This window comes from Manacus candei, unplaced genomic scaffold (assembly GCF_025592945.1).
Source record: "Manacus candei isolate 608988 ecotype Guabito, Panama unplaced genomic scaffold, ASM2559294v1 h1tg000017l, whole genome shotgun sequence".
NCBI lineage: Eukaryota > Metazoa > Chordata > Aves > Passeriformes > Pipridae > Manacus > Manacus candei.
Genome location: NW_026138065.1, coordinates 302,168 through 443,550, shown reverse-complemented (window position 1 = coordinate 443,550; position 141,383 = coordinate 302,168). Strand labels below are relative to the sequence as shown.

Below are 141,383 nucleotides of genomic sequence, written 5' to 3'. Positions count from 1 at the left end.
CTGGGGGAGGGATGGAACGCAGTGAAAGCTAGCATGAAAGCAGATTAACTGCTGCAGGCTGGGGGTGGCTATTTCTTCTGTGGTGATGGTGTTACATCAGTTGCCTGATAACGCGACAGTGCTCTCCCCTTCCATCAAGGTGTTTCTTTCTGTACTGTTTTGGGCTGCGATGGAGTTAATTGCTTCTCAGTAGCTGGTACAGTGCTGTGCTTTTCATTCAGAATGATAGTACTGTTGATAACAGATTGATGTTTTGGTTTTTGCTAAGTTGTGTTTATCCTAAGTTAAGAATTTTGTGTATGTGTGTATGTGTGATGCTCTGCCACTGGCAAGGTACCCAAAAGAAGCTGAGAGGGAGGCATAGCCAGGACAGATGATGTGAACTGGCCAAAGGGATATTCACCTTTTTTATTTGTACTTTGTTTTCAATTATTAAACTGTTTTTATCTCAACCTACCAATTCTACTTTTGATTCTCATAGCCATTCCACCGGGGTAGGGGAGAAAGAGAGTGGAGTTGAGCGAGCAGCTGCGCAGTGCTTAATTTTCAGCTGGGCTTAAACCACGACACCTTCACATCTCCACAGCTAAGTTTTGTACCAAGTGTTTTATTTCCAAGCACTGCAACCACTCAAAGTTCAGCCTACCAAAGCGGGGTTTTCTCTTCAAGAAATAACCAGATTTAGTGATTTTGAGTTAAGCCTCTACATATTTTCAGTTTTGTTCCTGGACTTGCATGGCTTTTTCATGGTTTAAATGTCATCACACTCTGTGACAATTGTTTTCAAACTGCTTACTGTGGAGGAAGCTTTTGTCAATTTTCGTTCATGTTTACACACCACTTTAGAGGTTGATTTTTCGGACGACCTGATATGTTTTTTAGAGCTTTGTACACTGGACTGAAGAAGATTTTTTTTTGCCCCTGTTAGTCGTGATGCCACTTCTGCCCAGGTTAATTGTGAAAAACAAAATTGTGCTGACAGCTTTTTTGAAACTAAAGGCATTTTAAACTATCCCTATTGTAGATTAAAAGTGTCAACAAACCCCTCATCCTTCCAGGCCAAAGGTGCCTGACTGCAAAAATACTGATTCGGTTTGCTAAGGAAGTAGGCGCTGTATTATGTTCCTGCTTATTAGCAAATACATTTATTTGTTTTCCTTCCAAACCCCCCCCCTTTTTTTTTCCCAGATGACAGCTATTTGGAAAAGCTTGTGAGTAGTCTTATTTTATCTAGACCATCTTATTTTTTTTTCAGTTTACCTGATCTCATGAAATTCTGAGTGCATTTTCTTCACATTTGGGTCCTTTAGGCACCTTGTTGCCATATCTTTACTACTGCAGGAATCTTTATGCTGGCTTACTACTCAACTTTGTAATCTGAAAAATAAAAAAAAAAATACGTTGTGGGTTTTCAGTGACCCTTCTCTCTCTTGGCTACATTATCTAGCCTTCATTCATATTAAATTTGTAACTACTCTTTAAAATCTGAATCTACTGCTTTATTTAGTCTGACCTAGTTATAACATGGTGATAATGGAAGCTGGAGTCTCTTGCAGTTATGTCCCTTGGTTATGGAGTAAGGTTTGCGAGTTGTGTAAACCTCTTGGTCTTTGTTGGTTCCTAGAATTGAATCACAGAAATGTGTTACTTGTCTAAACTGATCTTTGCTAAGGACATTACCTAAAAAAACCCTACATTAAAAATACATGTAGTTATGTCATAAAGAATTAGGAAGTGCCAGAAAAGCAGTGTTCCATACCGTTTCCGTACAGAAATGCATTATGTCATATTTTTAATTTACATGTTCATATGTGGTGTTTTTCCTTTCCTCATTCATTAGGAGGTTACACAATGCCTGTGTATCATTTGTGCATCATTTACTAACATTCCTTTTTCCAAATGTGGTGATCTATATGCATTATAGTGTACCTTGAACTGATACATTAAGACTATTCCCTACAGCCTTTTCTCTGATGCTTTCCCCTCTCATAACTGACTTATCTACAAATGTTAACAGAATTCTTCTTTATGACAACATTGTGATAGAAGGTGGTATTGTTACCCACAGTGGGGCAAGGACAACAGAAAGCTAAAGGTAGGTCATGTAAAAAAAAATCTACTAATTTTAAGTGCCTGGTTCATTCCTAAGGATAATTTTCCACCTGACAGAACTGACAGAAGGATGTGTGCCTCTGCTTCATGCTACCCCACACAGAGCAGCACCTTTGCTTAAAGCTACTTTCATTAGAGATTTAAAGTAAGACTCCAGATATTGCAGCAATATTGTCAGCTGTGCATCAGGGATATCATAAGACTTGCTAAACAAGATGCACCAGAGGTCATCTGTCAATGTCCTTTTTGTGTTTGCAAGATGTCTCTGTTGGGTTAACTTACAGTCAAGATTGCTTGTCAAGGACAGGTCAGGACCCGTATATCACAAACTGAGCATAAGTAAGAGAAATTAATAATTACTGACACATGCTTTACTCTTCCATTTGCTCCTCTAGTCAAAGTGCCTGAACATTCTCTGTTTCTTTTGAGGTCTATGGTTTTTATCACTGATGTGGAGGAACAGAGATCACGCTGTTCTGTGGCTCGCTGGGATTCATAGAATCATAAAATATCCTGAGTTGGAAGGGACCCAAAAGGATCGTCGAGTCTGATGTGAAACTCAACCCTTTGGCTAAAGAGAATTTAGAAGGTGCTGGCTTCAATTGGAACCTGATATACAATGCCATATATTGGCATATCCAAACAGGAATCAGGTTTTCAGCTGAAGACCATTCAATTCTTAGGCATTGTTTTTCATCAGTTTTAAATAAAAATGGCTGAGTCCTAATTTTAACACTTTTTTTTCCAGGTATATTTCCATATCAATGCCTAAAAGATGAAACTCCAATCTATTCTAACACATATCACACAAGCTTCCAGCTAGGTCCCTAGCAAAGTGGTATCCTTAGATCTAGAGCAGGGATCCTCCTATTTAAGATACCTGAGTAAACAGGAGCAGTAGTGGCCTCTTACTGTTTTAATGTCTGCTACCTCATAGATACCCAAAAAAGACACCTCAGGCTTTGCAGGGTTCAGAATGAACTGCTAGAAACACAGAAATATGGAGATCTGGGGATCCAGGCTTCAGTTTAAAGTTCTTGATGAAATGTATTCCTGTGGTTATAAAACCACTTGCTCTCCCAGCCTGTTGTTATAGCCCTTGTCCTTGTCCTGGCATGGACCCTGTTCCAAAGCAATGTCCCCTACCTGTGGTCTCTGATGCCATAGTTCCTGTCCCTGCCTTTTCTCACTGCAGCTGCCACACACACATGCTTGAGCTGTGTGCCTCTGGAGAGGGACCCTGGACAAAGTAATGCCAGGGACTTTATACCCCTTCAGTCTGTACACCTGCTCTTCGTGCGCCTTTCACACGCCTCTGGTCCAATCGCGATTTATGGTCTGGGTTCTTCTAACACTTCACTAGATTCTTTCTTCATGCTCATGTGGGCAGGCCAATCATTTTTCTTACCTTGGGGCCCTCCAGGGTCTCAGCCCTTATCTGAAGATATCTTTATTTACTTCTCTGCTTAGCCATTCATGTTAACAAAGGCAGTTCATTTAGAGCTCACCTATGCTGATTTTTGATCAGGGCCCACTCATGCTAAGCTCTAAGCAAGTTACAATTAAACTTAAGCCTACACAATAATTTCTAATATTGTATACATAAACTTATTTTAATCTTCAGTACTCTTGGTGCTGCCTTCCTCAGCTTCTCTGCCATGTCTAATGCTGCCCTTTAGCCCTCTACAGTGAAGTCAGACTGCAAATTCTTCCTTTTTCATGAAGAAACAAAAAAAAACCAAAAAAATTTTGACAACAGCAGAGAAAGAATGTGTCTAGGACATGGGGGTTAGGTATGACAGAAAAGTGATTAGGTGATTAGGACTGGGCAAAGCAAGGGCAATAGATTCAGCAGGAATCAGAGGTTACACAGAGGAACTGGTCTACAGAGATCTGTTAGTGTGTGTGAGTAACAGTTTTATTACTGATGGCATCTTCCAGCCAGTAATAATGCACATGTAAGGTTTTTTGTGTTTTGGTGGTTTTTTTGTTTATTCGTTTGGGGTTTTTGTTTGGTTTGGTTGGGGTTTTTTTGCAAGTGGCAGCTACTCAAAGAAGAACCCTGATTCCTCTCTCCTTTTTTTCAGTGAGCATGGTATGGATTTTTGAACTAATTTATGACCAGCAATTAAAGCAGTGAGAAGTAGTATGGAAAACTGAAGAGCATGTGCATGTGGCAAATAGGCAGTTCCATGTCTGTAATGATGAGTGATCTGATTCCTCTCTCTCTTGCTATATTTTTTTACACTACCATCAGTTCTAAGTGCTGCTGGTTTATGTTGTGAAGGGGAAAGAAAGACTCAAAGTCTGTACTTTCATATAAAAAATTATAGGAAGGATCATGCTTAGAAAAAATAAGGACTTAATTTGAAAGTAAAGTTGATGGGACCTCCAGTTAAGGTAACCAACCCTTTATTTTCCTGATGATGCCAAAATATGACTTGTTCATGTCTGTTTAACCTTAGATCAAATTATAAATCTTCTCCACAGTACATCACTCAGTGATGTACATCACTCACTGCAACATTGGTTTTAAAATCTCCTTATTCTGTTCTCTCACTTTATTAAATTAGATGTCACGGTATCAGTCTTTTTCCTACCTCTCCAGCCTCATAGATTCTTCCCTTATGTGAAATCCAGAAAAAGGAGTTGTCATTTAGACCACACCAAATTCATATTCCTATAATGTGTCCTTGTCTTCAGGGTTGCTGTTGTAATTAAGAAAGCAAGCCATTTTAGTATTTTTTATCAGTTGGTAAAAGCAAATCCCTCAAAATGAAATGAGAAACAATGATAGGCTGTAGGAATTAATAATGTCAGTATTATGTGAAAATTCATAACCATGAAAGAACCCAGCAGAGTTTTGTGAGATAACTGTGTAATAAACTAACGTCATGCCCACAGCTTTAATGGCTCTGAACATCTTTCCTTCATCTCCTTTTACTGTGCCAAAAAACCAAAATAAAAAAAGGACTTCAAAGTGCCTTTTGATATTTTTCCTCCCTTTCCTATGGGTTCAATATGGTTCTGATAAGCCTTTGCCTCTTCAAAAAGATGGCTCGAGGCGGCATTTATTACCACTGCTCTGCAGTTAGTTCAGTTTGTTAGTCTCACAACACTGCACTTCTTATACTCTTTAACAGTGCCGACTTGACTTACAATAACAGCTTTCCAGAATCTGATTACTGAAAGCAGATCACCAGGGGATCAGAGCTACAGGCTTTAAGGGTATTTGTCTTATTATCCCAGTGACACTGAGCAGACCCTTTCCTTTAGTGAGATCTACATTGGGGTCAAATCTGGAGGATGCTGTCTAAGCTGGGCCAAGGTCATCTGAGGTAAAAATGATTGGAGTTCTAAATCTACAGGCAAAACTGCACAGTAGAAAGCAAGCTGCTGAACAGGGATGGCTGCGGGTGTGCAGAAGTAGGAAGGATTTGTGCTTGCGGAGTGCAGCATATTGCAGATTCTCTAGCAATTTGATATCTGCCTTGAAGGCTTTTTTGCATGAGGAGTCATCATTGGTCATTTCCAAAAAAGAATTATTTATTTCTCTGCAAAATGGTGATTTGTAAGCAAACATGGAAGTTTCTATGTACTATTATGATCAACTGATGTTAACAAACAGGTCATATTTCTTGTTTCTTTCTTCTGTGTTCTCCTTTAGAAAATGCATATAGGAGATTTTTTTCCAGACTGAATATGGAAGCCTGTTAGGTAACATAAGATAGATGTAGATTACACTGCTCAGGAGATAAACACTTGTCTTCAGCTGTGAATGGCTATAATGCTTGCAGATGGAGCATAATTTTATATTCAGATGTACCTGTGTTCTTGTAAAATGACCTTTCCTCTCCCACAATGCAAGTAGACATAGTTGTGCCTGAACTGAGTTGCTGAATAATCAAATTCAGAACTGAGGCTGTAAAAAACCCCAGTTCATATACTTCAGTTCAGGTGGGCCAAATGCCATTGACCCATACTGCCCTCCGCCTGTGCTGGAGTTCTGCCTGCTGGTGCAAACAGCCTGTGCTCCTCTGCAGGCTCTCATAAAGGGAGAGTGATGAGCAGATTTCAGTAGGACCTCTTCCTTCCAGCAGCTGAGGTTGCACAGGATGGATGAGGCTACAGCAATGTCTGAAAGTGCAGCATCCAGTAGCCAAATTAAGGCCGGGCCAATGCTTGTGTGGAGCATCCTTGTAGGAACCTGGATCTCTTTGTCTTGTGCTAAAATTGAGCTGCCTCTGAGGTGGGACAGGGCAATAATTTAACAGTGCATAACATTATTTCTAAACACTTTAGAGGAGAAAGGTACTCTCTGTAATTGAAAATTCATTTAGGTAGAGAGAATGTAATTACCTGGCACAGTTAGAGAAGCAAAGCTATTGTGAATCTCTGATGGAAGCTGTCATCAGTTGTTTAATGGCCAACAAGTGATTAGAATTTTTGTTTCATATTTCATACAAGAACAGCACATTCAGCAACCCAATGACCCCTAAATTCAGTGCGGGGACACTCAGTAATTACTGACTCAGAGACAGATGTTCTACTAGCTGAACTATGATCATTGCTTCTTGCAGCATTGTAGTATGTAGCATGCAAAGAGCAACAAGTTTGAGCCTTATTTAGTATGGGGAACCAACTTCTGTAATGGTCCCTTCTTCTCTGTTAGAAAAGACTCTCTCAGGCAGTGCAAACTGTGGTTGCTTCTCTGACTCCATCCATGAACTGTAGACCAACACACAGACTGAGAGAAATGCATCCAGTGCACTGGTGGGATCCAAAATCTCCGTTCATCTTGCCTTTCTGAAGCCCCTCCAGCTTTTCAGAATTGTTCTTCCTTGGCAGAGCCATTGGGCATCAGCTGTAATGCCAACAGCTGTCACTGCCAGGTAGGAATTGTGCTGGCGTGCAACAATTGCTGCACACACCTTAGACACCTGCAATATTATTGGAGACAACTCACACATGACAGGACCAAGTCATATAATAATCCAGTCATGTCTTAGTCATTTTACAACTCGGTGCCATCTGGAGAATAGCACAGACAGGGCCTAACCCAAAAAGCAATCTACAGTTAAGATTGCACAAAGAAACAAAACCCTGAAGTGAAACAAAAGACTAAAATGCCTGCAGGGGGGAAATGCGACAACAAATATCCACAAAGAGGGGAAGCTGCAAAATCCAAACATCAGTGCTGGAAATGACATCAGATCAAGCTGATCACTAATCAGTCGTTGACAGGAACAAACAGGTATACAAATGAGTTAGAAGGAAAGAACAAGGATTTATGAAGTATTTTTGGCAAGTCTGGAAAACTGCCTGGGCAAAAGCAATCTAAAGTCTTCTTTGTTTTTCTCTGTTAATTGTCCCGGGAAGATGAAAGCCTACAGATTCTGCCTGAATAGGAGCCATCAGAAATAGGGTTGCTAACAAGTCCAACACTTGCCATGAAAATAAGTTAGTTTTAAGGCCCATCAGTGATTTTATTTCCACTTGCATCCCTCAAGAGTGCTAATAAGAAAGAAGTGGTGGATATCTTTTGAAGCTCTTGAGTTTACAGGTCAGGTAGGCAAAAGGAATTTGTTCTTTCTTACTCTTGTTTCTCTCTTAGCTTCTTGTTTAGAAACTGTGACATAGAAACTGAATGTAATTTATGCAAGGCCACAAACCCCTACAGTGTGAGAAATAAGATTTAACATATGAGGTATACATGCTCTGAGTTCAGCTTACTGTTTTTACATGATCACTTTTCAGAGTTCAATTGCTCTTTAATTAATTATGAGTTTTCAGAACTTTTTGGAATCCCAGTAACCTGAAATAACTTTGAGATATCTCACAATTCTTTTCAATTTTCAGCTGTAAGCAAAAAGTATCAAGAGCCATCTCTTTTATGTTTCCATGAAGATGAAAATTTTTAGAATAGAGTCAACATAATTCAGTCAGTGCTCTGAAAACAGGTTACTTGCATCCTGTGGCGCTCACTCTTTTGAAGACATTTATATTTACCAGCTATATTCTTGTTGAGTCATGCTTTGCTCTGATATTGCTTTGAGGCAGAGAGAGAGAGAGGTAAAATGATAATTTTATGACTTTGGTGTACTGTCATAGATCAGAAGATAAACAGTAATTTATAAATACCATGATTTTTTAATAATTTAAAAACTGAAATACTTGCTGTCTCTGCAATTAATTACTTTTCATTCTCATTCATTTAATGAAATATCAATCAAGCCATAGCTAGTTTAAGCTTCAAGAAGTGGGCAATTTAAGATAGTTTCTAACATTTTTGTAGGAAGATGCTTCCTAATATGTTCTTGAGATCTGTGGCATTCCTAAAATAAGCTCCATGAAGCTTGATCCAAATCTCATGGAATTCGGTGTTGTTCTGTCCACTGACTTCAACTGTAAAGAGGATTGGGTTAGGTCTTAGGGCTGAAATAACAGAAGGCCTCTGCATGTCATGCTAATTGGTACTCAACTTCAAGGACAACCTTATATCAGTTTTTAGTGGAGGCAGCAAACTGGTTGTCAAACGCATCCTGGGAGCAGCAATGACTTACAGCTGTTTGTGTTACAGGAACACACCACAGTGTAGAGCCAAATCAGTGCATATAGGTGATTTTTGGAGCCAGCACCACCAGATGCAACTCTTTTGTCAAGGGACATATGACCTCTTTAGCTTTTCATACTGTATGTCCACACCTTCCTGAACTACAGCTTGGGCTGTTGTTGGGGAAAGTGGGCTTTTGGGGACTAGTGCAAACCTGTGACATAACAGCCTGACATATGATTGTAATCAGTACAATGGTGATGTTTGAGGTTTCTTGTTTCACCTCTGGAAGAAAAAAGGGTAGATTGAGCTGGAAACGGTCACACAGATTGTTGTGACCAATTTTTCTTACTGCTCATAAAAAGCAGTTGGACGTCTGTGGTGTCTGAATGTTGGATGCTTCAGAGAAGAACTGGCGAACAAACTTGCTGTCAAGCTTTTTCCTAGGGGACCTAGGTTCTCAGAGAAACACTGATTTACCAAGTAGACCTGGGAGGTGCATAATAATCACATAAACAAGGATCAAGAAAAATGGTGTCATTTGTAATACTGGCCTGTGTAAAGGATAAGTGGAAATGTAGGAAATTTGAAGAAGGATTTCATTAAGCAGTATTAATAGGAATGTTCTATCACATTTCACAAATAGACATTAAATGTTTTGTTTTTTCTTACCTGAGGGCAAGCATTTAACGTGTGATTTACAAGTGCTACTTCTGATACTGACAGTGATACCAGAGGATCTGAAGAACTGCAGGTGATCGTGGCCTGGTTTGTAGGTATATGATAACATCTCTGTTTCACTGCCAAACGCCCAGGCTGTGCAGATAATGTATTTTTACTCTTGTCCTTGTTGGTTTCACACTATTGCTCCATCTGGCTGATACAATTGAGTGTAGTTCAACCTTACTCAGTTTTAATCTTCACCTTTCCTCAGGCGTTTGTTATGGTTTGTTTTGGTTTTTTGTTTTGTGGGGGTTTCTTGCTTGGGTTTTGTTTATTTCTTTTAATAGCCATATAGCAATACCTTTACCATTGCAGACTGAAAGGCCTGGTTTGCTATAATCACTCCTTTTCCTCAAAACCTCTCCTAAAAGTGCACTGCCACATCCATTTGAACCTCAGCACAGCAGGACTACAGCAGAGCAGTTAGGTTGCATAATGCACTTCTCTAAAACAACTTGAGCAGATGGGAAGGAAAATAGCTTGAACTAGTACAGCACAAGTCCCCTTGGGCGCTTTTCAGATGGCAGTGGAAGTGCAGCCTGTCAATGCCCTACTGTCTTTTATTTTGTCCTTTCGAAACACAGAGGCAGCCTAGTCTGAACGAAGGATTATTCACCCTGGCTCTTCCTCTCCTCCCAGTTTACACTGGGAGCACTGTACGACTACATACTTTTGAACATTCTTGTATGGTAATTTTTCTCATTGCACATTGCTTCACTTCTACTGGTATTTAGGGGAAAAAAAAAGAAGAAAAATAATAAGTTAAATACTCAAGTGAGATATAAACAAGAACAGCATGGATTAAAAGGTAACTAAAAATAGTGGTATTAGTAAGTATTTTTTTATACTTATCAGGTAGGGAGCTCATGGCCTGTATGAAGAAACTAGACCTTGTCAGTTTATTAAAACTCTATGATCACAACTGGTTATTTATCAAAAACAGAAGGAAGGGAACACTGCCAAGTGAGGCTAAAAACATCGCTTAATTCAACTTCACTGTAGTCACCAAAGTCATAAATTTGTGTTTGGCTGGCATCATCTGTTCTCTGATGTAGTAGCAAATGGTTATATAAAAACAGCAAAGAAATCAAGTTAAAGCTGACTGTTGTAATGGATTTTTAGAGAAAACAAACTACATGGTAAAACAGTTGAAGCAGAATCCATTGGTTTTGAGCAAAAACCTCACCCGAAAAAATTGTTACTGTGAAGTTAATTACACAGACGAATGTCAGTGGTGGTGTCACAAGCTATTAAGTCCTGGGTCAGCTAGTCGGTGAAGGAGGGACACATCCATGATCTGGCTGGAGGTGCTGCTTGTCCATGCTGACTTATGCTAAAAGGTCTGTTTAGTACTCTTGCCCCAGAGTGAGCCATGGCCGTACCTCAGAACCTGACCAAAGGACCATGAGAAGATCAGACTTTTCTCCTGTCCTTGTTCTAATAAGACAGCAGAAGAACCTGTCCTCTTTTTCTTCTTGTACTTCATCCAAAGATTCAGTTCATTTCCAACCCTGTTTCCTCATATAATTTATTAATTCAGTGGCTGGGAAATTGCTAACTTCTTTAAGCTTTTACAATTTTCAAAAAGACTACAGCCTTGTGTGCGAGGATATTCCCTTATGTATGTCCTCTGCAACTTAAATTGTTCTAGACCTAGTTTAGGATGATAGCAATATGGGCCAAAGAACTGATAAAGCTACAGAGGGTTTAGGTTGTGAAATACTTTATAGTCCAGGGACAAACACTGAATACTAGAGAACCTGGAGCAGCAAGGTGCTGAGACAGATTTAAGCCTTTCTAAGCCAACTTGGTCCTGATTTTCCATATATGCAACAGCTGAGTTAACTTAACTTTGAATTTGAACAGGCTCTAATTCCTCCCAATCTCCTTCTTTTTCCTGTAAAATTTCTCAAGTTTTATACCACTCTGCTCAGTATCAACCTCTCACCTTAGCCCAGCGCTATCTATTTCTTTCACATTTCTGAAACTCTTTTAAATGAGTAATTCTCTAACATTTTTGCTGCACTTCCTTGTCTTGCAAAGGTTGAATGTATTTTTTCCTACATTTTTGAAGCTTCAGTGTAATGTAAAGCATCAGGGGAGCCCTTCTGGGTTTTATTTGCTCTGCAGGAATCTGTGCTTAGTTTACTGTCTTTGCAGGATACCAAGTGAACAGCAGAGTTCATAACTGACGTTAGAGGCTTGAACAGGCTACCACTATCAGCACAGGTAGAGCCGATGCATATTTCATCACTTTGGCAGGGGTTTCTATGGGCCTTGTGATCAATGCAGGGATTCTTATGGGAAATTCAATGAGGAGAGTCTCGAGAGATGTTGCAAGACAAGAAACATAGAGGCAGCTTTGAGGGGGTTGTGTTGGTGGTAGAAAAGAGAGATAACGGCATTGAAAAAGAAGCAGTGAAATAAGAAAAAGGTAAAGAGAGAAGAAAAGCCTCTTTTGAGGTTAAGACCTCAGCAGGGAAGAAGGAGCTGAGTTCAAAGATCACTGGGGCTTTGGCTAGAGCAAAGATAATGGGGAGGAATTCACAAATTTGAAGTGTGTGTTTGGGGGATACTCACCCAGGTATGGTGAGGTGTGTAACAAGTGAGAAAATAAAGAAAGAAAGAAAAAAGAAAGATGTGGCAAAAGGAAATAAAACTTTGCTGGAAACAGTGATTAGAAAAGTAGCACCCTGAAAACAGTTACTAAAACTGTCAGCAAGGTGGAAAGGGGAAGCCAAAAGAAGGGGGAGGAGAGAAAAACAAGAACATCTATGCTGAAGTGCATTCAGGGGAGAGGGGATTCTGATTCCCCTGTTTTTTCTTAAACTTCTATTAATACACACAGTGAAGAGCTCTTATTTTTCCATTCACATATTTCTTTGCACCTTTCCACATAGCTTTTCTATGTTCACAGATATATATGTGACTTATAGGTAGGGTGACCCCCGTTTTGCATCACCTCTGAGGGTTTCCAGAGAAGTTACAGCCTCAGCAGAACACAGCTGTCAAACCATCTCATGGTTTGCAGTGTGAGCAATCTGATGGGCAGTAGATAATGGACTTTTCCAACATTGATTCTCAGCTGTTGGAGGGTTTTCTTGTTTTCTTGAGAATATACTTCAGCATTATATTTTTGACTGCTACAGAGTCAAATCTGTCATTAAGAGCTGTTGGGGATTTACAAACCGTGGCCTAGGTCTAATAGGCTACGGCTATGCAACATTTCCAGTGAAAACCTCTGCTGTGCCATGTCCTAGTTGGGCAAGGACTGTTAGTAGCTTTCAGGGAAAGGTTACAATTTCATCTCTTTCCCTGGATCCTTTTTTTGCAGGAACATGGAAGGATTGGTTGGATGGGTACCATATTTATTCAGGGACATACTGTCTCTTCTGTCTCTGAGATGCATTTGGCGATGCATTATTTTCAAACTATATACATGCAGTCTGATGAAAGTCTTGTACACAGTGTACTGTATCTCTCTGTAAGAGGAATAAATGGGTACATACTGGTATAAAGCCAAGACCTGTAGCAAGAACTCAGCTCTTCATTGACAAGGAAAGTGCAAGTGACCTTTGCACAGGACTTCGCAGCAGCTTCTCACAAAATATTACGAAGACTGAGAAGAAAACAGCCCCTGAAGAAACAGATGAAGTTGCATTCCTCAGGGATTACTGTGTGATGAGACTTCAAGAGCAGCGTGCAGCACTGGTAGCCAGTGTCCCAAGAGCAATAATAGTTCTCTTGCCCAAGGCACTGCCATCATAAATGGGTAGCTCTGCCTCTGAAAAACTGGGGGGAGGGAGACAGTTAAAGGCAAACCTTGACATTTGGAAATTAGTCAGCCACCCTGTCTCAATCCTGCTTGCCTGCCTGTTTGGCAGTGGAGCAGGCTGGTGAAAATGTTTCTCTCATCACAGCTTGGAAGCAAGCTGGCAGATCTACAGCTGGAGCATGTGTCAGTGTTACCTTCAATCAAAATGTTTCACAAAGGATTCAGTTTAGTAGCATAAAAAATAAAGGCTTGGCTTAACATTTTGTCTCTCTTGTCTTTGTCTTGCTTCTTCCCCTAGATGAACCTCATGCAAATCCCCATGAAAGGAAGGTAGTTTCAAACAAGCTTCTCACATAAGAGCCACACTCCCACCCCAGGAATTGCACCTGCCTCCCCCAGTTCAGTCCCATGCTACAGTTCTCCAAGGAATCCAACTAATGTTCAGAATAAATCAATTCCAATCCCAAAGTCTGGTCTATGCTCTTATATAGCCAAAATATGAACTTGAGGCTTGCTTTTCTCCAAGTTGTTGCCCACCTCTATGCCTTTGCAGAAATTCTTACCCTAGTTAATCACCTTCCCCTTCTTCCTCTCTGTCTCACTGTTATCTCTCTGCCATGCCGCATGTGGCTCAGGCTGTTATCATTTCAGCCTCCTTCCCTGCAGAGATCACAAATCCTCAGGGTGGAGAAAGGTGCCGCTGAGAGATGAAGAAGAGCTGAGAAGCAGTGAACCCCTTGCAAATGTGAGCTGGAGAGGGCTCTTCTCAGCTTTCTGCTCACTCTCAGACGTGCTTCCTGTCAGTCTCACAGCTCTTAGAAGAAAGTGGCAGAAGAGCTCATTTTGTCTCAATTTGGCAGACAACCAGACAGTCAGGTAGGGCAGAGGGGTGCATAGCTGCAGATTAAGAAACAAATATCCGAAGTCACTGGAATAAAGTTGCACAAAGCCAGAGAGAGATTGTGAGAGACAGAGACTTCAGACAGCTTTGCTCTATGGTAACTTGAACCATGTTGAAAAATAGTTTTTTTGCTATTGTTGTAATGGAAGTGTTGCGTTTTGACAAATGTCTTTCAAGTGCTTGTTTCTTCTTCCTCTGACAGAGCTCTTTTTCAATAATTCAGATAAATTCTCCTTGGGAGCTGCGTTTCTGTACTGGAATAATTAGGGTATGAGATTATTCCCCTAAAGTGCTAGACAGTGTGGCATCAATCATATCTGCCAGCAAGACTTTCCTCTGCTGTAGCAGCAGGAGTATTGACTCAGCAGTGGTCTGTGGACAGAAGAGAAGCAGCGTTGGTAGGGAGATGGAACAGCTTTTATTAGATCAAATGCAGAACTGAAGAAAGGCCTTTTTATGAAAAGTTGCCCATTTTCTCCAATGGTGTGTGCTGGTCTAATGAAAGACAGGATTTCTTCCTGCTAGCCTTGTGTGCTTACGTTACCTGTGCTTTGATCAGGGCCTGCAGTTCTCTTCAAACATTTCCCTAGGACATTTGTTTGTTTTAATCACCACTGGCTGTTTCTTTTGCTATCAAACAAGCTCCTTTTGCTAGCCTTTGATATGAGGAATACATCACCCTGTAATCAAAGTGGTGTTTAACTCATCCCTAAACATCTGGAGAGAAACCTTGAACAGAAGTTACTAGCTAAACGTAAAATACATATGTATTAAAAGCTGGGCAGGCTCAAGGGTGTATGTGTATATGTGTCTAGTTTGTCATGCTGTATTGCTGACATGTGAAGGCAGCTGCTTTTTTAAATTACAGATTCAAGGCATACTTTTTAAACAGAGATCTAAAATAAAAAAATAATGCACAGGAAAAATATTTTCAATTTCTTATTATGTAATACTATTCAACTGAGTGTCTTAGAACATCACAAAACCACAGTTACATACTTACAGTGATCTTGTGATTATCATTGTAAATATTAGTAGTGGACTGACAAATGGCTTAGCAAAAATGTTTGCATTTTTAAATATTAAAAAGAAAGTGTCAGGCAGAGGGCAAGTGCCTTTCTAGTCTCACTGGGGTCACCTCAGAAGCCTCTTCCAGAATTCCTGCAGACTTCATTCACCCCTAGTTCCTATATACCTCTTCTGGGTTGTGATGGAACTACAGAAAAGCAGGCTGAAATTACTTATAGTTGATCAACAGGCACGTCTTATGTATATATAGCCATAGAACAAGTTTACATGCATGAAAAAATTCTACTGCTAGTTTGCAACCTCTGTTGTCTCAAATAATGACTTCATTGATGATGTCACTACACATAGGTAGTAATACAGGCCAATCTCAATATCACCCAAGTTTTAGTTTAGAATGTCCCATCTTTTGCCTAACCAGAGGCTTTTTGCCAGTGGCAGTTGCACCTTAGATTAGAATACTGTAATTACAGCTTCCGCTGAAGAAATGATTGAACACACTCCCCGCTCTCCAAGAAGCCACAAAGTGAGCCATGTGGTATTAGTAACAGTTCCTGAGAAGATAAGGAAGACCAGGGGAATGTTCTTTAGCATGCAGGAGGTAATAGTGAGGTCCAGTGCCCTCAATGGGGCCAGGGCTGGACCATCTCCAGGTGCTGGAGGAGGGCTGCACAGCCATGTGGCTGCTCCTGGCTGTGTGGCTGGGGCAGGCAACATGGAGAACCTACAGTCTCCTTGAACCCCTGGGCATGACAGTGACAGGAGAGACGGAGAGCTCTCCAGACAAGGATGCATGGCCTATTTCAGTGTATTTATAGCGTAGTCTCCTTTTGTTCTGATCTGTGTCCTTGAGGTATAAGAGTCAATTAAGTCTGAATGTCAGAGCTAGCATTGCTACCCACAGTCACTGTATGAACAGGAACGTCTGTCAGCAAGGCCAGAAATAACCTGCCACCCAAAAATGGACAGGGCAGTGGGTAGAGTGGGCATCTTTTGTACAACCTGGCCTTTTGCCAAAAGAGTGATGCCCTTGTCTCCTCCAGTGTTACTTCCTGCAGTACCTGTCCAGTTCCTTACTGTGGGTGCTGCAGTCACTTTAGCAGGCAAAGTCGCCAGAGACAGCATTTTCTGCACCCAGATTGACTCACCTGAAGGGTGGGTGTCAGGTGGAACCTTGCTGGCTACCTGGAGTGGCACAGGCAGGGAGGTGGGCAGCTGGTCCTCAAAGCCAAAGACACCCATCCTGCAGAGGGATGAGCCACACTCTCCTGGTGGAATAAATCCCACCCTCCATCTCTTACTTGTGCTTACTGTGCTGTGCGCAGATCACAAATGGAGGCTCAGTTTTACCAAATCAGAAAAAAAATAAACCCAACCCAGCAGTGTTCAAACTGGAGATATTCCAAATATTAGGAACAAATAGAAATCACTGTGCTCTTCTTGTACAAAACATTTCTGGTACTGCTAAATGAGCCACTGCAAATGATGTAACAGTCCACTGATTTTTTGTTACTCAGCAGCTACCGTGGTGGTTGAGCAGTGAATAGGTTAAATTTCCTAGCAGAAAAATAATGAAAGAAAGTGGAAAGCTCAAGAGGTAGAAAGGGACTGATGAGACTGGTGGCACAGAGGAAGGGAAATGAGGAGCAAATGGAAGTTTGGCAGTCTGGAAAGGTTAGGTTTCAAACAGAGCCCCTAGAAAGGGATCACGGGGTCACCATCCTATTAGGAGATCAAGGGATGGCAAGTAGTGAAGCCAAATGGAATAATTTAAAGAAGTGAGAAAGAGACATGAGGACATCACAGCATACTACTGGGACAGAGACCTTCCTGGTTTGGGACAAAGGAATTTGGTAGGACTATTATAATCTTAATTTTCCCATTAACTGAACAATTACAGAAGATACCAACACATAGTTTGATGATACACAATTTGGACTTGCAGTTAAAACTGGTTGAATCTTAGAGACAACATCTCAAGTTAAAAGGAAAAGCAGATTAAAAATGAATGGCTTGCCAAATCCCTGCTGCTCTGCCTGTGCATGCAGGCAGGAAAGCTGATCTCCATCGCTGCCATCAGGTAGGGAGCACTCATGCACAACCCAGAGCGCTGCCCCGTCTGAGCACTGATCCTGCTTGGAGCTACCTCTCTAGAAATCCATAGGTGCTCATCCATGAGAGTAAAGCCTCACACAAATATACAGCTGTCTACAAAACTAAGGGAATTATTTTAGCTCATCCACCCACCTTAACCTCTTTTTCATCTTCCTCAAATTCTCCTTAGCATCTTTTTCCTCATCTGTTTTGTTACATTCCTATTTTGTAGTCTTCCCTCTGTGTCCATTACTGACAACTGTCAAAGATAAGGTAGACCAGATGTGGTATGGCCTTTTTTAATGTTCTTCCTCGAGTAATAGCTTGCTAAAAATTAAATCATTTAGTAAAAGGACAAATTAAATAATCAACTAGTGTTCTTTTTTCCTTGGGTAACATAAGAGCATGTATGTTACATTTCATTTGAATTAAGGATATAATCATATCCACATTGCTGAAACTGTTATGTTTCATAAAGTGGTCTTATTATTTTCTGCATATTTTCCTTTGTGTGTGGAGTTTTTTCTTTCTATTAAATTGCGTATCCATGGAGGATTTGGGGGCACTCAGCCAGTCAATCCAATTTGGAGTTGGATGGTGGTTGTAGTGGGCTAAGTCCCTTATCTGTCCCCTTCAGCTGTTTGACTCCTCTGCTATTGATGGAAATATAAAATTAAAAGCGAAATCAACTCAGAGGAGGCAAGAGCCCAGCAAGAGACTTAAGAGGGAAAAGTTGAGGAGGGAGATTCTGGCTAATGTCTCTGCAGCTGGGGTAATGTGCTGACAGATTTGGCTTTAAATGTGCATGCAGTAGATTGGGTGCTTCACAAATATTGTCATTTTGTTTGTTTGTGTGGGTATCACAGCAAGCATAAGAAGAAAACTGAAATCAGACTGGTAATGATTGGGGGGTTTTTTTGAGAAGTGGAATTTATGGAATTCTGGTTTCCCATGTGGTGTGTACTGGGAAATGACAAAGCTCAAGGAACGAACAAGAGGCCTGAAAGTGGATTAGCCATTCCTACAGGATGATAGCAGAAGCATAAAGAGGAACTAGCCAGAGTATATACTTGATTCTATGCATGCATCCTGTTACGTACAGGCTATGGTGAAAAACCAGCTGAAGCAATTGAAATCAGTGGTACAACGGTGCAAAATCTGGCACAGGTAAGAATTAGACTCTGATGGACCAGACTGTCTGGTGTGTCCTGTGGGATTCATAGTTCTCTTTGTACCTTCTGATTTTGGATCAGAGAGGGCCTTGCGTTTCTTCTACATTAGTATTTCTCAGTAGGCTAAATGGTGACGGCTTCCTACATCCCGCAATGACCCAGTCACACTGGAGATAGACAGGAGTCAAGCAATGCTGCTTTATGCAAACCTCTCTTCTGTGCTTCTGTTTTGGGCCGGCATTTGGCAATACATACTGCTGAATAACATCTTATGTAAGGGGTTCTCCCCAGGGAGGATCCTCTGCCTGTTGTATCCCAGTGATGTGAAAAAGAAAACATCATAGTCAGCATGGTACCCCATTGGCAGGCCAGTCCTTCTGCAGTGAGGGCAGGAAAAGGACAATCCTTTGTGTCTGAGGGATAGACAGGAAAATCTTCCTTCTCTTGAATGAGGGTTTCTTGCCATAGCCAGTACAGAGGACTGATGGGATAAATCCCACCTCTTTGGTAGGATTCATGTTCTCCAGACCGCTTCCCTCTTCTCCATGTGGGAGACAAAGGTACACCTAGGGCTGGACTCAGTGTGAGGTGGGAAACAGAGTATTGGAAGGCAGAGGACTCTATCTCTGAGAGAAGCTGGGGGAGAAGGGCAGAAAGGCTGCGATGAGTGTCAGGAGGAGAGGGTGAAGGAGAAAGGGAGTTTCTCTGCAACAAGGAGAGAGTGAAGAATAGTGGGGGGAAGCAACATAAGGAAGAAGGAAGCAGAATCTCACTACTTATGTAAGAACGTTAAGTGATGCTGTCATAGATGAAAAGAGAATGTAGCAAAGGGAGAGGACAAAAGAAGAACTAAGTTGTTTTTCAGATCAGAAAATGTAATGCTAAATGAAGCAATAGGATACATTGCTGGTGCGAGTGCGATTGATTTGGCTGACGTCTATTTTCTCCCTCCTACTGGGCAGCTCAACAAGCTGCTGAAGAGAAGGACACATAAATCTCTGGTAGGTAAGATGTGTTGATGAAAAAAGGTATATAAACTTGGCCTCTGGTGGACTTGCCTCCCCATTTGACTGATGCTGATGTCTCAGGCCACAGACATCGCTTTTTGGATCTTGTACAAATTCTCAGTGGTTCTACAAGGGGCCATTCCTTCAAACTTCTGTCCTTGTGTAGACATGGATACTTCTGAATCAAGACACTGACGCTGAAAGCTAATTTTCCTGGGCTGGATTAATGCCTGTAGCTGTGAGAAAGCTACTGTAAGTACAGAAGAGACTATGAGAATGGACAGCTGGGGGTGGTGTCAGAAAGAACCTTCTTTACAGGGGTGACACAGATTTATGCTGGATTACAGTGCTCATCTCATCACCAGTTGGCAGGACACAAGTCCCCATGCACATAAGAGGCCTCTCCTGTCTTGATTATCTGGTGCATATCAATGTGGGAGTTCTTGTTTACTTATCAGAAACCAATTTGAAAAGAGAAAGGGAAGCTCAAGGCAGCCTCTGTTTCTGCAACCTGTCAATCTGGCCCCACTCACAGTTATAATCTCCCACATTTCTCTTGGCTCCTACCCCTCATTTCTCCATACGGCTTCCAAGTTTCTTTATTTTCAATTCTCCTGCGTGACATTCCAATACATAAAGGAGACTTTGGTCAAACCCCCTAGAACTCTATGTAAATTTTGTCCCAGTACAGTCAAGGCAGGTTTCACAGGTCTCCTGGTCTTTCAAATACATACTCAGGGCATCATTTCTGGATGTGAGAGGTTCTGATCTTGAGATATTTGCAGAATAGAAAAGTAAAGTCTATCTGTTACGGTATTTATAGATCCTTCATGGCTCAGGGAAATTTCCTCTTGCTAAACGATAGCACTTTATGTCTTTTCTTATGTATAGTTAAGCTGTAGAAAAGCTACTTGGGCCTCCCTTCTTGATAGGAGGACTTTCTTAGTCACACATGGATCAGCTCTCTAGCCCTGTTCGCAGAATACTGCCCACCCTTTCAGGGACAAAAATTCACTACCCACTTAATGTAAGGATTTTCTTTACATGTGAAGAGATTGCCACATGGTGGCAAATTACCTCCACTTTACAGCTGTACATACAAGTGCCTAACCCAGTCTAGATTCTCTTCCAAATATGTTTTCTTTCAGCCCTTCCTGTGCTCTTAGGAAACACTGGCACTTCAATGTTAAGATTACATATTTCTTGTTTGTTTTTGTTGGGATGTTTGCCCCTCTTCTCTATTCCCTCCCACTTCACAATGCTTAGGATGCCATTACTTTTTCCTATTTCCTTCCAGCCTTCCTACCAAAAGAGAATATTTGGACCCGTATAATCCCTGGTTAGTTTCTTAAAAAACCAGATAAACTTTTCTTTACAGGCATGAATGGGATGACCGTAGGGATAGCTGAGGGAGGAGGGAACCATGTCAGGACAAGTTCAGAGGGTTGAGACAGACTCTAAGTCCATGCTCTGAACAGCTTCCTATGACCCTCTCTCCTCAAGAGAGGGAACACAGGAGACAATTGAGGATCCATAACCCACTCTCTGCCATAATGCCATTGAAATCAAATAATCTCTGTGAGAAGTTTGCACGCTTACTTTAAAAAAAGGCAGCAAATGCAACACGAGCTCTCTATAACAATCATATGTGAAGATTTTAACTGTGTGGTGCTCTGAAATGGGTCCAAAACAGGGCACAATTTCCTGCTGTCTCTCACATGCAGCTGCTCAGGGTCCAGTGCTCTTGTCCTCTCTCAAAAGAGCAAGCACTCTTTAGGATGCTGCTTGCAAGCTGAACTGTAGCATTGAAGGGAAAGTATCTCACTCCACTGCACAGAAACAACAAGAAAGAGAGGACTCCAGGCACAGCAGGAAAGCCAAGATGTCCCTGAAGTAATTCCAAGGGCTTGCAGGCTGAGATATTTTTACAACACCACAGAAATATGAGATCTTATTTTTTGAGAGTCCAGATTGTAGGCTAGTGCCTTTTGTGCTTTCTTTTCAATACAAATTTGTTAAGAAGTGTTGAAACTGACCTCTTACTGAAATTTGTCTGTGCCAACATCCCACTGTTTAAAGCAGTATTTTCCTTTGTATCTAATTTCATTCTTAGATGGCTGAAATAGATTTAGAAGTGTGAGTATTTGTTAAGCAATGTTTAGGATCAAGCACCATTTTTTGCCATTTAACCAAGCATATACCCAGCAGACATTCTGAATAAAATTCCATTGTATGGGATTGTCTTCTGTTTTGACTTATATTTTTATGGCAGATTTACTCCCCTGACAGAGAAAATTCATTATGTAGCTGCATTTCTGTTACAGATAGAGTCTTCTGCTAGCCAACAGATAAGCTTTTTATCAGCAGCCATGCTTCTGTGGCAGATTTTCTGGGCTGTTGCCAAGCTTTGCCGTCCCTCCTTTCATGAACAGATCAATGTGCAAACATTTGAAAACCCTAAATAATAATAGCTACGTGAATGCATGCTCAAAAAAACCCAAACCAAACAAAAAAAAACCCCAAACCAAAAAACCAACCAACCAAAAAAAAAAATACCAAAAACCAACCAAATAAAACCCCTCCCAAAACAAAACAAAACAAAAAAACCCCAAAAAAACCCAAATCAAACCCACAAAAATATTACACCTACATAATATACCTAATGCAAATCTACAAAACCAAGCAGATAAGGGAAAGAGGTAGCAGGTAGCTACCACTTCCAAAGCTTCCCTGATCCATGGACCATATACATCAACTTTTCTTCTAAGCCACAATGGAAGCCTACCCTCCTATGCCTCTTTAACTCATCACCTCTCAAATAGAACATGCAATGCCAGCATCAACCAGAGCTTGTAATGTTGCGAAGAGCCTGGGTAAAGAACATGACGAAGAATAAGTAGACAGGAGAGATTACAGTGAGCTGGGTTGTTTATTATTCATAAGAGCAATGACAAGGTATGTGGGGTGTGTGTACTACCGCTGGTTAGTACTCCAGCCTAAAACTCAGAGATGACTAGTAAGTGCAGCTGTGTTGTCCACAGTGGTTACTGAGGGCATCCTCTGGTGATAATTGAGCACCATGCACTTACAACAAGGCAGCAAGACTTTCCAGCTCATACTGCCACACAGGCTGCTGGCATTAGCACACATGCATTTTATCTTCTCTGCTCTCATGAACTATCTCTCTGTTCTCCTTTTTGCATTGGAATAAGAACCTGGAGATAAAATCCCTTTTTTTCCTCTTTTACTCTTCAAATGAGAGGATGTGTGCTTGGAGTGATGCCTGCTAGCGGAAGGGATGCTGGAATACTGGAATCAAAAGATTCCCCATGGATAAACAGCAGTGGTAAAAGAAGAAAACTGAGCACAGTGAAGTGACCTTGGTGGACAGCTTTGAAGGAAAAAAAATGAGAAAAGAAAGAGGGAAAACTAACTGGAAAGTAAAGGAATGGGAAAACAACTGGAAAAGTAACAACAAGCAGAATAAGAAGGCATAAGCAATAAAGCAAGAGAGGCAAAAAGATAAATCAAATCTCTCCTTACTCAGGGGTTGTACCACAACCTGCCTTATCTTTCTTTTAAAATCCAAATTTGCAAATAAAGCTCATTAGTTTTTTTTTCCCATTGGGGGGATATAAAAGATGCTAATAAGTTCTTACAAAGGATAAATAGTTTAAGGGGATGATACTAGTGATGCTGAAGTATAAAAATAAAGTTCAAAGCCAGGACTGCCAATATAGGGTTTCTAGGTTATCCATACACTGCTACAGCACTAACAGATTAAAGTCTCATTTTAATATAAAAAGATGAAAAATTATAGGGATTTTATAATATAGCCATTATAAAAATGCCTGGATTACAAAACATAGTAAAGGCCCTATTCTATCAGGCTCAGAGTGAACAGTGCTTTATGAATAGTTCCATTAATATTAGTGGAATCAACTTAGTGGGATCTGCTCCTTGGCAAGAGTAAGGGTGTCCAAGGTCAATCTGCTCAACCTCAGTGATATTTTTCAACTCTTAGACCAATTTCCATTCTGGCCTCTGGAGTAGTAAGGATGACAGTGATGACTGTTCAATTCCATCAGCAGAAGCACTTAGGTTTATATAGATAAATATTTGTCATAAGGAGAAGAATCTGTACTCTGCAACCTAAACCTATCAGAGCATTGAATGTTACAGTAGGTGCTAGTTCCAGCAGCAGTCTCCGATGCCATGGGGAGGAAGGTTTCTGTGCTGAAACTCTGCAAATCCTTGGAAACAAGAACTGTTCTGGGATCAGTAGGACAGGTAAACAGGGGTACCACACCATGCAGCTCTCCCTGCTCTCAAAGCCTCAGCTGTCCTGGGCATAAACTCACTCAATAGGTGAAAAAAGACCCTGACTGAAGTCAATGTCATACCACAGGACAGACAAGACCAGATCATTTTTTTATTTCCATTTCAAATGTCATCTAGTACAGAGATATGCTCTCAGGCCAAATCAAGTTTGTGGAGAGAAGAAAACTTGAGTTTGAAAGAGAGTGGTTGTACTTCTGAAAAGGTTTCATTCTTGCCATTTCCCATGTCAATTCCCAACAATTCTAGGATTTTACATGAGCTCTAGTGTAGCATTCAAAATGGAAATATTAAAAATTTAGTGTATTAGAACTCTGGAAGTTGCAAGCCCCAGCTAAAAAGCAGCTGTAAATTGGAGTTGGTTGAGTTGGTGTTCATACCTCTACATTTCCACAACTTACCTGTCTGATATGTCCACTTTTGCTCAGATGTCTCAAGCCTGATGCTACCATTTTGCACACTATGATCACTGTCTCCTTAACACACAGGACAGGTAAAGAAAGAAGGAAAAAGTCCATGAAAAAGCTATCATGCCTTCCTAATAAGCTTTAGCATTATGGCTTCCAACATAAACTTGAAATTTGTGACTTGAATTCCCCTATAGGTCTGCAAGAAATCTTCAGAATGCATCTGCTTTCACTGCTGACAGATGGTAGAGAAGAGAACAGCAACTATGAAGACAACAGCATTTCACCCACGTATTTTTCTTACTATGTAGTAGCATAAGGTAGCTGTGAAATCAATGGTGTTTCAGAACATTTCTTGCACTGCTGACGTTTCTGGCTGGAGTTAGCCCAAACACACAGTCAGTCTATAAACTCTCAATCTCCGCACAGAGGTCACATAAAAGAAAAAGAAGCCAGAATACAGGCAGGTTTATGTGGGTCAGGACTGTTTCTTTTATGTGCCGGAGGCCAAACCTGCTGCTTTTCACCTCAAAATGGGGAACTACAAAGCTTTAAACCCCTCAGACTCTTTGCCCCCTAAGCTTGTCGTAAGAGCAGCAAGGCAAGATACAAAAAGGAACTGCAGAAAGGAAAGAAAGAAAAAAAAAATGAAGCTTTAATATATTCCTACTCTTTGACCCCATTCCTCATTTTCTGTGCATCAACAGTTTTAATAATCTGGTGAAAACAAAATCTGAAACTAGAAAATCTTTTCCTAACCAGTGTCACAAAAAACCTTGTCATTTACTAAGAAACATTATGATGAGATTCAATGGCTTTAAGTTTGTATTTTAAAACAAATGAAAAATTAGGATCTATTTATTGAACTGAAGTTAATACAATAGTGGCTTTTAAATAAGCTAGATGAATAACAATAATAATAGTAGTAAAGCAGTGAAATCATTCTTACATATAATCTCTTCACTATGAAAATAAACTACTGCTACATCCACGCTAAGCGTATCTAGAGTAAACAAAACAGATGGGGGATTTCCCACTGCTGGTTTCTTTCTTCTAAGGATGGTTATTTTCAGTTCATAAACTCTCAGCTGTCATCCCTGATTTATCTTCGCAGCAGATTCCTGTTGGGGTCACAGGGCTGGGCGCTGGGGCGATGCGGCACGTCCCCCGCTCGCTGCGCTCTGCCGCCCCTGCCAGCCACGGCGTTCGTACCCGGGGTTCGCGCTTCCCTTTTAACCCCTTTCTCATCCCTCCCTCTGTCAGTGCCTGACATTTTGTGCATCTTGGTTGTGCTCCAGCATGGTAAGTGCTCTATGAAGGAGAGGCAAGCGTTTAGTTTGTTGGCGAGCGTCCTCCTTTTTCGGGGAGGAGAGAAAGGGCTACTAGGGACAACGAAACCCCGCCTGCGTTCAATCCGCTACCCAAACAATAGCTTTATTTAAAGATATGAAGACATCGCTGTGTAGAGATCCTTTAAAAAATGTTTTCGCCGTCCCCAGCCGCAGAGAGCGCGACCACTTTATTTGCTGGAAAGGGCTCTTCCCGCCCCTTCCTACTCCTGCCCTCCCTCCACCCCCCGCCTCCCTTCCCCATATATTATTACTCTATGCCACCAACGTTAAAACAGTCCCACCGCGCTCCCTACCCGAGCTACGGCCGGCGGGGAGGCTTTCCCTGGCCCCGAGCAGCCTCCGGCCGCCGGGAGGCTCCCCCGGCCCCATTCCCGCTCCCGGCTGGGCGGCGCGGAGCTGTCTCTGCCCGGAGGGTGCTGAACCGCGCGGCGCGGGAGCTGCGGCCGGAGCCCTCCTGGCCTCGCCCGGCGCCTGGAGTGGAGGTAGGAGGCGAAGGGGGCGCCGGGGGATGGGGGGAACCGGCGGCGACCCCGCGCCGCCCGCCTGAGGAGCCCGCGCACAAAGCCGCGCCGCGGCCATGGAAGAGGAGCTGAAGTGCCCGGTGTGCGGCTCGCTGTTCCGGGAGCCCATCATCCTGCCCTGCTCGCACAATGTCTGCCTGCCCTGCGCCCGCACCATCGCCGTGCAGACCCCGGAGAGCGAGCAGCACTTGCCGCCCCTGCTCCACCCGCGGGGCCCCGCACCGCCGGCTGCCGCCGCCGCGCCGGGAGCGGGAGCGGGGCCGGGGGCGGCCGCGGGCTCCGCCGCCTGCCTGGACTCGGAGTGCGCGGCGGGCGGCGGCGGGGACCATGCGGACAAGCTGAGCCTGCACAGCGAGACCGACAGTGGCTACGGCTCCTACACCCCCAGCCTGAAGTCTCCCAACGGCGTGCGGGTGCTGCCGCTGGTGCCCGCGCCCCCGGGGGCCGCGGCGGCTCCGCGGGGCGCCGGCCCCGCCAGCTCCTCCCTCACCTGCCCGCAGTGCCACCGGAGCGCATCCTTGGACCAACGCGGGCTCCGCGGCTTCCAGCGCAACCGGCTGCTGGAGGCCATCGTGCAGCGCTACCAGCAGGGCCGCGCCGCCGCCGCCGCCGCCGCCAAGTGCCAGCTGTGCGACCGCAGCCCGCCCGAGCCGGCCGCCGTGCTGTGCGAGCAATGCGAGGTGCTGTACTGCGCAGCCTGCCAGCTCCGCTGCCACCCGGCCCGCGGGCCCTTCGCCAAGCACCGCCTGGCCCCGCCGCCCGCACACCCCGGCGCCCCCGGCGGCGGAGGGGACGGCGGCGGCGGGAAGGGGGCGGGCGGCGGCCGCAAGCTGCCGACGTGCGCCGAGCACGACCTGGAGAACTACAGCATGTACTGCGTGAGCTGCCGCAGCCCCGTCTGCTACCAGTGCCTGGAGGAGGGCAAGCACAGCAAGCACGACGTGAAGGCCCTGGGAGCCATGTGGAAGCAGCACAAGGTGAGTCCCCCCGGAGGGCCGGGAGGACCCGAGTGATGCCCAGAGTTGGGGTGATGCTCAGTACTGGGGTTTGTGTGGCCCCAACAACACACTGGGGTTTGTAGGACATGAGGTACTTCATGTCCATCATCCTCCCAGACTTTTCTCCCTTTGGCCTGGTGCTCTTAGGTCTCTGGTCCTTCCAGACTTCCCGGTGACCCTGCAGCCCCTGCTCAGATTTAGAAAACCCACAGATTCCCTGCCATGTTGGCCTCACCTTAGCCAGAAAATCTTAGGCTCAACCAGGCCTGGAATTAGCAAGTCCATCTCAGTAACTTGTTTGCCTTCTGCAGGGTTCTTGACCATCCTGTCCTCAGCCTTCCCATCCTCTCGCAGCGGCAGGAGCTGCTTATGAGGAGATGCGATAGTTGTTCCTTCCTTTCACCACCCTCCTTTCACCCAGAACTCAGTGCAAGCTGCCACAACCACACATCAATGAGGGAGAGTAGCCCAGAGCCACCCAAATATTTTAGACAAGAAAGTATGATACAGAGAATCATGAACATCATGTTTCCCCGGGGTCTCAAAGAGGTCTCCTCCCACTCAGTTCCCAAAGAAGCCAGGAGTAATGGCTGGAGAGACTTTCATGACAAAAAGATGAATAAGGAATTGTAGAATGGATGAAGACCGTGGACAAGTAAAACTTTCTCTAATTCCCTGCTCCTTACCCTTCCCTGGATCCCTCTGGGGAGATGTCAGAGCTGTCCACTTTTCCACACATGGGGTTGGCTGAGATCTCGTAGAGGTGCTGGGTCACTTGGCCATGCTCTCCTTGCTAAAAATAAGACTTTTCAACCATTTGAATGAAGACCAAGACATGACTTTAGAAGTTGAAAGTGTGAAGTTAGCTCTTTCTTTCTAAGAACAGTGGACCCTGGAAAAATGATTACTTAATACATATGAATGTACAGAGTGGACTTAAATACCTGAGAGCTGGGAGCAGTCCTTTGAAACTTCCCTCTGTACTGGGGGTAAGGCACTTCTACTACAGGTGCCCAAATAGCTCCGATGGCTATAGGATTCCCTTCTTCTCACTCTCTGTTTGCAGTAAGCAGTAAAGGAAGCACAGAGAGACCCTTTCAGGCACTGTAGGAGAGGTCAAAATCGTGACTGGTCTCATCATCCCTCAGCCATGGAGTGGTTGAGCACAAGCTAGACAAAGATATTTGCAAAGCAAAAAATTGACTTTCAATTTTAAGATTCAAAAAAGATGCCACTTGGGGTGATCTGTATTGTTTGTCCATCCAAGAAGAAAGACAAACTTCTGTAGTTGTTTCAGTTTGAATGCTCTGCCAAGGTCTCAGCCATCTGCTCCCTAACATGATGAGTACTTGTGCAGAGAAGTTCTCCTGGCTCAGAAGGAACAGATTAAAAATTCACAGTTGCTATTCATATGCCAATGGCAGAATCCACTTCTGAGCAGAATTGTTTTAATGAGTGAGGTCTGAGTTCACTGTTCAAATGTGGCTGATGTTTTGGAGAGTGTGAGAGATCAGCTTGTGCTGTGTTATTTTCTACCTTGAGTTAAGAACAGTGTGATAAACTCTTGTGTAATCAAAGTTCAGAATCAGTAATTTTCTTTCTTTCCTACTGCCAAATATTGTCTAAAGAATGAACAACAGCCTTGTGGCTTGTGTTTTTACTGCATTTTTTCTGCGACTAAGGTATCACAGATTATGATTTTTTTCTTGATTTACAGACTCAATCAATGCAAAAAAAACCCACAAAAAAAAAAAAAAACCAAAATTAATTATTCTGAGGACTCTAAAACTGTGCTCTTATGAGTATTATTTTTCCCAGAACAATGTGCTTGGCAGAAAATAAGTGTAATGGAACCATATAGCTAGACAGTTTAAATCATCAGCTCACAATCATTCAGATAAATTGCTTTGGAACTAGATATTTCTGCTTAGAAAGGGTTCTCTGATACAGCAATTTCTACAAGTTTATTACCTTCAGTTACTCTGGCCAAACCATGAATTACTTACATTGAGTGGTACGCCAAATGTAATTTAAGTTTTATGTGTTCTCTCTAGATGCTCCAGGCATAGATGTTAGAGGTAGCTGGAAGGCTTGTTCTTAGCCAAATAAGCTTTTCATGTATTATTAGCTCTTTGCTCGAACTGTTTGACTCCTCCTTTGTCTTGGCCTTATATAGCAATCTAGTGGCAAATTACAGAGTGTATAACCTTGTCCACAATGTGCTGTGGACTATGCAATAAAATGTGCATTTATCCTCAGCTGTACTGCTGACACAAAAGCTATACTAGACTGATTGGCCCCTGTTATTGGTGCAGGTTCCGCGCTACAGTGCTGTATATAACTTCTCCTACAGAGAAAGTAAAATGGGTGTAAAATAACAACAGGGCCCCAATGGCATAAACCTATGAAAATCCCCTGACTTAGCTGGACTTTATTATATTCACTTGCACGAAAAGTGCATTTGAACCAGCAGTTCAAGGTTATTAAGTAAAACTCTAAGTCTTCTGCTGCAGTTAATTCCTTTTATGTCTTTATAGTAAGAACAGTGACACCATTATAACATTTAGGTAGGACTTTTGGCCTATCAATATGAGGAACTATGAGGGACACATTTTAGCTCTGCCCATTCTAAATGGTTAAATATATGTATACACTGAAATGCTGAAACAGCCACAGCTGGGTAGCAGGGTAGCAGGCAGGTGTTGGAGTCCAAATGCTTGCTTCTATTTCCTGGCCTAAAGAGTTGTGTTTCCAAAATCATGTAAGCTTTATGATAATTCAGCATCAGGACAAGCTTATCTAATCAATAGTTAATCTGCTGCTAAAGAGAGATGGAGGGAAAGCAAGTTAAATGAGCATGAACTGTTTGGTTGAAAAAGGACGTGGGCATTATCTGGTTTGTTTTCTGACATCAAAGGAAGCATCGGTCTTCTGTGCTCATCTGGGTTTAGTTACTTACCCTTGTGATCTCTGTGTTCCTGTAATTAACGGAATAGAAACTTGATATCCGTCCCCAGCCCCCACATGACTGGTTGCAAGACCAGGTATTGAAGTAAAGATAACTCCAGGTAGAGTACCATTTGTCAGGAGTTATTAATTGTCACAGCCAATGGAGTTTGTAACATCTCAGTTTGGTTTCCAATAAATATTCCTGCAGTACGAAAGATTGCTCTGGCTGTACAGGGCATTTTTTATGACTTGGTTGGTTTACTGAGGGCTTAGTCATGTAGCTCCATTTGATTTTAATGGGAAGGGCATGACTAAATTCCACTGCTTTGTAAGGTATCTTTTATAAATGCTTGGAAAAACAAGGCTATTATCTCTAAGTGGGTTTCACAAATGGAAATCTGGTCTTCTCGGCTTCATGCGGCAGTTGCGTTAATGCAACAACAGTTTTTAATGAACAGATCAATTCACTTATGAGCCCTTTGAACAATGACACGGCTCAGTTTCTGTTGCAGCGCTTTGCAGTGGGAGTGTGCCTGGAGCCAGGAGTGCTTGTGCTAATTATCATGGGTACATATGCTGGTTACAATTGGTCTGTGGTGGTTTTCTATGGCTGCTGTGATGCCCACACACAGCTTTTAGCTCTTCTTGTCTGGTGAAATGGACTTTGAGATGATTTGAGAGCTAGGGCAGATGTTGGAAAAGTAGAAATTTTACTTTTGTCAGGACCAACCATTGGTTTTGATGTGAAAGAAAGGAGCCTTTGCCTTCCTGGGACAATTTGGTCAGGACAGTGATGCCTTAAGGTCCTTTTAGTTTTTTGATTTTTCTAATTTTTATAAGTAGTTATACAGCAGAAGTAGATTTTAGAAGCTACAGCATTTATTCCTTTACCCTTACCCTTAGCATAGTAACTACACACATATCCCAACCCTTTTACCCTGTTCCATGTTCCCCATATCAATTACCCCTGAATTCCACTAGAATATTTAGACTTCTCTTTAAGATAGGCCTCTTCTGTTTGAGAACACTTGTACCCTAGCCTGAACCACAGAGTACATTCAAGAACCGGGTAACCATGTGCCCTTTGTGCTCCGAGGAAGACCAAATGATGAAGTAGGTGGTCTTGAAAAGACCCCAGCCCCAATTCCCCAGGGGTGGATCAGGGGTGGGCCAGGGAAAAAGTCAGAGGGTGGAAAAACCTGGGATTGGTTAGACAGTATTATAAAATTGTAACATCCAAGGCAGAAGGGGTGCGTGCATTTTGTAACTTATGTGCCTTGGAGGCACGATTAAATCCTTTTCTTATCTCACCTCTAATTAAATTGCTGTGGAGTTTTTTTCCTCAGCTCCTTTAGGCATCAACAGTCCATGGCATAGCATAACATGCTTTTACCACCTATTTCTTTCTTGCTTCTACCCCAACCACTTGGTCATACGCTGTTTTCACCTGGTTCTGTCTCAGGTTGACAAACCAAAGATTCAATGTGCCTTGTGGGTGAAGCAGAATGGGTGACGAAAAAGGTTGGGCTTCAAAGGCTAGGCAAACATGATCAGCCCATGGAGAGCTGACCTGAAGTCCTGATTGTCTGATCTAGCAGAAAATAGGGTCTCTTTCAAGGACCTGAAATTTGCTCCTTTGACCTCAAGTAGTGCCAATGTCAAACACTGTCATTTTAAATTTTTGTGCATTGACAAGAGTTTGTGCAGGAAAATAGTAAATATTCAAATATGGAGAAACATACACAGTAATATGTCTTCCCTTTACATTGTTACAAATTAATTCTATAAAGCATATTTTAGTTTAAAATTTATCACTAATGGAATACCTGTAACTGGGCTAAAAGGAAAAAGTTGTGTCAATATGAGGAAAAAAATCTCTAGGATGCCTTCTTTCTCTATAGCTCAGTCATAGCTCCCAGTCAGGGTTTGTATCCACTTCCTGCAGAGGTGTATGGAGTTAGGCAGCGCTTCTGCCTGCTGAAGGCTGCCTGCCTTGGGGCTGGGCTGTGGAGTGCCCACAAGGAGTTGCCAGGTCTGCTCTTTGCTGTCCTGTGTGAATAAGCAAGCACAGGGGGAGAATGAGTAGGAGACATTCAGGTGACATTCAGGTGGGAACTACACTCAAAACTTTGGCAGCCTGAAGAAGTGTGCTGTGCCCTTTTCAGGGATGGAGGAATTTACGTCCCTCCAGGACCAAGAAGGAAGCAGAGAATGAGTGGTGACTTACTGACTTTCAACCAGGTTCAGCTTCTTGGAGGCTCATAACCTTTGTACTATCCTACATACAAGGCTCTGTCTCAAGGCACACTCTAGTTCCAAGAAACAAGAGATACCAACTTTCTGAAAGTTGCCTGGTGCCCCCCAGGACATGGTTGGCCCTCCTGGCTGCCAGGGCACTGCTGATTCTTGTTCAAGTTGCCACCAACCAGGACCCCCAGGTCCCTTTCTGTGGGGCTGCTCTCCAGACTCTAGTTCCCCAGTCTTATGTACACCCAGGTTGGATCCCAGGTGCAGATCCAGCACTTGCCCCTGTTAAACTTCATGTTGTTGGTGTTTACCCAGCCCTATAATTTGTCTAGGTCTCTGTTCAGCACCTCTCTACCTTCAAGGAAGTCAACAGCTCCTCCTAATTTAGTGTTGTTAGCAGACATAATTATAACTTATAATGGTAAGTATAACTTTGAGTCCTGCATCCAGGTCATTTTTGAAGATATTGAAGAGCATTGGTCCTAGAATGGATAATCCCTTTTACCTTTGTGCCTGACCTGTGAGCCATTTGCTCACTCATCACATGACATGCTTATCTACCTGTGTGCTGGACTGTTTATCCAGAAGGATCCTGTGAGAGGCAGTATTGAAAGCTTTACTGAAATCCAAAAAGATTACATCAACTGGCTTCCCCTGATCAGCTAGGTGGGTGACTGTGTCATAAAAAGAATCAAGCTTGACAAGCAGAACTTTCCCCTTGTGAAGCCATGCTGCCTGTGACCAATGGCTGCCTTGTCCTTCAGGTGTTTTTCAATAACTCCTAGAATAATCTCTGTAATTTTACTAGGCACTGAAGTGAGACTGACAGGCCTATAGTTTTCAGGTTCATCCTTCTTGCCCTTCTTGAAAACTGGGACAATGTTTGCCAGTTTTCAGTCAAATGGGACCTCTCCTGATTCCCAAGACTGTTCAAAAATAATTGAGAGGTCTCTCAATGACATCAGCCAGCTCTGAGTACACTTGGATGATCCTATCAGGCCTCATAGACTTACTGGGATCCATCTGTTCCAGCAAATCTTGTACAAGCTTGGTGTTGACTGGGAGTTTATAATTTTCACGGTCATGGTCCTCCAACTTGGGTCACTGGGACCCCAAAACCCATCATCAGTGTTGAAGACAAAAGTAAAGAAAAATTAAACACCTCTGCCTTGTCTATGTCACTGTTTGTGAGGTGACCATCCTAGTCAAGTATTGGGCCTATCTGCATGGAGAAGTAATGTTGGAGCACAAGCAGAGCAACACAGTTTCTGTAATACCATCCAGGCTTCCAGTGAAGCTGCTCCTGGGTCCAGTCAGACCATGTCGATTCTGTGTCTGCTGGGGGCAGAACTGTTGTTTCCTTCTCATCCTCAAAGTCCATCAACAAGCCTCTGGTTCAGCTTAGAGGTCTCAGGTGTCAGCTGAGGAACGGGAAGATTAGATCTTCAGTATGGACTTACAAAAGACATGTTTCATGTATCTCACCAGTTAAAAGTTAGAGGAAGGGTTTTTTCCAACTTTTTCAGAAACATTCACTCGTTTGTTGAGTTGGAGCATGGAAAACAGGAACCCCAAAGAGACTTTACTGCGAAGTCTGAGACAGCAGATTTGTCTTTGAAATCCTAGTGTATCTCAGGTTTGGTAAGGTCTACCACATTTGTAAAGATTGCAGACTTTGATGGAAAAAAAAGTGCCATTTTGGGAAGCACTCGGGGATTTTTCAGCATGACAGATGCTACTCTGTAAGTGTAAGACTATTATCTGCTTATACATGTGGGTAGCTATTTTATAAAAAGGTATTTTGACTTACCTAGTCACTGCAATAAAGTGGAATGTGCAGACACAGTACTTGACTGCCCCCACATGCATATTTCACCCTTATTAAATCTTATCACAATAAAAATTTTAACTGTTCTTTCCTAGCACAAACACTTTGTGCATGAAGAATACATGCAACAACAAGTAAGACTTTTAGCACATTATTAATCATCAAATCCAAGGATTACTAAGAAACACATTTGCATTTTACTGCTTTTTCTTCTTTCCCCTCCTTTTTTTTCTTTGCAGGCACAGCTCTCTCAGGCTTTAAATGGTGTTTCAGATAAAGCAAAGGAAGCTAAAGAATTTTTGGTTCAGCTGAAAAATTTGTTGCAGCAGATCCAGGTAACTGTAGAATATTATCTGTTTTGATAATACAGTAATCAATAGAACTGAGTGAATAATTTATTTGATGACTTTGTCTCCTGTGCTATTCTTATCTTTCCTGGAATCATCTAACCTTTCTTGAATGGATTTGCTAGGCACAATTATTCATCAAATAATACCTGCAAGCCCCTCTTAGCTTCTAGATTGTTGGCTGTTTATTGCAAGAAGCTGATACTCAATGCTGGACATCTGAGCTGTTGATTAGTATTTGAATCGATTGGTCATGCTTCTGGGCTCCTTCCTGACTGCAGTTGCTTGAATTAGGCTTTTAGGATAAGTTTTCATTTTAACACATTCAAAATTTACTACTAGATTTTCATCTTACATTTTCTAAAAATGTCCTCATTTCTGGAAAAAATCCAGTCAACTTGTTTATTAGACTATTTGTAGGAATTCCCTATACATACTCAGAAATACAGGAATATTCTACTCAAAAAAAAAAAAAAAAAGAAACTGCTGCTAAATCAATGTGGTCATTTATTGAAGCATAAGATATTTTCATGCCTGTAATGGTCCAAATTTAATAGTCAGAAAAGGGTTCATGGTGAGTGCAGTAATTGAGGTTACAAACCCAAAATGAAACAAGTGCCTACTTCAACCAAATTTAGACTCATCAGTGCTGGAGGTCAGGTGATCCTTAAGGTCTTTCTCACTCTGCAGACTGTGCCTGAAAATGTGCCACAGTAATTTGAGGACACACACAGCACCCAGGAGGGGATAATTGTTTTTTGCTGCAGCAGTGCTGTACAGTGATGGTATATATGTCATTTGCTCTTTGATAGCCCACTCTGCTGCTTGCTTGTCTTTCATCAACAAGTCCTGTGCTTGTTAGCAGCAGAAAACCATAAAAGCAGTAGTTCAAAAATCTGTATTTCGTTTATAATTTAATTATGAAAATATTCTACTTAAAACTCTAGATGATGACTTTGTACCACAAATGCTGTCTAAGCTCTCTGGTTGCCTCAGGGCAGCATAACTACCCACCCTCATAGTCTTCCATGCCCTCGTGGGGCAGGGAACAAACCAAGACTGAGAAACTGGCAAAAAATAAGAACAACTAACTGAAAGAAACCAGTGCAAAGCCACTGAGTGGCACATGTAGTGTTCTATGTTTTGGCTACAGTGTGAGGTTTCTCTCAGCTGACTTACCTATTTAAAGGTTAGGTAGGTCAGCTAGTCTAATTATTTAGACTTCTTTCGCTGTCCAAGAAGAAAGATAGGCACCTCTAGAGAGCAGTTCTTCCTATAGATATGAACAGCCATTTTAGGATGGCATAACTCATCCAAAACAGTAGTCTCTAGAAATCTTTTCTTGAGTCACCTAACTCCATTAAAAATGTATTTTTCCCCTCTTGAAACCTAAAAGTGGCCTATTATGACTATTTACAACTATGCTGTAAAATCCTTTAATGTGTTTCAATAAAATCACTGCCAAATTGCTCTGCATAAGGGAGCTGCTACAATGGGATCAAAAAGCAAGCCATTTATTTGATGCTGCTCATTGCTTAAAATGCTAGAGGAGAGCTCAGAAGAGGAAATTGTATCCAGCAGTCACCCTGTCAAGTCTGGGCACAAAGCCGAATCTGACCCTCACATGTTGAGCCAATCTCCATCCTGAGTCTGAGTGAGGACATCAAATTTCGGCAAACCAAAACAGCAAGACTAATCAGCTGCATATGTATTCTTAAGTAAAACAAGGCTGGGGCACAGGTCCAAGATGATCACCCACACACTTTAACCCTTAAGGAGGTCCCTGAAATGGTTTTCTCCCGCGACAAATTGCACTCTTCTCATGCGATGTTCAAGCATCATTTGAGGATAGCACATATTAAGGAGTGTTCCTGGTGGGCAGATTTGGTACAGGCACACTCTTTGAGGGGAAAGGGCTTAGAGTATGTCATGAGCTGATCTGTGCCTTTTGATTTGGACCAAAAAACCAGATTATTTGGGGGGCAAAAGATGTAGCATTTGTGCATAGATTTATATTCAGAATCATGTATTCTAGTAGAAGGCTTATAATGATTGCCACACACACATACAGACATTTACCCCTCAGCAAAATGTCTTTAAAAAGTATGTTTACACAAAGGAGCAAGCAATATGTACATTTTATTATCCTGTCTCAATGCACAGCAGGCCAGACAGCCATCCACACACTTTATCTCCTCTCTGAGTTTGCCAGAGCTACCGGGAGCTGTGCTTTTATTATTGCTATATTACTTGGGGCAGTTCGCAAATTCATAATCTCCTTTTTTTCCCCCTGCTTTGCAAATCTGTTGTTTTCCCCTCTTTTTTTCTTCATTTCTCTTTTCTGAGGTAATTTTTATATCTCTTGGTCTCTTCTTGTCAGATACTGCCTGATCCTCATTGCTCCCGTTGCTTCCTTGCTCCTCTTTGCTGCTGTCATGATCTGGTTTTCTCATTTTCCCATCTGCTATAACAATTTCATACTTTCTCACTTGAAGGAGGCATATCGCCAAACACCCCCTTTGATGCGTGAACTGAAAACGAGGAGAGAAATGATGCACTACAGCCACTGACTGATTCAGGCTCTGTACACAAAACAGCACTTCAAGAGTAGCTGGATGGAAATGGGCTTAAGGGGGAGTCTGGTGTGATATAAGCCGAGGAGGGAGAGAGGCAAACAGGAAGAGTCTGAGACAAACCTGTGAGCAGTCACTGAGCCGTCTGGTGTCTCTCCACCACCACACCCCATCTTGCTGGCTGGTCTAGGACTGCGAGGGGGCCCTCTTGGGGAGCACTGACACTGCATCCCTCAGCTGGAGAATAGGATGCATGGATCCCACTGAGGGAAGACAGTACAGTGCTGAAAATTTTGAACTCAAATGAAAGAAGACAAAGTAAATGAATAGAAGAGAAAAATAGAAGAACTAAGAATAAGAAATGAGTTAGGGGAGTATGATGATTTACCAAAGAGGTGCCTCTCCTTCAGGACACTTAAAATCTTCTCACATTTAATGATGCTTTTTTCTTTTTAAATTTGGGTATTTGGGAGGGAAGCTAACAGTACAGCTAAACATCTCCTCAGAAGAGGAGCTTGAAAGCTTTCTCCTTCTAGTCTCGTGAACAGAGGACATGAGGGAGAGCCTTCTTTTGAATGGGAACTACAGCCGTTCCAGGGATTTATGTAAAACTAAGTTGTACCTAGCCCCTACTAAAAGCTCAGTGTTGGCTACCTCACATGCTGGCCTCTGCCTAGTGAAGTATTTTACCACAATGTGAATAAAAACCTGTCTTTATTTTTTTTTTTTAAATCAATACAGGGCTCCACTGCTGAGTGCTAGCTATTTTTAAAAAAAGTGTGTGAAGCAATACACGAACCTCAGGGCTTTGTATCTCGTTAATTTCCTTGTCATAAGCCAGATTCTGGTCCGTAATTCTGTTCTAATTGGTGTGGTGGAGAGCCAGTGATTTCAAAGTTGCTACAGTGGGATAATTAAAACAAAACGGAGCAGAATCCTCTTATGTATATGTATGCACTGTGTATGCTACATTTAGCTCTTACATTATGTTGTACTACATCTGTTGTCCACAAAGTGCCAGTAAATCAAGGTTATAAATAAGCCCATTTGTGGCATAGTATCTTACTGTTTCATTTTATAGCATGCAGCTATTACTGGTACAGCTGTAATGAAATCAGAAAGGCAACAAAAATTCTGATTGTCTTGAAAGGAAATATTTTCTGAGTCGAAAAACAGGTAGGAATGAGCAATAGCTTAAGCTGTAAAATATGCATTCTTTGATAAGTATGACTTTCACCTTCTTCTAGGAAAATGGGTTGGATTACGAAGCCTGTCTGGTTGCTCAGTGTGATGCCTTGGTTGATGCGTTAACACGACAGAAGGCAAAATTGCTCACAAAGGTGACCAAAGAACGTGAGCACAAGCTGAAGGTGAGCACTCCTCTCATCAGCTCAGCACAGCTGATGACACCTGGTGCAATTTGTCAAGTCCCCAACTCTTTACGTCATGAAATTTCCCAGTGACCAAATCCTAAAGTCTTTAAACAGGTTGCAGTTCAGCAGTTTAGTAGAACTGTGCTTACGTGTTTAAAACAAAGCACATACTTCAGCAGTTTGTTGAGTCAGGCCATCAGTCTTTATTTATCTGATGGTTTTGGGTTATCTTTTGAGAGGTGCTTATCAGTGAGGTGCTTATCAGTGCAACTTGTGTGTCGTTTGGATTCTGGGACTTTCTGCCCAAGTAAAATGTGATTTTGATGGCTCTTCAAATCTGTAAATTCAGGCAAACCTCCTCCAGAAATCCATGAGCCACTCAAAAGATACTAAAAAATATAGTAAAGGGACGTGGGGAAAAGAAATCTAAAATGGTTGAACAAAATGGCAGTCAAGAAATATTTAAACAGACAAATTTCTTGAAATGTTGAACTGTGTATGTGATTTTGAGGTACAGTAGTGCCAGTCACACTAAAAGTATCTAAGACAAAAGGAAAAATTGAAGTGAAATATCTAACATAGCAACTACTAAAATCTACTGAGATCAGCATTTAAGTTGCTTGACAAGAACCAACACTTAAGACATACTACTGACAGCACAGCAAATCCTGCAGTTTATTGCCATCACAAGTTGTCCAACAGAACACAGTGCTATTAGGCCTAGTCTACAGCCATGTGGCAGCAGAATCAAGTCCAAAATCTGGAAAAATTAGATGCAGCTTTTTTTATTTCTTAATTCCAGGAAGGCATTCTTAAGCAGAGCAGGAACAAAGGTGAATTGTGAAGAGAATGGTAGAGTATAATCTGCAAGAAACCACTCATGAAGTTTGCCTTTTAAGTGAAAGATTTTTTTAAAGCTTAGATTTTATTGAAAGTGTGATTGGAAATGTGAACACTGAAGATGTAGAAACATGTTCTGTGCTCTTTCTGCCCTGAGCAAGGCTGATCTTTGAGCAATTAATCTGCTCTGAAAATTGAGATTCCCCGTGCACAACATTTTGCCAAGCTAATTATCGGTATTTACCATACAGAGCGAGTGAAGCTGATGAAGATAAGGCAATGGCCATATGGCAGCTAAATTAAGCATAGCTTTAACACACTCTTCCATTCGTTGTCTATTCTGAAATAATTTTATACAATTCACTGCAAGCTGAGGCACTCATCAGCACTGTACTGATGCTTGTTTTCCAGGTTGTTTGGGACCAGATAAATCACTGTACACTGAAGCTACGCCAGTCAACAGGGCTTATGGAGTACTGCCTGGAAGTTATCAAAGAAAATGATCCCTCTGGGTTTTTACAGGTATTTTTCTTTCCAATGTCCCGAGGAAAAAAAAAGAAAAGGAAAATACATTAAAGCTAAATCTAAAAATGTGTGGCTTTGCTTATTAGCCTCTTCCACCTCCAAGGTAGGATCACCTTAACTCCTGATAGTACTGTCTAAAAGCTCAGGGATCTTGGTGACTGCATGAATGTCCCAGCAAAGAGATGGCTTTAACAGCTGCACTCTGACCGAGGCAGGGAGTTAGCAGTCACAGCACTTCCCTGACTGCTGATGTCTTTCCTCTTGCCAGTCCTTCCTTCTGGGCTGCAATAAAGGTACTATGTCGTCAGTGATAGCTTTCTGCAGAATATTATTTTATTCTCATGCAAGAAATGCAACACAGAGCTCCCTGATCAATTCAGAGAGGTCTATGACTCAGCAGAGTAGTATTTGCCCTTTGTGCTTCTCCCTTTTACCTTCCCCTGTGAGAGTCCTTTCAACACCTCCTCTGTGAGGAAATCCAGCCTGAAGGGCTTGCATGTAGCTGTGCTTTACTGGGATTGTTGTACCTTGCAGGGCTGCAAGGCCTGTCTTGAAGCTGGAGGATCCAGGTAAACCCTTCTTTGCAAAATATGGCCTAGTGAAAATTGCCTTAGTTTACAGGATATTGTTTCTTAGGTGCAAGCAGTGAAAGTGCCTGTCGATGAGGCAAAACATAACAGTTTTATTATCCATAAATTATTTTTCTTATTAATTCTATTATTTTTATTACTTATTTTATTTTGCTATATTAGTTTTGTTGCCTTATTAGTTGGCTAAGAAGAAAGGCACATCAAACAAAATGACCTGTGCATGGCTGTCAGCTGAACAAGGCACCCTGTGAATGCATGACTGTCAGGGGACTGTCAGAGCATTCCTAAAAAACAGGATGAGAATAAGCCAACTTAAACCTATTAGCACTCCAGATTGATTGTTACTGTCATGTCTGGTCTCAAGCAAGAGAGGGGAATGTGTGGTGTATATTAATCTCAGGGTTACACAGATTTTAGCAGACTGCTGGTTGGATACTACAGAACAAATGAAACCTTTATGTTTTACCTATATGCTGGCTAGATACATGCTTCATTTTCATTTCAGCTTACTTTTTCTATAACCTTTGTGGCTTCATTCTTTGAAGTCCCCTTTTATAAAATAAATACTTTTGGTTTTACCTTTTCCTGGTTTATCTAATGATGTTTTCAAGACAACCAGCAAACACAGATGGGCTGCATTACTTTGAACAACTACTCCTACAGCCAGGACATTGAGACACAGCCAAGGGATTCAGCACCCCAGTGACTCCAAGGTTGTAGGAAGGCTATGGGATGCTCCTCCACTTACTGCACAGACTGATTAGGAGTTGTGGATGCAGAGGCTCAGACAGGAGCGTCTTCCAATAAGACTAATGAGAAAAAGTGTCTAAACTCCCGCAAAAAAGAAAAACTCACTCTGACAAATCCAAAGGAAAATTCTACTCCCTGTAACTTACAGGAAGCTCACTGGTGGTGTCTCCGGATATCCAAATGGCAGCTTCAATGAACTCAAGGACAGTTGAATTCATTGATTTCCACAGAGCCAGGATTTCACTTCCAGAAGAATTTGTTGTGATAATTTTAGTCTGACTTTTGGCCTAATTGTCTGTGGGCTGGGCTAGAGCAAAGCTTTAAAAATGAAATTTGCTTTTGATGTAATGGCAGAAAATCCATACTATTCTTCAAAACCCCATCTGACAATTTAGAACTCCCACTGCGAGTAATATACACAGTTCTTACCATTTGATTTTTTTATTCCTTTAGGTTTCCTTCACTGAATCATCTGTGCTGAATGGAGAGAGTCTAACATTAAAGTCTCTCTTTGTGCAACTTCTTTTTAAACAGGAGAGCATAAGTAGACTGCAGATCAGAGAAAATAGTGAAGAAGTATATGTGGCATTCAAAGGCATGACACACAACGTAATCTTTCCAGGCTTTATAAATACAGTTTTTAGTTTCCTACCCTAAGATGAGATTTGTTTTGAAAAGACAAGATGAAAGGATGCAATATAAGTGGACCTCACCCCAAAACAATCAGATCCCATCTCATCTGTTGTGCTGTCTCCTTCCTGTGTCCTTTGTGCTGTGTCTCACAGGCATTCTGTCACTTTTAATGGGTGCATCTGCCATTTTGCTATAAAAGTGATACTTTCTTTCAGATTTCGGATGCTTTAATCAAGCGTGTTCAGGTATCTCAGGAACAGTGGGTCAAAGGAGCCTTGGAGCCAAAAGTGTCTGCTGAGTTTGACTTGACTCTGGATAGTGAACCTTTACTGCAGTCAATTCACCAGCTGGATTTTATTCAGATGAAATGTAGGGGTGAGCTTTTATGATTTTCCTTTTTCTGTTTTTCATGCATGTGTTGAAACAGTGCTGGGAGGGGTGAGGACACTGAGGGAGGAAAAAGAACTTGAAATTGCTGGATAGTTTTAAAAGGCATTCAAGCAAATTTAGATTACTGGGTGTTTCCTGGAAAGGTGTACTCCATGCACATATAGTGAGCTGAACAAGCTCAGATAGAGATACAAGATGCAATTAAAGATTTGAAAAGATACATTCTTCAGAGTAAGGCTTTGAAGATTATTACACAGGAGCTGCATAAACTTTATGCAATTTTGTAGCATTCCTAGGTTTAACATGGCTAACTCAAAATACCAGTTGCCCCCATCTTGTCAGGAACAACTGAAATAGTAAATAAATATTACTGACACACACACATGTGCTTGAAAAGGGAAAAAAGAAACCCCAACCAGCCTTTGACTTTTGACTTATATCTGAACTGTGCTGTGAACAGTGCCCAGCTTAATAAAAAAAAAAATCACAAGGAAAAGATTCACAAAGGGAAAGTAGCTCCATGGCTATATTTTACCATGGTTTCAGATGTCTGAATAATACTGAGGAACATGCTAAAGGGAAATGAGGTTTAAAAAAGTATTTAAAAGGACAAGCTAATGAACAATAGATACCACTGCCAAAAAAAAAAAAAAAAGAAAATAACATCACGAGCTTGTAATGAGGTTTGTTTATATGGAGCAGGATGAGAACTGCATCAGAATTAGATAGATCCATAGAATGGCTGAATTTGAAAGCCACTGTGGTCCCTGGGAATGACGCCATTAGCTTCCCTCATTGGTGATTCAAGTCTTAATTATAGATGTGGATGACAGGATAAAGGCTGCCAGAAATCAGTGAATGAGTTAAGGACATTCACATTGTGATGTCTGATGTGCTTTTTTTTTAATCTGAACAAGCATAAAGATTTCTGTTCAATTTATGTGGGCCTAATTCTGTATCCGAGAGACCCAAGATGAAGTAATTAGGATGGATACTTTGACAGCTAAATATGTGGAGAAACAATAGACAAACAGTTAAAGGCCAGAGTTTGCTCACCAAGAATGGTTTGCATCTTGATATAAGTGCCTGTGTTAAAGTTACTGAAAAAACATCTGAGAACTACTCCCTTGAAATGTTGTCAGATAGGCAAGTGGAGTCAAGAGAGAAAGAACAGTACTGATAAAACTCCTCTGAATACTGTCTGCACTCGTCTTTTAAAATCAGTTGATATTTAATGCTGGCCATATTTATTTTAAAATATATTTAATACTAATCTTCCACCACTCTCCTTTACAAACACATGTAATATTTAGTTAAACTAGTCACATAGATTGCTAATTAACCACAGGTCATCTGAGGTGAGGGCAACTTCAGTGTTTGGCTTTTGGACATTCATCTGGCTTTAAGCTTGAAGATTTACAAGACTTTAACTGAGCCAAATTCACTAGGGCTTTTTGAAAGATAGTGTTGTCTGCTGTGCTCTCATTTATCATACAAATCACTGTGAAGCTCTAGTATCGAGCTAGACACAGTCTGAGGAGCAGAGAAGAGGACAAGACTGCTTCTGCCCAAACCTGTGCAGAGCTTCCCAACACCCTTGGGCTTTACCACCCAGAGGCATCTCAGGAAGGGCTTTTGCTTGAACTGTCTTGGCCTTGATCAGGGATTACCTGTTGCATGTCCCATTAGGTTGGTCAGCACAACCAGTATGACCTGTACACACCATGCAAAAATTGTGAAAAGGGTGCTAACCTGGCCACCATTCCTGAAAGTGCATGAGGGATGGCGTTACTTCCCCTCACGCCCCCGCATGCCCAAGCAGAATAAACCAGTGACTGGTTCCAACCTAACATTCATAGATATTGAGGATTGTTTAGTATATAGAAGTGTGTTTATATTTCTCCATTTTTGACAGGAAGTCTGTTTCCATTTGAACTGCTCAGTCTGACACTTTGGCCTTTTGTTTCCCTGAAATTTTACCTCTATGACTTCTCAACCAGCTCTGCATTATCTTAGAATCAGATTGGTTTGGGTTGGAATGGGACATTGAAGATCACTTAGTTCTAACCCTTCTGCCATGGGCAGGGATACTTTCCACCAGACCAGGATGCTCCAAGCCCTATCCAGCCTGGTCTTGAACAATGCCAGGGATGAGGCATCTGGAACTTCTCCGGGCAGCCTGTTCCAGTGCCTCACCACCCTACAGTAAAGACTTTCTTCCTAATATCTAATCTAAACCTACTCTCTTTAAGTTTAAAGCCATTCTCCCTTGTCCTATCACTAGATACCCCCGTAAAATGTCCCTTTCCAGCTCTCTTGTAGGTCCCCTTTAGGTACTGGAAGACCACAGTAAGGTCTCCCTGGAACCTTCTCCTCTCCAGGCAGAGTAACCCCAACTCTCTCAGCCTGTCTTCCTAGGAGAGGTGGTCCAGCCCTCTGATCATCTTCATGTCCCTCTTCTGGACCTACTCTAACAATTCTACTTCTTTCTTGTGCTGGGACCCCAAAGTTGTATGCAGTATTCCAGGTGGTGTCCTAGGAGAGCAGAGTAGAGGGGCAGAATCACCTCCATCAACCTACTGGTCACACCTCTTTTGGGCTTCAGCCCAGGATATGTTTGGCCTTCTGGACTGCAAATGCACCTTGATGGATCATGTCCAACATCTCACCCACCAACACTCCCAAGTCCCTCTCCCCAGGGTCGCTCTTGCTCCATTCTCTGCCCAGCCTATATTTGTACCTGGGGTTGCCCCAATGCAGGTGCAGGACCTTGCACTTGGCGTTGTCAAACTTCATGAGATTCGCACAAGCCCACCTCTCAAGCCTGTCCAGGTTCCTCTGAATAGCATCCCTTCCCTCCAGCGTGTCAACCACACAACATAGCTTGACACTGACAAGGATGTTAAACAGTGTCAGTCCCACTTCTGACCCCTGAGGAACACCAATTGTCACTGGTCTCCAGTGACAACACCATTGTCACTGGACATTGAGCCATTGACTGCAACTCTTTGAGTGTGACCATCCAGCCAGTTCCTTATCCACAGAGAGGTCTATCCATCAAATCCATGTCTCTCCAGTTCAGAGACAAGGATGTTGTGCGGAATAGTGTCAAATGCTTTGGGACAACTTCAAGTAGGTATCATCAGTCACTCTTCCACCACTGCTGTAACCCTGTCATAGAAGGCTACCAAGTTTGCCAGGCATGATTTGTCCTTCTTCAGATGCATGATTTGCATCTTCTCACATGTAGTAGTCTTGCATTTCAGGAGTGAACATCCAGACTTACTCGGAATATCAATTCTCCGACTGTGAGGAGAACCTAGGATAGCAGGGTGATGTTTTGCTACTTATCACCATGAGAACTTGCATATTTCTGAAACCTGCAGTTTCACAAAGAAAAAATGTATGTGTTTCTTCACATCGGCTTCTCTTTCTTCAATCCTACCTGCCCCAGCACACCAACAAGTCATTAATATTTGCCAAATGTTGGTGTTGGAGTGAATGTTAATAAGTCACTGCAGTGGTTGATCTGCGAAGAGCAGATGCACTAAAGATGTCAGAGATAATCTGTAAAGGAAGTTTTGGGGAGATCTAGGGGAATAGGGCCAGCGTGGCTTTTCCAACTGAAAATGCTTTTGTTCCAAAAGCTTTGCAATATAAGGTCTGTACTATTGTTGTCAATGCTTAGTGCATGACTAAATTTCTATTTTTTTTTCAAACTCTGGCCTTATTCAACCTCAGTGAGCTTGCATGGGTCATTTAGAGTGAAAGCATGCTTGTAAGTAAACATTGATTCACTGTGGTAGACAAAGAAGAATGAAAATGAGAACAAATCACATTACATTTGCTTTGATGACATGTTCATGTACCTTACCGATGGACTCTCTGTAAGCACATATCTAAAGTTCATCTCAAAAGATAAAAATCAGAAAGAAAAAGCAATTTGGTAACAAATTAAATGTGCAGAGATGTGATAGGTGCAGAAGTAATGCTTAAGCAATCATGTTGACCAAAGGGTCTCACTGATAACCCTCTGACAAGAGTCCCACTCTTCCCAGGCCAGCTGGCCTGCTGAGACACACACACAGCTCTAGTAATTGCTGGCCTTTTGAGCTTTTCCAGATCCTTTTCTCTGCCCATGTTTTCTTCTCTCTATTGCTTTTACTGAGTGCCTTGGCACAAATTTCCTGTCCTCTGATGACTGGCTTAATGCATACATCACATTTCCTAAATTAAAGCTATGGGAACAGGCAAATACATATTCCAGGTTTGTTTTGTTCACATAGCTGAACTGTCATGCAGTCATGGTTTGTGGTAAAACAGAGACTAGGTACAAAATAGAATACTTTTCTGTACCACCTCTGAATATTCATTCATATGCCCCTTCTCCTTCTCAGGAGTGATTCCTTCCCTCTTCTGCAGACCAGTCCACGAAGATTGCCCAGACACATCACATACCATAAATCTCTGCTTCTCCAGCCATGAGCTGTACAGCTCTGACAACTAAAGGGCAGCTGTTCCATTGTAGGCTTTGCCCTTGGTTCTTTCTGCTCTGTGTCATGGACTCAGGTCTCTTTGACCGTGGTCTTTCCTTCTCTCTTGGTAACACTGTTTGTAGGGCACTTGCTACATCAGTGACTCAGGCTGTTCCAGGGCTGTACTGCAGTTTTGGAGAAGATCCAAGTTTTCATGCTTCTGAGGGTCCTGTTCTTTCACTGCACTTAGTACTTTAAAAATTAATCTGGGAAGGTAGAGGGCATCACTGCACCACTTGCTTGTCAAGAAGACAACAGACAACACCTTAGAGCAGCCGTATTGTTCCCTGTGAGAGGACTACCCTCATCAGCTGTGAGATACATTGAGCAATGTGTTTTGGGGACTGCTGAGTTGACATGAGACATCAGTATCACATTTTTTATCTAAGAGTAACCTGCATGAAGCACTTTAAAAATAGGACATCATTCAGACTCATTAACAGGCCTTGCTGTGCCAATGCGGTATCATTTTTCCCTTTATATTTTTAATCTTTTCCTTCAAAAAGTCTCTAGAGGACTTTAAATTGAACAAGAAGTGGGACAGCGCTGTAATTTAACATCTGAATCTTTTTTTCCTGGCACTTAGCCTATATTTTTCTTTTCTTGGTCCTATCCCATTGCTCTTCCCTGTATATAACAGTGTCCCAATTATGTAACTCACTTTGCGCTTTCCTATGACTTTTACAAGTGTTCATCTTTTCTCTTCCCAAAGGTAATCTGAGACCAAGGCAAAACTCTGCCCATCTGCATCCAGTGGAGTAGGCAGGAGGACAGGCACAGAAAGCATCATCCAGCAAAGCTGCACAGCTCCTTGGCATGAACATCTTACCTCTCCTTTAGGAGAGCTGTGCAGTTCAGGCCACTGGCTGGCTCAAAAAGAGTAGGAGGCTGATATGAATTACACACAAAAACTTGAATGTCCAGCAACATGGTAAAGGAGACGAGGAACTTCCCCACAGTATGTGTAACTATCGCACACAGTGTCAAATTCATGCTTCCACTGGGAAGTGGGAACAAGAGCACTTTGCTGGATGAAAGCATATTCTGTTCCTAAATGGTATTCCTAATTCTGTAATTAAAAAGGACTCATAAAACAGTTACTCTCTCCCAAAAATTCTGCTCTTTCCCCCCCCCCCAGCATTGTGCATTACATGAAGAATCCCTGGAAGCCTCACATCAGCAAAGAGTGAACAGTGGGAGTTTAATTGTGTTTAGGAGAGATGGAGTAGGGGCCTCTTTCCCACAGAAGCACAGCTGAATGTTTTACTCTGTTTCTTTTTGTTTTTAAGATGCTGCTTTTGATGTTTCTCCTGAGCAAGTCACTAAAAAGGCACATTGGTAGATAACTTCACACTTGTAATTTCCAAGAGGAGTCTCCTGTGGTGCAGGAGTCCATTTTGCTCACCAAACCAAGGGATTTAGCTAAAGTTTGCAATTGGAACAGTTTTCTTCAACAGTTTCTTTTAAGTATGGCTTCCATAAAGATAACATATCTGAGGTGGTTTTAATGAAAAGTTGGGGGGAATGGGGGTGGTGCATTAGATTAGATTTTAAAAATTAGATTAGGTTTTTTTAAAAAAACTCCCACAATTAAAGTGATGAATTATCTTCCTACTGTTGTTAAAGTTCAGGCTCTGTCTTGCTGCTGTGCTGGGAGGAAGGACTTATCTGCTGATTCATAAACCAATTCTTTGGTAATGCACTGAACTTCCTGGCAGCACTGCATCTTCCATGCTGCCTGAGACACTCCCTGCCCCTCCTCTTGGGCACAGCAGGTGCTCTAGTGTGAGAAAAAACTCTTCCAGACAGTGACTCCTTGGAAGGAAACCAAACAGGAGGTCCCCACACTGTAGTTTTTATGAAGCACCAGAAGCAAGTCCAGATATGTTTCTGTTTACATATTTCAGCCAAATTATTTGTCTAACTGGCTAACAACAGCTTGTTATATAATTTTTACTGCCTTTTGTTTCAAGAAAGGGAATGGACCCTCTTCCTAACAAATACTGGTTCCCCTGTGAGGGGAGGGAAGTGAGCCATTGCCATACTACTCGTGGCACAGACTAATGGGGTAGGGCAGAGTTACACTAATCTGTACCCAGTTCCTGTTTCAGTGCCACCCGTCCCATTACTGCAGCTGGAGAAGTGTTGCACCAGAAACAACAGTGTGACATTGGCCTGGAGGATGCCACCTTTGAGCCACAACCCAGTGGAGGGTTATATCTTGGAACTTGATGATGGAGATGGTGGCCAATTCCGAGTGAGAATTTCATTCAGCATTTATTTGTGTTTCTTTGTATGTGAGTTTCCTCTGGATATGGATTTGTTTCTGTCTGAGGGTGGGGAGAGGGGTTAGGTAAGACACAAGCTGTCAAAACATCCCTGCTTTTCCATTGTGTTGATGTAGAAAGCAGTGCAGATGCTGCTTATTAGAAGGACCACTGGCTTAGGTAGAAACTTGGCTGAGGTTATTCTCAAGCCTCTCGCAAAGCAGGCCTTGAAGCATCCCTGAAGTGTACCAAAGCAGAAAATCCCATACTAGCCTGCAGGAGCTGGAAGCGGTTCATGCACACAACATTGATTTCTTTGAAGCCCTTATTCTCATCTGTCCGTAGCACCCCACTTCAACAGCTGACATTCTTGCTCCGGAAATGCAACTCAGTTTTTCTTGATTTTCTGAGTGAAAATGAAATCCTGCATAAAAATACAGGATTTGTAAAACTTTTCCCTGGGAGTGGATGAGACCAGGCTGGTGGAAGCTTTCCACAGACAAGCTGTGATGGAGTTGGTAAGTATGGAAAGGCATCCCAAGTGCTGTACTTCAAGAACCTCAGGGTGAATGTCACAACTAATTGCTCCTGGTTGCTGGTGCAAGGTACTTATAGGCTCCCATCCTTTCGTGACATATCCTAAAAAACAAACTACAGAAGTAATGCAATCAGCTTTCTGCCAGCCATGTCTTGCTAGAAGCTGTGGCTCTTCCTTGTCAGGTAGGCTTCAGGCTCCTGTTGCTCCAGGACCAGGCTGGCCCAGTGCTTTCCCTAGGAGCTAGTGCCTTGAAAGCATTTGGAGATCATTTTGGGGTACAGCTGCTCTCTTCACAAATGGGAAATTTTGCTAAAACCATGCAATGGCATTCCTTTGGGAGCTGCAAACTGGCTTCTCACTGGAAACTTAAAGATTTCTCAAGCTGAAAATATCCTGGCATGGATCCACCTAAGGAACTGCCTCCCTGTGCCAAACCACTACACTCACAGCCAGTAAAGGTACCTGATTTGGACACCCCTCATTAGAAGAGGCAACAATATTGGCAGGACATTTTGAAGTGCACTATGGTTTTGTAAGGTCTCCTCAGTTCCTTGGTCCAAGTAACATTTTACAGGGATTTGGTCTCCATTACTGAGAGTCTAAAAAGATACTTTTGCGAATGGCTGCTGGGAACTGCCAATAGAGTTAATATTAGTAGACAAGAGTGTTGTCAGTGTGCAACGAATGAAGAGTTAGGGACAAGGTGTTAGAATTCCAGTGTCTTTGATAGATGTTTTCAAATAGTATGCACCACATCTAAATAAATACTTGTGAATAACAAGACTTCAGGCTGGTGCGCACCCAAGCTCATTTGTGTGGATGGGTTTTGTAACTGCCAATGGTTTTAGGACTGTTGGCATTGCCATGTCAAGATTTTGGATCAAAAAAGTTACAGAACCATCTCAATCCTTAAAAATATAGAGTGACAAGTTCTGAGGGGAATGCTCTGCTTGCTGTGGTAGAAACATCCTCAGCTTTACCCATTAAAAGATAAAAGGTAGGCTTCTCAGCAGTGCCATTTCCACAAGGGTTTACTAACTCTTTTAATGAAGAATTATATGTCTGAAAGCAACTACATTGACCAATGTTTATCAGTATTTGGTGGGTGGATTTAAAGAACAGTTTTTGTCTCCCATTGGAGCAGAATCTGAATAAACAGAAACAGTGAACAGTGGTAAAAATGAAGCAGATTAGATAATGTGAGAGTTTTCCTACAAATACAACTTTTTTGCACAGACAATTGCATGGACATGGAGACAAATCGAGTTATTCTAAGAAAACTCTTCTTTGTCTCCATGAAAGATCACCAGCTAACTCAGGACCCAAGAGATTTTGTTGTTTGTAGCAGCCACCATGGTAGCAAAGTGGCCAAACACATGGCCTGCTGTAAACTTAAGTAATCCCTTTCCTATTCATCACATACTTAATTCACTATAGGTACATAGCAAAGAGCCCTAACCATCAGAACTACTCCTAGGCATGTACTTAAGTGTCTTAACTGAACTGGGGTCTGAGTGGTCTGCTTAGTGACAGGCTTAAGCACTTCAGGGCCTTTGCTACCATAAACCTATGGACTTCACAGAGTCAGAGAAATCAGAGGGGGAAAGGAATTGTGTCTTTCAACCTGCTGCCAAGACAGGATTTGTTTCCTTTTCTGTCAATTTCTATTCAGTTTTCAAAAAAACCTAAGTTTCTAGGCTTCATTCAGTTCATAATAACCTTTATAATCTGACTGATCCTCTTCATTGGTCTGCCTAGATGTTCCTCTTCCTGAAATATTTCACATTACACAAGTGCTTGCTGTTTTATAGATCTTTGCAGACTTCTTTGACGTCTCTGTTGTCTAGTTACTGTTTAGTCATGTGATGTTTGTGATCCTAATTCTTAGGAGATCGTTTTCCTCTGGTTCTGTGTTTTAAAGTTTCAAAATTATATTTTAACTCAGGCATGAGGTAACCTTTCCAACAGAATAAAAGTGCACTTACTTGGTTTTTTTATTTTTATATGTTCCCCTCTTTCTGTCTTACATAAATATAATAATGGTCACAATGTGTCAGACACTGGGACTACTATCCAGAATAGTGGTTTGGAGTAGATATTTAGGAAAAGGGGATAAAAATCAATATTTGTCTGTTGCCCTATATTGCTTTACCCTTCCAGCTTTGTCTTCACTTTAGTGTCTCCACTGCTAACAATCCTTGATGTCTCCACTGCTGTGGCTGCTTGTGATATAACAGTAAAATTGCCACATCCTAGGAAAAAATGAGAAACTGTTCGCTTTTGGCTTGTATTTATGGAAGTCCTAACATGTGACCATGAGGCACAGACAAACAGTTACACTATGTCCTTCTTCCTCTCTCTCCCTTTTTTTTTTTTTTTTGGAATGTTTAGGAAGTATATGTTGGCAAGGAGACCCTCTGCACCATTGATGGCCTTCATTTCAACAGCACTTATAATGCAAGAGTCAAAGCTTTCAACTCCTCAGGAGTTGGTCCTTACAGCAAGACAGTTATTTTACAGACGTCGGATGGTGAGTTGGGTTTTTGCCAGTTTTTAAGTGAAAAGCTGCAGGTCTAAGTGGCATGACACTTGCATACCTTTACACCCACTAATGTGTTTGACACTTAGGGCATGGAGATTTTGGATCATCTGAGAGAAGAGGTGAGGAACTGAGTGTGCACAGGAACTGAACTCTCTTCCAACCACTTTTGGTGATTTTCCATTGTCAGTAACACACTTCAGGTTTCAAATCTTGTGATTTTTAGTTGACTGTAAATGTCTAGGATTTAACTAAGATGCTTGCTTTAAAATACAGAAGTAGTTATGCAACTCATGTGGTACTTTCTGTTCCACTCTGTCTCCCCTTCTCCGTATATCTTTGGGATTTGCCTTTTTCTTCACTACTGCTTCAATTTCCCAGCAAAGTTTGATAATACAGAGATGGGAATTCATGCTTGTTCCTCCGTAATTATACTTGACATCCATAACCACATTACAGGAAGTTCATCTTCATTAATGATATTGTAATGAATCAAGAAGTGCATGCTACTACCACTTCCAGTTCTATACTGTGTTGTCAAAATAGGCCAGTATAAAATATTTATACTTTAAGAGCTTTTTCATTTTTTTTTAACTTTTTTAAAAAGAACTTCACTTTGATAAAATAGTGAAGTCAGTCCTAACCAGCACCGGCACAGTGGATCTCTATTTCCATTAAAAGTGAGGTTGAACCAATTCACCTGTGTGAGCAGTTTCCACATCATGAAGAAGTTTTTGTCTCCTCAGTGACTCTCCTGTTACTGTGTGTGAACAGAAAGTCACTGTCCTTAGCAACTTAACTTCAGGGGAACAATCACAGATAATAAAAGGCATTTCTGAGCTGAAGAACAGCTGTGTACCAGCTCAGATCAATCTTGTGTAGCTGCCTACAGTACCAAGGAAAGATTGCCTTTATTATCTTGAAGTGCAGTGGGGTTTTTAGGAAAGCAAAATCCCATCCTTCTTATTGAAGTAGAGGAGTCACCACTTGGACACAGCCCCTCCTAATATAATCCTGCCTTTCCTTTTTCCCTTCCACAGTGGCATGGTTCACCTTTGACCCCTCCTCAGCTCACAGAGACATAGTGCTGTCGAATGACAACCAGACTGCCACCTGCAACAGCTACGATGACCGGGTTGTTCTTGGCACAGCAGCCTTCTCCAAGGGTGTGCATTACTGGGAACTGCATGTGGACCGGTATGACAACCATCCAGATCCAGCCTTTGGCATTGCCAGGATTAACGTTGTCAAAGATATGATGCTGGGCAAGGATGACAAGGCATGGGCCATGTACGTTGACAACAACCGCAGCTGGTTCATGCACTGCAATTCTCACACCAATCGGTAAGTGCTGCTTGCAAGCTTTTCTCATTACTGCATTTTTCATTTTTCTGCTGTACATCAGAGGCAAGTGCCTCAGAGAGCCATCTAGTCTAACTACTGGCTAAATGTAGTTATTTTATTACTTCTTAAAATCACTAGTGACAGTGATTGCACCTTAACAATCTGTGTTGGTGTTTGTTATCCTCACTGTTAGCAGTTTTTATCTCAGGTCTAGCCTAAATCCCCCCTGTTGTGATTTAATCCCATTACTGTGTGTCCCATCCACATCAGCAGATGGGAGCACAGCACAATGGTATGTAGGGTTTGTCTCTCATTGCTGGGGAGCATAGGGAGAAAGGTGGTTGATTCTCTTTCGTAGGAGGAGTCTTTGCTGTGGGTTTGCACAACAATTAGGCAAAGCATTGGTGATCACCTATTCCAAATGCAAGTGTTTATTTCTAGTCCTGAAAGCTGATTAAAGGTAATGCTATAGGTCACACCTAGGCAAATCTGGACACAAGGGACTCTCTGACAGTGAGGGCTAAGTGACAGCTTTTGTTCAACTGAGCCATTGTACCGAAGAGCTTTGAGAAGCGTCTCAACCAGAACAAGCAACTTAGACAAAGGAGGATTTCAGAAAGCCCCCAAACCACTCTTAACTGTTTCTCCCACCTCTCAGAGGCTCTGTGTTCTCTATGCAACAGAGCAGTGGGAAGACATGTTCTAGCTGAAGCTACGTCCAGGGACGGATCACGTAGAGAAAATGACTGTCAGCACAGATCCTGTGTTGTGCCGACATGGCTGCATGACTTTCAGTGCTCAGGATAGTTCCTTCTGCCTAGTGCTGGCTTTGTTTTATTGAAGTGATGCCAGACTGTGTAGAGGAGACATGGCCAACTTTGCGTGAAGCTCCTGAGGTATCACCAGAGCAGAACTGCACTGCTCTCTCTCTGTGTCCCATGGGAGGGGAGGCCTCAGCCAAAGGTCATATGAGTACTACAGTAACTGAGATCCTTGAGAAGATCTCCTCTGAAGAGAAAATGAAAAATGGTGTATTTGTATACCTATTCTGTCACAATGATTGATGTAGGAATAAAGTGACTGATCAAGGATATGTAGCAGGTCTGTGGCAGAGCAGGAATCAGTTTCGGTTTAGTTTTCTACTGACTGTCCCAGCAGGTCTTCCACACTCATTATCTCAGGTGTTGTTTCTGTTACACCAAATGATTAAAAGAAAGTTTTGCAGTGATTTTTAAAACACTCAAATGCAGGTATCTTCTTAAAGGGATAAGTTCATGTCAACATGCACTGTATCCTAAGGTTGGTTGTAATGTCTCCTGTTGAAGTTATTTATACTCTGCAGCTTATCTGTATTTTAAGCAAATATATTGCAATTGCTGGGACTTTTTGTTTGAAATATGGTTTGACTTTGCAGTTCATTACTGACAGGTGGAAGAATCTTTTAGCTAGATCAAAAGCCATCTGAAGTCAATTGGGTTGTTTTCCATGACTCTAAAGACCTTCGATCATGTCCTATGACAAAATAGAGTAAAATAACATCAGTAAGACAAAACAGAATAAAATAACATCAGTATAATAAATATATCAAAAAGTTCTCTGTCCCTTTAACATCTTGATTCGATTTAGGGCGGAAGTAATGTTAAGCTGTATTAATTTTAATGCTCTGTGGAACAGCTTATGTTTTCTGGAAAAAGGCTGCCAACCATTCTGTGTACTACTGTCCCAGAAACCTATTTTATGGATTTGGTCCTCAGCATGCTCCTCCCGGCAAGCCACATGCAACCTAAACAAAAGCTTTTTTTCTAGGAAGCACAAACCATGGAAACACTTAGGATTTTCAATCATCCTTCTTAATCATGAGAAAAAAGTGCTTTCTGTTAATGATAATTTCCCAGTTTTTACCTGAAAAAAGACTTAGGCACATCCAAAGCATAGATAAACCCATGGAATATCTGTTCAAGTGAAGTACACTTGCAAAGGGCATGTAGTCTTATGAAATCATATGCGCTTCAATGAAATTAGGTCTAGGCATTATATTTTTAACTGTGACAGTCAACTAGGTCAGTTTTTTAACTCATTAGCTGTAATAGTCTTGTGGAAAGAGTTATTGCTGCCTAGTTGTTTTTGTCCACTGGATGCAAGTGCATGACAGCACTGTATCACGGTCCAAAGAATATTCATTGTCGACTTCTAGCCTCTTGGATGTTAGTGTGATGAAAGTTACACCTTAGTAATAATTTCATGCTTCCTAAGCTTCGTGAGAATAAATTAGGGCAATAAATAAATGACCATCCTCAAAAATAACCGGTGGTAGAGCTTGAAAGACTGATTCATGCAACATGTCACATTTAGAGGACTTTTCTGTTCCTTTCACTCACAGCATGCAAAATTGGATCTCTTTACATTCTTAAAAACTAGCATGATTTCTGTAAAGCTGGAAGAGGTATGAACAGAAGACTCTAATGCTAACAAAAAGCATTACTATAGGTCTACCATAAACCTCCTAGCCAGGATAATGACACTGATGAATTATTCTTTGAGGAACTAAGGGACTTAGTTCCCAGTCAACTGCCCTTGTTCTTATGGAGGACTTCAACTTACCAGAAATTAACTGGGAGCATCATACAGCTGCTACAACCTGAGCCAGAAGACTCCTAAAAAACTTGGATGACAACTTTAAGGAACAGGTCCTAGGGGAGCCAGCTTGGAAAGATGACCTCCTTGGTCTGCTGCTTGTCAACAGAGGGGATCTTGTGAGTGAAGTGGAGGTTGGAGGCTGTCTTGGCCACAGCAACCACAAAGTGGTCAAGTTTAGAATCTCTGTTGACAGGAGGAAAAGTGCCAGCAAAACCTCAGCTCTGGGCATGAGGAGAGCAGACTTCAGGCTGCTTAGGAATTAGTAATTAAGGCCCCCTGGGAAAATGTTTTCTGCAGGTGGTGGGGTCCATCAGTGCTGGTCACTTCTTAAACATCATCTCCTAAGGGCACAGGAGGAGGTAATTGCCAAATGTTGGAAGTCAAGCAGGCAAAGCAGAAGGCTGAGCAGGGATCTTCTCTTGGAAATAAGGCAAAAAAGTGAGGTGTATGCACCGTGGAAGCAAGGTCAAGTGACACGGGAAGGATACAGAGACACCGTTTGCGTCTCTGTAGGGAGAAAATTTGTGCAGCCAGAAAATTTTTCTCTGTAGGGAGAAAATTTGTGCAGCCAAAGCTCAGCTGGAGTTGAAGCTGCCAGAAATCTGGATGACAACAAAAAAAAATTTTTCAAATATATTAATGGCAATAGGCAGTATAGGAATGTCATTGTCCTGTTACAGGATGAGGATGATCACCTCACAAACAGGGACAGAGACAAGGCAGGAGTGTTTAACGCTTTCTTTGCCTTTGTCTTCAACACAGATGACAGACCAAGGGGGTCTTAGTGCCCTGGGCTAGAGCACCATGGCTGTGAGAATTATCAACTCCCAGTCAATCCTGAAATTGTTCAGGATGTGCTGCTCAAACTGGATCCTTATAAATCTATGGGGCCTGATGGGATTCATCCCAGAATCCTCAAAGAGATGACTCATGTCATCGTAAAACCTCTCTCAATGATTTTTGACCAGTCTTGGGAATCCAGAGAGGTTCCAAATGACTGGAAGCTGGTGAACATTGTCCCGATTTTCAAGAAGGGCAAAAAGGAGGACCTTGGAAACTACAGGCCTGTCAGTCTCACTTCAGTGCCTGGTAAAGTTATGGAGAAGATTATTCTGGAAGGTATCAAAGAACACCTGAAAGACAATGCAGTCATTGGTCACAGCCAGCACAGCTCCACGAGACGAAAGTCCTGCTTATCAAACCTGGTTTCCTTTTATGACCAGGTAACGCACCTATCTGATCAAGAGAAACCAGCTGATGCAACCTCTTTGGATTTCGGTAAAGCTTTTGATACTGTTTCTCACAGGATCCTTCTGGATAAACAGTCCAGCACACAGCTGGATAAACATACCTTGTGGTGGGTGAGCAACTGGCTCATGGGTGGAGCACAGAGGGTAATAGTGAATGGGGTGACACCAGACTGGCAACCTGTCACTGGTGGGGTTCCACAGGGCTCCATCTTGGGCCTTGTGCTCTTCAGCATCTTCATAAATGTCTTGAATGCAGGACTGGAAGGGATACTAAGCAAGTTTGCAGATGATACAGAACTGGGAGGAGCTGTTGACTCCCTGGAAGGCAGACAAATCCTGCAGAGAGATTTCGACAAATTGAAGGACTGGGCAATCACCAACTAGAGGAAGTTCAACAAGGAAAAGTGCTGGATTCTGCACCTGGAATGGGGCAACCCTGGATGTTTGTACAGGATGGGGAGTGAGATGCTGGAAAGCAGTGCCATGGAAAGGGACCTGGGGGTCCTGGTTGATGGCAACATGAACATGAGTCAGCAGTGCCCTGGCAACCAGGAGGGCCAACCATGTCCTGGGGGGCATCAGGCACAGCATCACCAGCTCGTCGAGGGAGGGGATTGTCCCGCTCTGCTCTGCACTGGTGTGGCCTCATCTTGCATGTTGTGTGCAGTTTTGGTTTGAGAAGTGGGAACCCTACGGGAACCTCGTGAGTTTCAACAAAGCCAAGTGCAGAGTCCTACATCTGAGTCACAGCAGTATGGAGGATGAAGGGATTGAGAGTAGCCCTGCCAAGAAGGACTTGAAGGTGCTGGTGGATGAGAGGCTGGACATGACCTGTCAGTGTGCAGTTGAAACCCAGAAGGCCAGCTGTATCCTGGGCTGCATCAAAAAAAACTGGCCAGAAGGTTAAGGGAGGTGATTCTCCCCCTCTAGTCTGCTCTTGTGAGACCTTACCTGAAGAACTGCATCCAGCTTTGTGCTCTTCAGCACAGGAAAAACATGGATCTCTTGGAATGGGTCCACAAAAATTTTCAGACAGATGAACACCTCTTCTCTGAAGAAATATGGGGTAGATGCCTCATTCCTGAAAACATTCAAGGTCAGATTGGATGGGGCTCTGAGCAGCCTGATCTAGTTGAAGATGTCCCTGTTCAGTGCAGGGGGGTTGGACTAGATGACCTTTAAAGGTCCCTTCCAAAACAAACTATTGGATGAGAGGTGATGTATGCCTGCTAACAAGAGGCACTGGCATGCATTGCAATAGATCCATTCCTTGGCAAAGTTCCCAAGAGCAGGAATACCAGGTGCTACATGTGATACTCCAGCTACTACGTATTTATGTAAAGAAAGATGTGGAATTCACACTGAAATGTTTTACACTGAAAGACAACGGGAAGCCAAAGTCTAGAGTATTTGTGTTTTAGTCTTAAAGCCCCCTGCAATCAGGAGAGTCTCCTCACTGATTTCAGAGATCTAAATACAAGTTTTTTTCATCACACAAAAATGTTACGATAGACTGAAAAATACTGTCATTGACAATAGACAAGGTAAAACTGTTAAGTTGCTGTAAAGCTAGAGATTAAAATATTGTTAATGGAGAGTTAAACTAATTATTCAGTTTATTAAAGTGTTCATAAATTGTCAAAACTTATTTTTCAATAATAGTGAAACTACCCTTCCTAATTCCTCAAGCCAATTCATGCAGTCCTATTCAGCACATTGTCCAAGCTGTTACTGAACGCATCTTGGAGTAACAGCCTTCAATGCCACCAGCAATGGCATTTTTCATGGTAGCCAAATTCCCTTTTCTGCACTCCAGCCTTCCAGACTTCTGCACTCAGGATGTATTGTTGCACACAGAAATCAAAATGCGCAGGACAAGCGGGATTTACTTGAAATAATGGAAGTGAGGCATATTTCCAGAATGGGATTATCATTTAATGATTGTTAAGTATTTATTGAGGAAGTGTTGTAACAAAAAAGTTGAATTTTCCTTTTCATGGCCTGCAGATTACTGGGGGTCTATGGTCTAACTGTCATTAAGTGTCTTAAAAATGCATTACAGTAAAGCAGCAGCTTTTATACATGCTGCCACAGAAGTGTACCAGGAGAGAGCAACATCAGATTGTCTCTTGAGCTAGCTGGCTTCTTTTATCACAACAAAGGCATTATTAGAAAAATTATCCCTAATCCTGTCTAAATGGTGTACAGAAGTGAGGAAATGCCTTGCATAATTTTACTCATGAACCTTGACTCTCCCTCCTCTCCTCCTAAAGAAAGTGAGCACGAAAGTAGTCCAAAAAGCACTGGAGTCCTCAAAGCCCTCTTCCCAAGAAAAGCGTGGGGTGCTCAGTAAGAGCAGCTGTTCAGCCTCAGAAAAGGTCTATCCTCCCTCACAGCAGCACGGTGAGGAGCTCCTGCTTGCCTCTGTCCCTGCTTAGTCCTGCCAGAGTCAGACTCACTGTGGGGAGATGGCAGCCAAGGAAAGAGGCAATTTACCTGCTGAATTCCTGCAAGATTTGGAGCAGCAAGGAAGGGAGAAGGTCCCCATCCCTCTGCTCTGCCCCTGCCCCTGTGGCTCCTGGAGGGGCTTCAGCTGGGTACTGCCCTTTCCTAGGCTGGAATCTGCAGGCAGCATCTATCTCCTCTTCAGTGGGGCTGTCCCCAGGGGCTGCAGAGGAGTCACTCAATGTCATTGTGCAGCATGCAGCTAATTAGCTCACAAGAAACAAATTAGCTTATCATATAGGAAAGAACATAGTATCAAAAAGGCAAATTTGCTGTTTCTGTTTCCCTAAGAGAGTCAATGTCATTTAAAAGGATGTCATAAAATCTATATCAAGTAGGATATAAAATGTGGGGTCCTACAATCAAAGCGGATCCTAAACAGAGGAAAAAAATAATGTAATCTATTTGTAAATAGCTCCAGATCATAGTATTTTTGCTTCCCACAGTCTTGTAATGAGGTTTATAATTGAGTTCTTTTAATAAAAACAGTCTAGATACTGAGATACTGAGGAGAGGTAAGCATCTTAACTTTTGATGGAAAATTTACTTAGGGGTTTTGGAGAAGAGCTTAAAGAGAAATCTACTAATGTTCATAGGAACAAAAAGCAAATCAAAAGAACCTCAAAATTGTGAAGTTTGAAATCCAACACATCTCAAAGCCAATCTGCAATTCATAGCTATATTATTACTGTTTGAAGAGCTTTAAATGGAGAAATCAGAATAGTATTACCTTCAGAGGAAATGCCACGTGCCACATTTAGTCTAAGGGAATACAGTTTATGACACCTAGTGGACAAGAGGAAAATTTCTTACCCTGCACTATATTCTTCCTAATCACATTCTCATCCCTACCCCCACTATTTTTTTTAATGTTTTGCCTACCTATTGTGATAAATTTTATGTTAAAATCACATTAATCTTGTGAATGTTGTGTGCCTGAGGCAAGTGCATGGGACAAAAGACAGCTGCTTCCTTTCCCCCTGCAAATTACTTGAAATCTGATTTACCCTGAACAAATTGTGTCAGGCCGTAAATCCATTGCAGAGCCCCATGATATTAGCAGAGTAGCAGTGCCTGTGGCCAATCTGCATATCTAGTAGATATTTTTGCTCTGTGTTCTTTAAAGTAATACTGGGTTTGACTAACCCCCAAGTCAAAGTGCATTAATGTCAAATCACTCAAGCATGTAATGGCTGGCTGAGTCTGTCCTGGCAAGCTCTGATACTACAGTAGATCTCAGCAGCTGCTCCTGACACAACCAATTCTCACTGGCATTAATAACCATGCCTGCACACTTGAAACAGCTCTCAACTTTCCCACTTGAAACAGTCTGATAGCTGAGCACCTTGTCTCTCTGGGAACTACACTTATTTGTAACCATCCCCACCTTCCCTTCCTCCACAAAACCACTGTCTGTTACAACTGTGCTGGCTCCCTGGACTCTGAAAATCTGGATCCCCTTGGAGCACACCAAGGTGAGTAGTTGAAGTCTGGGTCTTGAGCTGTTAGCAGGCATAATGATTAGAAATTAACACCTAGGAAACCAGCTTCCTACTTTTCATTTCCTGCTGTGCATCACTCCACTATAGTAGGGATATCTCTGACGTGCTGTGTCTCCAGGACTACTGTCCCCACTGGCTCACTTCCCCATATCTCAGCTGAGTGGACCCGTTAGTTCTAGACCCCATTTTCAGCTCTTAAATTGCAGTTGCAGGAGAGATGGATCTAATTTCTCTTTAGGATCCACCCATTAAGCTCCCATGAATGTGGTGCATATGTTTCAGGTGAAGGTATGGATCAGTCACTGCCAAATGCCACAGGGATAATCATTTCACTGTGCTGCCCCACTCTCCCTTTGCTTAGTAAGACTTGTCCTAGGGAGAGCAACAGCAATGGGGACCTCTGCCTTCACCAAGTGTGATCCCTTTGTACCTTAGGACTGAAGGAGGAGTTTCTAAAGGTGCCACTGTTGGTGTTCTCCTGGATCTGAACAAGCACAACCTAACCTTTTACATAAATGGGCAGCAGCAAGGACCTCCAGCATTTGAAAACATCGAGGGTGTCTTCATGCCTGCATTGAGCCTCAATCGAAATGTCCAGGTAAGTCCTCTGCAGTCCAGTCCCACTTACCCTTTTCACCTAAAGAAGAATGTATGCTGCCAGCATATCAGCTGCTGGAGCTGACAACAGCATTTGTAGGTAGTCAGTATGGATAGGGGCTCTTTCCTTCTCAGTCTTACACCTAGGCTACTACTACTTTTTGGACTGCATTTGACCTTCTGCCTTGCCTGACCAATGCAAGGAGTAGTGCTATAAAACCAAGTAAAAGTATCTGCACTACCCCACTAATTTCTGCTCTTATTTTCCTGCAACACTCTCCTTGGAAAGTAGCATCACTAACATTTCCTCTGCCAGTTTGACTAAAAAACATGTGTATCCCAATTCCTCTTAGATCTTATCTCTAGAGATAATTAACATTGGCAAAGGACTGAAACAGGAGCAGCAGAGCAGTAAGGAGAGCAAAGGCGACATAGGTCAGAGAATTAGTGCAGAGAAGAACCAGTCTGCCATCATTCCTGCTCTCTGTTCACAGGAGGTTTTCCGCTTAGAGGAACTATCTTTAAATATAATGCATTTTTACTTCAAGACCACTGCATATGGCTAGAAACAGGGCGTGGTATAAGGAAGAACCTATGGAAACATCCAGGAGCCTGAAGACTGAAGGAGGTCAGCTTAGGTCAGGCAGGACCAATGTAGCCAGGGTGGAATACTCATCATTTAAAGCACTCAAACTGAAATCAGAAACCTCACATGACCTTATTAGTACATGAACTTCCAGCATTTTTTATTGGTGGCATCCAAATCTTTCAAGAAACTTTCTCGGCTTTATTTAATTTGATGCACCAACGTGGATGACAGGGGCACTTCTCTAGGCACCTCACCTCACAGATTTTTACTCATAGCCTATCTTCAGTTTTAGCTACTACATCCTTTAAGTACCTGGCTTACATTTCTTACCACAACTGAATTAAGGCAGAGCATGGCTGATGAGGGGGCAGGGGAAAACTCTGAAACTAAGCTTGTGTTTGCTGTTGAATGGTGCTCTGGTCCATCTGTGTGGAAACTCTGACCTTGTAAATATGTTGAGTAATAGAAGGAGCACTAAAATGTCCTGTGCTCTGTTCTACCAGGACAGAAAAGATAAAAAGATTTTCTTATATTTAGTACATGAGCTCCACTGTGTGATATCTGTCCTGAAGTACTTGAGGTCCCTTTCAAACCCTGTGTCTAGCAAGCAGCACTGCTGGAGACCTACAACTGGTGGCTAGATTTGGGAAAAGACAGACACCTGGCTTCTAGGTCCCAAAGTGTTCAGGAGGGAAGGGGGGAGGAGATTTGTTTATTTCAGGGGCTGGATATCATCTGCATTAATATTCTTGACTTAAACTTGGCCCTGAAGTCCCACAGCCTTTCCCCTGTCATTTGTCTGCACTTTGCCTTCATGAATGCTCTCTGCTGAGGATGTCCCACTTTGAATCTACATTCTTCTTATTTCTTCTTTGTGCAGGTGACTCTGCACACAGGATTGGAGGTGCCACAATGTGTAAAACAGACCAAGCTGCCCAACAACTAATGAAGCCCCTGCCTGACACTGTGTTGGACTCTCTAAGCTTTCTCAGTGTGTTTTGGCACTTCTCAGTAAGTCAGCAAAAAAGCATTCTTTTCCTTGACTTAAAACACTGTGCGGCATGTTGCTCACCAAATAATCAGCTGGTTACAACTAGACCACTCCCTTTTTTAATTTAACAGCCATAGCAAGCACATCCACTGAACTGGCACTCAACTGAAGATGTGTACCTGAACATATCTACAATGCGTTGCACACATATGTATACTCGTGCACACACATGCAAACACACACAAAAAAAGTTAAATGAGTGTATTTTCCCTCTCATGGCTGGATTTGTGCTTAAATATTAGTGATGCTGGAAAAAATGGGTAAGACTGAGGGGCAATGGATGTTGGAGCAATTTACCAGTAGGTGAACTGGATTCCCTTGCCACCTGAAGTCCTTAAATCAAGAAAGCATATGTTTTGACAGCTGAAGTGGAGGCTGTATGCTCAAGAATTCCTGGTTGTCAATTATATTCAGGGGCTCAAACGACCATTAATTATTCCTTCTGGCTCTAGTCTGCAGTAAGCTATGGGATAATGTCCCTCTAGAAGTCTGTGGCAGAACTTACCTCATTATCTGTGACAAGAATAGGATTGGTTTCCAAACACTGCCATGAAATAGTTGTGCTCATTTTAGCTAACACCATGATACATGCAGAAATCAGATACAAAAAACAGAGAGAAAAACATCCTTGATAACATTTTAGTGTTGGTTATTTAGACGTGACTGTGGAGACTATCATATCCAGCAGATTTGATTGTGGTTATCAGCACAACTCATGGAAAACAAGGTAGGGGAGATTCCTTTCAACTGAATTGATAAGAAATTTATTTAAATATGGCACACGCAAAGTCTCCCATGTTGAAAAATGCTGCTTTCCAGCCTTGATCCTGATAAGCCCTAGGCAGCTGTAGTTCCAATGTAGCTTTGAGATCAGAAGCCTTAATTTTCTATTAGATTACTGTGAGCTAATTAATGTCTTGATCCTAATAAAGCACTTGAGAGAGATTCCTAGCATTAATGCAAAACCTGTCCCTAAGAATTTTTCTGGATTGGGACATAAATCTTTTGCAAGACTTACCTGTGCCTGGCATCTCCCATGAAAACAAGCAGTCATTTCAGGTGCTACCCATGACAACTGGAGTCTGTGACAACTAGAGATAGTGAACTTCTCCCACAGCCATGGCACTGTCACCTGCCTGCAGTTGTCAGAAAATACACTGATTTGCCTGTGTGCTTTTTCTGAACCCAGTTAACTTATGCAAGTGTGTGTGTGTATAATGGCAATGCGTGAGGACAAGATGCAGCAGACTGGGTGAGCTCATGATATCTTGGACTCTGTCATTGTATCCTATGTAAGTGTGGTGCTATCAAACAAGAGAAACATAAACTCTTAAATCCCGTCAATGTTCTATTTCAGTTTTTTAAGTCCTGCTGCTTATACAAATTTTCCTCTTGAAGCATACATGTACGCACACACACGTTATCAGGCATGTAATTATCAAACCTGAAAACAAATATTCTAACCAAAATCCAGCTTATGGCCTTGCATTAAAGCACAGCCACAGAACAAATGGCCCAGGCCTGCCCTCGGGCAGCCTGCCAGCCCCCAGGCATCCTGCTGCAGGTCCCTGTATGGAGCACATCACTCAGGTAGTGCTGAGCGATGGCAACACTTCCCCGTGGCAGAGCACACAGTCATCCCACTTCAAAGCCATTGTGGGAAGGGAAAGGTAGCCCAGAACAGAACAGTCCTGGGCTATTGCACAGACAAAAAACAGTCTGCCATCCTGTTGCCTGTAACCAACCAAGCACCCTGTAGCCCACCTCTCCTGCAGAACAGCAGGGCACCTTCAGCAATGTCAAGATTGAAATAGTAAAACCAACTATGGAAAAGAATAACATATGCTTTTAAGTGAGAAAGCAACAGTACTTTCCTCAAAGTCTGGAATGGATTGTATTAGTAAACTTGTAGAGAATAGAATAACTGTGCTATGCTGGTCTTGGTTTTGTAAAGAATATCAGAGACCAACTGTGTTATAATCTTCGGTTTCATTCAATACCATACGAACTCATGCAAGATTTTCTAATTAGCAGGTCTGTTTTAACCTACCTCAGCTAGAACACTACCAGACCCTGAATTTCCTCTTGAGTGTGCTCTTCTATGAACGTAACAGTTGTAATCATAGTGTTGGCTTTGAGTATTGCCAGTCAGTAGTGTATGGGAATATTGTACATAAATTGCACATAGTTTTTTATATTGGGAAACATCCTGTGATAATTTGAATATGGAAGGCACTCTACCTTCACATGTATTAAAAGCAAGAAGGCATTGTTTGTTTTGGGACTGAACCTTTGTCTTTACTCCAAACTTCTGTAAAGGAAACACATGAATTTACATCTTTCCAATCTTCAACCACTGCTAGATATATAAAATTAATTCTGAATGGGTTTTAGAAGTGTTTGCAGTACTCAGTTTTGGTTTTCATAGTTGCTTTGGTATCGGTTCCTGGTGTATTATACCTCGGGGAGAACACACTGAGTGACACGTTATTAATTTCTAATGAAAATACAGACAATAGGTGGGATGTGCTTCAGAGCAGTAGAGAAGCTTTTTTTTACCCTCTATGCATTCGAACATCGTAAAAGTAGGGAACAGATTAGCTACCATTATAGTCTCCTTTTAACCTAGCAGAAATGCAAATAAAATAAAAGGAATACAGTTACAGTAGGCTACCTGCATTAGTAAGACTAATTTACCCTAGGCCAAAAAGTAAACAACGTGTTTGTGCGTGTTGGTTGTGTACACATTCAAGGACTTACCTTTGGCATGGCCCGTAGCAATAAACCAATTACCCTCATAGAGCGTACGTTTGTGACTTCAGCTGCATAAATTTTCATAGTTTGATTAACAGAAATAATGCTTAAGTAATTAAAATTACTGTAGGAAACTAATTATTCCACACACGAATATTTACGCAGAGTATCTGAACGGCAGTGGTCATTTGATAATAGGTAGAATAGAATTTTCCCTTTGCAGAACAGCATCAGTTGGGGAGAAGTGGGACAGTCCTATTGCTCTGCTCAGGCTAGTTAGTTTCTTTCTTTGCAGGTAACTTCCCCAAGGTCCATCTCATTATAAACCCAGCAAGTTTGCACGTTCTTCATCTACAGTATTTCTTATACCAGTTTTTGTTTCCTCCAAATCCTTTCTTTAGGAGGGAGTCAGCTTTTAGTCCTTGCAGAAACTGTGTTGCTGACTGTCCAGGGAGAACCCAGAGGGCTGAAGGGCAGCATAGATTTCCAAGGGGACCAATTGGGATGCTCTTGCTTCCTTTTCATTCCTCAGAGTATTTCTGCATCTCTCTGGGACTCCAAGCTCTTCTGGCACCTAGATATACACAAAGCTGCCTCTCATGGGACTCTTCGGCTCCCAGAGGCCAGGCTGCTCCTTACAAGCAGGAGAGCCAAGCCTTTTGCACTGGGATGAATCCCATCCACTACAGTACAGAGCCCGCACAGGGTAGCTGTAAACTGACTTAATGTTTTAAAAAACCCACCAAAACACAAACAAGCCCTCCCCTAATAAATATAACAAAGCTTGTCTTCTGCATACACAAATTTGGAAGCTCTGAACAGCTACAACATAAACAGAGCAGGTAAACTTTCTGTTCTGCAGAGCAACAAAGGACTCTCAGTTTTCACCTGTCCCTGTGAACCCCAACCTTAGCCTTTGTGAGCTTGCTTCCTGGCTCTTTCCTCTGCAAACTTCCATCAACTTCAGTGGGAACAAACAGAAGTAGTGTGCCAGCACTCTCAGACTTCCCAAGGCATGCAATGCTATAAAATTTCCACTCCCTTCTTTTCCCTCATCAACTCAAAAAGAGCTCACAAGAAGTTCTCTTACTAAGACTTAATGTCAATAAAAGCACAGATGTAGCTGACAATCCCTTGTTCCTTCTGCTGTGGAAAGGTATGTGCTATAAATAAATTTGTATGTCAGTGAGGACAGTAGCATACTGTGATGTATCATGAATTTGGAAAGCAATTTGGCTTCTAAAAACAGAAAAAGATAGGCAGACAGCACTGTCACCTCCTATGTTGCCTATGCACTTCAGATACATAGAAGAAAATATATTGGACTGAACAAAATAAATAAAATAAGCATGAGCTCACATATATCAGAGTTTAAGAGGAAAAGTATTAAATGTAATTTATTATATGCATAATGTTCCATCATGTTGTAAATATTGCCATAATAGTGTATTGCTGTAGTTTGTTCTTGGCTGGTGATAGAGTTCTGTGGTAGTGCTGTGCAAGTTGGGTTTTGCGTTTTTTTTTTCTCAAAGTATAGTTAGCAAAGGTAGCAGAGAGCACCTAATACTCTGGCTTCTGAGTTGTTCTGGAGTAAGATGCAGCTTTTTTTTCTTTCTTTCTTACATGATAATATTTCTTAAACAAGGTAAGAGAGATGAGATCAAGGCTAAGCTGCCACTACCACTGTATGAAAAACACCATGTTTGCAACTGCCAACAAGAGGTAGTGCATTTTTGGACCATAATTCGGATTACCCGAAGGGATGAGAAGGGATGCAAAATTCCACAACCTGGTGACAGCAGCTTTCTAGTGCCATCTAGTATGTCCTTTGCTCACAAACAGAAAGATGAGTTAGGAGAGTTGTTATACCTTATCTCAGGCCTTACCAGCTTCGCAGCATCCTGCTTAAATAGCAAAATCAAGAATTCAACTTTGAACCACGGAAGACAATACAAAAACATCAAGCATCTTGGCTAGATCAACTTTGTAAGGGAGATTACAGTATCAGATCAACCATGTAGCAAATGTAAAGGGCACTTGTCACTGAAAATTACCAGGCAAAGATGGAGTCTTTTTTTTTGGTTGTTTTTTAATAAAAAAGTGAGCTGCTTCTAGTTTTTACTGACAACATTTCTGGTGATTCCTCTGCCCAGCTCTACTGAATGCTGCACACACACAGCCAGGTGGAGCAGCAGCCTGAAGCACAAATTTGCCATAAATCAGATGCACTTGATCTTCTGAGGTGCAGGAGCCCATATACAAACCTCAGAGACTGAATGTGTAGGGCTCCTGCATCTTTGCACAATACAGGAGACAGACTTGTGTTCCACTGACAGAGACACTCAGCAGCATTTTTCCTTTCTGTTAAATGACCTTTTTGTTACATTTGTTATTGCAAACAGTTCCAAGCAGAATTAATTACAAAATTATTTTTTATGCTAATTGGAGGGTTTCTAACATATTCTTATGAAGCAGTAGGTAGAAATATTCCCAGATCCTGATTGCATTCCATCATCCTCCACCTCCCTTAAATGTTGTCAATAAAAACACTAACCTTTCCAGGTAGCATGGTGAGAAGACATTATGTGATGAATATTAAAAATAAATGCATGAGGTAAACCTGCTGTTATTTCTGATTGTCATATGAAGCATGAATAACACTAATTTAAATGTTGGCAACCAAAAAAGTGCAAAGGAATAAGATAATGGTGTTCACTTCTGGTTAAATGAAAGACAAGAAGTTGTTTCTGTGTTTTCTTCTTAACTACAACACTTTTTTTTGTTACTGTCATTTCCCATAGCTTATCTTAATTTGGAGCTGGTGAAATATACATCTCTGCTATATGTGTCTATCGCCAGATCAAAAGGAAAATACAAACTTTTTATAATTTTGTACCTGTAGCAAATGTTTGTATTTTTTGAATTAGAAACAAACTGCTTTTTGTCTTTTGGTCCAACTAAAACTTTGAGTATTATTATTATTCCCCTTTTGGAAAACCTGATGTATAAGTTTATGCTGTTTTACAGTTTCTAAATAAATTCTTATAACATTGCCAACAAATTCAGCATTAGTACTGTATTTATTATTCCTGATTATTATAAAAAATATTATGTCATAATGTAAATGAGGCACTCATGCAGAACGCATGCCTAACTCTAACTGTCCATACCTGCTTTGTTACCACAATCAAGAATAATCCAGTAGCTGGAGAAACCCAAGAGTCCTCCCTCAGAGCAACCACCTGTGCCTTAACTTCAGACATACCCTGGATTCAGAGGCATGAAACACCTCTCTTTCCCAGTACCACTCCATTAGCTCTGGCTCACATTGGTTATAGGGGATCTATTATTTAGTTGCGTCCCACCTAAGACACTTTGGGTGATTTCCCAGACTCCAGAAATTTCTGACACTGGAGTAAGCAGAGCCTGAAAGAACTGTGACACCACTAGGATCCGACTGGAAAGCCCTTTGGGTAAAAGTCAAAATGGGCAGAAAGCCTGTCAAAGCAGGGGAGACAAAAACTTTGTGAGATGGTTTAAAATGACCTGTCATCTTGGAGCTGCACCCCTCTATCAAGCTGACGGCTCGTGAGAGACTGAGCAATGCTACAGAGGCAGCACACAGCCCCTGCAAAAAAACAGTCATTGAGGCCACACAACCTTTACAGATGTCTGCTAAAAAAGCAGAATAAAACATGGTGATAACAGTGACAGCAGTACCAGGGTAAGAAACAGGAACCCAGTCAAAAAACAATCAGGAGTAACTATAGATGACAGTGTGGAGACACCATCTATCACACCTTTTCTTTTTTTCTCCCACAAGAGACAACCACCTGGCATCAACACCTTTATGGAAAGGGGTTTGACTGGGAGAAAAGATAATCACAATGGTTTTAGCATATAGGGAAACAGGGAATAAGGATAACGGTTGTAGGAAAAGGCATGCAAGAGAAAGTAGATAAGGAAAAATCCTTCTGTTCTTCCTTTGTACTTCATTCCTGTATGCAACTGCAAGTAGAGGGCAAAATAAGATGGGCCCTGCTCCCCCTTTCCCATAATCAGTTATTCAGTCAACATTGGCATTAGTGTATAAGCATGTGCTTAGAAACCAACAGAGCTTACTGCCTGAACATAAACTTACATACTCTGCTAACTACCAGCACATGCCAGCCCAGGAAAACGCTGGTGCATAACAGGCTCTAAACAGTTTTATTTGCCAGATGTGATTGATGCATCTAGTAACAAAACAGGACTAGAAGTACCATGCTTACCTGACAACAGCATCCTACAAGAATGTAGCATGGTCAGCTCAAATCACCTTGGAGACTTGATATAAATAAGTAACCTATCGCCATGTAACAAAGCTTTCATAATGCATACACACCAACACCATAAACGAGTGTGAAGATGCAACACTTTGAATAAACTTTTTGTTTTCTTCCCTTGAAAACCTTAATGTTCCGCTATGTACTCAGCATTTCAGTTTTCAGCCTTTTAAGAACAGATTTTTTTCATCTCTTTTTTACAGAGCTTACAAGCTTGAGACCAGGACTGCAAAATTAGACACCCCATTCTGACCAAGTTTCACTCCCAAACAGCTTTTGGGAGCTGTAGAGGTGGAAAGTAAACCCTTTAACTTACCTAAGCTGACTGAGAACATAAAGTCCCACAACACATATGCAAACAGCTGAACAAAACTTCATCAAGAAGTGAGCAGTGAAAACTAAGCTCAAGGATTAAAAAGGAATTAAAAAATACAGGTTATCCCACAACATCGAAGGCCCATCTGTTGCCTCAACAAGTCTTGATGCTCTGTACTCAATTCTTCTTAGTGACTACACCTTCACACGCCACGATGATTTGACATTTCTATAATGTGAAATAAGACATTAAGTCTGTAACCTGATATGATTGTTAATTCCAGTTTGAATCTGCAAGCAATACTGAATAACAAGAAATCAAATTATGCAATTATGAAATGTGATAACAGCATTTAGCAACCCAACTCTGCACAACCCTCCTCTTCCCACACGGCTTCAGAAACACTCCCTTCCACTTTTTACCTGCCTCTTGATCCTACAGGCTCTCTCCCTCCTTTTAGTCCTCTCTGTGGTGGCAGAGCACTTTTCCAGGACCTTCAGTAAGGTGGAAGATGTGAAGGAAGGAGCATGCCAGAAAGCATCCCTTTCTGTGGTGTGGCCTTCCCTACCCCAGAACACTTTCCCATCCTGTGACAGGGACAGCCTCTGATGCTGCTGTTCTGTTTGCTGGCTGCAAGCTGACACAGACCCCACTGCTCACTCAGGGTTAGAGATCACCTAGCTCAGGCTCCCAGCCCACAGGGGTACTGGTACACCCAGAAGTTTCTTTCAGTTTGGAAGGTCACTAACCATTGCCAGTTCTAAAGGATACACCACCTTAAAAACAAAAATACCCTAAAAAATATTTAGCTACAGAAGACAAAAACTGTTCTTCCAGAAACACCAAACTGCTGAAATCCAAATAGCATCAAAACTTCAGTTTCGACAAAGATTTCATAGAAAAGCCTTAGAGGCACAGGGACACTCAACAAAACAAACACGAGTTACTAGGAACAACCAGCAGCTATAGAGTGTCTATGCCTCTTTTGGCTTAGTCTTACATGGTTTTGTTTTTAAAAACAAACCATCCAAGCCACCAAAACACTATTTGAAACTGTTTATTTGGAGATCTCTGCAGATGTTGAGTGTGTAACTCCTACTGTGACAAAACTTCAGAAAAATATTATTTTCATTCCAAAGCAGGTAATTTTGAAATCTTGAGGTTTTGCTGGACAAGAAAACTCTTGTGCAGTTCCACCATTAGTTAATGGATTAAATGAATATTTTACTTACAGCCAATAAGCTGATTCTAGAAAGTGAAATGTTTGTTTTGACATGTATTGACTAATAAAAATAGACTGTGTGACCTTCTTAATAAAAACTCTCATTTTTATTTATAAAATGGTAAATTCTCATATTCTTCCCAGGGCAGAATGGAACATAGAAAATGCTGCAACAACAAAATTTAAAAAATTAGGGTATGGTGGGAAAACGAGAGGCTCTGTAAGTCTGTGTTGGTAGCAACATGAATTCTATCTTATGCATATTGTCCATTTCACTCTATCATTAAGTTCATTTCCTAACTTTGGATGATTTGATTTTCTTTATGTCATGGCTTTGCAGAATCAAGGTCCCATCTCTGAATTTTCCAACTTGTCCTGCATGCCAAATGCTAGGCACTGATTTCTTCCTTTTGGCCTTCCTGAAATAGGAAGAGGAAAAACAATAATTAAGAGAAAAGCAGAAAAACATGAAAATGCTTAATATGGTGAAAAATGTCACCTATTTATGCAGGCAGTGTTTGGTATTAAGGAGTATCAGATCATAGCAAGTAATGATCCCAGAACATTTTACCTTCGTAGACATTCAAAATTTGCAGCACATTACAGCATGGATTTACATTTCTAAATGTTTAGAAATACAAAGATCTTTGGATAGAGAAGGAACATTAAGAGCACAGAGTGAACCTGTTACACTACAATTAAGAATGTCAGCTCACTTTCAAACCCCTGTATACTGTAGCTTGTGTTTTGCAGAAATTATTTCTGAGGGCAAATGCTCTGAGTAAGTGCTGCATCGGCACACAGGGATTTTCATCCATCTCACCTCCAGCTGCAGTCTTAGACATGCTGGGACAGAACTGACATATTTTCAGTTAAGCTGTGTAACTAAAGCCTCTGAAACTGCTAGACAAAGAGCAATGTCACCATTTTTTGAGGAGTTCTGGATTTGGAGAAGTTCATTCCACTATGATGTGCATGACTTCTGGTACAGTTACATAGGGGATATGCACTGGGGAGACTATACAAAAGCAAGTTAATTTCAACTCCTTAAAAACAGCTCACCTCTCCTTCTGTTCTTTCTTCTTCTTCTTAAGAGAATCACCCTTATGTTCCTGTTTTTAAAAATACGTATTTTAATGAACAAATAACAAACAGAACATGTTCATTAAACAACCACCTGCACATAAAACACGCTGTAGTCTTTGCTTCACAGAGTAGCAGGCACTTAAAGCCAGCTGGGAGACCTGACAGAACAAGTGATGCAACGCATTGTGGAGTCACTACTAGGAGTGCCAAGAGCCTTTCCTGTCACCTTACAGCCCACTCATGCCCAACAAGCTGTCCTTGCCACGTGAGGAAGCAGAGGCTTGCTCCTTGGGCATATGACAGATCCTAGGGTCAAAAGATGGACTTGCCACCAGGCAGGTGTGCCCTGTCCCCCAACTGAGTCTATCTGTCAAATAACAGGGTTCAACATGCCTGGTCATGCAGTGGATGTGCTTCGAGCCACATGACAGAGGAGGAGAAGTAGGTCCCTGGAAAAGAGGGTGGCAGGAAAGCAGCTGCCAGAGCAATTACCCATGCCACAGCCTGCTCCCACCTACATGAGAAGGCTGGGAGTAGGCTCAGAGCCAGATGGGCTGTGCTAGAGGATGGATGCAACAGAAACCTCACCCTTGCTTTAAATAATGAGCAAGATCCTAGATGGAATTGTGCTGATATAAAAGTAGTTGAAGATCCGGCTCTCTGTGGTTAGACAACATGCAACAAACTTTAATTGAGGGCCATTTTTTTTATCTTAAAAGGATAAAAAAAACCAAACGCTGCTGATGTTGTGTCATCAGTCTATAAGCTTCAAAGGATGAGGCAATGAAACCCACCACAACACAAGATTAACTCTGTGCCCTTCATACTGCACACAACTAGCTTTCACCAATAAGGTTAGTACTGTGGGAGCCAGGAACCCAATCCATGGGGAGCAGCAGGTGTCAATCTCGGGCAGTCCTCCTGAGCCTGAGGCATTATATGTCAGGCTCTTGGGCTAGCTCTTACATGCTGCCTTTTTATACACAAAATTTCACACAAACCTTTTCCTTATCAGCATCTTTCACTGCTTTTTTCTCTTTCATTTTCTCTTGGTAAGTCCTGTAGTTCACATGTTCCTTTTTGGGGGGCTGCAACAAAGATTGGGAGGGATACCACTGATTAAATTTTAAAATAGGTTCAAAAATTATTGACACATTTCCATGGACAGTATTTTTCAGGTGGTAAAGGTGAAACATTAGAAATGCTTATTTCCTTTTGGGTGAGAGAAAGGGACTTAGAGGATGTAAGGTAGACACCTAGAAACCCCATTTTTCTTGGTGAAGACAGTAGAGAAAAACGATAATGCTCTGTATCAGTCCTACAAAGTTTCCACGTACATACCTCCCCCACTCCATAAAAAAATCTAAAAAATAATTTTTCTTTTATACTAGTGATGATAAAATGAAAAGTCCTCTCCATCTTTAACTCACTGAGAGAGTGAAGCTTTAAAAAGCAAGCCTCTCTCTCCAACAATTTAGTTTTGAATGGCTTGATTAAAAATTAGTACATGTTGTTTTTCAGCCTAACCAGTCACTACTTCTCCGATAACACAACTATACTAGTTTTCCATTAATCTTCAGAAAATAAACAAGACAGAATAGAAGATGTAAAAGTAAGGATGAAGTGGGAGAAGGGTCAGGGCAGGGGACCTTGTGTTTTAAAAAAGTAGTACCAAAGCCCCCCATGTTCTTTACCACATTCATGCACTGTAATAGTGGGTGACCTCTCAGCACAAACCAAGTGACAATTACCTTGGCTCCCAGCATGATAGCACGCTCCTGTTCCCATATGCGTTGTTCATGCTTCTTGTAGCCAGTGATTCCAAACTTGTGCACTTCCAGACGAGCCTAGCACAGAAAATTGCAAGCGTTTCATAATTTGTCCAACCTGTTGTACAGTAATGCTTGGCACACCACAACAAAGTCATACTCCCAAAGAAATCCTGGCTAATGCTGGAAATCAGCACACTATAAAATAAACTAGCTGAGTTTGGAGCTATACCGCCGAACAGTTAACCACTGTCCAACTAATCTCTAGACAGTGAGGACTGCCAGGGGGACAATTTTCAATTCTCCTCATTTCACATAAAACAAAACACAGAATGGATCTCCTCCATATAAAAAAAAAGAGAACCAGTGAGAAACATGAATGGGTAGATGGTGAAGCGGTTTGACTACACACATACATATAGTTAACACTATACAAGAATACTCTGGCAAAACCAGTGCTGAATTCATAATCTTTTTAACATCAGTGATTAAATCCTCACTCTTCTTAGCAGTACAGAGCTCCATGCAGAATCTCCAGCGAGATATTTCACAGGATCATAGCACATCCCCGAGCAAAGATTAGGTACATGAACAACTTGCACACATCTGTAAATGAATTAGTATCTAAGGTGGCCAATGCTAGTTATGCTCATATAAGAACAGAAGAGAATAAAAAGACAAATGGAAAAAAGCCATCTATTGTTTCAATAGATGCCAATACACCTTTTTTCCCCCCCCCACATGAGATCAGAAATCCAACATTTAACACCATGGGCCTGAAAGAGCTATGCTAAACATTATGGGTACTCCAGTAGCTTTACACAGGTAACATACAGTGTTCCTCCTCAAATTTGCATTGAAAGACCAGAAGAAAGGCTACAGAATTGTAATAAGCCTCTCTTCACACAGAGTAGTTGATTACAGTCAGCATGTTCCTCCTTTGGCATGGCATGCAGACAGAACTACCTATTAGGAAAGCCTCACCGATAAGAGATACCCATTTCTGGAAGTGTTTCCCATTGGTTCCACCATAGCTTTCCCAAGGATATAAATACACACACCTGCACACTAAAACAAAGAGATTGGACAGGTGCTGCAGACTTACTTTTTCAAAGTTAAATTCTTGTTTGTTCACATTTGTCTCTTCGTTCGCTATTTGGGTCTATAAACAAAATAAAACATTTCAAATTAATATAACAAATAAAACCAATCTAAATGTTGATCGTAATAGTTTTTTTGAAAAGCAGTGAAATGTAAACTGAGTTGTAGGTACAGCTTTCCAGCAGTACCTTTTCCTAGCTTTATTACCTTGATCTATTAAAAGAGAGAGTCTCAATGGCATTTTTAATGTGTAGATATTATAGTGTCTTACTGGAACGATCTTGCACATTTTATAGGGTACCATTACAGTGCATATAGCTTTGTCCTGCACTTCCTTGCCTAGATCATCTATCTGCTAACGTTTACAAAGAGTTTCATAATTCAGAAACTTATTAATAGCTGCAATTAATTTATACACTTTCAAGAATAATTACATCTTATAAGAGAAAAGTCATTTTGTTTGAGCCAGGCAGCGCAGTGGTAATAGGTACCGACAGCTGGGGCAACACGCAGAACAAGCTTAATTCCCAAATGCATGTATATATACTAGTGCCCATATCCAGCTCCACTAATGCAAGACAAACTGCTCCAAAGGGTGCACTGTCAGCAAATGGCAGAACCCACTTAGTGGTGTTTAAAGAAAGTACTCGCTCAAAAGGAGCTCAATGAAAACCACATCTTTTCTAGTCCATGATTTACACAGAGACCTTCCCTCAGCAGTTCTCAGTTTGGAGGGGAACTCTCCAGGGGGAACAGGCTGTATCCTAGGAAGAAAAAGAAGCGTAAAATCCCAAGGAAAAGAGCTCCATGCTTGCTTGTTACAGGAGTGTCCCACACAGGACACTCTGGAGCACTAATAAATCTCCCAGGGTTATTTTAGACTGTGTCTGCTTCCTGATCTAAGGGAGGATATGCCAAACCACCTCTCTGAGTGGAAGCTCTGACCGCTCCCAGGCCCACTGATGTGGGCAGGCAGCACGAGCAGGGAAACTGCCATCTGCTCAAGAGCATCATCTGCTCATCTTTCCGCATTTGCTCTCAAGGCTACCATCCCCCCTAAGGATGCAGGAATACTACATAAGTATTAAAGCTTTTCCTTTTCACTCTCCAGGACCTTAAGCCACACTGAGTCATGGGTTCAGGCCTGAGGGTTACACCAGGGCTTCCCTCTGCATCCACTGCAGCCAAACTTCTCTCAGCTCTGCAAAAGTTTCTATATAAAAATGTCCTTCTCAATCACAAATAAAGCCGGTTATCTTCAGAGCATTTTGCTAACAAGCCTAACAGCAGTCTTCTCAGGTATAAAAATTTAAGCTGTAAAAAGCATAAGAAAATAAATACTTAGGGCAATTTTTAGAGGAAAACACGCTGGAAAAAGCACAAAAGTTTATGGATTCAGCCAACTGCTTGGTCAGTCTCTTGAACCTCCCAGTTCCAAGCAGTTCAATCCTAGATATCAGTTAAGTCTCCCTGAATTCAAGACAGCCATATGTTGGCCCATCAGAGTTTATTTTAGAGTTGGGCTTCTGATGTTATGGTCATAAAGGCAACTCAAGGAAAACAACCAGAGAAGCAATAAAATCTGGAGACCAATGAACCAGCAAGGGATCCCTCTGCTCAGCTTCCAGCCAAGCCTATCCAGGCCTTCCCACTGAAGCAACTCAGTTATAGTTTTTGGTAGTGTGAGGTAATTTAGCACCAACAAACCAAACCAGAAGACTGAGATCTAATGCTGTCATGCCTTCCCCCATCAACTACCCAATACTGATCCTTGAAGACACATGTTTCTTGTCAACAGCCCAGTGTTGCTGTGATGCCAGAGAAGAAAGATTTGGCACCTCACATCCACACCTATTGACAGGAACAGAGCAGCAAACAAAACACTCGGGCACTGAAGTAACCAAGAGGCTTTGCTTTCCATTTCATTCCCTTCCTGACGTCCTGTCTGCAGATCAATTTATTTTGCTGGAATATGCCTATTTCAAATATAGGATACTTAACCAGAGATCTTCTGAAACCGGAAAAGAGTAGTTTTCAAGTCCTAACCCCACCTCTGCTTCATCCAGCAGTCCCGCAGGATGAAGCAGGACTGGATGCCATCGAGCTGAGCACGCGGATCGCCAAAAGATCCCGGATTTCCAGGCAGCTGTATCAGCAAGCGGGACAAACCCAGGCACGGGAGGGGGCCGATGCCGTGCCCAGGGAGCGCACCTCCCTGTGGGAGGGCGCAGTGGAGTCCCCCTACCCTCCCGGCCCTACCTGGGCTCCTCCGGCCGGCGCTGCCGCGGGGCTGTGCCGCTCCTTCCTCTTCCTCCCGTGGAACACCACGACCTCCACGGCCGGCGGCGCGGCCGGGGCCGGCGGGGCAGCGGCGGCGGCGGCGCTCAGCTCGGCCCGCAGCTCCCCGAAGAAATCGCGGGCCCCGCGCCGCCCACCCGCCGCCGGCTGCAGCCCCCGGCTCTCCTCCTGCTCTCCTTCCTCCGCCGCCGCCCCTGCGCTCCTCTCGCCGTCCTGCGCAGCGCTGAGGGCGCCGCCGGGCTCCTCGCCTGCGAGCCGAGCACATGCCGCGGGTCAGCCCCGCGCGGCCGCCGTCGCCCCGCTCCGGAGCGAACACGCCCGGCCCCCTCCCTTCCCCGGCCCCCAGGGAGGACCGCGGTGCCGGCGCAGCGCCCGGCCCGGCCCCGCGCACCCACCCAGGTCGTAGAGGGCTCCGAGCACCGCCTCCAGCCGGCGGCGGGGCTCCCGCGGCCCCATGGCTGCCGCGGCCAGCGGGCGCTCCGGCGTGTGATCCCCGGCGGCTCCCGTCGGCCCCGAGATGGCACCGCCCATGGCGCGGTGCCCCCGCCCTCCGCCGCCGCACCGCGCTTGGCAGCCGGGTCGGGGCGGCTCGGGGCCATGGGCGCCGCGGGAGGCTGCGGCGGGCGGGAGGGCACCGCGGCGGGGTAGGGCAGGCGATCGGGGCGCGGGGCGGCGCGGTGGAGCTCGCAGGACCATGGCGACAGCGGCGGCGGCGCCCGGGCGGGCGCGGCGAGGGGCGCCCATGTACTCGGTAGGCAGCGGCGGCGGCGGCGGCGGGAGCGGTGCCGGGGGGAAGGGGCTGCCAGCCTCAGCCACTGTGAGGTGCCGGTCACTCTGAAGCAGAATGGTGCAATCCCCCTCCGCTCTTCTGCCCCGACTTGGGTGCTGAGGAAGCGGGGGCCGCGCTCCGACGGCGGGGGCGAGGCCTCTCCCGGGCTCAGCGGGGTCGGGTGGCGGCCGAGCGGCAGCCGGACTTCTCCCCTCACCAGTTCACCTTCCTGGGCCCGCTTCTTTGCCCCAGCTGCACCTCCCGGACCTGTCGTGTCAGTCGCGACAGCCGGGGCTCCCGATTCCGATCGCCGCGTCTCCCCTCAGACCGGCTGTGGAAGGCCAGCCGGTTTGGGGAAGGTGGGACGTGGCTCTTCCCTGGCGGGGGCTGTGTCCCGGAGCAGCTGTCGGGGGCGGCAGGTGTCCGGGAGCTCCGCAGGGTTTCAGCCCCGCAGAAAACTGACGTGCCAGCGGCGGTGAATACGGCGCTGGGAGATTGTCATGAGTGTGGAGTGGCAGAAACGGGTTTTCCCGTGTTACATGGTCGAAATGACTTTATTGACCTTGTTTGTTCCCTACAGTTCCTTTGCCAGCTTCAGACAAGGAGGTTTGAGTGCGGGATGCTAAAGCCCCCCACCTCCGCCCAAGCATTTGGAGGAGGGGACTAGGGATAGAGGGAAATCGCTCCTTGTTTCGGCAGAGATTCCCAAACTTCTCTGTCGTCTCGTATACCAAATGCAACGCAAACACCATCCTTACATTGCATATCCTAGTTACATGGAAGTGGAGAAGCTCCAGGCTCCCGCTCTTTTGATTCTGTACTTTGCCACTGTCACAGTAACTGTGCCTGTCACTGAATTTTCTCATGTCCAAGTTTCCAACAGTGTTTTTTAAGTATGCTCTCTACCAGTTGGCAATTGAAGCTGAACAGCGGCTTGGCTGTAACGTGTAAAAGCAATGTTATAAATCTTAAGTCGTTGGCAAAGTATGTGGTTTGGCTCCCTCAGTGCTCTTTCAGAACAGGGTGTAAAAACAACTATTACCATGGAGAGAAATTAGTTGCATATCAAGTCTGAAAACATGAATGAGGAGCAGAGGCAGAGAGGTGATTTTTCACTGGGCTGTGGCCTTTGCAAAGCTCTGCTCACCAGAGCAGTGTTGGGGAACGGCTGTAGCAGTGCAGCGACTGCTGATGTGGCTGATGATGCCCGCGCTGAGTGCTGCTTTTCTTTGTCTGGGTTTCGTGTAGTTGCAAATTGCAGGATTTAAACTTTTGTAATTGACATAAATGTTGCTTATATTTTCTGAGAACTGACTCGTCACACACTGGTCTAAGAAGGTGTGTACTTAGAGCCAAATAATATTTCTGCTGCTATTCTGAGCTATCCTTTTTTTTTTGCCATTACAGAGCATAAGGGATTTATTTCTGATTTATTTTTAATCAAGAGGGTTGATATAAGGTGTCAACAGCAACAGATGGCTAATACAAACTCTTTCCAGTCATCTTAACAGTTCTTAGCTTACTTAGCTCTTGCAAAATACCAACCAGTTTAAAGCTGTGTAAGAAGAAAGGTTGAAAACTGTAATGCTATAAACTGTACAGGGGGAAAAAAAGCCCCAAAAGTTTTACATGAATATGGACCTGGATTTAATACCCTCTATAGGATTGTTTTGAAAGTCTTTGGAGAGTTTGTTACTGTGAGGCAATTCTTTAAAATGCAGTAGTGGAAAGAAAAGTTATACAATCTACTAAATGCGATTATAGTAGGATTGTCTCATTGGAGGACTCAAATCCCACTATAATGTTTGACCTTCTCATGTTCTTTTCTCCACACAGTATAGGCAGATTTGGAGACCATCCTTTTGCCTATACTTTGTGGTGAAAAGAACATGAGAAGGTCAAACATTATAGTAGGATTTGTGTCCTCCAGTAAAATGAAATTGGCTTTTGATGCAGTTAAAGCTTTGAAGGAATTTTTGTCATTCTTCAGTGAAGATATTCCTGATTTGAGTTGTTTTGTTTTGTTTTGCCAAATTATTTTGTGTTGATAAATGGACAGTGATTAAAGGTGTGCTTTCTACTTTAAATGTCAACTACTCTGTTAGTGTTGCTGATGTGGCCTGTGGGCAGCTGACAGTGGAACCTGACTCCTTCTCCCAGGGTTGAAAACCCAGCTGCCACTGCAGGGCATTTTGCTTATCTGTTCCTGGTGTTCTCCTGCATGTTTGCTGGCCAGACTTTCTGCTCAGCACCAGAAAAGGTCACTGTAAGAGCCCATGAAACAAAGTGGTTTATTTCTTCATTATCAGATTGGTTCTGCACCAGTCGTATATAGGAAGAAGAAGTGGAATGAATGAAAAGGATGCCTCTGCTACCCTTCGAGTGGTACTGTGGAGGAAGACATAAGCATTTTTATTTTTAGCATCTTCTTCTAACAGATATACTTGATCATAAGTGATACTTTTATATTTGTGTTTCACAGAGACTTACTCCAGTAGTCTCACTTCTCTGGTGACTAGTGTTGCTGTTTTTAAGTTTAGAGAAGTACAATTTCAGTCTTGGAAAGACCAAGGGGTCATTCATACAAACTGTGGTGTTATAGGACATAATAGGAGACATCTCTCTCCAGCGCAGAGATCTACTGACTCAAGGGGAAGAGTTTTTTCTCTGAGATTTTTGCAGTAGGATGGATATACAATTAGTTCTTGATGTGCCATTTGTTTTCCTGCTTAGCAATGGTATTGGTAACTCAGAGGCTGTGCTCTCTTTTTACCTTTGTGTGCACCATACAGCATTTTGATCTTCACATGGCTGACGGCGCTGGGTTTTTTGTTTGTTCCTGCTTGGCTATGTTTCATGTACCTTTAGCTTTGTGAAAACTACCACGAGTCAGCAAGGTCCCAGATGCAACTTTAAGTAGCAGGGATCATTTTTTGTCTGTTGATGGTTGTGTTTTTATAATGTCAGTCATGGCATTGTCTTCATCAAGCTGTGAGAGTTGGAATCAAAGGTGTTTTAGTTAATACCTATTAATCATGGAGAGCCTGGAGGCAAGGGACTTTAGCTTTAATAGCCCAGCTGTTCTCTCAGCTTCTTCCTGTTGGGCAGAATTAAGTAACGTGGCATAGGGTGATTTGGGGATCTTTGCAGTTGAAAAGGGTTGGGGTGGGGTTTTGGGGGGTTTTGTTTGGTTGGTTGGTTTTTTGTTTGTTTTTCTTTTTAATTTCTTTCTGAATCACTGTTTCAAGCAGGTAATATTAGTTCCTGCACTCAGAGTGTGGAATACAGATGTTATTGAAAGCTAAAAAGAAACCCCAAAACGTTGCAGACATATTGCAACATGTAGCCAAGCAGATCACCAAATGGTTCAAGACAGTGTCTCATTCTTCATTTGTATGTTCCTAGCAGAAAGAGCTCACATCAAAGAAAAGAGATGAGTTTGAAGATATCTTGGAGGAAAGACGGTTGTCCAGTGACTTGAGATACGCAATGAAATGTTATACTCCTGTGATCTACAAGGGACTTTCACCTTGCAAGCCAAATGCTATTAAAAGTGCTGTTCTCCAGTCAGAGCAGGTTCAATATGTTATCAAGCAGGTGAGTCTGGACACTGAACTGTAAGATGAGGTAGGGTGGACGCAGCCAAGCTTTGTGTGGCAGCAGGGAAAAAGACCTTGTCAAAATGATAGCTGTAGTTTGGAAGATAGCTCAGTAAATGAGTAACTTAAGAGCCGTACTCTTTTGGCAGGAAAAACAAATACTGATTTATCATAGAGCTGGCATGTCAGATAGCTCATTCATGAAACAGTGTTTTGATTTTGTGTATACAACGCTTTACCATTAACTTATCCAATGTGCCTGATTTTTTTTTTTTTAATTTCTACTCCTACTCCACTGCCCTTGCCACAAAGCAGCATTGTGAAAGACAGAAGCACTCTCCTTCTTTGTAGACATTTTTGTGCTTTGGGGATGTCTTATTCTAATTTTACAGGCTAGTGATGTATTTATGAGCCAGTCCTAAATGCTACTTTCATTAAAATGAGAGTTACATTTCAGAGATAATTCTTTGAAACACTGTCTAACATGTAACCATATTTTTGTTTTAAGATGAAGGGCAGCTGCTATTTTGTAATGAATAAAGTATTTTATGGTCAGACTGGCTGATATTTTATATTGTATTGAAATGCCTGAAATAAGAGCATGTGCTAGTTAGCAGAGTAACTATTTTCAGTATTCATAAAAAATACTTCCAAGTGAATAGAAGTATATAAGATGTTTTGGTTAGTCCTGAGTGGTCAGTGGCTGCTGTAAAATTTTTCTGTTTGTTTATTTTAATGGTCAGTGTTACAAATGATGTATCAGTGTCTGTTATGATGTGACAAAGTAAACAATGTCCTGCAAAGTAGTCCTGTTGCACATCATGGATTGCTAAGTAGTATGAAATCCAAAAAAGTCTTTCAACTTCAGAGACACTAAAAGATTTACTGAAAGAAAATACTTTAGAGGACTTGACAGAAAGACATTTGTATGATGTTTTCTTCTGAAGTGCTGCATTTTTGATGGAAAATTATTTTGATGGATATTTCCTGGGCTAGCATCACATGGTTGAAGGGGGTCAGCAGACCACCCATTGCAGCCTAGTTACCAGCCTTGCACAGAGATTACTGAAAGTATCTGAGACTGTCTTGGGCAATGAGCCCAACAGTCTACGATTAGTGACCCTCCTTCCTGAGCAAGGTTTACACGGCTTTACACAAGCATACTAGAATTTGTTCTCGTGCCAAATTGTTGAGGTTACTAAAGTTCAGTATTCAAAATGAAGGTCATTTGTTTGTTTTAGCTTGCTATATGTCACCGATCTGGTTTTTTGATTCCTGATTTTGGGGAATAAGTGCTTAGTTCTATAGTGGATGTTCACTTAAATCACACAGGATGATCTGTGTGGTAATCCTTTTGCTGGTGAGTAAGAACAGTATCTCTCCCTAGTGAATAACAAGAAAAACTTTTTGGCTTCCTAAGAGAAATTGATTTTCTTAGGCTGAAGTGAAAGCAGCTTTTGACTTCTTTAAGCATTTAAAGTAATCAGTTAAAACTACATGTGGAAATACTTAGGATGAAGGATAACACATTTAAGAAAACACAACTGAAACAGTAGATATGATGGAGGAGATGGATTTTCACATATGTCGCAAAACAGAAATAATAGGTAAACAGTGCTGGCTTCTAAACAGAGCTGTGCTTTTTTTGGTGGCTTTTTCTTCTGCCATTCCTTCTCTTTCCTCCTCTCTGTTCAGTAGAAGTCATATTCCCTATTCCATAATAGTAAAAGGCTTAACTTTTCACAGATTCAAAGTATCAAATAGGAGGGATGACCATTATTTAAATCTGTTTTAAGAAACTTCAAAAGAGAATGAGCATGGCAGCAGAAAAAAAGTCATTAATATGCACAGTTGGTAGAGACAGTGCTTTGTATGCAATTCAGCTACCCATTGCCAAAGTAATACATTATCAAGAAATTGAAGTGTGACAGGGCTGAGGTTCTCCATAAACTCTTACCCAAATGCACTTAAAATATTTCCGTTGTGATTATCTCTGCAAATGTAGGTTAAATTTTACTAGTCAAAGAAAAATGCACACAGCCTTCTTTAGACGGATAATATAGGAAATATTCTTTGAACTTAAATCTCCTCTGTCCATGCTACAAGTTAACACATTCAGATGGTGTGTTTGGTGTGGGGGGGAAATCATTGCACACCCTTCCCCCTGCCATTGACATCTAAGCCCATTCTTGATTTTTGGACAGCTTTCACTTGGCTTTCTCGTGTTGACAAACACCGAACAGATTCTGTATAATTAGATAAATGCCTATCACATAAAATAAACTCTTGTGGACTATTGCAGTAGTTCTGCCATAGTAGCTGTGGCACATTAGAATGGTGTGCATGCACAAGGGGAAGGGAACAACTTCTCACTGCTATTTTGTTTCTCTTTAGTTAGCCAAAGAGATGGGAGAATCACCTGATATTATTCAAGAAGAAGCCACGGAAATCCTGGATGAGATGGGCCACCGTATGCAGTTAGGAGCTGTCAGATTTTTTGCTTTTACTCTGAGCAAAATATTTAAACAGCTTTTCCAGAGAGTTTGTGTGAATGAAGAAGGAATGCAGAGAGTGAGTACCGGTGGGGGAGAAAAAGTTATAATATTTTCATACCAGTCACTTAGACAAGAACTCTAATCTTTAAGTAAAAAATATGAAAAATACCCTTTGGTATTTCTTAACAAATGTGGGAGGAAAGAGACATGATATATAAGTATTTTAGAGGCAAACAGCAAATAGGACTTTTTGTACATTTTCCAAATGCTTTCTATGGTAAGGAATGCCATGTGCCCATGATTCTGTTAGATCAGCCACTGAAAGAGTCTTTTCTATATCATACTATAAAATAATAACACTTTTAGCTGAATTGGGGGTGAAAACAATGTTACATGGCTGAGTGGACTGGCTGTTCTGCAAAACCTTCATACGACTAATGGTAGCGAAACACAGCACCTCTGAGGCAGAAGATGCTTTAGGTTTGCTTCAGTTTCCTGGGAGCCATTGTCTCTCTCTTTCATTTCAGGATGCTGCTGTTTTGGAGGGTGTACTGTATTCCCTGGAAGTCAGCAATGCCAGTCCTGATAGCCCCTATTTGGTTTTTCATCCCCATTTAGAGGGATTTTAATTAGACTATCACATAATGAGGTGGCCCTAGTTTTTGAGTCCTGTGATACCTGTGAACCACAGGTTGCTAGTCTGGAAACAATTGCTCCAAATTTCCTATGGATTCCGTGCTGAAAAAGGTGTAGAGTGTGTGGACAGAGAAACCACCCAAACGAATCAGTTTCTGTTTGTCTTAAGCCCAGTGAAAGTTTACATTTGCAAATTTCAACAGTCAGTTGGTAAATACTGGAACAATATTGTTTGCACTGTTCTTTTTTAGTTGCAACACGCCATTCAGGAGCATCCAGTTGTACTGCTGCCCAGTCACCGAAGCTATGTAGACTTTTTGATGCTGTCTTATTTGCTATATACGTATGACTTGGCTTTGCCTGTCATTGCTGCAGGAATAGGCAAGTATGTTCTTTTAACAATGTTTTCAGGATTTGGAGAATCGGTAGCAAGGGGTATGGTAGCTGCACAAGTATTTGTGTTTAACATCTGTTCCAAATACGTCTTGTTAAAGCCTCCTTGGGGGAGAGGCTTACAATGTCTGAAAGCTTCTCACTGGTGCTGAGTTTTTTTTCATAGCAAGTTCACCCAGGAGTACCCCATCTGCCCAAGGCTGGGGCAAATATAAGAGTTACAAAGGCAACTTCTCTATTGCTATTATGGCCTGGGAACAGGCAAAAACTTGCCCAAGAGCTACTGTGGATGCAGAACTTCTTTATACTTCATTATACAGTTTTAAGTGCAATCACAGTAGCCAGATATGAAGTGCCAGCCACCTTGTGTTTGTTGCCACTGTGACTGATTCCCTTGAAGCATTGGCATAACTCTGTTATGTGAAATGCTGAGAGCAGAGCTGGCTGGGAAGCAAAATTTCATGTCAGAGGTCAGGATTTTGGACATATTTAGTTCTGACGCAGACAAATCCAGTATATTTGTGGGAAACAATTCTTGAAGACTTGAACAATAAATGTGTTCTGAGTTAATATGTGTTTTGAAAACCTGGACTCTGTAAGCACTTAACTGGGAAGCCTGATCTTGGAAGTCTCGGGTATCAACCAGGTCTTCTAAGCAGGCAGAAAACCACCTTAAGGTCTGGTGCAGCACTGTAATATGTACAGGTAAGCTAGAAAAGATCTGGGAACCTACTGCTTTACTGTAGTCTACTTTTCCTGTCAAGAGGTTGGAAAGACCAGTAGAAAACCAGCAGAAGCTGGGAGAATGTGCTTGCTATGGAAGATGAGATTCCCATGTTCTTTGAGTTGGCATCTGGGTGATGCAGGTTAGATTCTGGTGAATTCAGAAGTCAATGTCTCATAGCTGCCTTGATCAAGGTGTTACATTATTATGTTAAAAATCTGCTCACATGCTGTCATAGGTATTGGTGTAATCCTTTGCTGACTTGGATTAGAGTCTTTTTGAGTTTTGGACCTCAAAATGGTATCTTATGATACTATTAGTTTAGCTTACAGGGATTTTTTAATGATTAACATTTTTTTAAGTGTTTTGGGTGCTTCAAGGTCAAAGTTCTCCTAAAGAATTAGGGGCTTGCAGCTTGATGTTGCATGTGTGTATTATTTTTAATTCCTCTGGAGCAAATACAGTTCTCTGTGGTTGTAGTTGTATTTACTGTATGTCGTGTTAGAGGTTCACAAGATGTGGTTTACAGACTCACTCTCAAAGTGATACTTGTGCTGAGTGGAAAGACACTCTCCTGATATAGGTGGTAAGTGCCTTTGCTTTGTTAATTATCTCTTGGCCTCAAGTAGCATATAGAGAGATCTGTGGGGATTAGCTAAGAGAAGGTAAACAGTTGTCAGTAACACTGGTAAATCCTCATGCAATACATTAACAGGAATCTAACTGGTGCTAGGATCATGTTTCTGGCATCTATGATGTCTTCAAGGCAGTAATTGTCAGCAATGCAGCTAGAAATGTGAATTTATCTCAGTGAATAACTGTTCTCAAGTATTTCATGGATTGAAGTGGCAAGGAGGTTGAAGTGGCACATGGCCAGCTGCTGTTTAGACTTGTTTTAAATGCTTCCTTAAGTAATTTTTTAAAGTTAAGTGTTTCCTGGTTTTAACAAGTTAAGCATTGACCACCGTTCCTTAAAACTAAAAAATTTACAGAAAATTTTAGCTGGTTTGATGTACGTCCCTCAAAGTGATGATTCAGGATCATAAATGATCTAATGTAGTTTAACTAGCCAGGTAATTTCTGTGTCTTCTAGGATACATTCAATAGTAACTGCTTTTTTCTACAAATGAGTGAGACGATGTACTTCAAAAATTTAGTCTTTATTATGGTTGAACTCTGGCCATCTAAATTATGAAAATAAATTGCTCTAAGTGAATGCAGCTTACCACGAAAAATTGAAAGGATATTATAATGTGCCATTCATGTCTACATAAGTCTTGCTAGGCAATCTGAAGACAAATAAGCATATTGGCAACAATGGAGTCCTTGTAAGAGATTTTCTGTATTCTGGTAATTGGGGTATTAGAGAACATGGTTGATTCTTCTGGCTGATATTAATCAATAAATTTTGTATGTGTGGTTTTGTTTTCTGTTTGATTGTTTTTCAGATTTCCTAGGAATGAAAATAGTTGGTGAGCTGCTACGAAGGGCAGGTGCCTTTTTTATGCGCCGTTCCTTTGGTGGGAACAGACTCTACTGGGCAGTGTTTGCTGAATATGTAAAAACAATGTTGCGGGTAAATAAATTACTAAACTCTCAAAATGTATGCTTAAGAAAGACTGTTGGAATGATTCATGTGAAATATGCAGGATGCTGTTATGGGTATGTGATTGAAAGTCTTCATGGTGATTTGATTATGTCAGAATTGCTGTAGGTGAAGACAATTATTCTGTTATTACAGTTCAGTGGTAAGTGATAAACAAATTACTGCTTATCAGTTGCTTTAGATTGTGTGCCCATAACTCATGACAGATACAATATTTTCATTAATTTAACTATATGGTGTGGCAAATACAATGAATGAATATAGGCATAGAGATGAATGAAGTTAGACATGCATATCTTCCATTAAAAAAAATAACTTACTTACACTTGAAGTACTTAAAACTATTGTGGACAATAAAGAATAAATGTTTTTTTCTGACCAGCTTGTTTGTTTGTTTTACTTTTGAAGAGTGGCTATGCCCCAATTGAATTTTTTCTTGAAGGGACTAGAAGCCGCACTGCCAAGACTCTGACTCCAAAATTTGGTAGGTTTATTGAAAATGTGGAACTTTTTATTATTATTATTAGTGTTTTAATTACTGGCTATGTGCTTTGTAAGCTCTTCAGATAGAAAAGGATGTTAAAGTATGGGAAACTGGGAAAATCTGTCAGAGCACTGGAAAATATTATGGTTGGAGTTCCAAGGCCATACAAAGAGCAGCAATACATGTCACTTGCACTCCACTGCTTTTGCTCCCTTTTATCCATTGTGTACTTAATTCAATTGCTCTTTACCCTTTTCTTCCTAGAAAATAGGCATCTCCTGACCAGCAGAGAAATATTGTAATCTAACTGTAAAAGTAATGGGGAATCTTTAAAAGGAAGATACTGTGTGACCACAGAGCAGTCTGCTGAAAAGAGCACAAATAGCTATCTAAAAGCATTGCTCCCATTTACCTTCTGTTTTAAAGCTTGGGCAATATCTTGTGCTTCTGCTTGCTTGAAGAGAGAACAGGCACAGTGCACACCTGTTAGCAGTTTCTAAAATCCAGAGATACCCTTTTCAAAGTTAAATTGCAGTTCTTTTCCCTCTTTGAAAAGGACAGGTGATGCACTTTTTTTTTTTTTCCAATTTGCAGGTCTTCTCAGCATTGTGATGGAACCCTTTTTTAAACGTGAAGTCTTCGACACATACCTTGTTCCCATCAGCATCAGTTATGAGAGGATATTAGAAGAATCTCTCTATGCATATGAACTCCTAGGAGTCCCAAAGCCCAAAGAATCTACATCTGTATGTAAATTCCTTAAGAACAGGACATAAGTGGATGTATACACACCCTGTAGCACCAAAATTTGAGTTTTGCTCTTCCCATTTTCATAGGGGTTGTTAAAAGCCAGAAGAATCCTCAGTGACAATTTTGGTACCATACATATCTACGTTGGCCAGCCGGTGTCCCTTAGAACCTTGGCATCTGGGAGAATCAATCGGTGCCCATACAATTTGGTTCCCAGGTACCGCATCTTTCCATGGTGTATGCACAGGAAAAACACTTGTTTAGTCCTCACCTATGTAAATAATTAAGATGTTCTCTTGTACTTTGTTTTCAACTTCTCTTGCTGCCCTCCGTCTGACTATTGAGACCACTGAACCTGTTTTGCCTTAGCAGAGGCTTATCATGCTTGTGAATGGGTGTTTCTGAAATGGGTTGTTACTTGCGTGGCTTTGCCCTGTGTTGAGAAGATGCCATTTTAACGTTTAATGATGATGCGTGAGCCAGGCAAAGCTCTATGTTCTGAGAATTCAGTGCTTTTGCCACTTTAAAATTTCCACCTTTCCCTCCCTTCCTGCTTTATTCCTGCAAACTGTTAAGTGACCACGTTTCAGGGAGCTGTAGCTGTGACTGAATTGGGTGGCTTTTGCAATTTGTTATGTAAAACATAATGCTTTTGAATTTTATTTGAAGATACCAAATGTACAGCACCAATACAGAGTTCTGTGCTTCAAGTACTGTCATGAAGCTACTGATGTTTCGCTCTATACTTCTGTTCTACCATAGCACAGAGATAGAATCACCCTCTAGATGTTAGGTGCTGTAAAGTAGTTATGAGTCTAGGAGCAATATGGAAGAAATGAAGGGGGGTGTGATTTATATTCCAGTTTTTGGAGCTCTTTACTTTGAACTGCATTGTTCTTTTCAGGCATCTTCCCCAAAAGCCATCGGAGGATATCCAGGAATTTGTCAGTGACGTAGCTTATAAAATGGAGCTCCTGCAAATAGAAAACATGGTTTTGAGCCCATGGGTGCTAGTTGCTGCTCTCCTGCTCCAAAATTTGCCAGCCATGGAATTTGAACTTCTATTAGAAAAGACCCTGTGGCTTAAAGGCTTAACACGGACTTTTGGAGGATTCATTGAATGGCCTGGTATGCACAAAAAGTGTTTTCTGTTCCTCTTGTTGCTTATGAAGGATAAATTAGATTTCTGTGGAAGCAGTGTATGATGACAGCTTTATAGAATGTTTTCTCAGAGTTGTAAATGGATTTTAGGGTATGCTAAAAATTATGCTAAAACCTGACAGGTTTTGACTTAACCTTTAGAAGATACTACTTCGAAAATTTCTTAGGTGGAAGGAGAACAGATATTTTACTATTATATCCTAAATGAGGGGGAGATGGTAAGGTACTTGTATTAGAATACTGACATTAGTCTAGTGTCTATCTTTCTGAACCCTATGGAAGTCACAGGCAATTTTCTGATCTGCAGCAGTTAACTTGGTGTAATGCTACATTTACTGCTTGATATTGACTGTGATGTAAGTTGTTACTGTGGCAAAGAACTAGCAGAAACAAGTGGGGGAGAAAAAATCAAAACTCTTCAGTTGTCTGTTAATTTTTAAATTTCACTTTATCTCCAGAAACAGTGATGACTTTTTGGAAAGAAGGCTTCCTTTGTGGTTTTATTTATATACTTATACACAAACACACTCTTTTTTTTAATATATATATGCAGGCTGCTGAAAGATTGATTGTCCTTTCAGATTTTCTGTTTTAAACTTCCCTCTGTGAGCCAGGGTGACACAGGTAATTAATTCTAGAGCCTCAGGATGTAAGTAGTAAAGCTAGCAAAGAAAAATATTGTGTAATGCACCATTTACCTTTTCACTGTAGGTAGACTTAAACCATGGATCTTTGCTTTTGTAGTCCTGTATATAAACAAGGATCCCTTTCACTACTGCAATAAAGAAATAGGAGCTGGCTACTGGTATAACAGAACTCTGTCATTTCTGGAAAAAAAACACTTCTTTCAGGGATCCACACTGCAGGGGAAGCAGGCAAGTTCTGCTTCTGCCAGACTGGTAAAATCAAGAATTTCATGACAGTATTTGAACAATGTTTAGAATCTTACTGCACAGTAAACTGAACAACATACCACATTCAGGTTAGCTTATTTATTTTGTTTATTTTCTTAGCAGCAGTGAATAAGCATTTGCTTTAGTAGGGTTGTGATATAGTTGGGGAATTGTTGGAGTGTGCTGGCTGTGCTCAAGGCATCAGTTGCATAGAAACAAGGTTTGTTGTTTTGGTTTAGATTGTCAGTAATTTGAAAGAATAAATACATTTTAAAGGCTAATTTGGTGGTGTCAGCAATTATGTGTACCCTGTCCATTCTTCTGTCTCCAAACAGCTAGTTGTTTCTTCCTTTGTGATGCAGATTGGTTGTTACAGGCAGAACATTTGCTTGACTGTTAGAAATTTTATATTCAAAACAGGAACTGCAGAATTACTTGCTCAGTCTTCTGCTTCCTATTGCATTGAGAAACTTGGGAGCTTTAGCAAAACTGGAATAAAGTAGGCTGAAGGAATAAATAAGATGCAAGGAGACTTTGCATGAAATCTGTATTAAAGGAAAAGAATAGGCGTGTTTTTCTGTCGGAGGCTATATTGATGTGATATGCTTGTGGTGCTGTGAACATGCAAAATGTATTAAAATATTCAGTAAAAAGTATTTATTGCTTCTTTCCTTGAATGCCAAATTGATTCCAATTTTGATGCAGGGAATCTTTTGATAGTATTTAAAGTCTAAGGTATTCTAAAAGGGTGAGTATATTTTCAAGAGCAGAGATACCACTCTTTATCTGAATAAAGTTTGTGGTGTGTCACACTACCAAAAAAACTTTACCAAAGCTCACAGGTTTATGATACTCATGCCTGCCTTGGGAGAATTCTCAAGTGTGCAACCCACACACTTCCTTACTTTAGACGTTTTGAAAGGATTATCTTACATAACAGGAAGAGATTTGAGTTTAAGTACAGTCCAGTTTCTCATTGAGCAGGTATGTTACATTACAATACTTATGTTAGGATTTCCATAAATTTAATTTGGCATGAGGCCTTCCTTGTGTATGAGAGTTGATGAAAAGGGCTATAAGGACCTGTACATCTGATTTAAAACTTGTAATGTCAGAAATGCCTAAGCAGAATTATGGTCTCCATTTCCTTAGTGATGAACGTATCCATCAAACCTCTTTTTATGTGAAGGCTCAGAATACTCGTTCCAGAGACAAAGGAAGCATTTGTCATTGTTAGCCAGTGGAAGGAATTAAAGTGTTTGAATTTAAAGTGTTTGAATTAGAGAAATGTCTAGAATTAGTTCTCTCCGTGTCATACTATTAGGCTGCCAGTTCCTGGTATGGATTGTTTTGGAACATCTCTCCAACTGAATGTTTGGTGTAATAATTGGTCTTCAGTGATAAAACTTAATGAAAGAGTGGTGCATTTTAGGCTGTTTCAGTAGAGTTATTCTCCCTTTTGCATCTTCCTGAGTGTTGTGTTTTCCTGTTAGATAACCTGTGTGCCAAAAAGGCAGTCCTATCTGGCCTCACCCTGCATTCCAACGTTGCTCAACTTGTCGATGGCCACGTGGTCCTGAATGACAAAGGAGTGGAGGATGGAGCTATAGGGGAGATTGTCTTCAAGCGTGCCCTGGCCATCCTCATGTGTGCCACATACAGAAACCAGCTGCTGAACGTGTTTGTGCGTCCATCTCTGGTGGCACTTGCCTTGCAGATGACACCCAGCTTTAGAAAAGGTACATTTGGATTCTTGAGAACCTGCTGGCTTTGCTCCTTGTGCCATCAGCTGTGAGAGGAGCTTGAGGTTCCTGTGACTGCTAGAGGGAGCTATTTGAGACCGTTATACTTGGGATAAGGCCCATGGCTTACGGTGGATGTGTTGGGGGGGCATGCGGGTAGTTTGCTTGTTTTCTTTTGTTTGTTTACCTTTTGATGCCTTTGGAAGTAGGTATATTGTGCTGAGAGGGCAGGGGCAAGGTGAGCTGATCTCAGTTCCTGGGTTCCAAATTGCACGCAACTCATGCATTTATACAGTGCAGTCAGGTCTCAATCTTTCTTCCCGCTATTGCTTCTGAAGTAGTTAAGTGTTTTCCAATACTTGGTACTTAAAGGAACTCTGCGGAATTCACACCTTAGTTTTTTTGCAGCATCTGATTATGTGGCATTTAAAGCATGTTCTGAGAAGCTACAACTCCTTGCTCTTTCCTTTTGTTAACAGTTGAATCAAGTTCTTTGAGTCCTTGCTGTTCTGTTGTGGTGGTTTCTGCTGTATGTGTATGTATGTATGCTTTTAATGTCAAGTCCATACTTTATTTGAAGTAGGTACTCTCTCAAATAAGGGATAAATGGCTTTTCACTTGCATGTCTTAAATTATGTTTTTAAACAACAGTACTTTACAATGTTTTTTCCAGAGGAAGTCTATAGCTGCTTCAGCTTCTTGAGAGATGTTTTTTCTGATGAGTTTATCTTCTTTCCTGGCATTTCATTGAAGGTAAAAACATGCTTTATACAAAAATACTGATTTACTTGCAGCCAACCAAAATAGCATCTGATTCCAGGGCTCTGCCAAACAAGTGCTGTGTGATAAACTCCTACGGTGATATCACCTTGATCTGTAAGTGGAAGGTAGAATTTAAAAGGGGGTCATTTGGTTAGTTGCAAAATACAGTCTGAATCCACAAGGTTGCATATGCAATCTTTTTTTCCCTGAAATTACCCAATTCTGAACTATTAAAATGAACTGTAGCAGAAGTCTGCCTTTTTTGCATAAAGCTACCAGTTTTCCAGCACAGGTATAAAAATATATGTAAAGCAGTCTTTTAGATGAAGTGTAAATACTGTCCTCTTGCTCTGCAGTTATGAAAAAGACCCTGGGCAGTGAAGAAAAAAAGTGCTAATGTAGATTTAATTGAATTCTGTCACAGAGTGGGTATGTTCTGTCAGCACAGAAACAAAACTGGAGTTCTTGTTGAGGTTACACTAGGATAATTTTTTCTGAAAGCTCTTGCAGACTCTGTAGCAGAGGGGCACTGCTGCTCTTTGTGAAAGTGAAACTATAGGTATTATACGAACTAATGACCTACTGGTTTCTGCCGTTATCTTTGACAAATAGAGAATGCAATTCTAAATTTAAGTACCTATTGTCCTCTGGGTGATTATACCCCTTCTCCTGCTGCTGTGATTAGTTGTTTTGTACAGCTCCACGTGTGTGGTCTGTGATGGCTGGGCTATCAGAGGCCCGATAACACCCAGTGCCTCAGCTGTTGGAGTGTGCCTCTGTACCCACCTCTCCTTGACTGCGCAGCGTGGCAGTATCTGCTCCTGTAGTGTCTATACAATGTGTGGTGTTCCTCTTAGGCCTTGAACTCTGAAGGTTTATATGTTCCAGTGTATTAGTAAACCTTTTTTTTCAATATTTTGGTGGTTTATAGTTGAGCCCTTTTAGCTTTTTATTACTGGCATTTAGCTCGTGGAGAGTCAGGTAGTACATTGTGAGCACAATGAGGGATGCAGCCTGTGAAGTCTTTTTAAGTGAGAACTTTCCTATGGCATAGCAGCGTCCCTCTTAGAGTCTTACAGAAGCTTTAGTTGCATCCTGTTTTCTTGAAAATAGTTTCCCCTCATTCTACCTCCTGCCCCATGCAACCATCAGCTCAAAGGCAGTACTGTTCCTGTGTACTTACTGTACTTACTGCAAGGCTCAGTGTGCCTGTGTGCACCCCAACACAGCTGGACACAGGCAAAGCGGGAACACTGCGGGCAGCACTTGCTCTCTGCAGGACTTGCTCTGTTAGTTTGTACACAAACCTGCTGAGTTGGAGCTGGCTCTGGTCCAGCCAGCTTGAAATGCAGGTGAGAACAGGCTTATCAGTAAAAAAACTGGTTCAAAATCATACCCAATATATATTGTTAAGTCCATGTGGAATTTTTTGTCTGGATTTTAAACCTGTTACATGGGATTTTTGTCAATGCTAAGGCCAAATATCTGATGGTGATAGTTGTGATCTTTCCTGCATTAGAAAAGAGATAAGCATAGTTTTTCTAAGAATATTCAAGGCTTGTGGCTATATTAAAATCTCATAGATTTTAATATAGAAGAGAATTGGGCTTTTTTGAAAGGCTGATTGGCACAGTTATGTTTAGTTTTATTTGTAGGGTTTTTTTATTTTGTAGCTTTTTTGAAGTGGCTGAACATAGCAGGGAGCAGGAAGGTGGCTGACTATGACTGACTTTACTGGAGTCAGATGAAAGAGTTGCTGTAATGTTAAGCAATCTCTTACCCACCCCTCTATTCATGTGTCTGTCGTGTCTATGTGCCATGCCCTTGTGTTATCTGTGTGTGTGTCCCCTCCCCCTTATGCCCATATTGGCAGTAAAATGGTATTGTCATTGACATTTCCATAATTTGTAAACTTTTTGGCTGTTTTATTGTCTCTTTGATAGAGGGCGGGTCAGTGAACTGTATTATCATTTATTGCAAATAGTGGACATGAGGTAAAGGCAAATCCTTACTTTAATAATAGATAAACAAAAAAGAAATACTCACAGAAAAAAATCAGACAACCTGACCCTATTTTGACAAAATCCTGAGGGAGGATTTTGCAATAGCAGCCACAACCACTTTCTTTGTGCCAAGGCCTGCTGTGCATCAAGATACTGCTGTGTTTAAGAACATGTTCCCACTGCCTTTTTGTAAGGTTATTTCTGGTAGGTAGGAAAATATTGATTCAAGTCTCTTGAGAACTGAGTTCAGAAATGAAAGTCATGCCCTGTTGTGGTTTCTGTTGATGATTTTGTGGGAAATGGACTTCCTGTAAATGTTGAAATGTCAGTTATGCATCTCTCGCCCAGGATTTTGAGGAAGGATGTTTTCTGCTCACAAAATGTGATGCCATTCAAACGAGTCAACAGGAGATCTACCCTACTGACAAAGGAAGTGTAACGGTGTCTTTCTTGTCAGCTATGTTCAGACCTTTTGTGGAAGGTTACCAGGTATGTTGTCCTTCTGAAAATTATCTTTTTTTTTTCCTGTGTTTTATAGGGAAAGTAGGAGAGCTGTGATACTTCTACAGCATAAATAGTGACTGTTTTCATGGTGGGCGAGTGCAAGAGTTACAAAATAGCAGTAAAACACCACCCTCTCTCCGGGATCCTGATTTTAGCTTTTGACTCAGCAGTTTCCAGTTACTAAAGTAGTAACTATCTTGTAGTGTGATGGCTCATTGTAGGTTTTTAGGCTTCCTGGGGAGTGTGCTGCTACCAGGTTCATTGTTCTTTTTTACAGGAGCTCTTGCTTAATTCATTTTATGTGGGCTGTCCTCCCAGGTGTGGAAATGAGTTTATATCTCCTATCTAATAGCTTTTATGGGAGTCATTAATTACATCTGTATCTCTTTAAATTCTTCTGGTTTTCCAAGGTTTTAAAGAGATTAAACACTTACATTCCTGTAGTAAGCAATGTATACAAATCCAGGAGGCTAAAATCTCAAGTATGTCAGCACAGGATTAGTGGGACTGTAGATGTTTAACATAGTGGAATCTGTTAATGATCTGATGTATGACTTGGGCCGAACTGTACTGATTTGCCCAGTTTTCCCATCTGTGAAACACATATTGCTTTACAGAAATTAAACTGGTTTTTGTTGTTAGAACAGGAATGTTAAATTAATGTCTAAGATAACTATTATAGAAATACTGAACCTTATTTTAATATTGGGATTCTCATGCCTGTAAAACAGTAATAAAACTTTCAGATGCCCTATGTAGTGACCTTTTGAGTTCCTCTCCTACACTTTTCAAAGTGGAATAGTACTACTCACAAGGACATGTCTGTTTGTAATTCATAACAAGCTGACAATCAAAAAGAAAGGAATGCTAATTTTCTTTAAAATGTTAGTTAATTTTCAGATACCTCTCAAAGGAAATGAAAGAAGCATTTACTGAGAAGCAGTTTATACCTGGCGTCCGCAACTTTGTTTTTCAACTTCTTGAGAAGGGTGTGTACAGCTGTTATGCAATATGATTTTACAAGAGTAGCCTGTTAATAGAAAATTATAAAAATTTTAATTGTTTAATTGTTTCTGCTCTCTCCATAGGGGTTACGCAGTGTTATGAAGCCCTGTCTTCTGACATGCAGAAAAATGCCTTAGCAGCTCTTGTGCAACTAGGTGCTGTGAAGAAAAAGAAAATGTAAGCAATGTTGGCTTTTTGTTCTGTAGAAGTCAGTGTGTAGTCTTAGTGGCAATTCTTAATGTCTGAGCTCTTAGTATGAAACAAAACAGCAGAACCCCAACTGCCTGAGCACCAGTCAGATAGTGGTTGACTGGATTTCTGGAATCATAGTGAAGACCTGGTAGTTCCTTTCTGTACAAGTAGAACGGCACATCCTCATAGTGAAAAGACTTCTGTAGGACCTAGCAACAAAATTCATTAACTTACTAGTAGGCTGCTTCTGAGTCCCTTTACCTTTTGGTTTTCAAATTTTCTCCCAAGGCTCTGATAAGCAGAAAGAACAGAACTGCTTATTTGTAATAGGAGAGTTACTCTGTGTGTTACAATGAGCCTTGTCAGGCAATGTAAGCAAAAGTCAGGAATACTACCGCTTTGGGGGAGTTCAGCACTGACATCTCAAAGCAATTTAACTGAAAGCTTAATCATTAAAGTCTTTTAGCAGTTCATAGTTTTTAGGCCTAAGATTAAAATTCACCATTGTTATACAAAAGTATGGTGATACACATTATTGTGTTATCAAATTAATTTGTGTTGTGGTGCTTCTTGCTGTATTTAAAAGTATGACCAAGGAAGTCCCTGCAGTGTCTTGAGTGTTTCACAGAACATAGTTGTCAGGTGATGACCCTGAGCTATTTCCTTATGCCTCCGTTCAGGAAATAAATAGGTTAAAGTTTGTAATGCTCTTGAAAAGTGCACGAAATACTGTAGTTGTTATGTCCCCTGCCATGGCACTGTGCTAGATAGATGTGTATACCTAAATTGCACTTTCAAGTAAAAGGAATAAATTGCGTGCAACAAAATTTGACACCAGATGAATATTTGGTTCAGTTTCAGAGAATCTTGAAAAATACAAGATTGAAAACAAACAATTGTTCTCTTCCTGCAGTTGTCCCCTGTTAAAACTGAGGGAAGAGGGAGGCATGGGGACTGTGAACAAGAGAAAGGATAAAGAAAGCATAACTCTTCTTGAGTAGAAGTCTGATGTCCTAAAATTTAATATTAATATATAAATACTATGTAATTGTGAAAATGTTTTAAGTCAGGTTTTAATTCAGGTTTAATTCATATTTGTGTAGAAATTACTGGAATAAGAAATATTCATTGAAAAAAACTTTTTTTTTCCTTGTAACTATAGGTCGAATGGATTCACTTACAATGTAAATCAAGAGGCTGTTAGTAAAATCCTGGACATGTTTGGTAAGTGTTCTCTAATTAATTTGAAGAGAGCTTATCAAGTTATAAATTACTTTTGGACAATGCACATACATTTGGTGTAGTGCTTTTTCCCTAGTAATTCCATAGATTTAACTGTGTAAAAATCCTAGTAATATTTTTTTTTACGATACTTTCTCTGGTGTCATTGGCTGCAGCTTTGAATCTCCCTTCTTTATTTCACATACTGTGCAAACCAATGACCAAGAGAAATGAAGTAACAAGTAGTTAAATGGCATGGTGTTTATAGCAGGTTGATCAGAATGTTTACCCTTTTTTTTGTTAGATGCTCGGATACCTGTACAGAAACCTGTGGCTGCACGACTCTAAGTGGTTCCTGATACTGTGAGTGGATGTAAGTGCCTGCTGAGAACACGGACCACTGCCCCACTGGAGCAGGGATGGGAGCGGGCAAGGTTCCCCTCTTGCCCAGCGAGCCTGCAAGCTGAGAGGCAGAGAGGTGTTTTACAGCTGGGCAGCTCTCCATGACCGCTTAGGAGGTGCTGCTGTGAGGGTTAGAGTTGTATTTGTATCCTCAGTATCTTTTGTTTTTTAAAACAAATTAAACATTGTCTTTTTTTAATGATAAATATTTAAAGAGACGTGAACAGTAATCGCTACCTAAATACGTTTTTCTAAACTTATAACAAGGAATGTGATTGGTTTCAAATATTTCATGGATATGAAAATGTAACGGAGTTGACAGACTTGCTATTAATATTTAGAAAAAAAACCATTGCGGGCTGGCTAAATGCAAGGCAAGGCATTCATAAGGACTGAAGAGCACAAATCAAACCTTGGGCAATAACCAGGACTGCTAATTGGTTTGCATTTTGTGTTTTGGTATTTTTTTGTTTGGGTTGGGTGTGGGTTTTTTTTTTTTTTGAGGCAACTTGGCATTATTTTAATTACTTCATGAATGTTATATTTAAACACTGAATTAAAGCAGCGCCGTTAACGTGTCTGTCTGTCATCTCTTCTCCCCCTTCCCATCGCTGACTGCGGTGCCCGTCACAGACCCAAAGCGGGGACAGGCGCGGGGGGAAGGGGAGCGAGCGGGCGGTTCACGGGAACGCCGGGGGCGGGGGCTGGGGCGGGGCGGGCTGTTCCGGGGAGCGGCCGCCGCTGAGCGCGGGTCCCGGCCGGCGGAGGCAGCATGGCCCCGGGAGTGGAGCTGGGTTTCGCGGCGGCGGCGGCTGGGCCGGGCGGGGCGTGGCGACTGCGCAGCGCCTACTTCCCCAGCAAGGTCGGGGGGCGGCCGGCGTGGCTGGGCGAGGCCGGGCTGCCGGGCCCCGCCGCCCTGCGCTGCGGCCGCTGCCAGCGGCCCTGCGCCTTCCTGCTCCAGCTGTACGCGCCGCTGCCCGGCCGCTCCGACGCCTTCCACCGCACCCTCTTCGTGTTCGCCTGCCGCGGCCCCGCCTGCTACCGCGGGTCGGGACCGCGGGGGCCCTTCTGCGGTGAGGCGCAGGGAGGGAGGGAGGGGTGGAGGGGCGAGGGCGGCCGGCCGCCTCCGGGCTGACCAGCGCCTGTCTCCCGCAGTGTTCCGGAACCAGCTGCCGCGGCGGAACGACACGTACCCCGAGGAGCCGCCCCCCGAGGAGCCGCCCCCGGGCCCGGCCCCCGCGCCCCCGGGGCGGCTGAGCGGCGGCGCCGCGCTGTGCCGCGTCTGCGGCTGCCCCGGGCCGCGCTGCTGCGGCCGCTGCCGCCGCGCCGCCTACTGCGGACCCGAGCACCAGGCGCTGGACTGGCGCGGCGGGCATCGCCGCTCCTGCGGGCAGCACCCGGCCGGAGGTGGGTCCGGGGCAGCAGAGACCTCCGAGGCGGGGGAAACCACGTGCTGCTGGGTGGTTAAATGCTGGAGATGTGCTTGATGCGCTCGTGGAAACTTTGGCTACTCACAGCATGCCATAGAAAAGTATGAGAAGTGTTATGGCCATCAGGGCACCTGATGCACGCTTCACTTGTCTGCGTTTGCTAGATAGAAGGAGATGTGCACCGAGCTGCCAAGCTGCAGGTTTTGAGTTTTAAAAATGCACCGAGCTGTGAAACTGCGGGGTTTGGGGTTGTAAAATGCTGCTGCTAGCACTGTTTAGTCTGCCTTCCACATCACTTAGGTTTACAGTATGTTCAAAACAACATACCTGTTGTAGTTTTCCACTGTCCTTAATATAGTGTGTTTCTTACCTTCTAGTCACATCTAGCAGTGATGTAAATCGTTCTTGCTCATACCATGTTTGTACTGTATTGTTGCTACGTAGTTTGCTGTGTGGCTTTTGGGGGGAAGGACGTGAAATACGAGATGACGTTGTGAAGTGGTACCTGTTTTCTGTTTTGTAGATGACTCGGTGGATGCAATTCCAGAGCATAATGAATTCCTTTTTCCAGAATATGAAATTTTGATAGAACCTGAGGAACCAGAATTTCCTGATGACAGCACTATAGATCCTGGTGATGAACAAGTAGCTGCAGAGACATCAAAGGACCTGAAAGAACAAGAGGAACTTGGAGCTACAGGCAGTGCAGGTCAGAAATAAGATGCTGCCTGTAATTCTTCACAATGAAGCCTGTATCACATCTTTAAAATATAAAATACTGTGATTTTTAAGTGTTCATTGTAAACCACTGGTGAAAAAGGGCTAATTCTACACTCATTTATGATGCAAGTTTGTTGTAGATGTTCTGTAATATAAGTCGCTTTTATGGGAGAGACTTACTAAGCTCTGACTCCAGAAGCTGTTAAAGCAGCTGTTGCTGCAGGTAGCTTGTAGTTACACTGTGTCCCTGCATACTTCCAATAGGTAAGGAACAACTCAAGTGAGAAGGACAGGACCTTGAGCTGCTGGATGCTGTTGGAATTGGGAGATTAAATTAGACTGTCTTGGCTTGACTTGGTTCCATTTGTCTTAATTTATAGAAAATACTTAAAATCTCCTTGTCTGTGCTAGGAAAAAAAATGTTTTGAGGCTATTTTAATTGACCTTGAATTAAGCAATTGAAGTGCAGGCCCCTTCTTCCCTGCTCCCCCCAAATTCATGATGTGTTTGCAGCAACTTAGCTTTGCAACACTAGCTTTGAACACACCCAGGGTGGAGAGTTTGTGGTAGTGCAGGGGAAGGATGCTGGGTTCCCAGCTGTGCCTTGCTGTGGTCCAAAGCTGTCTCAAGACTGTTTAGCACCCTGACTTGATGTCAATGTTGTGTGACAGATACACTGCTCAGTACTAGAAACTGAAGTCTGGCACATGCACGGCACTGTTGCACTTTTTTCAGATGTCAAACCCTGAAGGTTCTGCAGTCTCAATGATACCCACTGGGAGCCATAAACTGTAATCAATTAACTCCTTCCCTTTTCCAATGTTCCAGTACTGACATCTATGTTTAAAATGCATCTAAAACTAGTAAATGAACCTGTGTGTGGCCAAATTTTAACATGCCACAAAAAGAAAGAAATCTTTGAGTGATTTATGCAACCAATGATTTGTGAAGCAAAATGCATTTACAGGTGCTAATATAGTTTTTGATTTTTTACTGTCTTGTATTAGCTCATAACTTTTGTTGTTCTTTTTTCTTGTTTAGGTGAAGCACTTCAGTCCTTAGATGAAGAGACACTGGAAGCATTGGCAAAACGTGAGACTGAAGAAGACAAGATCTTCCAAATGTTTAAAGAAAAAGTAGCTGCTGAACCAGAGCAGGTGAGATGGGGTGGCCTTAGAACTTTGTGGTTCTGGCACAGCATCCTGCTGCCCCTGCAACGTTTCACTGCCTTTTGTACCTAGTTAGAAATGAGGATGCCTCCTCACCCTCCACACACCTAACCAACACACCCTCATTTCCTTATGTGCACAACATAAGTCATGCTGAAGTAAGAATTCAGCAGCTGCTCATCTATCTTAAACAGAAGTTGGTCAGGATGAGATGGCACAGGGGTGCTGAACCCCCCAGAGCGTGGGAAGACCTGCCATCCTGTGACCTGCCATCCTTTCATTCTAACCAAAGGACATGGTGAACCATTGCATTATTCCCTAGCCTGTGGCCCTGTTGGCTTTCCTTCTCAGCAGAAAGAAAACTGCAGAGAAGAGCTCTGTCATTGTCACCAGCTGCACTGGGAGGTGGTTTGGGTTTTTTAAGGTTGAAGAAATTAGTGATGGCTTTAAAATTTTTACTATTTCAAACAGAAATTCCCCCCTCATACTATTTCTTGCTATTACAAGAGGCTGAGTCACATTGTCAAACAAAAGCATGGTCCCTGGTTCCATTCAGAGGAAACACAGGCCTAAATCCATGAAAGTGGTGGAGGAAGAAGAAATTCTCTCAATTTTTTGCCTGGTACCCGAGGGGTTAAGGTACATATACAAAAAGTAGGAGACTTGAGCGTTTCCTTCTCTGCTTTAGGTATGTGCATCACCTCTCTCTGATCATCTCTGTACTGACTGATCTGCCCAATGTCCTCTTGTTGATAATGCCTGATTTGCTCTGAACAGAAAAACTAAGGATATGTCTGAAAATGCCTCCTTCTTGGGCATTAGGACAATCCAATTGCATTTAGATGCAGTAATGCATAACAAGAAGAGCTGGGTTGCATTCCTGACTTTGTGTGCAGTTCTGTGTGCTAATTATCAAGCTGCTCTTTCCCCATCTCAAGACTGTAACATACATTTCTGGGTCCCTTAATTAGGGAAATGCAAATAATTGGAATTTATCATTGCAATTTATCCCTGGATCATTGAAAAAGTGTTGCATAGTTAAGAAAATGCATATAAAACAACCCATCTTATTTAGAATACCATGTTTGCAAATGATATTTTGCCCTGGTTATTACTTAAAGGATCTGACCTTATTCTGCACCATCTACAGCTTTGTCTAGCTGTAAATACCAATTTTATACCAAAACCAAAAGATAGTAATGAGAACTTAAACTTCTGCTCTATTTCAGATTATTAGATACTGCAGAGGAGGAGAAGGCCCAATCTGGGTGTCAGGTGAAAATAGACCTGAAGAAAAAGATATCCCAAATTGTTTATGTGGTGCCAAAAGGATTTTTGAATTCCAGGTATGTAAACTCATTTAAAAATAATACATAATAGTAATACATAATAATGTATTTCAGACTTAACAGGATCTGATTGTATAGGTGTTGGCTTGTAGTTAGAGCAAGAAAGTTGAAGTTGCTACATACTAACTATGCTAAATGATTGCACAGAGCCTTTATTTACTATGGTAACTGCTTTTTCCATCAGATAATTTGCACTATCCATAAAATGGTGCTCTTGTGAATATGGAACTGTCTCTTAAGTAACAGGAGTCCAGTGTGATATATTTCAAAAAATTCACAATGTGAATTGTAAATATGTCTTGCTGGAAGTATTCAGCTGTGAAATTTTGAATGCTAGTGATGTATGCATGGTGAATACACTTAATGTCACGTGAAGGTAAAAACATAGTCATGAAGGTAATTTCAAACGGAGTGAGGCTCAGAATTGGGGCAAGGCTTATAAGGTCAAATAAAACTTCTATAGATAAGTAGGGCCATGCCTTTGATTCTCTAGGCATCTGCTACACTGCTTTGGTAATTTCAAATTTATTTTATTTGAGCTGGTGCATGCAGTCACTTCAACTGGGATTTGGTGTAAGAGGACATAAATTCTCTTACACCAAATGCAGGATCCTTCTTCACAAAGAGAAGCAGGGAGAACGGAGAAAGCTGTGGCCTGCCTCTAAACCTTTTGGTTTTCTTTGAAGATTATGCCACAGCTCCTGAACTACCTTCAAGTTGACAGCCTCGGAGAGAGCATTGACTGGGGAACACTGGTGGTGTACACTTGTGCTAACAACTGCGGTGGGGCACACGAATACCTGGAAGAGTTCATATGGAAACAAGACTATTCCGTGGGCCATGTTTTACCAAGTTGAGTCATCTAAATGGAATACTTTATTTCATTGCATCTCTGCACTATGTAAACAGGTAGTTGAACTAGAAGTCACTGTTAACAGCTGATCTTGTAACAGTGATAAAACTGCTATAACTAGACCTCGACAGCCTCTCTCTTGTGCTCCGGGGAAGCTTTTACTTCAACCTGGTAATGAAGCCAGATGTGTTTGTTCTGTGAGTTTCATTTCAAATCTCATTTCTCAATGTTTAAATAAAGATGAAAAGCTTTGGATTGGTGAAATTATCTTTTGATGGTGATAGAACTTCAAAAACCTAAAGACTGGTGTTTGTCAGGACTTTGTGCTACTCAAAAATTAACATTCATTCAGAGAAAAGCAGACTACTGTAAACTCATTTGAGTGCTTATGCTGTACAGGAGTCATAGCTAAGACAAAGCTCCATAGCTTTTTGATGTGGAACTTAAGTCCACTTCTCTTTCTGAACAGGTGCACTCAGTCTAATTTGGCAGTTCTTACATGTTCTGATTGAGTGGTTTGTGGAGATAAAATGCACAAAATTAACTGTTTTATCTGACTTAAACTATTTCTGCATGGGGCTAATAGTTTTAACCCAGTTATCTGGTGCAGAAGCAGTTTTAATAAAGTGAGCCATACCAGAACACATTTGTCTTGTTACACACTGCCTGTAGCAGCAGATTTTCAAGCTGAATTGTACCTTAAGTCTGCCAGCTTTGGTAAAGTTTAAAAATAAGTGCCCTCTGCAGGGATCCTTCTGCTATTTGACAGCCTTATAGCTGAGGCAAGAGAAAAGTGAAACCATAATGCTGAGGTTACTGTGGTAGCTGCTTAACGACTCCTGTGATTATAGCTACATTTGCAGAAAATGCTTTTTTGTGTGTCAGTATAGAACAGACTTCAGTTACATACTCCCTTATCCTGCTCCAACCATTCATGGCTGCTTACCAGTGACTCTGAACGTGATTTTATCAAAGTCCTAGGCTCACTGTGGCGTTTTTGAAATCATTTAGATGTTGAAAATACTCAAGTGAGCAGGCAGAGAATGCTGTACCTGTAAGTGGTTTTGTTGATGCAGGACTTAATTTCTAGAAAGGTAGTTTTAAGCCTTGGTACTTGTCACAAAACAGCAAACAGCATCTTAAGTCACTGTAGTACAGCTCAACTGATTTTACTGAAAACCATCCCACAGTTACTTAGGGCTCCAGGCCTTCCTAAAGAGTTGAAGAGTTTTTCAGGTAAGTTGGTAATAGTTCAGGGTCCTGCAAAGGCAGGGACAGTCCTACAATTATAGTTAAGAGCTCTCAAAGTGGTGTGGCACTAAAGGCAGTGTTTGAGTATCACGAACTTATCCTGGCACAGCTACATTATTAGACAGCATCTTTCTGATAAGAATCATGAAGTGAATTAATAAACACCTAGTGAAACACCGGTGTAGAGAGAAGGCTGAAGATTAACGTCACTCAGGATTTGCAAATGGAGTGATATCAAAGCTAGTCAAAACTTCATTTTGTCTGGAGTGAAACACCAACTTAGTAAAGAGACCATGGTTTACATTTGGGTTAGTTTTAAATAAAAGTTGTTTGGAATAATGTGCAAGTCAGAGAGAGTTTACTATTAGTGAAAATTTACTGAAGAAAAAAAGTTTATTTTTAGTTTTCAGCCCGTTAAACTTCAAGTGTGGTTCAGAAGGAAGATTATGTACATACTGACTAGTCAGAAGGGCTTTGACATTTTACAGGAACACTAATATAGTGAGACTGTCATAGCTGGTAAAATACAAAAGTAGTAATTTAAAGAAATTCTAGGAGCTAAGCAGGGGTCTTTTGTTCCAATTCAGTCAAGTGTAGCTATTTAAGACTTGCCTAAATCCCATTTGTTGAACATAAGGCAACACATATTTGAACACAAACTTCTTTAACCAGTCATCTTTTTTGTTTTAACATATTGGAAGTATTCAAGGTAGATGTTTCCAAGGATGTGACTGCTGGTAAGTAAGCCAGAACATTGGTAAGATTCTCTTAAAATGACAAGTCACTTACAGTAGTGCATTTGCTATTAAAAAATCCAAATTAAATTAAAAAAAAATCAATGTATTTCACTCTACCAGCTGGGTAATTTTAAAATTTATTAAGACAGTTCCCATAGTTGTATAAACAGGGTTTATTGTACATGTGGAGTTGAAGAAGGAAAGAGAAGAAAGGTATATATTATATATATATGTACAGTGAGCCATTTTCATTAATAAATTTATCCTATCTTGCTTAATACTGGAAAGAGGAAATGTGACTGGCACCAAAGAAATTTAAAGTTGAAAAAATTTAAAAGCTCAAGTTCTGAAAATTATAAAACCATGGTCTTATGGAAGGAACTTAAAACATATATACATGGCAATTTAAGTGGTTTATACACTGAGTGACACAGTTGCATTTGTCTTTAAACCAACTTACAGATTTCCTATTAATAGAACTGGCATTAAAACTATTCAAAAGCTAGGATATAAATAAAAATTGGAGGGACTGCTCTAGGAACAGCCCAGTAAAGCAACTCACAGTAACTCAGTAGACATATTCAAGAATACAGTTCCCCTTGACCATCAGGGAAGTAGGCACTAACTGGGAAATAGTCCAAGTCCTGGTGTTGCAGTTGCACTGGAAGTCCGTCTCTTGTTACTGCTGTGCCATACACAATACCTTTTAAAATAGACCCCTGATTTCTCTGAAACATGTAGAAACTATTACGTTGTCTTTCTGAATCCCTTTAAAATAGGATAGATGTTTTCAAATGCTTCATAGATTTCTGCTCGTACTTTAGCACCTGAAAAATGATAGGGAATTAAGTTAGTTTGTACCTTTCACCTAATACTCTGTTTTAGCTTTTAGAATGTTTATTTTAATATGGCTGTATATAAAACCTTTGCATATCCATAAATCCTTATTTTTACAATCTTTTTTAAAACATATTTCATAGAGAGCATACATTACCAGCCTTCTGTTTATTTTGTCAAGAGTTACAACCTTCATTAGCATCTCTGTGCAGATGCTATACTTGCAAATGGGATTATCCTATAGATAATTTCCACAGAAGACCCAAATACAAAGCACAGCCCCACAGGATGTTTCTGCAGAAAGGCCTAACTGATGGAGATTTTCTGAGTGTGAACATCTGTGGGAGGAAGGTCTGGCAGTGGAGACTGCTGCAGAGGCCTGCCCATTCCCCACACTGCAGGGACATGATTCTTTTGTCTGCCTGTCTTGTGGTTTTTTCTCCATAGCGAGACACAGTATGAAGGGAAAAGGAAGGGTGTAGGTGGAGTGCCTGAGGTTGAAGAGGTCCTAGATCTCCCCTTCTTTGTCTGCCATATCATGGGAGAATGGCAGCATCCTGCAGCCAACCTGCCAAAGAACAGCTGGCTCAGTCACACATACTCAGCCCACAAAAACAGTCTTTCAGATTTTGCCAGAAAGATCACCTGCAGTCTTACAGCTTTTTGGGCACCTGCATACTACATTAAGATTCATGATCATTGTTCAAATGGATCTAGCCAAAGGTGGTGTTGCTTCATGCATTCTCATCTGTTAAAGAATACACATAATGCAGGTAACACATAGTGCAGGTAGCTCAGTATGCAGCTGCAGTGCTGAGCTGCAGGTTGGGATGCAGATTGAGCTGTGTGCGGCAGGACCCCCAGGCAAGAGGCCCCGTGAACTGCCGACCATTTGGGGTCCCTCCTCGGAGGCCCCCAGCTCGAGTTGTTATTTTGTTATTGCACCAAGATTAGACTGTACTGTGGGAAACCTGGGGTGGAGCTGGTAAGGAAACCTTGTCTGACTGTGTGAGTGTGGTGTGTGTAGGAAGTCAAGTGGGGCACCTGTCGGCTCACTGGAGACGATCTGCTGCAAACAGGCTTTGGTCCTGGTGCAGGTGGTGCTGGTGTGACTGCCAGAGTGGCTCCTGGATGGTTGGACAGGGAAGTTTCCTTAACAACATCATCCACAGAACATTCTATTAACTCTTCTTTCTCAGTACTGTCATCTCTAAAGGAAAGTACCTGGCAGCTTATGTATCCCTGTGTGTTCTTTCTCTGTAATACAGTCTAAATCTCACCTACTGGAGTAAGATACTGTCTTGACCTACCAGTTAAAACCACTTTTCCAGAAACAAAAATAAGCAGTACAATTCTTGGCTTGATCATTCTGTAGATTAATCCAGGAAACAATTCCGGCTCGTAGCTGTAAGAGAAGAGAGTGACAGTGTTTAAACTTATAAGCCTGTAAACACATGTTCCACTCTACCTTCTGCAGGAGCGGGCAGAGCAGATGTAGACTTCACTGAAACTTGGAGAGGGTAGTAGGGAAGATCATTTTGATGGTTTCATAATGGGCAGCCTCAGCTGCACCTAAGGCAGTGCAGAGATGGGAACAGTGCAAGGGAATAATCTAAACAGATGTCACTCTCTAAGCTAGCTAGTACACAACAGGAATGAAACACAAGCAAGCCTTTTTTTACCTGCTGAACTGCTGGTGTGTGAGTACCAATCCTTCCAGTCTGATGGGAAATTTCACATCGCAGCTGCCCACCATGTTCTGAATTTTAAAATCCAAAAATTTTGCTGGAAAGCCCAGTTTCTGAACAACTCTTGCATACTTCCTTGCTGCCAGTCTGGATTGCTCCTCACTGAAGTGAGAAAAGGATATCTCTATTATTGCCTCAGTTTTATATTACTTGAAGCAAACAGCATTAAACCACAAATATCTAGCTGGGAGAAAAATGGCTGTGTGGAGGAAAAGGGAAGGTCACATGCAAAATTTTGGTATCTAAAATGAACAAGTAGCACTGGTTTTCATGCTAATTTTGGTAGTAATATCCTGGACACCACTAGTGTTGCACTCACTGTTTATGAGGCACAAACCAGTAAATTATAAATCCATATATTTCACGCTTTTAAAATATTGACCAGAATCCCTCTAATGGGACATGAAAACTGTTATGTAAGTTATCACCATAGAACAACTTTGAACTACTACTGCTAGAAATACATGTTTCTATAAAAATCTCTCAGCTGCCAAAATCTTCTGCTTGATTGAGCTCAGGAATTCGAATAGGTTTAACACAACTGCACAGCCTTACATGGTGTTACAGAATTCAGTTTGTTTCAGTTTTGTAAACAGCTGTGGATCTGGTTGTTCCTGATGCAGAGTAGGACAACTTGAACTTCAAGTGTCACCAGGCAGAGAAAATGTTTCCCTGTACAGCTCTATTCATTCATCTCTGCTCATTAGCTTATTCCTTCTGGATTCCTAGCAGAGTTCTTCAGAGCAGAATTTCTCTTCTGGCCACCAGAGTTAAACTTTTGTTTAGTTTTCAATTCTTGTGCTTCAATGATCATGTTAAGAGCTAACAAAGATCAGACGACAGGGACCAGAGACTTGGAGCTCTTATCCTGGGATGAATGAAACTATTCAAATATAAAAACCATCTGCCACCGCCCCTACAGTCTAAGCAGTTCCAGTGCATCGTCACTGAATCTTTAAATTATTAGAAAAAAGCACAGATAACTGCAAAGCCAAAAAACTGAATATAATAACCTCTGCAACCCAGTTTATTAGACTGGATGAAAGAGCTTAAGAATAGAACTACCATTTCCCCTCTAGCTGGGAAGTCCCTTTAGTCATGAAAAGACAGTTTGCATAGAAATGTGTATTACACAAACAACTGTAAAAGCAACATTAGTTCTACCTGTATGACTTTGATGTATATATATATATATATATATATATATATATATATATAAATATATATATATATATATAAATAATATTACTTCTAAAGCATCATGGTACATGAGAAGAGACAGCCTGAATTAGTTTGCTTGTAGCCTAAACATACCTTTTTGCTCCTGTGCACACCATTTTTCCAGAGCTGAATATCAGTGCAGTAGTACGTGGTTCTCTTATTCTCATAATAACAGCAGCAAAACGCTGAAATGTGAGCGTTGAGACTATTAGTGATATATTGCTGTAATCATTACATTAAAACCAAAACTGCATCATCTAAGGAGCAAGTTACACTGTAGTGTAAAGAAATACCAAGTTCAAACATACTTACTCATCACTCAAAGTTTTCTTGAAATGCTTAGATCATAAGTAGCTTCAAACACACACAATGAGAGGTAGAGCCAGGCATGAAGGATATTTACCATTGCACTGCTATTTTACTAAGTTAATCTCTCATTACTGTATATGCAACATATAAATAATCCTAACATTTGCATCAGAGCAATAGAGACAATTTCAAAAATAAATTTAAAAGATTTCCTCCAAACGTCTTGAAATTTGATCTGTTATAAGCAGGATGGAAGACTATCTGCAAAAATTTTATGATCTGTTTTGTTTCTGTGTCTTAAAAAAATTGGACAGTGTTACAATAGCAGCAAACAGATCAGCTGGAGATGAAAGTTCTGTGTAAACAGAAGTCACCTTGGCTACCACAGTAGGACACAGCAGCCCCATTAGCTCTACCTTTTTATTCTAAGTAAGCATTTCCAAATTCTTAAACTCCTTGAAGCTAGAGATATTGGAAACTGATATGGGCATACACACACACACACACACACACACACACACACACACACACACACACAAGTAAACCCTTCTTTGTTGTATTTAACTTGGACTAGCTCACCATGCAGTCCCATGAATTGTTCTGCTGACATAAACAAGGTGGTAGCGTGGGTTACCCAACAGCACACTTGTCAAAATATGTCTTAAATAGTACAGGCAAGCAACAGCTTTCTGTGATAGATGAGTGTACTGACTAAACGTCAGGAGTGCGTTACATAACCCTCCTTTCTCTCTGACATGGAAAACAGTATTTCGTATTGATTATTCTAGCCTACGAGTTTTACACAGCCACCTACCCTCCTACCTTAGGAGTCACCAGGCATGCTCAAATTTTTGCTGCATTAGTATCTTACTCACAATTATGTAACAGCATCACTGATATAAGCTTACAGTAACAGTTGTTTATGACATATGCCTGCTTTAACCTTTGAGAACAGAGTGCAAGTAAACTGCAGCAAAGTCCTAAATACTAAAAGAAAAAACCCCTATGCCCCAGGAAAACTGAAGCCTTCCCAAGGTTAACCAATTCAACTACACAACATCTAAACTTTTGTTAGTGTCCAGCTACTGTGGTTGCAAAGATAACATTTCCAAGAGGAGCCACCCAAAAGAAAACTGAAGCAACATAATTTTCTTGATTTCACACTCCAGGTCCTCTGCTGTTGTTCAAGGTTTCCGAAGCTCAAAAACCCCACAGTTTAACAGAGTACCACTTAGGAGTAGCAGGCAACTTAAAAGTCGATGTGCAAAAAAATCAATTTCACTTCGCTGTTTCACCAAACTTAGCCATCAGAAGCAATGAGATGGCAGGAGTACTGGGGGAGAACACAAGGGAACAGAGAGGAATTGAGACTCTGAAAAAAGAGCAACTGCGCTGTGACCACAAGAATTCCAAGGGAGCAGGAAGGTGGAGGAAGTCACAGAGTATATAGAACAACCATGCCCATATGAACAGTAGCAGAGCTACCACAAAAAGCTTGGCCAGTGTACTACACTGTTGGTTGGGTTCTTCTACCAAATTACAAGCTGGTGCAAATCACAGCTACTTCAGTATAAAAATGCTTTTTACTAATTTGACGGAATGTTCTAAGTTTATTAAAGATTTCTTTTTAAACTATAGTATAAAACTGCATCTCTAGCAGTTTTTTTTGGTCTATTGCAGAAACCTGCAGCCACAACTTTTGATATACATTTCTCTTACCTTGGGATTATATTCAGCATTTCGGGCACGAAGTGCAATAGTTTTTAGGTCAAGTTTGCAACCAAGATTCACTGTGGACACAATATTCCTGAAGACAGGTGAGAGAAATATATTAAAAAGACAATAAGGAATTCGCGTGTCTTCCTCATTTTTAACAAAGCTTAATTAATTTTACTTTTTCATTATTTTGTTTCTCCAAGTGAGTTTGAATGACATCTTTCCTACTAACAGGAGCACCAAGCAGTGTTTTGACTCAGGAACCTCCTTTTGTAGGGCACTAGTTCCTAAGGCATGATTGCTGATTCCTCCTTTTCTACCAGCAATTATGAAAAGTGTCCCATGAGAAGAATCTCTATTTCAGTTTGGCTGGAAAAATTCTTGATTTTGAGAGCCCTCACCACAATCAGAGAAGCTGCTGGAAACAGGAGAAAATGAGGTAGTACCATCTGAAATTTTCCTTGCTATGCCCTTCAAGGGGGAAGGTGCAGAACTAAGTGGGAATAGCACAGGAGGTAAATCCATTGCCAGGAGATGGGATAGCAGGTCTCTAGAAAGTTTAAAAGAAGTTCCTAGATATAAAATTTTGTTTTCTGGGAAAATCCTGAAATTTAAAGGTCCTCAATGGTGGGGGGGGAAGAGGAGTATGAGAAACTACTCTTTTGATTCACCTTATCCATTTCACTTTGTCCCTTCCATAAATTTCTGAAAAACTCTCTTTAGAACTAAAGTTCAATGAAAATAATTCCATACCTAAACTTAGAACTAGTTCTAGGGTTTTCTTCCCTTCTTACAAACTCAGAGTTACCCATGCACTAGAAAAGGGAACATGATGAACTCCTAAACTGCATAGAGTTAAATTTACAATGGTGTTAAATGAAGACATATCTAACACTGTTATACTTAAAAGATGTATGGTTGACAAATCACTAAGAAACTGTTTACATTATTAAGTGGTTTAGTAATGAAGCTAAGCTAAAAATAAAAGCAAAAACTACTCATATTGCTACAGGAGACCCATAAATTCTGAATCCTCCCTTTCCACCAAAATGCAGTACCCAATTCCTGATGTGCCTTTGGTCCTAAGTCTTTAAAAGGCTATCTGAGAAAGGACACAATGCACTAACACATGGGGCACTCACTGTAGTTGTGGCACTATCCCAGAACTCTCTGACGCTGGTGTTGCAGGAGTTATTGGTGTCATTGGAGTCATTGGAGAGGGGTACAGAGGTGTGGTTCCTGGTAAAGGGGCTGTGGTAAGAGTCTGTGAATGGAAGAGCTGGGGAGTTTGACCAGATGTTCCCTGTGTCGCTTGCTGTGACGTAGATTGTTGCGCTGCTTGTTGCTGCTGCTGCTGCCGCTGCTGTTCCTCTAATATAGACAGACTGTTGGTGCTCTGGACAGGCTGTGGTGTCAGTCCTGTGCCATATGGCATCATTGGGCTAAAAATGGGAATTCCTGGAGTCATTGCACCCTAGAGAAGCAAACATGAAAGAGAAACCACAGATCATGTTGATTCCATTTTGTTTTTAAGAGACAAAGTTTTCAGGGGGGGTCTAAAAATCTATGTAAATTGAGTTGATGATCTCAAACCTGGAGCACACAGTAGTAACTTGTTAAAAACAGAAAGTCCTTGGAAATGCTTTACAGAATAAAGCATAAACGTTTTACAGAATAAAACACTACCCCTAGGGATCTGACACGTTTCTCACACTACCTTGCAAGCATGTCTCAACTTTGACTCACAATTTAATTTGCAATTGTTTGAACACAGACTGTGCCCATTTCACCAAACACATTCTTAGCCCAGCAACAATCTATTATGCACATAGTTTAAAGGGCAACCACCAAAATTAAATTAATCTTTCCAACTTATCAGTCATGTTTCTACTTAGAGGAACCCCATGTATCTGCATGTTTCTTATACCTCTGGATATCTACATTGATCTGCTTTATACTAGTATTATTTGATACCTAGCAGAATTTTTCACATCTGCAAACAAAAAAACCTGAAGTTACATGCAAGAAATGGAAAACGCTTTCACAAAAAAAAAATAAAAATCAGATAATAGTTGCATTTTAGATCATTTGCTTTTACCTGAGGGGAGGCTAAGCCTTGAGCGTAGGGTGGCAAACTGTTGTTCTGATCCATGATTCCAGTTATTTCTTTGGTGAGGCCAGAAGTATTTCCTTCAATTAATTTAAATAAACTTCAAATCCTAGAGGATTTTTAACCGTTTAAAACATTCCAGCAAAGCAGCTTTTAAAGCCAAGCTGAAAGGTGCTAGGAAAACATCAGCTCCAGAGAAATATGTTATGAGTCTAAAACACCAAGAAAAATCTGAAAAGAAAAAGAGTAATATCTTGAGAATAATATCTAAAAATAAAATGAAAAGCAAACCTATGAGCTGCTGACTCAGATAAAAGACACACACCCACGTATAAATATATATAAGAAAATTCACGCATATGCACGCACACATGCACAATCCATAAAAATAACCTTTTTCAGGCACACTCCATAGAAACTTTGCAGCGTGATTCTGCTGAAGTTCCTTGCAGGTTACCTGACCCACATGGGCAGGCTTCTGTCTAACCAAACCTCCTTGCACAAACAATTCAAGCTATTAATGCTCATTCTACTCTAAGGTTTGCTTTACCTAGAAAAGCACAGATTTTTTTAGAATTTAATTCCCTTGACTACTAACCAAAAAGCTTACTGACACATTGCTTGTAAGTCTCTTCCTGACAATTTTAAGGCTTGGGCTTTCAGAAGTTATTTTTTTCTTCTATGAGAAAAGCATCACTGGTCAAATCAGAACTAGGAAAACCTCTTATCCACTTCCAGTAGACTTCAAACAACAGTGACATGTGCTTTATCAGAAAAAAAAATAAATATGTGAAAACTTATTTCAGATGTACAAGTGAAACATCCATATGATTTGATTTTTTCAACTACACCTCTGTTGCTGTCTTACAGAAATAAACAAGATAAGTGAAGAATTTAAATTTTATACTATCAACGGTATAAAATATTTTCCCATTAATTTGTAAGTTTCTTAACTATCGGCTAGAAATACTCAAGGTCATTTTTGGGCCGGAGGTTGGCCACCTCAAATTCTGAAGAAAGCTTATTCAGCCTTTTTTTTTTTTTAAGATATGAGAGCTTAGAATTACAATATTTACACTGCAGCTAAAAAGGTCTGCTTTTTTTTTCCCCCGTGACCATAAGATATTATGATCTTTACCCTCACCGAAGGTATCAAGCAGAGCATCCAGGTTTTATGACCTGGAGATAGGAGTACATTAGAAGCCTAGACATTATCCTGGAAGAAATAAAGCCAACTCCTCGACAGCCCAGCTGTTTGGTAAGACGCCAGGTTACCGGGCATGCCAGAGCCTGCGGCGAGGACACCGGCTACACAGAGGCCCATCTTGTAACCACCTAAGGAGGCTTGCCTGGATCGTCACTACAAACGCTGGGAAACGTTTTGGCCGAGGGAACAGAGTCCAAAAGCAGGAGACACCACGGAAGAGGCCCCGACCCACCCCGTTCGGGCTCCTTCCCCAACCACTTCCCGGTGGCCACCGCTTCCCGGTGCCCTCCAACCCCTCCCGCTCCCCATCCAGCACCGGCCCCGGCGCCGCGCAGGGTCCCGCCGGTGCCCGCGCCCAGCCCGCCCCCGCCGCCACGGCCGCCGCTCGCCCCTGAGCCACACCGGAGCCCCGCGGCGGGGCAGAGCAAGGCGGCTGGGAAAGAGGAGTCCCTCCCCACTTTCCCCGCCGCGGCTCAGGCCGCCGCGGAGGCGCGGTGCGAGCCCGGCTCCGCGCACCGTCCCCGCCCTCCAGGCCCGGCCCGGCCCGGCCCGGCCCGGCCCGCACCATCGCAGCCCCGCCGGCAGCCACCGCCCCCTCCGCGGGCAGCGGGCGTGCGGCGGCCGCGGCGCCCGGCGGGGCTCGGTACCTGCTGCCCCGCTCCGCTCCCGCCGCGCTCAGCGCCCGCCGGACCACGGTCCGACCCGCCCCCGCCCCGCCGGCGCGCCCAGCGCGTCACTTCCCGCCGCCGCCGGGAGAGGAACCTTCGCTGGGAAGAACCTTCGGAATTTCAACAAGGGCAAATGCGGGGTCCTGCACCTGGGGAGGGATAACCCCATGCACCAGTACAGGCTCGAGGCCGACCTGCTGGAAAGTAGCTCTGCGGAGAAGGACCTGGGGGGTCCTGGTGGACAAGGAGCTGTCCGTGAGCCAGCAGTGTGGTCTTTTGTCCAAGAAGGCCAATGGTGTCCTGGGTGCATTAGGAAGAGCATTTCCAGCAGATCGAGGGAGGTTATCCTACCCCTCTACTCCACATCTGGAGTACTGTTTCCAGTTCTGGGCTCCTGACTACAAGAGAAACATGGAGCTCCTGGAGCAGGTCCAGGGATTAAGGCGCTGGAGTATCTCTCTTATGAGGAATGGCTGAGGGAGCTGGACCTGTCCAGCCTAGAAAAGAGGTGACTGTGTATAAATATCTAAAGGGTGGGTGTCAAGAAGATGGAGCCAGGCTCTTCTCGGTGATGCCAAGTCACAGGATGAGGCAATGGGCAGAAACTGATGGACAGGAAGCTCCACCTGAATGTGAAGAACTTTCTGTACTGTGTGGGTGACTGTGCACTAGAATAAATTGACCAGAGAGGTTGTGGAGTCTCCCTCATTGGAGATATTCAAGAACCATCTGGAGACAGTCCTGTACCATGTGCTCTTGGATGATCTTGCTTGAGCAGGGAGGTGGCCCACTGTGGTCCCTTCCAGCCTGACCGATCCTGCAGTGCACGAGACCTGGTTGCAGGGGCTGTGCTGGAGGTTGTTCCCCACATTATAGCTGTACAGACTTACACACTGCAGTGCTGCACTGGTGGCTCTTGCTGCTGTCGTGTGCAGCACCCATGGAGGCTGCAGCCACTGCAGCAGTGCTTCCCAAGCAGAGTGACACGCTTCTCCTCCAGAACACCATGTGTCCCCTGCATCTCCCTGTCCCCCTGGCCTTCTCCCCTAGCACCACTTCAAGCTTCTACCCCAGCTCTTCTCTTGTTTCCACTCATGCCATGGCACCTGGCACTGCAGCTCATGGCCCACCTCAAGGACCTGGTGAGACCCCATCTGGAGTACTGTGTCCAGCTCTGAGGTCCTCAGCACAAGAAAGACCTGGACCTGTTGGAATGAGTCCAGAGGAAGGCCACCAAGATGCTTAGAGGGATGAAGCACCTTTCGTACAAGAAAAAGGTGAGATAGTTTGGATTGTTCAACCTGGACAAGAGGAGGCTTTGGGGTGACCTAATTGCAGCCTTCCAGTACCTGAAGTGAGCCTACAATAAAGACAGGGACTTTTTACAAGAGCATGTAGTGACAGGACAAGGAGGAAGGGCTTTAAACTGAGAGAATCAGTTTAGATTAGCTATTAGGAGGACATTCTTTGCTGTGAGGATGGTGAGGCACTGGCACACATTGTCCAGAGAAGTTGTGGATGTCCCATCCCTGGCAGTGTTCAAGGCCAGACTGGAGGGAGCTCTGAGCAACCTGGTCTAGCGAAAGATGTCCCTGTCCATGGCAGCAGGGTTGGGACTACATGATCTTTAAGGTCCCTTCCAACCCAAGACACTCTGTGATTCCCGACCCAAGACACTCTGTGATTCCCGACCCTTGGTCTTCACAGCAGTTCTCAAGGTGCTCCCTCTTACAGAGCCAGAGCCACCCTGGTCCCCACCTACCCAAATACTAGATGCTCTTTGATAACTCCACCACAGCTGCTTATTAACCTGCGCGTTTCCAAGAGCGGGCACGCAGATGTCAGGGGCTGGCAGCGCTTGGACAGGGCAAGAACCGGTGCCTGTGGTGCCAGGAGGGCCCAGGCGCACACCGAGCTGCTGGCGGGGGCGGCGGAAGGACGGGGCGGTGACAGCAGGGCACGGGCGAGGTCCCGCAGGCCGCCCGCCGGGGCACGGCGCTCGCCGCCCGGCAGAGCAGCCGAGAGGAGGCGGTGCTGCCGTCCCAGAGCGGCTCCGCTTCCGCCTCCGGTGCCGCCATTTCGCCGTGAGACAGCACCGATGGCGATGTTGTCCGCAGCGGGATACGGGCCCTCCCGGCCTGAGATGGGCTATGAGCTGGATGGGCCCGTGCAGCATTACCGCTTCTCGCCCTACACCTTCAACGGAGGGTGAGCAGCCGCGGGCAGCGAGCGGGCCGGGACGAGGCGTCCGGGGGAGGGCGGCGGTGGGGCTGGGGCTGGGGCTGCCGCGCCTTACTCCTGCTTCCCCCCGGTGCTCAGCGCGGGTTTGTCTCCCCTCAGGAGCTCCTCCTTGCAGAGAAAGAAGGGCAGCACGAGGGGTAGCAGGGCTCGGCCTCGCCCTGGGTCCGTGCAGCCCTTCAGGTTGTTCGTGCGTGGCTTTCGGCACACTCGGGCTCCCTAAACAGTTACTACTTGTAAAATAAGCACCTTTTGTTCCCCGGGGAACGTTTTTCCGTGCCTCAGGAAACGTAGGAATTGGTCATATTACAGAGTCATAGAATTGCTAGAGTTAGAAGGGACTTCTGGAGATCATTCGGTCCAACCTCCTGCCAAGGCAGGATCACCTAGAGCAGATGACAGAGGAACCCACCCATCCAGGTGGGTTTTGGATGTTTCCAGGCAGGGAGACTCCACAGCGTACTTGGGCAGCCGGTTCCAGTGCTCTGCCACCCTCAGTGTAAACAAGTTCTTCATGTTGGGGTGGAACTTCTTGTGTTTTAGTTTATGGCCCTTGCTCCTCGTCCTGTAGCTAGTAAACATGTAACTGTGTTGAACGCTGCCTTGCTGTACCTGTTTAAGGCAGGTGATGTTTTACACGTCTGAGGTGGTGGCAGGATCTGGCGAGGATAGTGTTATTTGTTTTTTTTCTTATAGTGCCTAACTACTTTTTAAAGGGCATCTGTTACTTAATGGTAGTACACCTGTGGGAATCACAAGGCTAGTTGTTTGGAAGTCAATAAGATAACATCAGATTTAAAAAGCGGTGATAATTTAAGTGTCCTCATACTGTTACTTAGTACTTTGCTTGTTTCAGAAGGGTGAATCATTATCAGGCATCTAAAAGACTTAGTCTATTGAGTCTGTTTCTTGCCTGGTGTAGGGACTCTGTTTTACCAAGTTTCCATACGATTTTTAGTCGAAGTAGAGGGTCACGTACATATATTTCCCTCACTGAGTCTGTTACCTTCTTATGTTGGTCTTGGGTTACATGTAGGGATGTGCATAGAGGGGAACATAGCAAGGAATATAACGTGCTTGACAAAATGTGAGTCTGGATATAGAATTCCTATCTAGTCTGTTTCTGTGTTGCCTAAGAAAATATTTGTGCTGAAACTCATGATTATATCAATACTCTTCATTAAGGACTGTGCTGGCGATTGCTGGGGAAGACTTTTCTATTGTTGCCTCTGACACGCGGCTCAGTGAAGGCTATTCAATTCACTGCCGGGACAGCCCAAAATGCTACAAGCTGTAAGTCCAGATCTTGCAAAAATTGAAACAGATGAAAGATGTTTTGTATTGCTGACCATGTCACCTACCTCCTGCTTTAAGTAGAATTCTTACACAAAAAGCACAGTAACAAAGTAGATTTTGGAATCATGTCGAACATTGCTGTAATTCAAGATGTGATGTGATGTTGTAAAGATAGCATGCTCTCGCAGTTAGCTGATAACAGAACTATTTTAGGATGATACAAGGCTTAATGTAAGCTAGGTGGTGGGTTTTTTTGGCTGGATAATCAGAAGAACTTTGGTGTTTAATGTAGCCAAACTTAATCCTGTGGTAACTCATTCTGCTTCATCAGGGCACCTAGTGTTAGTACGCAGGTGTGCCCCCTGCAGTCAGTTGTACAGTTTCTCTCTAGTTAAACACCCGGCACTTTGGAGAAGTATTTGTTTTAGGAAAGGTAAACCTGTCAGTAGTTCCATTATTGAACTTTTTATGCTCATTTTATGTTTTTCTTGACTCACCTAGATAGCATCTCCTTAGTCTAAAAGTACCTATTGTTTACATTCATTCGACTGCAGCAGGTATTTACTTAGTAGGCTGCCATCATTTTTTGATTCCTTTTTTCTTTGTGTTTTTTTCTTTTCTAAATTGTTGACACAGGATCAAAGGAACTTACATTTCTCCTGGCTAACTCCTTACTATATCTTTGACTCTCTGATACTGCCCAAATGGAAATTGCATACTGCACACGATGGCTTTGTGCAATTCTGGTGACAGGCTGAGAGAAGATTGCATTTTGAGGTGTTTTCTGAAGGACTGCTATGTGTTAGTCTGTATGTGTTAATGTTTGTAGACTCCTCTTTACTAGAATTTAAATTTCAAGGGTGTGTTGCTGTGGCTAGTTCATGAAGCATTTTGAAACTGAGCAGAGAGCTAAGCTTTTGTAATGCATCTACAGCCAGATAACTTCTGTTGCACTGATACCATAAATGTCCTGTAACCACTGTACAAGCTTAATGCAGCCCTCAGGTCCGATGGAGTAAAATTTGGACCAAGTGATAGGATCTGTGGCTCCCCAGTGTAAAACACATCCTTTAGCAAGACCAAATTGTTCTAGATAGAGTGAGGAGTGCATGCAGAAATTAAGAATTTCTTCTTATTGGTCTTACTGACAGTTGAAGAAAGGTGGTTTGAAGACAGGCTTTGCATGGTCCTGCGCTTGATGAGTCATCTCCAAGATGTAGGTTGCAGTTACCTTTCATACACCACAGATCTGTTACTACATTTTAGACAACTGTTTTTGATAACAGTAGAAGAACTGAAAATACATTTTGGTGTTCTCAAAATAACCTACCGTGTAAGAAAATGCTCTAGTTCATACTAAATCTAAAATTGCAACAAAATGTTACGTTTTTCAGAACAGAACAAACGGTCATTGGATGCACTGGTTTCCATGGTGATTGCCTTACCCTTACTAAAATTATTGAAGCAAGATTAAAGGTAACTGCCTGTATTATTGTATTTAGAAACTGACGTTCTTAATATTATGTTTGAATCATAATATTATGTGTTTTAAATACAGTTTTTGCTGTTCTTCTTCAAATGTCTGTATCTTAACTGTATGGCTAGTGATAGATCAGGCAGGAGAAGTTGATGCTGTGTTCTTACTAAGTGTGACATCACAAACTTAAAGAATGGAGAAGCTGGAGAGTGTTAATGAGGTAACATCTATTAATTGTAAAACTTTAAAGACATTTAATTTTTGGCTTGTAAGAAGGCTTTAACTTTTAGACAAGTGTGTTGTCAGTAATCATGCTAGTTAAAAATCTTGCTTAACATCAGATTCTTCTGTAATGAGGTTACAGAAAATGTAATTTTGATTGAATGTCAGATTTAGTGTTTGACTTTCTTCTTGGATGTACTCTACCACTGGCAGATGTACAAGCATTCCAATAACAAGACCATGACTACTGGGGCTATTGCAGCAATGCTGTCTACAATCCTGTATTCTCGACGCTTCTTTCCGTACTATGTTTATAACATAATTGGTGGACTTGATGAAGAAGGTAAGAATTTACACCAAAAAAAGCTAAAAAGGAGAGGCTGAATTTCTGTGAGTGGAAAGCTATCCCTTTACATCTCAGGTGTATTGATGGAATAACAAAGTTTGTGTTCCTATTCATAACACCTACCTTTAGGCGTTATGATACTTACACAGATCAAATACATATTATACATCTGACTTGTTTCCTAGTTTTTACTGCTAATTTGATCTTCCGTTTCTGAAGGTGTGAAAGTCTAAAAACTGTTATAAATATTTGATTACAAATAAAATCTCCAGAAGTGAAATCTGTCGTATTTTAGACTGGAAAACTTTTTAACAGCTTTGCTGGATTTCTTAATTGCACCTTTAAAGGAGATGTTACCAGTAAAATTGTGTATATTTTACCCAGACCTGTGAGTGTGGTAGAGATTATTATATATGAAGATTTACTCCAGAGACAGGTTTCTACAAAGTTATTTTTAACTGTTAACTGACGTCTGATGAAAATCATGATTTCTACACGGAAGCTGTAGTTTAATGTACAGCCCTTCCAGGACTTACTGGGCTCTTGTCCAGTGATTTGGTTGAGTTGATGAAATACTGTGTTCTCTGGCTTTGAGAAGGAGCTCCGAGGTGGTCTTGTTTGGATAATTTCAGCCATTCCCTGCAGTTTGTTGTTACCATTAAGTTATATTGCTTTCCCAGTCTTGCTAAGACATGTCTGCGGTATGTGGAGTCTGGAAGGGGATTAGTCTCCCTTGCATAATGGTAAATTTCAGATTATGAGGGTGCTGTAACACTTGCTCAGAGTGTAGGTTTGCATGCATGGACTTAGCTTGGGTCCAGTAAGATTGATTTTTGATTTGGCTAGCTTTCTTAGGGCTCTTCAGCTCCTGTGCTGTGCTGCCAAGTGCACTGGCCAGTTCATTGGATCTGATGCAGCCTGTCTGAACAGAAAGGCAGGGCTTGGCCAGGTCCTGCCTTTTGACTGGCATGTCCTCATCAAACCCCAATGCTTCAGAGCTGCAGTGTGTCTGCATCTCTGATGTTAGTGCAAGCCAGTCAACTTTGCACAACCTGGCCTGGCTCCAGAGGGAAGTGTCTAAGAGACCAGAGCATCATTCCTGGTTCTGGGAGTGCAATGCAGAGGAATAAAAGTATGCTTTCTGGAGGTAATTCAAGAACTGTAGTGCTAAGAATGATGTCTAAACTGCTTCTTGTTGTTAGCCTTAGAACCTCCAGGGTTCCTTCTGCAGTACTATGCTCTGGCATATTTTTCTGCTTTGATTGCACATCAATACTTTTTCTGTGGTAAGTACTGTAGAAAATGTCTGTTGGAGCATGGTTGTAGCTTAAATAGAGAAAATAATCTTGGAAATCATACCAGGCCACAACCATAGTGAGCCTACTGTACAAAGCATTGTCTGAACATACTGCAGTAAGTATTGTTTTGTAAAGGTTTTCTGGGATCTGTGGTGTTCCTGACAGTGCTTACTGAGAGTGCTAGTTCTTGTTGTATATGCTTATCAGTGTTGAGAATCTTTCTGAATTGTTACTAGATGCTAATTTTTTTGTTTGATTTCCAGGAAAGGGAGCAGTATATAGCTTTGATCCAGTGGGCTCATACCAGAGGGATTCTTTCAAAGCAGGTGGATCAGCAAGTGCCATGCTGCAACCTTTGCTGGATAACCAGGTAAAATAGTTTATCGGGTTTTGTTTTTTTCCTTTCGTTATCTCAGTAAACATTTATGACATTCAAATGTAGCTTTACTTCTGAGAAGTACTGCTTTTGAGAGACGTTGTAAATCTATTACAGGTATGACCTGTTAATCCATACATTTATAAATTATGTGGCATTACTTTCTCAGGAGAGATCAAAGTTTTGCTTTGGGATCTGTTCAGGTTTTTAATATGTAACTGACAGTGCAGCACCTATCTAAAAGACAGATGCATATTTTAATTAGGGAGTTAGGTTTCTCATAGAAGTTGTTTAGGGTTTTTTTTCTGGGTTTTGTTTTTTAGGGTTTTTTCTTAGCTGATAACATAAATGTGCCTGTTACTTAGCATGAAATAATACCAAAATAAGGTATAATTAGTACATACATTTTATCACTTAATATACACTTCTTTAAGTCTTCAGTTTTGTACAACTCGGATACCATTTTCTAAGAATGTTCTTACATAAAATTAATGGAAAATTATTCAATTGACTCCGTCTAAAAATACTCTAAGAATATTTTCATATTTAGTTGATGCTGTTAGTGGTTGAATGGGAGAAATACCAAAGCATGTTTTACTTAATTTATTCACTGACATGGGTGTTGGTATTTAGTCAATTGAGCCTGATATCAACACAAATTTTGTGCTTAAAAAAGTAATAAAGGAATAAGCACTCTTGACTCTTATCAGCTGAGAAAGGAATAGAATCTTTCCTTTTTTTAAAATTTAAATAACAGCATGTTTTCAGCTTTGACTTAGTTTTGAACTTTATTAACTGAAGGAAATAAAATATCTTCTGCACAAACAAAAGTTTTCATAAGTAGTTTTTTATTGCTTATGAGTTTCAGGCAAAGTGCACTACTCTCCTCATTTACCTGTTCTGATGCTTAAGTTGACATTTAGATTTATCAGTTAAAATGCACTATTTAGTATGATCAGATTTGCTCCAGTATAGACTTATTTTTGAGTTCTAGGTACACTGAGGAGTATTTACTTTTAAGAAATGTTCCTTGCTACAAGTGACTAGAGAGAAAAGGCTTGTGTGCAGTTATGATGCTGCTAACCCGGTGAAAAGTTTTTGAAGGATTAGATCAGTTCAGATCTGAATGTTCTTTGTGATCTTGTATATGCTGAATGAGCACGAGCAGCTGTGCTAGCTGTATACGGGATCTGCTTCTTGTTACTGTATTAAGAGTATCAGCATTGGCAAAGTTTTCAACTGTAAACTGTGTGGAGGAACGCCTTTGTCAGCTTTGGGTTTTTAAAACAGACAAGCCTTTTCTTCTTTTTAATTTGTCTAAATCTGCTAATTCTAGTGCAGAGACTGAAACAGCTTTCATGCTAGATGGATCGTACTTCCTTTAAAATGCATTTTCATCTTTTCTTAGATTGGCTTCAAGAACATGCAAAATGTGGAACATGTACCTCTGACCCTGGAAAAGGCTTTGCAGCTGGTTAAGGATGTCTTTATTTCTGCTGCTGAGAGAGATGTGTACACTGGGGATGCACTTAAGATTTGCATTGTCACAAAAGATGGAATTAAAGAGCAAAGTATCCAATTGCGAAAAGACTAATTCAGTTCCCTTATAAACAAGTATTCTATAATGTACAATTTACCTGTGTTATGAAGACATTGGTCTTATTAAATTTTTTCAAGAAGTTCAACTACTGTAATGCTGAGTATTTTCTTTGTTAGAAGTGGTGGTGTTTTTTAGAAACCAGAGCAGTTCCTGGTAAGGAAGCAGCTAAAAGTTACAAGTCAGTTTTGTTTGTCTCATCTTAATCTGTTGATCATTCCAAGTCCAATGAGAGTTTAACCCCCCTTCTCACAATCTCTTATGCTGCAATATGGGAGAGTTTAAACCTAATAAAATTTAGGTTCACAGACTATTCTGCTGGTAATGCTTTCCGTTCAGCCTTGGTTTAGCGACAAAAGCATGTGTTTTGTTCGTGCTGCCTTCTCTGCACTTCATAGCTTGCTTTTCCTGTCTTCTCCTTTCTCTCTCTGATGTGCTATCCTGACATTTGACTTCCGTGTACTTATTTAGAGAGACTGCATGGGTCACCTGCAACCAATTTCACTGTGTAAGAGGGAAAAATGTTAAACGGAATTTTTCAGAGTTTAGTCCTGGACTCTGCATCCGTGCTCACTTCTACATGTTTCTGTTTGGTTAATGCCTCAAATTTGAAGCATCATTGTTTTCTGGCTACTGATGGAAAATGACGTAGTATGGAGATTCCTGAATGCTTTTTAATGTTTGGGAGCTTTGTTAGCCCTAGTACTGCTTTTGATTCTTGGGAAATTGCATTAAGTGTAGTTTGTTTGATGTGCTGTATTGCACTTCTGGAAATTGGCTTGAGTACTAGGACCTTTAGAAAAAAAAAGCTGCATCACCAAGGGCAAAATAGTTTTCTCTTGCCTAGGAGTCCTTTCACAGTCTGTAGCTATTTAAAAAAGGACATATAAAATATCTCATTGCTTGAGGTGGCATACTTGTTCTTTAAAAGAATAATTTTGCTGATGTGCTTGACCCTATGGTAACCTCGTCTCCTGTTAGGGTGTGACTGGCTGCCTTCAGTGCAGCATTTTGGGTGCTGTGCATTATTCCTAGCTCTGGCTAGTCTTCACTAGCGATGGTAGTCTCAGGCTTTCTAAACCATTTAGATAATGGGTAGTATTTTGAACCTCAATAATTGAACAGCTAGTGCATTTAAACAGACTAGCTGTGTTCAAGAAATCCACTGAGTGGGAATTGAACAACTGCCGATTCCCAAAGTGTTTGTGAGAGCACTTGACCACTGGGTGCCAGTGTTGGACAGAGTAAGAAGGGAATTGCTGCTCATCCGTGGGGAACTGGGCAATGGGAGAGGCACATAGCATCTTAGTCTGAGAACACTGGGGCTGAAGTGACTTGGTGACACAAGTCAGAACTTCTAGACATGTTCAGGTAACTTAAGAAGATGTTTAATGTTTTTTTGCAAAAGTCGGATTAGGTTGATTGTATAAATGACTGTGTAACTATATGCTGTCTATACTGAGAAAGCATATGATGCAATAATTCTAAGAACAGAAAGCTTATGCCTATTTAAAGTACAAATCAGTAATACCAAATTAAATACATGCTCTGTTACTTCTGTAAAAGTAAATTAAAGCACCTTGAGGTTGACTGTCTTTGATGCCAGATTTGTGTTGAATTGCCCAAGTGTTTCACAATAGATTGTTAGAGCTTTATGCAAGGTTGGTGAAGTTTAGTGAAACTAAATAGCATTTCTGTTGCAACGAAAAGCAGCTGAGGGTAACAAGTTGACATACCTGCCTTTGGGACAGGTCTGGTTGCAATATTTAAAGGTAAAACAGTAAAAGGATAGGGCAACAAACAAGGGGAACTGTTTTAATTTTTACATTAATTAATTTAATGTTCTTGCAGGATGCCAAATGTGTAGGAGAGTTGCAGTGATTCAGTTGAAAAGTTTTGATGAATTTGGATGCTTTTGTATTTAAGGGTAAATTTTACATCCAAAAGAAAAGCATATCAACAGATTTTAGGAATTACTGGTTTTAATGTGAGTTGTCTAGGCTTATCTCTGTAAGTTCTTTCAGGAGAAACTGTGATTAGAGTGTTCAGATCTCATTTGCAATCTCACAAGAGGTACAACAGCAGATGCCTGTTTTCCTGCCACTGTGTGTCAGCGCTGTCATGTTGGTGCACTTGTGCAGATCTGAGATGGCCATTTCGTCTCCTTTTCAGTTTTCCCTGCGAAGTACCTGTGGCTGAAAAACGCATTAGGGACAGGAAGCCTTTCCCCAGGTCCATTGGACTGAAAATACCAAATTTCTTTCACAGAAGAATGTAGCACTGCATTCACTCCCTCTGTGGGTGGGTTTGGAACCAATGATGTGGGAAGGCTTGTCTTCCACATTTCTAACTTCCTCTGTACCCTGCCCTGATGTCATCACTGCTCCTGCTCAGAAAGAGGAATTGCAGGAATGACAGAATATGTGTGACCACGGAAGTAGTCACAGGCTGCTCAGCTAGAAGCTACTTGCTTGTTAGTATTAAAATATCCCAAAATTTCAGATGTGTCTTACAGATAAAAGACACCATGTTCCTTAGCTCTGTGAGATTGTCATCCTCGGCCTGGAAGGTAGGAATCCCCTGACTGCAGCTCTTCTTAGTTCTGTGCCTGTACTTCCTATGTGTAAATCAGCTCAATACTCATCTTGCACCATATCTACAACGTGAATGAGTAGTTTATGAAGCACTTTGAGCCTTACTTGGTTACAGAACTGTCTAGGCGGGTAGGCTGTAGAGGTACACAGCTGGGCAAAGCAAACATGACAATAGCACTTCGGGTTGCTAGAAGCAGAGGTCTGGATTGGGCAGACCTACTTGGCCAGGGGTTAGATGTCTTTATTACAATTTTGTGTAAGAGAAAGGAAGGAGAGGGAAAATGTTTATCTTGCAATCCTTTCCTTAATTTTAAACATGTTCTGTGTTATCTTTCGAAAGAGAGCTGTACTGCAGGATTGCAATAACCTCGGAGCAAGCACTTGTAACCACCTCGTTCAAGAGCTTGCAAGTGGCAGGGTGTACAAGAGCAGTGCACAGCGGCAGGAACAGCTAGCTCGACTTCACCTGCAACAGTACTAAGGGCTGCCTTAAGATGGCAGTAGTTAGTTGCTGTCGCAGGCTTCTACACGATTACACGCAGGGCCGGTAAAAATAGTCACACATACTTTAGCAGTTTCCCACTATAATGTGCTTTGTGGTACCGTGTGTTGAGGAGATGGGAGGCTTTATTTTGATCTTGGCCAAATGGCTGCATACACTTGCTTATATAAGGGACTGTTCAAGGTCAGAATCAGCCTTAAAAACTGAATTTTTAAAGCAAAGTCTACTTTATTATTTTTGGACATGTTTTCAGCAATATTGTTTATGCATCAAATCCTTTTTATGTATGGAGGAGGGGGTTTGTTACTATGGAAAGTGAAAGTGCTTGACAAGACATAAATATTGCATATATGCTTCTAAAAGCTTAGGTCACTGTATCATTCAAGGATAAGTTTAATTTACCTTTAACTAAAACCAAGAATTTCTTGAGGTTGAATTGTAAAATGTTGTATAAGCCAAATATCAAGCTTTCTCACTCTAGGTTGACATATGCCTTTTATACTACATATGCCTTAGTGTGATGGGAGTCAGGAGCAGGCTGCTGACTAGAGAAAACCATTTAAATTGAAATTATAAAACACTGTATGAAGTACAGAAGTTTGAAGTTGCCCTACAGCAACTTACTCCTTACTCCTTTACATTATTTATTTATCTACTTAGGGGACATAGTTGTAATTTCTCACACTTGATAAACTTTTCTGGATACCCTGTAATCATCCATCCTGGAAAGTAAGAGAAAGCTGCTCTGGCAAGTGATCTCAATTTAGCAATTTGGGATTTTACAAACCTAAGCCTGGAGAGAAGTGGCAGGGACAAATGGGGACTGATTGAAGCAACATTAAGTGAATCTGAGCAAAATAAAGTAATTCTGTTTCTTTTCAATCTAGTAGAAGATAGATTTTAGGAGCATGAACTAATGCTGCCTTATTCAGGGTTCCTGGTCCCAACTCAAGAAATAACTTTTGAGTAGAAGGGATTTGGAAATGACAGCTTTCAAATTCCTCTTTTCTCTTTCTTTCAGCCAATGCTTTTGTTCACTGTGAATGTCCTTTGCTTTTACGCCATTTGGGGCAGTCGTAAACCAAACAATAAGGCACACGGGCCTGAAGTTAACTAAGGTTTGTCTCCCAATCAGTCTTCTCAAGCCAAATTCCTTCTGAGAAGGGGTTTTGTCTGTGTGAGTGCAACAGAGTGAGACCAGCCTTATATTCTTTCGACAGTAATATGTAGTTAGTTTAATTGTATGGACCATTTTCTGTGTACTTCCTTTTCCACGCAATTTCAACAAAGTATTCATAATTACAAAACCGTGGTTTAGCAGAAGAAAAACAAACAAAAAATCCTGAGTATCTTTCCTGTTAGGCTGTTCTTGGCCCTTTTCCTAACAGTTGCTGGCAAAGTTCAACTTCTGTTCATTTCGGAGGCTCAAGCTGGGGGTAGGGATGGACTTTATTGCAGCCTACAGTAATTAATATTCTTTGGCACAAGACACACATCAAAGAGGTACTGGCAAGAGAGTAGTCACGGTACCAGAAATTCAACCAGTTCTTTGCGCTTTAGCTCAAAGAACCAGAAAAGGAAAGTTAAAAAGCAAGATTCCCCTTTTTGCCAAAGAAGAGGAACAAGATGTGGAAGTTTGCAGTGTTACATAGGTATTTTTCACAGTTGAAGTGCTTTTGTCTTTCCTGAGACCTGACTTCTCTGAAACTCAGGTATTTCCATTCCTTAGCTTACTATAGCCACACAAGTTTTGTGATCTCCTTGATGGTTCTACAAAAAGTCACCAATGTGCTGATCCACACAGGTGCCCACCCAGGTGGGGGTATGTGACACCTACAGTACCTGGCCCACTGAGGTGGCTTAGGTGAACAGGACCAATTCTCTGTTTAACCAGGCTTTGTGAAAACTGGCTGTAATCAGCTTGGCAGTCAGGCCTGATGGATGATTGAGCTGTTTATTTGTCTTTCAACACCGCTCTCATACTGGAGACCCTGGGTGGCTCAGCTGAGCACCTCTTCTCCACAACCAACCTTGAGCCATGAGTATGGGTGGAGCCATACCCAGCTGGGGGTACCTGGGAGGTGAGAGATGCTATAGAATGCCTTGAAAGTTGGTCCCCTACAAGGAGCCCCTCCTCAAACATCCCAGTAGAAAACATACTTCTGTTTATAGCTTGCTTATGCAGCAGTGCAGAGAACCTCATGCACTGAGTTACCAGAAAGTTAAGAGGCCTGGGTTTTTTTGGGAAAAAAAACCAACAAAAAAGAGGAGGGGAAGCTTTTTTTCAAAGTTTATATAAGTGACCGTTTTGGAGAAAGCTGCATTCCAGTGTCACTGCCTTGTGCTTGATCTGAACTTATGTACCCTTGAATGCAGAATGGTTAACACAATCTCCATTAAGTCCTACGGCAAACAAACATTTTGGTGCGGCTGGTATGTGTTTGCTAGTTGCAGACAAGCCGATCTCATTAGAACTGCATTTACAACTTTTGCCAAGCATTTTGAAACTGGTTGACATGCATAACAGCTGCCTGAGCTGGAATGGCATTCCGTTCCCTGCCTCCATCTTATTAGTGCAGGGGATGGCTTGATTAATGACAATTAGATGGGATTTTTAAAAATTAAAGAAAATTTGTCTCTGGATGAGCCATGCAGTGTGTTTTCATTCTCTGATTTACAGTAAGTCACAAAGTCTGGGGTTTTATGGCTTTTCACAAAATCCAAGAGAAGTGCTCACCCTTAGCTAACTCACAAAATTTGAAGTAAAAATATTTTAAAGAGTGATGCAAAGTGTTTTCAGCTGCTACTTAGGGGGGCTTTTTACATTAAACTGCTTTTAAAAAACACTATCAAACAAGATTTCAATGGTGACAGATTTTTCTCATACAACTCCAGCATGGGATCGCTGTGCAAGGTAGGGGAAGGAAAACCTTGCTGTCCACACACTGTGGCATGTTAAGTGATGCTGGGCAGAATTCACATAAGCTCCTGTGAAGGTCCCTGTGATATATGGCTCAGCTTGGGCTACACGTTTGCTAGACCACTATATGACAGAGTTTATCTGCAATCCTCAACTCTTTGAAGCTATTACCCTGGTGGCCAGTGTCTCTTGGCCAGCTGTCCTGTTTCAGCTAGAGCACGCACTCGATCACAGAGGAAAGCATTTCCGCAGGAACGTGAGGACCTGATTCCCCCTCATTTCTCCAGGCCCTCAGTGCAGAACTGTTGAGCTTACAGCCTTGAATAGACAGGCTCTTGATTTGGTGCCGGATATTGCATCTAAACCATCCAATGTATTTTGTTTGGCTCCACAGCCTTTAAAGTCAGTGACTGTGGTGCCCTTCACCTCTGTTAAAATGCTTCTCTGTCAAAGGGACACCCTCTGTCAAACACAGTGAAGCACCAAACAGCCAAGATGCTCTTCTCTGAGCAGCTGGGGAGTCACAGTGGCCAAAAGAGTATCTATATGCAGGCATTCACATGCCTAATTTAACCCATAAAATTCCTGCACAAACATTTAAGAGAGGTTTCTGGCAGTTCAGTTTAAACCCGGCATTTAGTTTAGACCTGGTGTTGGCAGAAAAGCTGCACTCGTATTCACTCTGCACAAACCTAGAGCTCTGAGCTCCAATTCATGCTCCCAGATAAATTTAACTATGGTGCTAGAAGTCACCATTGCAGTTAAAATAAAAAAAAACAACAATGAATCAGACTCCTAAGTAAGTTGAGGTCCTTTTGCCTGGTTGGCTCAGATTAAAATAAAATAAAGAATAGACTTCTCATAAGAGAATGCACTTACAGTGATTTAACTAGTATTTTGACCTGCACAGGTAGAGTGCTTTTTCGTAAGTTGTTTCCATTCAAAGCCAAAATGTATTTTGGAGCTACTCCAAGAATTTAGTTTCTATTAGAGGCTACACAAATCTGCCCTTTCCTTGCACCATTTCCTTCTCGTGGTCTTGCTAACAAAAAGAACATTGAGGCCAAGCTATCCAACAACAACCAGTGGATGGTCCTCGAGTGTCCAGTTTGAGATCCCAGAAGTAGTCTTGGCTCTGAACTGGAGACTAAAAGCCATCTGTTTGTTGATTTGAACTGAATAGCTCCAGTTAGTCTCACTACAGAGAAGGTAGATTCAGAGGTGGTCTGATACATTCAAGCTTCATCTCAGAAGCTGTGGGAATGAGCTCACGAGAGATACAATTTTCCATCCACATCCCAATCCGCATGCAGGCACTTGGTCAGCCAGTGTGGCTCTAGCTAGTGTTGGACTACAGGATCGCTGCCTTGTAAATGCCAATTGTAAGTTTTAATGAGACAAACCCAATTAGATGGCTTGACAGACCATCACAACAGTGACGCAACTGCACTCAACCCCCATTACAGAAGCAGCAGAATTTCAAAGAACTGCTATTAAAGTCACAGAATAGCTCGCACACAGCCCTGCAAACAACAACATCACCCACAGGCTGTGTGGAGCAAAGGGAAGGGCAGTGAGATTAAAGGCAGAAACAAGTCAGAGGAATTAATCCAAATACTGATTTTTCCCTTTCTAGCACTCAGCATGGGCATAGCTTGGGTTTCAGGTATCATCTATGTTCTCTACATAGCTGCCACTGTATTGGTCTAACAGTGCTTACAGAGTTACAACGTGGCCTTTGCAAAAATGCACATGTACAGAGTCACTTGTGGCAGGCAGTGCATTACACTGTCCTACAGATACCAACTGATGCACACAACCTTATTCATTGACCCTCCCACACCCACAAGGTGTTTCATTCCCGAAAGCCAGAGATTTTTATCACCCTACCCCCTGACTGCAGAGGATTGATCGATCTGGATTTTAAAATTTTGTCTTGTCTTCCCCCTCCAGTGGGGAATCACCTGCTATCCCTCATGGTTTGAACTTGGAGTCTGGCCATGCCATCCCCACAGCTTGCTACAGGCAAGCTTTCTGAATGCTTAGCCTCAAACCACTTGTTTTTAGCATGTTGAGCCCAACACCATAAATGTCATCAAGACACAATCCAACTAATGGAGCGTTTGAGTAACACTCAAGACAAAATTGCCTTTGCAGAGTGTGCATTGATTCCCAGCAGTTACAGTCCTCTCCTGTTGACACTGAAAGACACACCAAGTAGAAGGTCCTGCAGGCTTGGCAAGGCCCTGCTTGTCAAACCAAAGAGCATTTTACAAAGTTCATCTCCTTTCCAAATGAGCCACTTTACCTCATTTTTACATTTATGTCAAGGAGGATCCAAGACTAACAAAAAATGTAATGAAAGTTGCTGGCTACTGAATCCTCTGTGGCTTGTCAATGTTATTTTCTCTAAATTAAAGACCCATACACACACCCTGCTTGAACCTCACGACACAGGCTTCATAGAAGAAAATCTCAAGAACTGAGCTGATTCTGAGAGAACAATTTGTTTGTCTTACTCATGAGAGGGAAGGAGACCCCTGTGGTGCTGCTGTAGTACACTGAGAGAGATGCAGGCAGCAGGGGCTCACGTGGCTGCATGGAACATCTGTTCTGCCCTACAGATGCTGTCCAAGTATGTCTTCCGAGCCTAGTGCCAGCCATTATTCAAAGAAGTATTACACAGAGACACCTCCTTTGCCATCAGCTCTGACTGAGCCCTGTCCCAGTAAGCTGTTGGTGGGAAGCATCCACCAAGGACTGGGAGGCACCGTACTGTGGTTTCAGAGTCAGATCCAGTAACCATGACATAGCTGGAGCTGCAGCACAGGCCACCACAGATTGCAAATTTTCTGCTTGCTTTTCATGTTAGTATAAATCACTTGACACCATATGAAGTATTGCTGCCAGCTCTTGACAGCCTCTCGGGAAGATTCAACAAACCACAACTTGTCAGTGGGAGTTTTGCCTTTACAAGTTCAAACCGAACTACCCCAACCCTTGTGAACAAAGAGCAACACTTCAGGAGGAGAATAGATGAACTCTGTAGCACTAGAAACATGTCTGTATTTGTTTCTGCGGGGTAAAATATTCCCTCAAGCAGCAGGTCATTAACACATAGCTAGGTAGTTTTCAATAAACTGGTGCCCAACCACTGTGGCAGTAAATGATAACCTAGTGCATCACTGAAACCAAAGGACACCCCATTCCTAGCCACCACATAAACTCTAGTCATTGCTCTGGAGGCTGTGACATGCACAGCAATAAATATGCTTTAAGAAGAGGAAAGGACAAGGCAGGGCAACATGGCATGAAGTAGAAAAGCTGCTCTGCAGACAGCAAGATCACTGTAGGTGCAAAAGGTTGGCAAGGTGGGAGATACACACCTCAGAGCTGCCCTATAGCCTTTATCCAACCCCAGAGAAAGGGATGTTTCCTTGGAGAGCATCCTCCATGCACATGCATTATAGACACCAGTGAGGAGCTGCTGCCACAGGGATGTGGTGGGCAGCACACACAATGACTGCTTTCTAGGGGCGTGAGCTTAACGAGGGGAAACAGCTGCCTTATTTTCCACACTCCATCCAGAGCACTAGAGCCAGTGGCAGGTCATATCTCTGCAGACTTATGTCAAGGATTAAATAAAAGCCGAACTGCTGTAAACAGCAAAGTGAGCCTGCAACTGTATGCCAAAATGTGCATGCAGGTCTGCAACCTGCCTCTCTTGCAGAGTACCCTGACACACTACTCAAGAGGCAGAAAATCAAACCAAACCAAACAAATAAAAAAGGCAAGATGGAAGGAAATAATTACATGTGGCTTACAAGGCTGTTAATTACAAGAAGAAAATCTTGCATGCAGTGACTGCTTGGTTAAGCCAGTCAGTGAAACTTGGAGCAGTGGACAGCAATGCCATTTAGGAGAAGCAGAGCAATAACAAGTACTGAGGTTTTCAGTGTTTTCCCTGGTGACAGCTTTGATCCTTACGTTCCTCAGTCAAGTAACTGAAATATGCATGAGATGACACACAAGCACAGTACAGAGCTCTCGGGCCTTTCTACCCCCAGCCGCTTCCTTCCTGTTTACTCAGGCACCTGTGTAGCAATGTGTCACAACATGTCAAAGTGCAGCACCTCGGCTTGGTGCTTCACGCGTATCTCCCCTCTGCCCCCCAAAACCCACCCGAATTTGTCACAATGGCTCAAGAGGGAGTGAAGCTGGCTCTCCTCCGCTGGCCCCCTCACAATAGAGGATTGCCCTATTTGTGTGTGAAGGAGAGGGGCTGCCGCCTGGGCCGCAGCCCTCGCATCTGTAAGGGCTGGAGACAAGCCGCACAGATAGGCAGAAATCAATAAGCTGGCGGATCAGAGGGCCTGGCGGAGGAGCCGCTCTGTGCACATGCACAGGGGCCGAACATCTGTCAGGCAAACAAAAAGCAACCCAAGCGGAACAAAAGAGAGGATTATTTTAACTCAAGTTCTTCTTCAGTCTCAGCAGGCAATGTTCAAGCCGTCCTCATATTCAGACACTGAGGCCTTATGGAGTACGGGCTGTCCGGGAAATGCCAAACGCTGTTACCACAAGACAAAAGATGGGTAAAAGAAAAAAAAAAGATATGGAAAATTCAGACTGACTTGTGAGTGCAAGCGAGCAGGGGGAAGGTGGAGGGGCACTGGTAAGGGGACGGAGGAGAGGGAGGCAAAGGAGGACAGTGTGACAACATGACTAAGAAGTTGATGACAGATCTCCACAGCAGTACTTGAAAACAAAGCTGATCATATCAAACGTGCCACAGAAGAACAAAATATTGTTGCACAGCTATAGATTGACAAGCACTAAGGCTATACCTCCCCCAGCTTCCTCCCTCACGTGAAAGGGCAGGGTCACTGCAGACCTTCTGCTCATGCAGGCGAACACTGGAGAGTTCTCAGAACTGGCCTTGTACCCAATGCCCTCCTCACCTGGAGGAAGCCCAGCTTCAACCACAAGCCTCTGGCACTTCTGGGGGAGCAAAGGATTTAGGATAAGCTCGAAAACAAGCTGCTATGCCTCTCCCCTGTGCTTGGTGTTAGCCAGCAGACATGGTTACTTTGAAGCTTCGTTTCTCCATCACAGCTTTCTCTTCTAATCAGTGTGTCATATATTTGCTAGAAATAGGTGCAAAGCAGTAAATTTGAGATAAAACAAATTTAGTAAAATCATATTTGGGCTTAAAATGTCAGAAACCTTCATCCTTTCTGAAAGAGAGGGGATGATTTCACAGCTGAAAACCCCTGGTATTGTATTCACATGCTGCTGCTCTGTGCCCTTATGCCACTGTTGACTTGGTACATTTTCAAACTGAAGTATTATTAGGGGAAAAAAACTTCTAGGTCTTGGGTTTTCTTCAGCAGTTTCAGAGTATGTGAGCTGCCTCCACTGCTGATAGCAGGAGGTGTTCTTAATAGAGGTGAACTTGCTTCGTAGAAGTTTCTGAACTTGCAGCTCCATGGCCTTGGAGGCACCCACCCATCAAGTACTGGCCCACAGCATCCTATAAAACAGATATATGTCTCGGCCTTGAAAGTGGTTTGCCATAGAAGACATGGGTTCTTAATGGCATTTTAGGAAGTATCACACAGGTATTCTGAGCCAACTTCATTTAATTACGTTCTTTTTGGGGTGGGGAAGGGATGTGAATTGGAAGAGGTTTTGACTTAGGGAAAACAGGCTCCTTTTTTAAAAGAAAAACAAAGTAGTAACTGGAACAAAAAACCCAAAACAATATGCTTAGCTTCTGCCTTATCTTAGAAGCTTCTGAATTTCCTTATCCTTATTTACAGTGCCAGGCACAACTGGGTTAGCTGTCTTAGTGAGACCTCCAGGATGACCCTTAAAAAAGAGTAAGCCTTGCTTTTTGTTTTGCTGGAGAGAGTGAAGAAGAAGGGCTACCTTCCCTATCCCGGGGAAGGGTCTTGGCTCCAAGTCCGAGCTGGCCGCAGATGCCTTCTTGGATCTCTTGAACTCAGCCTCTACACATTGAGGAGGAGTAAGTAAGGCTTTGAGGGACTTATGCCACCTGTGTCTTTTGCTCACATGTACCACCTACCTGAGAGGAACCAGAGGCAGCAGACAGGGGGCTCTTGTCAGAAGGCAGAGACTGGCACTTCAGCCTGGTGCTGGCAGCATGTTCCTCCATCACGGGCAAAAAAGGGCATCTGTCATAGATGGAGCTTTGCTCTGGTGTACAGGGAGCCTCATCCAGCTTTCCGCTGAGAAAAGTCCCAAACCCAGACGCAGAGTCTACTTCCCACTTCTGCTTCTGGTATACCAAGGTTGTTGTTGACTTTCCTTCATCAGCAGTTACTCAACTCACCTACAGCCTCTCCTGGATGTCTCACTTTGCCTAGGCTGCAGTTTCTTAATAAGAATTTCCAACCGACTTCTTGGTCGTGTCTCAGGAATTTCAGGGGTCCTCTATTTTCCTTTTACAAGCAGTTCTTATACAGACAATCAATAGCAAATCAGTTACGTCTTTTCTCACTGTTAGGATATTACTAATATTTGTCCATAGTCAATGTTTTTCCTTAAAGCCAAAGCAGTCAAGTTTCTTTTGCTATTTTGGGTTATTTTTTGCAAGTCTAGAACCATATAGAAGTCCTGTCTTAAGCCATACAAGCAAATGCTTCTATAGAGCTGGACTTTAGAGAGAGGCTGTTAAAACACGGGGTTTGATGTTATGCTGATAAATATGAAAAAATGATACAAAGCTAAACATTTACAGGAGAGAAAACCGTTTCATATGAGGAACAGTTATGTTAAGGGAACAGTATAGTATATCATGCAATAAAATAGGTAGGATTTTGCCCTTTAGTTCCCACCACAGAAACATGCTCCTAATTCTCCCTGCGCACTGGCTCCTCCAGAAAATGGATAAGGAATAAAGGAAAAGAGAAGAAAGGAAGGTAGTAAACCCAGTAAAAATAATTAATATACGTGCATCTATAGTGTGACATTTTGCAACTTTGCCTTTGGAAAATAAGTATGTTTGAGGTGTTTAATTTAGTCCTTGTCTATCCGCAATAAAAAAAAAGCCATCTCATCAGTACAATCTTTTTTTGAAGGAGATTGGGTTTGAGTCAATCTGGCTGTGAGAGGCTCTTGGATTAGGAGTCATTGGAGGTGTCTTTATTGCATACAAAATCTGACATGGCCAGTTCCTTACAAAAACTGTTTTCAGGGTTGTTTTGATGCCTGTGAGGTTGCACCACAGGCAAAGGATGGGTCTGGAACACGAAAGCCAGGGACAGGAAACAAAGACAGCAGAAGGCATTGGTCATGTGGTCGTGGAGACTGACAGAGACTTGATCTGAGAGCAAATCTCTTCTGTGACTTTGATGGTTCCCCATTTCCTCTGGAGCCATGGAGCATCCTGTCATGCTCCCTCTCAAAATGCTTTTAAATGAAGCATTAGAGAGACAATGCTAATGCGTGATGTTAGAATGACTTCATACACTAGTTGACACAGTCCATTAGATTGCAGTTTGAGCACTTCTGCTCCAAGTGCCTAAAAGAGAGACAGGACTAACCAGTGGCTCTCAGACAAGCAGCTGTGACATGTGCCATCACAGTAAATTAATGGTGGCCACAGTTTTGACAGTTTAAATCGAAACAGAATTGAACAATCAGAGCAAGTTTTTGTCTTGTGGGTTGCAATGAATTCCCTAGTGACTGCATGCAGCCACTATTATTGTCTTTGAGAGTCACTGTCCTAAGAGATGAGTTTTTTAACAAGTGAACAAATAACTCAATTAGAAATTAGAACAGTACATTTCTGAGAGAAGCTCAGCAGCCTCTTCTCCCATTAGCAACAGTGGGAGTTGCCATGCTCTGCACATGGCCAAGTGATAGCTATTCTCCTTTCCTTCAGCAGATAACTCTCATGTTACTGCTTCACAGTGTCATTCCAGTTTTCTTCTTTTGGGTACCATTTGCTGATATGTGGGAATGTGTGGATTTTTGGTCAAGTTTCAGCCTAGAAAAAACATCCAATTACACAAAACTAAATGAAAAAGGCAGGGGACCAGAGATCAGTTTTGTGAGTTGATGAGTGAACTTTTTGTTGAAAAGTACTTATTAGAGTATTCACTTCGTGCATGAGCTTGTTCTATCAAGGGGAGAGAAAAAAAAGTCATTCTAGGATCTAAAAACAGTCAAGAAATCAAACTCAGGCAGTCTGAAGATGATAGATTGGTTAACCTGAATTATGTGAGGAGTACAGATATAATAACTTTCCTCCAAGGTAGTAAAAAGAGGGAAATGTATGTTTATTAAATGTATTCAGTGGGCATGGGAAGCTTCCTGCAAGGAATAAAATGTCCTTTGAGTCTATGTCGTGGTAGTGTGGTACTGAAAAACAGAAGGGGTGAAGGAATTGTGAACAGCTGGTGAGTGGCAGCCCTATACCAAAAGAATGAAGTGTGAAGAAGGGGAGAAGGCAATTAAAAAAACCCAAAACAACAACAAAAAAGAGCTAAAATCCTAACAGCAGTAAAATAGAACCCAAACAGAAAAACCAAACTGAAGTGTTGGGAGTATACTGTCAAACACCAGCTTCCCATGCACTGTAAGAGCAACAGAAGCCATTGTCCTCTGCTGGGGATGGGAACCATAAAAAATAACAAGTTGGGCTGGGAACATAGCTGCTGTGTGTTCTCAGTCACATTTCTCAAATAAGACCAACAACTCTGTCTTCAATATAAGAGATGCTCCACAGAGGATGAGTGCACCCCTACCTAGCTGGGGAGATGACCTGTGAACACTCACCTTCCTTAAAAAAAAATCCCAACAGTTAGAATGTAATTAGTTCATTAAGGCTCTCAGGTGAGAAATAAATAATGGCTCCATGCCAGGATGGTGGGGATGTGGGACAGGGAGGCAGCCAAACATGCAGTGCAGCCTGTGGCCGATTCCAGGGAGAGGTTTGGGCTGGGGTGGTTGCAGGCGGCAGCATGCCCTGCTCCTGGGCACACAGCTGGCACAAAGCTCTGCTCCAGATCTCCTGTCCTCACAGCTGCACGCCTTCCTGACAAGAGGAAGACAGAAGTTTATGCTCAGCCTCAGGCGAGGTGCACAGACTTTCCTGGCAGGCTTGCCCCCACGGCACGCTATTGTACAAATTGTCCTTGCATGCTTTCACTTGGCACAGCAGTATTTCAGAGGTTTGGGCACTTCTGCAGTAGAGCTGCCTGCTCCCCTCTAGATTGCTGGGGACCTGCTTGTGGCTGAGGCAAGCTTGGCACGTCCTGGAGGACAATGGCACAACACAGCACTTGCCCCGTTCTTGCTACCCCAGCTGTGCTGGAAGTTGGGCTAAATAATGCGCAAAGATGCTTAAAAGCAGGAGGTGATTTTTGTGAAAGATGAAGCAGACAGACTCTAATTGAGCAACAACAGTGATATGTAATATTGTGACAGATATGGAGAGGCAATAATGGAAAAGTTATTCACCACTTCTCACAGTACAAATATTAATGGGCTTCACCTGAAATGATGTGACAGCGAGGCCAAAACAAACAGAGGAAGTATCTTTTCCTATATAGTATCAATTATAAACACAAAGA

General features: G+C 42.1%; 6 protein-coding genes and 1 long non-coding RNA gene across 14 annotated transcripts; 4 read left to right on the top strand and 3 right to left on the bottom strand.

The window, feature by feature from the left end:
* Positions 1–443: 443 nt before the first annotated feature.
* On the bottom strand, positions 444–2,026 carry LOC127469492 (uncharacterized). Its single transcript, XR_007903995.1, has 3 exons — positions 1,930–2,026; positions 1,514–1,620; positions 444–1,377 (listed from the first exon to the last, which is right to left on the bottom strand). It is a non-coding gene; the product is annotated as an uncharacterized LOC127469492 (long non-coding RNA).
* Positions 2,027–25,882: 23,856 nt separating this feature from the next.
* On the top strand, positions 25,883–66,878 carry TRIM67 (tripartite motif containing 67). 4 transcript variants are annotated; one of them, XM_051783866.1, is made up of 10 exons: positions 25,883–26,958; positions 34,243–34,338; positions 38,171–38,293; positions 39,548–39,658; positions 41,850–42,003; positions 48,671–48,816; positions 51,756–51,894; positions 52,944–53,247; positions 61,577–61,739; positions 63,208–66,878. In XM_051783866.1, the coding sequence occupies exons 1-10, from the start codon at positions 26,038–26,040 to the stop codon at positions 63,271–63,273; spliced, it is 2,223 nt and encodes a 740-aa protein (XP_051639826.1). In that variant the 5' UTR covers positions 25,883–26,037; the 3' UTR covers positions 63,274–66,878. The 4 variants fall into 4 exon arrangements, with proteins under 4 accessions (XP_051639826.1, XP_051639825.1, XP_051639824.1 ...); XM_051783865.1 differs by having other exon boundaries at positions 41,850–42,009; XM_051783864.1 differs by having other exon boundaries at positions 48,659–48,816; positions 63,208–65,138.
* Positions 66,879–69,828: 2,950 nt separating this feature from the next.
* CUNH1orf131 (chromosome unknown C1orf131 homolog) lies at positions 69,829–78,774 on the bottom strand. 2 transcript variants are annotated; one of them, XM_051783878.1, is made up of 7 exons: positions 78,645–78,774; positions 78,211–78,497; positions 75,956–76,012; positions 74,833–74,928; positions 74,083–74,169; positions 73,058–73,110; positions 69,829–72,414 (listed from the first exon to the last, which is right to left on the bottom strand). In XM_051783878.1, exons 1-7 carry the CDS (start codon positions 78,703–78,705, stop codon positions 72,285–72,287), a joined length of 771 nt encoding a protein of 256 aa, XP_051639838.1. In that variant the 5' UTR covers positions 78,706–78,774; the 3' UTR covers positions 69,829–72,284. The 2 variants fall into 2 exon arrangements, with proteins under 2 accessions (XP_051639838.1, XP_051639836.1); XM_051783876.1 differs by having other exon boundaries at positions 73,058–73,107; positions 78,645–78,760.
* GNPAT (glyceronephosphate O-acyltransferase) lies at positions 78,752–100,168 on the top strand. 2 transcript variants are annotated; one of them, XM_051783867.1, is made up of 16 exons: positions 78,752–79,000; positions 82,424–82,615; positions 85,012–85,188; positions 86,000–86,129; positions 88,314–88,441; positions 88,880–88,955; positions 89,550–89,701; positions 89,792–89,922; positions 90,610–90,833; positions 93,253–93,498; positions 94,175–94,254; positions 96,615–96,755; positions 97,660–97,759; positions 97,859–97,952; positions 99,130–99,191; positions 99,493–100,168. In XM_051783867.1, exons 1-16 carry the CDS (start codon positions 78,767–78,769, stop codon positions 99,534–99,536), a joined length of 2,211 nt encoding a protein of 736 aa, XP_051639827.1. In that variant the 5' UTR covers positions 78,752–78,766; the 3' UTR covers positions 99,537–100,168. The 2 variants fall into 2 exon arrangements, with proteins under 2 accessions (XP_051639827.1, XP_051639828.1); XM_051783868.1 differs by having other exon boundaries at positions 78,860–79,000; positions 82,427–82,615.
* A 169-nt stretch (positions 100,169–100,337) lies between these two features.
* PDCD2 (programmed cell death 2) lies at positions 100,338–106,321 on the top strand. The gene is made up of 6 exons (XM_051783872.1): positions 100,338–100,663; positions 100,746–100,997; positions 101,544–101,729; positions 102,782–102,897; positions 104,139–104,255; positions 104,945–106,321. The coding sequence occupies exons 1-6, from the start codon at positions 100,363–100,365 to the stop codon at positions 105,113–105,115; spliced, it is 1,143 nt and encodes a 380-aa protein (XP_051639832.1). The 5' UTR covers positions 100,338–100,362; the 3' UTR covers positions 105,116–106,321.
* Positions 106,322–106,730: 409 nt separating this feature from the next.
* On the bottom strand, positions 106,731–116,976 carry TBP (TATA-box binding protein). 3 transcript variants are annotated; one of them, XM_051783873.1, is made up of 8 exons: positions 116,895–116,976; positions 115,029–115,271; positions 114,073–114,404; positions 112,934–113,021; positions 110,999–111,090; positions 109,619–109,786; positions 109,247–109,341; positions 106,731–107,926 (listed from the first exon to the last, which is right to left on the bottom strand). In XM_051783873.1, exons 2-8 carry the CDS (start codon positions 115,080–115,082, stop codon positions 107,847–107,849), a joined length of 909 nt encoding a protein of 302 aa, XP_051639833.1. In that variant the 5' UTR covers positions 115,083–115,271; positions 116,895–116,976; the 3' UTR covers positions 106,731–107,846. The 3 variants fall into 3 exon arrangements, with proteins under 3 accessions (XP_051639833.1, XP_051639835.1, XP_051639834.1); XM_051783875.1 differs by lacking the exon at positions 116,895–116,976 and adding an exon at positions 116,185–116,300; XM_051783874.1 differs by lacking the exon at positions 116,895–116,976 and adding an exon at positions 115,639–116,141.
* Positions 116,977–118,955: 1,979 nt separating this feature from the next.
* PSMB1 (proteasome 20S subunit beta 1) lies at positions 118,956–125,853 on the top strand. Its single transcript, XM_051783879.1, has 6 exons — positions 118,956–119,123; positions 120,339–120,446; positions 121,844–121,925; positions 122,362–122,491; positions 124,056–124,162; positions 125,577–125,853. Exons 1-6 carry the CDS (start codon positions 119,014–119,016, stop codon positions 125,760–125,762), a joined length of 723 nt encoding a protein of 240 aa, XP_051639839.1. The 5' UTR covers positions 118,956–119,013; the 3' UTR covers positions 125,763–125,853.
* Positions 125,854–141,383: the final 15,530 nt, after the last annotated feature.

Bases quoted from the DNA above. Each gene is read 5' to 3' on its own strand.
- CUNH1orf131 (XM_051783878.1), bottom strand. From the start codon at position 78,705: ATGGGGCCGCGGGAGCCCCGCCGCCGGCTGGAGGCGGTGCTCGGAGCC. The intron at 78,498-78,644 runs GTGGGTGCGCGG...CTCGGCTCGCAG, and splicing joins CGGAGCCCTCTACGACCTGG to GCGAGGAGCCCGGCGGCGCC. The intron at 76,013-78,210 runs GTAGGGCCGGGA...TTTTGTTTATAG, and splicing joins CGCCGGCCGGAGGAGCCCAG to ACCCAAATAGCGAACGAAGA.
- PDCD2 (XM_051783872.1), top strand. From the start codon at position 100,363: ATGGCCCCGGGAGTGGAGCTGGGTTTCGCGGCGGCGGCGGCTGGGCCG. The intron at 100,664-100,745 runs GTGAGGCGCAGG...TGTCTCCCGCAG, and splicing joins ACCGCGGGGGCCCTTCTGCG to TGTTCCGGAACCAGCTGCCG. The intron at 102,898-104,138 runs GTGAGATGGGGT...GCTCTATTTCAG, and splicing joins TAGCTGCTGAACCAGAGCAG to ATTATTAGATACTGCAGAGG.
- GNPAT (XM_051783867.1), top strand. From the start codon at position 78,767: ATGGCACCGCCCATGGCGCGGTGCCCCCGCCCTCCGCCGCCGCACCGC. The intron at 79,001-82,423 runs GTAGGCAGCGGC...GTATGTTCCTAG, and splicing joins GAGGGGCGCCCATGTACTCG to CAGAAAGAGCTCACATCAAA. The intron at 89,923-90,609 runs GTACCGCATCTT...TGTTCTTTTCAG, and splicing joins CCATACAATTTGGTTCCCAG to GCATCTTCCCCAAAAGCCAT.
- TBP (XM_051783873.1), bottom strand. From the start codon at position 115,082: ATGGATCAGAACAACAGTTTGCCACCCTACGCTCAAGGCTTAGCCTCC. The intron at 113,022-114,072 runs GTGAGTGCCCCA...ACCTGTCTTCAG, and splicing joins GGGATAGTGCCACAACTACA to GAATATTGTGTCCACAGTGA. The intron at 111,091-112,933 runs GTAAGAGAAATG...CTCACATTTCAG, and splicing joins ATGCTGAATATAATCCCAAG to CGTTTTGCTGCTGTTATTAT.
- PSMB1 (XM_051783879.1), top strand. From the start codon at position 119,014: ATGGCGATGTTGTCCGCAGCGGGATACGGGCCCTCCCGGCCTGAGATG. The intron at 119,124-120,338 runs GTGAGCAGCCGC...CTCTTCATTAAG, and splicing joins CCCTACACCTTCAACGGAGG to GACTGTGCTGGCGATTGCTG. The intron at 122,492-124,055 runs GTAAGAATTTAC...TTTGATTTCCAG, and splicing joins TGGTGGACTTGATGAAGAAG to GAAAGGGAGCAGTATATAGC.
- TRIM67 (XM_051783863.1), top strand. From the start codon at position 26,038: ATGGAAGAGGAGCTGAAGTGCCCGGTGTGCGGCTCGCTGTTCCGGGAG. The intron at 48,817-51,755 runs GTGAGAATTTCA...TGGAATGTTTAG, and splicing joins GAGATGGTGGCCAATTCCGA to GAAGTATATGTTGGCAAGGA. The intron at 53,248-61,576 runs GTAAGTGCTGCT...TTTGTACCTTAG, and splicing joins TGCAATTCTCACACCAATCG to GACTGAAGGAGGAGTTTCTA.